This window comes from Spermophilus citellus, assembly GCF_964194105.1.
Source record: "Spermophilus citellus genome assembly, chromosome: 16".
Taxonomy (NCBI): Eukaryota; Metazoa; Chordata; class Mammalia; order Rodentia; family Sciuridae; genus Spermophilus; species Spermophilus citellus.
In genome coordinates, this window is record NC_138196.1 from 61,402,052 (window position 1) to 61,546,230 (window position 144,179).

A 144,179-nucleotide genomic window follows, 5' to 3' on the forward strand; every position below is an offset into this window, starting at 1 on the left:
GAACATGTTTTGTAATAAAAACATTTTAAAAGATGTAAATTCTCATATAATTATTTTAATAAAACTATTATAGTTGAAACTATAATAAGTATTCTTATCTAAAACTGGTTGGGTTTACATATTCTTTTTGACCTAAGGGTAGAGGATGTTATTTGCTTTTCATCCAAACTCATCTTCAAACACTTAACAAGACAGTTCAGTAGTCTATTTTTACCATAAATCTATCTTGAGCAAGAATGGTGATAACCTAAAGGTTAACATATATTCATTAAAAATTATTTTTAACTAAATCAGAGAGTAACATAATCCAAACAATCTTATCCTTTTTCTAAGCAAAAAAAAAAAAAAAAAAAAAAAAGAAAGAAAGAAAAAGAAATGCATGGACTACCTTTTGAACTTTTCCCCTTTGGTTTCTTTAAGCATAACATTTTTAGTTCCCATGAGTAAAGTACATTCTTAAAGCTTATAAAGTGTGAGAACATTACCCTGGAAGCAAAATGTTATTGCTAAACTACCAAATATATTTTAACATTGACTACTTTAAAACTTTTGTTTCTTTGAAGATAGATCAAAACAATTTTAAAGCATGTTTCCTTTAGCTTTTACAACTTTAAATCAAATCAACTAATTCTGTACTAAGAGCAGAAGGACTAACAACTTCTGAAAATGTTTATGACCCTTATTAAAGTAGGAATATTTTTGTGTTTGGACAAAGAGTTTTTCTGGGATATTTTCCTATTCATCCTGATTCACTTTCCCAATAAAATGGGAAAGTATAATTGCTATCCTAAATGTAAATGCTAATGGATTTATCATACATTTTTCTTTGTAATATCATATTAAAAACTGTTTTAATTTATATTGTTAAGTGATAGTTTGGACCTGAACGTTAAGAGTAGTTGAGCTTGAGTTATAAAATACCAATATCTTTCATATGTATCAGACTATTATGGATAGAAAGTCATACTTACTGAGGACTTCTTACTTGCCATGAGATAAAAATTAAAGCTATATCTTTGAGTTTGATTTTTTTCTTAAAAATTAGCCACAATTTTCTAGATGTACTATTATACCTAAAAGTCCTCCAATAACAATGGCCATGTATTGGCTTGTAAAATCCATGGTAGGTCTGGCTTTGATGAAGCTTCCTCCAGCATTTCAAACACTGTCTTATTATTATTTCCATAAGGTCAATAACTTTCACTCAGGTACAAATGACTATCAATTCCAGACTCACATTCTCATACTGCACTGTACAAAGAAAGAGAGAATCTCTTATAGTAGCTACTGTGGGAAGGAAAAAAGTTTCTCTCTCTTAGAAGACCCAGCAAAATTCCTTGCCTAAAGGAATAGTTTATCTTCTCATCTTTCAGTCAGTATCTGGGAATAAGTAGAAAGAGCTCACTGCTGCCTTAGCTTCCTGTTAGGAACCTGGATAAATTTCCTAAACAGAGAGAAGTACAATCTGGACAAGAAATAAGTACCTAATATACCCATCACAATTACATAGATTATTATGCATTAATAATTTTTTTGGTCAAAATGAATTCTACTGTCATGTATAAATTAATTAGAACAAATAAAAAATATTTTAAAAACACAGCATATTATGCTTGAAAGAAAAGTAATAATAAAGATAGCTCAGAGTGAAAAAAATCATTGTTTTCTTCCTAACTTTTCAGAGAAACTGAAATTTTAAAAAAAATTATGCCTTAAATTCCATGATAAAAATGAACAATGTGACATGGTTTTAACTAGAAATAGGTCCCAGATGGGAGAATAGAGAAGACAGGAATGGTTCCATGATGTATTGAAGACTATGGTAGGTAGAATAAAGAAAATGGGTTCTATTTGGGTCGCTTGGGAGAAATTTGTGAAACTTCTACTAGAAAATTATGATTTAAACTCTATAGAGACTGAATCACTATTTGTACTAAGTTCATATCAACCACATATAAACAAGCCTATCCAGTGAGTAAATGTATTTAATTTCCTGGAGTTATAGATTGGAGATGATTTATCCTAGTAAACTCCCTAGAAGATAGGGCTCTTCAAAAATAATTTTCCACAGAGCTGGGTGTTGTGGCATACACCTATAATCCTAGCAACTAGGGAGACTGAGGCAGGAAGATTAAAATTTCAAGGCTGGCCCTCAGCAGTTTATTGAGGTCTCAATTAAAAAAATGAAGAAAAGAATTACTGTCATTTACCCAAGAGAGAAATATCCTTACCTTTATTTCCTTTTCTAAAAAGTCAATAATTCCTCAAATATATCCCTTTAATATTTCACTCTTCTGTCTCCTTTTATCTCCACTGCAATTTTCTACTTTGAGTCCCCATTTCTCTTCTTGACATTATAATAGTTCCCGAATCAGTACCCCTGCTACTACCTTTGTCATTTTCTAATTCACTTTCTAAAATGCCACCAGCATAATATCATTATAAAATTAAATTACGGACCTCAAGGTAAAGGTATTTTATCACTAGGGTACAAGCTCCCTAAGCTAATAGACATGATTCTATCTCTTCATTCTTAGATCTTTTTGGTGATTCATGCAATGTTGTTATATACTATGAATATTCTCGCATGTTCTTTAAGCATTTATGAGAAAATTTATCTAAGATATACACCACAATGGGGTATTTCTGGTTCTAAGCATATTCTGATATTCATCTTTACTAGACTTTGTCAAATTATTTTGCAAAGTGCTTATGCTGATTGCACTCTCACTAGAAGAATTTGATTCCTGTTAGTGCTAACCCTAACAAAATTTAATCTTGCTTGACTTTTAAACAAGAGTCAACAGGAGGTGTGCACCACTGTATCTGGCCAGGAATTTTATTTTATTTTATTTTATTTTAGGAATTCTGATTATCTGTTGTTCTCTTTTTCTATCAAATTGTTTTTTTAAAACTTATTTATATATGTTCTTTGTACATTTTGAATACTGACTTTTTATTGGTGATTTATAGTGAAAAATTCTTTATCTCTGCTTTATTATTTCACATTTTCTTTTGACAGAAGTGTTTCTCAAGATATTCTGAAATTTTCTTTCAGTGATAACATTGCATGGGAAGTCAAAAGTAAAATTTACAAATAAAGGATGGAGAATTCCCATAATCTGGGAATTATGGAGGACAAGGGCTCAAGCTAGTGAGGCTTTTCATGTAACTTCTACTGTTTTTACCAGAGGACCCCAATGACTTCTGGAAACTTCAAAACTTGTATGGTGATCAGTTTGAGAACCAGTGACAAGCCAAAGTGTCCTGTAAATAGGAAGAAACCAATGTTCAAGAGGTTTAGATACTCCCTCCAGGAGCCCAGATGGTGGCCCCCTCTATCACTGCCAGAAGGAAGAAGAAAAGGATGGGAAACATACTGGAGTGGCAGGGATGGCTCAGATGGTGGCCTTGGTATCGGAGCCCTTCTTCTTCTCCTCTAATGAGGTCATTACGGCAGTTTGGTCCTACAGATTGAGGAGTCCAGTCAGTGTTACCTCATGTTGGAATCTGTGCCTGAGGCATCCTGTTGGGAGTCGCCCCAGCTCCAAAGACTAACTTCCCCATCCCCTAAGAAGAGCCATCCAATGGTGAGCCCTGCTGGCTCACATGATCCTTACCCACCAATCAGAAAGGACCCCATGCCAACTGTCAGACCACCCCCGGCTCTATAAATATGCAGAGCTGTTCCTTAATAAAAGGGCATTTTCTCCAATGAGCCTTGTTTGTTCTTTTACATCCAGATTACCAGTTTACCTTCTCCATATCACTGGCTCCACTGTGTATCTGTGACATCAAAGAAGACATATAAGCACATTTTCCTCCTGAGTTCTACTAGAAAACCAGGGCTGGCAGAGGAGGTGGGTGTAGATAGGACAGTGTGGAAAACATGGATGGGGATAATCTGGCTATTAGCCATGACTGGCTGTTCTTTCGTCATTTGAGGCTAGAAGGGTTTCTATGTTGAAGATGGAAAATCTCTACTTCATCTGAACTAGCTGAACATCTCTCTGGAGTCAGACATCAGTCCTGAAAGCCCAGACATAACCAACGACACTAACTCACGGCCCTTATTGATACTGCATTGTCCATACAAACATCTAAATCATCTTCTGAGAGATCAGGGGTGTTGGTTTGGAGTTTTGAAATCTCACTATGACAAGGTCAGGCAATAGTCATCAGACACACCTAGACTTTGTAGGCAAATGGCCATGAGAATAGCAAAGTAGTAACTGTGCACTTGTGAGCTCACTTACATCTCCTTCACTCATTCATACCTTGGCTGTCCACACCGGTCTAGGCTCTAGTGACTGATCCCCATAACATTCAGGATTGGAATACACACAAGTTAGCTGTTTTCTCTTTCTCCTTATTGGTGGGATTTTTGGCCTCTGACATGTTATATTCCCCCTGCTTATCTGTTCAATGAGCCAACAAATTCCTTTTCACTTTTTAGGCAGTTTAACTTGAGCTTTTTGTGACCTCTTTGTGTGCTAGATGCAGGATACTTGAGATGATCTCTAAGTAACTAAGCCTGTTATATTTGCAGGGCTACCTTCAACGTGAACACCAATTCTCCAGGAAGCCAACATCTTTTCAGCCAGTAATTAATATTCTCATTTGAAAACCAAATTTATTTTTTTAATTTTATGGCTTGTGTATCTTGTGTTTTAGGAACTATTTCCCCACCCCAAAGTTATAAAGACAATCTCCCTTACCAGTGCATCTCCAACTTTAATATTCATAAAAGTACCTGAAAATATTTTGAAATGCAGATTTAGCTTGGAGGGGAAGTAATATTACAGTTCACAGAACTACTTTCATTTTTATTTTCATATTTATGCTTTAAATTAACCTGAAAATGATTTGTATATGGTACCAAATAAGATCCAAAATTAATTTTCTTACTAAATAATTTACCCATTACCTAATCAGTAATGCAGCATTTGTTATATATTATTTTCTATATAAAATCTGTGTGGGGACTCTCTACTTTTCAATTAACCTGTATGTTTGCCTTGCACTGCCAATGTTGCTATAACAATTTTAATTACTGCTATAATTATTACAGCATATAATTTCAATATATTATAGGATGAGTATCCCTCAAAATTTAATCAGTTATCTTTCAAATCTTTATTTTCTTTAATTTATATAATCTTAAATTATGAGGAAAATGTAGTCTTTGATTGAGATTAATTGTATTGAAAATATAAATCATGTGAGAATTAACTGTCATTACTGAGTCTCCCTAACATGAAGATGGTGTATCCATATATTTAGTTTTCTTTAACGTTTTATTTGAAATATTCTATATGAAGTTCACAATATCTTTTACTACATTTGTTTCTAAGCAGTATTTATTACCTGTTTGTTTTATGTCTTTTTAAAATCCCAATTCATGGTTCCTTTATAGAAATAAAATTGGTTTTTATATGTTCTAAAGATCAATCTATACTTTGTTTCTTCTATACAGCCCTCCTGAGTATCAATGATAATTAAAAAAAAGAAATCTTAAAGTAGCAAAGTAGACAGAGAAAAGATTTCATAGAGGAAGATAGATAAAAATGATAGCAGACTTCTCATAAGAAACAATGCAAACCAAGGACTGTGCATGGGCATCTTTAAATTGCCAAAAGAACTAACAAACAAATCCATTCATCTAAAATCGCATGCCTAGCAAAAACATCCATCTTTTTTGTGGGGGAGAGGAGGACGTACTGGGGATTGAATTCAGGGACACTCAACCTTTGAGCCACACCCCAGCCCTATTTTTTATTTTATTTAGAGACAGGGTCTCACTGAGTTGCTTGATGTCTCACTTTTATTGAGGCTGGCTTTGAACTCACCGTCCTCCTGCCTCAGCCTCCCAAGCTGCTGGGATTATAGGCATGCACCATCATGTCTGGTCTCAAAACATCTTTTTTTTAAAATGATGGTGAAATTCCTTTTATTTTTTCAGATTCGTCACCAGCAAATAATACTATAAGTTAAAGGTTTGCTGGCCTTTGCAAGGCCTTGGTTTGTATCCCCAGAACAGGAAAAAGAAAAAAAAAATTAAAGGAACCCTTTATGCAAAAGTAAAATAATACCAGGAGAAAATGTGAATATATGCAAAAGAATAAGTATCATCAGAAATGGTGAGTGTCTTTTAAAAGACTCTTAAAAAAAAAAGACTTAAACCTCTTTAAAGATAATGGTCTGTTTACTGCAAAAAATAATGGCAATGCTTTATGTAGTTTATCACACATATAGAAATAAATTTTGACAAAAAAGACCAGGATGAATAATGAAAGCTTATTGTTTTAAGGTTCTTATGTCATACTTCTACTGGTATGAATTTGAAGGTGAACTGTAATCAGTTAAAGATATACATTGTAATCATGGGAGCATGTGTGAGTATACATGCATGTGTGCATGTATGTATATTTTATAAGGCAATAAGAGACACAAAAAAGAAATAAAAAAATACAAAATAATGCAGAAAAAGAAGCAATAAAAGGGAAGTAAAAACAAATGTTAAAAATAAAGAAGAAGAATGTTTTCTCTGATACAAGGCGGGTGACTCAAAGTGGGGTAGGGAGGGAGAGCATGGGAGGAAGATTACCTCTAGATAGGGAATAGGGATGGGAGGGAAAGGAAGGGAGAAGGGGAATAGCAAGGATGGTGGAAGGAGACGGTAATCATTATACAAAGTACATGTATGAAAATGTGAATTTGGTGTCAACATACCTTATATACAAACAGAGATATGATAAATTGTGGCATAAATTGTGGAATTTGGTGTCAACATACCTTATATACAAACAGAGATATGATAAATTGTGTATTAAGAATTGTAATGCAAAAATAAGAGAGCTCATGTATAATGGCATAATTTGCATGAACATACTTTATATACAGGTATGAAATATTGTGCTGTGAATGGATAATTATGAATGTAATGCATTCCACTATTGTCATGTATGTAATAAATAAATAAAAAAAGAACAAGAAGGTAGGTAGATTTAAGTCCAATCATACCCCTAATCAAATTAAATAATCTAAACCCTTCAGAGATTTTCAGATTGAATAAAAGAACAAGACCAAATTATGTTGTCTCTAAAAGCTCTAATGAAAACACAGAAATACACTAAAAGTAAAAAGATGGGAAATAAGCACTGTGATAACACTTTCTAAAAGAAAGCTGGGATGACTATATTAGTATGAGAAAGTGGATATCTAGAGAATAATACAGAGATAAAGAGGGCCAATTCATAAATAAGCTCATTATCATGAAAAATAACAGTTCTAAATGTTTATGCATCTAATAAGAGTTTCAAAAATACATGATAGAACTGAAAGGAAAAATATAATTTTTGTGATCTCCAACTAGAACAATGGAGAAAACACTCCTTTTCCAATAACTAATAAATTGAAAAATTGGTGTGATTAAAATTTAGAACTTCTGCTCTTTAAAATACACTATTAAAGAAATGAATGGGAAAACATAGAATGGGAAAAAGTTTTTGCAAAACACGTTCAACAAAGGACTCTCAAAACTCCATAAGACAAACAACCCAAATTAAAATGTAGGGAATAAATTTGAAGAGATTTATCAAGAAGATGCATGAATAGTAAATAAGTACACGATGCTCAACATTTTAAAGAAGTATAAACTAAAATTGCTATGGAATACCATCACACATTATTTTTACCTCCTATTCATCACATTGATGATGGAGGGATTACCTCCTCAGGGTTATTGGTTTGGCCAAACATATAACATTTGTTTTATATCATTTTTTTTATTTGCCTCTGAGACCAAAAGACCTGACAAGAATAATTTTAAAGGAGAAAAATTTTATTTGGGGTCTCATAGTTTCAGAGGTCTCAGTCCATAGATGGCCAACTCCATTGCTCTGGGCTAGACAAAATACAAACCCAAAAGCCATGCTCCCAGGGACCCACTTAATTAATAGCCACATCCTATTAATTGGTTACCACCAATTAATCCTTATCATGGAATTAATGTGTTGGTCAGTTTAAACCTCTTATAACTCAATCATTTCATCTCTAAACTTTCTTGCATTGTCCCACACATGAGCTTTTGGGGAACACATAATCTAAACCATAACAACATTAAACACTAGACAGACAAGAATGACAATAGTTTCTTATTCTCATTTACTCACAGCCTGTGGGGAGTACCAGTTTATAGGACTACACATCATGCAGGGCCACATGGGGGCTCTGCTGAGGAATAGTGAACACATGGAGGAAGGGACAGGCAGACTTTGTAGTATTACTACTTCTTAAGAGGGGGTTGTGACCCTGGGTTCCAACAGGAGAATGATTGGTTTCTTTGGATAATCTATACTTGGCATGGAACAGAAACCCTGCTACTTAGGTTTAAGTGTCTAATCCCCTGTGAGGAGGAATGTTTGGCTAGGGAACCTTATCCATGGAAGCCAGGCGGGAAGGGAATCATGTGGTGAGACCATTTGAAGCCTTCCCAGTTTTACCAGGTATCAAGGCAGTACATATAAAGTCTTATATTTTGAACTTCCAACATACACCCACCAAAAGACTGACAAAAGCTAGTATTGGCATGAATGGCAAGCAACTGAAACTCTCATACACTGCTAGTGGGAAAGGCAAAATGGTACAGTCATTTTGGAAAAGTTTGGCAATTTCTCATAAAATGAGGCAATCTTAATCATTTGACCCAGCTACCCCACTCCTAGTTATTTTCCCAAGAGAAGTGAAAAGCTGTGCCCAAATTCTTAGGCACAAAGGAACAAACTACAGATACCAGGGCTCTCATTTATAGGTTTGGCTCTGCGTGTCACATCAGGGTAGATTCTGGCACCCATCAAAACCTAGAATAAAATCAAATTAATAAAAATGAAAAATGAATTTATTTACAGTTTGACCAAATGTAGAAGACAGTTATTCTGCCTTCTACCCAACTCACAGAACTTAAATTAAACAGGGGAAGAACAAAATTTATTTGCCCAGGCTTGTGGGTCAGAGGTCTATTCTAATTCTTATGCTTCAGGGTCCTGTTGGCATTCTCCTGGTGCCAGGGGCCAAGGATTTGGGGGACAGTTTCTATTCAGGTTTTGTTCTCAGAGTGAGATGATTGCTATAGGAAGCGAAGGTGGAGAAGAAGGGTTAACAGGACAGTGGCTGGGTCTACAAATTTTTAAATTCTGGGAAGATAAGCTATTACACTACTACCTACAACATGGATGAATCTCAAAAGCATATGCTAAGTGAAGAAGCCCAATTCAAGACTAAATACCGTATGATTACATTAATGTGAAATTCTAGAAATGGCAGGATTAAAATGACAATGGGAATCATGTTTGTTAAGGTACACAGATGGAGAAAGAGGTTTGACTGCAAAAGGGCATATTCTATATATTGATTATAATGGCTGTTGAGTGAATGCATGGCTGAGATTGGTGGATTTTATTGTATGTAAATAATACCACAATAAAGCCAATGAAAAAACATGAGGCCACTTCAAGACCTTAGGTTACTAACAGCAGCAGTTCCTCGGGGAAGCTGCTGTTTTAGAGAAGGGTAATACTCTGAATATTCGTTTCCTCTTCTTTTAGCCCTTAAGGATTTCTCTGTGTGTGTGTGTGTGTGTGTGTGTGTGAGAGAGAGAGAGAGAGAGAGAGAGAGAGAGAGAGAGAGAGAGAGATAACTTTGATAATTACTTATTGCATTTTATCTAGACTATTTGATAGTTCTTTCAGGGGTTTTGTACATTTTTAAATATCTTGTCAGCCATATTTCCACAAGCAGAAACCTCATTTTCTCTAAAACTTCACTACCTTTTAGTGTTTTAAATGAGACCCAGAGTATACTATTTTTGAGCAAACTTTCATAAGGAAAGTCCATATTTAAACTCCAAATATATCAATGCTTATCGGATGGAGAAACTTTTTAAAAGTTACCAACTAGGGAATTAGTGCTACATACTATATCCTACATTTACCAGATATAGAACTGTAGCATAACATCTAAACATATAGTTGATATTAAATTGAAATGGATTTGAATTTAAAAATCAGTACCTGATGCCTACAGAATTTGAATTACATAGAAATACGAGGTGGGGGAGAAGAGGTGTTAAGTGTTTGTCTATCAAACCACAAAGTGAATTGAGAGTGTCCTATGTATCAGGCATTGTGCTAAGAATGGAGAACACATTAGTAAATAAAATTCGGGATCTTTTCTTGCATGGTCCTTGCAGTTTAGCAGAGGGAAGACCTTATTTAACAACTGCAAATGGGCTTAATAAGGTACAAAGTGAAATGAAGGAAAATTATAGGACACCTTAATGAAGAACAGGGAATAAGGAACATTTTAAGTACACAGAATGGCATTTTTAGGTCATGGAAAGTCTAGCAAGTTCAAAAACTGAAAAAGTATAGTATATAAATGGGGAAAACCACAGTAAATCAAAATGTGATGCCAAACTGAGAAAGGGATAAGGGGAATTTGGTGATGCTTTTAAATTTTAAACATTTTGACATTTTTGATGGTCATTAAAAAGGGTCACCAGCTGTAGTGTTGTTTTGAATTTTCTAATTTGAACATCAACAGAGTAAAAATAAACAGAATTTGAAAACACAAACCAGATACTGTGAATTACTTACGCAGAAGAAAAGTCGAGGAAGACACATTGAGTCAAGTTAAAGTTTTTACTTTCCTCTTCTCATACTCAACCTACCTATTGAAATTGCTTCCTAACTATCATATTTTCCTTTTTTGATAGTTTTTAAAATTTATTTATGACAATGGAATGCATTACAATTCTTATTACACATATAGAGCACAATTTTTCATATCTCTGGTTGTACACAAAGTATATTCACACCAATTCGTGTCTTCATACACGTACTTTGGATAATAAGGATCATCACATTCCACCATCATTTCTAACCCCATGCCCCTTCCCTTCCCCTCCCACCCCTCTGCCCTATCTAGAGTTCTTCTATTCCTCCCATGCTCCCTCTCTCTATTCCACTATGAATCAGCCTCCTTATATCAGAGAAAACATTCAGCATTTGTTTTTTTGCAAAAAAACCCTTCACTTAGCATTATTTTCTCTGACTTCGTCCATTTACCTGCAAATGCCATGATTTTATTCTCTTTTATTGCTGAGTAACATTCCATTGTATATATGCCACTTTTTTAATCCATTCATCTATTGAAGGGCATCTAGGTTGGTTTACAGTTTAGCTATTGTGAATTGTGCTGCTATAAACATTGATGTGGCTGTGAACTATCATATGTTCTTAAATCTAAGTTGCCTTTTTTCTTCCTTCATTTTTGACACTTCTAAAAGTGGGTTGTACTTTACAAATTATTTTTAGAAAAAGCAAAACCATATACTGCTGAATTTTAAGTTAAATGTAGATCCCAATAGTTACTCCATGATATAACACTGAAAAACACTGAATTGTCTATAGAAGATTGTCTGTTGTACTCTGGGTAATATAATTAAACGTGAAAACTAGGAAATTTCTCAGCATAAACACATATATTTCAAAGATAGAGGATAATTGGCATGATCTGTACACACTTAGGGAAAAATCACTATTGATGAGGCCCCAGACATTTGTACAAAATATACATCTAATGTTTTAACTCTGTATAGTTCATATATAGAGCTCTATATAGTTCAACTAAGAAGAAAAGATAGTTTAACTAAATTCACTCAAACCCCAACACTCTATCCATTCAAAAAAGTATTGAGTCCAAATACTAATTACATATTATAAAAAGCTGCATATACCTAGATAAAAGCAATTTAGAAGAATCCTGAATTTGAAAGTTTAGACTCCATGTTGATTATGCTAATAAAGCAAAAGGAATATAAACTGGTGTTTCTCAAATTTAAGGTTCCTACAAATAACTTTGGGTTTTTGCTGCAATGCAGAATCCAATTCAGGTTAGGAGTGGGGCTTGATCTTTTATACTTCCAATTAAGATTCTAATCCAGGAACAATTTGGCAAGATATTAAACATGAGTGTATATCCTTCCATCCCCCAATGCAGATTCTAAACTGAAGATGGCCTTAAATTGAAAGAAATACATTCTCTGTCAAATCCCATTATTTCTCTTCATTGATATTGTCTTCATTATCTGAATCACCCTCTCTTTTCCTTAGATTACTATCATAGCCTCCTAAAGTTTCTTGGCCTCTAGTTTTGTCCACTTATCCATTCTCCATACTAAACCACTAAAATCAATCCTTCAAAAACTCCAGTCTGATTGTGATTTTTACAGCTTAAAATTTTTCAGTAAATAAAGTTAATGTGCTCCTGGGGCCTATGTAAACTGACTTCTGACCACCTTGCTCCCATAGACACAATGCAAACTCAGTATGCTAGCTAGCCCTAGTGACTTTCTTTCAAATGCCCTTCTTCCCATGCCTTTGTTCATGCTAGTCCTTTTATGTAAACTATCTTTGCTGGTGTATTAATGTTTTAATACTAACACAATAACACAGATTGGGCAACTTAGAAAGAAAAGACATTTAGTTAGCTCGCAGTTCTGGAGCCTAAGACGTCCAAAAAAGTATATGTGCTAGATCTGGTGAGGACCAACTTGGCTATATTACATCCTGGCAGATGGCATGGAGGGAGTGCATGTGAGAGAATGGTATCACATGGCAAGACAAGGAGCATGTGTGTGCTTCTGGCTTCTAATAAAGCCACTGGCATTCAATCTTCACGCCCTCAACCTGATCTAATACTAAGCACCTCCCAAAGGCCTCATCAGAAAACACCATAGTCAGATTCAATTTTTATCCTTTTAATACCTCACAATAGCAATTCAATTCCAACTTGAATTTTGGAAGGAATAAACCATATTTAAACCATAATGTCTGGCTATCCATTAGGACTTAAAATTAACTGATAATTAAAATTCAAATAATAAAATTAAAATTAAAACTTAATTTAAAATTACGATTCAAACCACAGCACAATTCATCCTTTAGGACTTAAAATTAACATCACTTTCTGAGAAGCCTTCCCACCAACCTTGATTACTTAGATGTATCAGCCTTCCCTTATCACAGCACTGACTACACTTTGTTATTGCTTTTTAAGTTATCCTTCTTACTCAGTCATTCTGTTGGTGAGTATAGGAACCATCTTTTCCTTGTTCTCTCCCTATGTCCAGTGCCTGACACACTGGCACCTTGGGAACAATTCAGTAAACTTTCATTCATTCTAAAAGTATTTGTTAATATATCAAAGAGGTATTCAGTTTAGGACGATTCTTTTCTAGGATATACAACTATATCTTTTTTTCTGAAAATATAGATTCCTCCCATAGAACATAGATGACAGGTCCCAGCTTTTGACGTGATACAATCTTACTCATCTGGAAATCCTTACTTATTCAGTAGTCATTGTTCAGTCAATAATTATTATCATTTAGTTGGTAGTGAATAAAAAAAATAAACAATAATAGGAACACTGGGAGACTAAAAATAATTAATACTAGCTATAAACTCGATGTAAAAATCAAAAGTATAAACAAGCCACTAAGGCAGCGGAGATGAAAGTTTATAACTTGGACTTTGTAGTTGAGAGAAACCTATCCAAGAAAGGTAAAGTGGCTTTGAGGTTCACTAGATGGAAAGGAAAGTCATTCTTAGCAAAGCAGATCATGTGCAAAAGCACAATTTAAGAGAGCACTGTACCTAGACTGTCTACAGAATTGCAGATGATCTGGAAAGGAAGATGAGACTTCAGAGAAATAGGCCTCTGACGCTTAGCCTAAGAAGTTTGTCTTTTTTTTTTTTTTTTTTTTTGCCGAATAGGAGAAACTAAAGGCATTTTTAGTAGCAACATGGCATAATCAAAGGAACTTTTCAAAAACTTACTTTGGAAGTAGTATGGATACACTGAAGGGGTAAGATATCAACAGGGTGATCAGTAGATAGTACAAACAGAGAGAAAACCTTGAGGTCATACAATGAAAATGGGAAAGGAAATACACATATGAAATACAATGAAGAATAAAGGATAGCATAGTAATAACAACGGGACTCAGATGGGGGAGACTGGTAGTAGCAATTATCTTTGGCTAAGTGAGATTTCGTATTCTGTTTTTGATAGTGATGGGTGGCAGAATATGCCACTACAAAATATGCCACTTTTGTCAAATGGATTATTTTAAGCTAAAGGCACTTGAAAAATAGCAGATACAAAATGGGCACTATGCCATCCCTACCCCATACCAAGAGAACAGAAACATCTCATCACCAGAGACAGAAAAAAATTCTTATGTAAAAGGTGTTATAAGGAGAGTTCTTAACACCAGAGATAAGGAATCATGGCTGAGAAAAATGTGCCCAAGTAATGTTTGTTAAAATAATTCATCTTCATTGGTTTCCTCAAACATTTTAATTATTGTTCCTATGCTCAGTGTGACTCCCCATCATGTATAACCACAAGAATGTAATCAACATTAGAATGGGTTGCATTCCATGTAAGTATGTCAAAATATACCCTACTGTCATGTATATCTAAAAACAAACAAAAAAGAAAAAGAAAAAAATGATTAGGCATATACACAATGGAAATGCCTAACTATGTTCACCATGTGCAAGAATGTTTACAACAGCATTATGTACAAACTGAAAACAATTCAAATATGTATCAATAATTAAAGAATAAAAAACCTATCTACCTAAATATTTTTATTTATGAGTTAGTGAACTTCAGTGAGGAAAAAGGACATATACATTTAGATAGGCCCCATTTCTACAAGTATTACAAATATAAATCATGATAAAATATAATCTAAAAAATTCCCCAACAAAAAAAAAAAAACTTGCACGTTCTAAATACTGCTGTCAGTAATGGACAGTTTCCAGTTGCTTTCTCTCTTTGAGTGGCATAAGAAGCCTATCATTTTCACTAGAAACACTAAAGTTCAAGTGTCATAACAATTAAAGTTTAATTTTGTAGTTTAAAATTTTATACTACCTCTACCACTTTATTCTCTCTGCATTCTTTGGATTGAAAGAAAAGAGACAGAGAAACCTGGGAATTGTTAAAATGTAAAAATTAAAGCTATAATGTAATTTGAGCTTAAAAAAAAGTGTTGTAGTTTATAAAATTGACAAGGTCCTTTTACTTTTTAATGCTTCTCCAAGTGCCAATCAATTATATAAAGCTCTGAGTAATGAATGGCATAAAACACAGTTCCAAAGTCTTTAAGTTTTATTTTTCAAGGAATATATTACATGTTAAAACATCACATTAAAACAGTGAAGTAAAACAAACATGATAGAACTACTTTTTCCTAACATAATATACCTTAACTTTGCCTAGAATTTTCATATAGTTGGCATTAATTATTTTCAACACTTTCTTACTAGTACTTTACACAATATGCATTCTTCGTGGTATTATATATTGTCTCTACCCAGACTATTTGGACTGTACAGTGTAAACAGGGCAGCACACGCCACTGACACCTTTGTTGGTAGTCTAAAACTTACAGTTAACTAAGGGTCAATTATGTAACCCCAGATAATCTCTCCAGGACTTCCCTACCTCAGCTTCTCAAACTCCCCAAAGGGGCTGGTTTATTGTTATAAACCACTTACCAAATTACCTATAGAAAAATGTTTCTACTATTTCTAAAAGAGTTAGAATAAGAAATAATTTGACAATCCTCTTCAGTAACTTAGCTTAAATCAAACTTGCTTTATTTTTGTAAATTTATGTGTTCAAAATAGTATAGACTCTTTGTAAGTGTAAACATATATAGTTATATGAGTTGTTTTGTTTGTTCCTGGCTAAGCTGGATTCCAAATTTGGATTCCAAATTTCTACTTGGTAACATAAATAAAAAATGTCTTATCACATTTTCAATAGACACATATTTTCTAATATTAGAAATAAATTAGATTAAAATATTTTAAAACATCTAAATTTTGTTTACATTTATACTATATAAAGAAAAAAGGAGGATTACAGAAAGAGAAAAAGGAACTTACCTTTTCTTCTGTCTTTTACAAGAAAACTTCAAAAATGTTTATTTTTAAAATTGGAATTCAGTTTTTTCAAAAGGAAAAATAAGATTCCATTTTATGGGAAATCACGTTTCAAGAAAAGGTAAAATATTAGCGTATCAACCACAAGGTGGTGCTATAATTCCACACTAGAACTGATAGAAGCTGATGTATTGTTCTTTCAAAACTGTGGAGTTTTATAAATGCTCTCCTGTAATTGATAAAATAAAGCTAACAGGATTCATTAATTTTGGATGTACTATTAAAACTTTGCTAAATTCAAGGTTATATTCTTTAATAGGCTAACATAAAAAGCTAATAGTTTTAAAAGTCTAGTGACAACATTTGTTGGGATATTAAAAATACTTTTTCAAAAAAGTTATCTGTTCACCAGTGAAAATCAAATTAGATATATGTATTGAAAACAGATGAGTAGGATGCAATCAGATGTTCTATATGATAAAAAAGAAAAAAAAACCTTTTTATCCTTCAAGTTTCCTGAGTATTGCCTAGGATTATTAGTATATTTTTATTTACAAAGTTTAGAAGTATACTATGTAATAATTTCTAAAATGAATTTCATTTTCTCTTGATTTAACTTCATCTAAGGCTTTTACTATTCGAAAATATTTACAACTTCCATCAAGAGAAAAAAAAACTTCACTGTGCATCTTCTGACAGCCACCATCTGCATCTGTGCTGCTGGTCTTAAAATGTTATATACCGGGGAACTTAAATACTCAACACATCTCTCAAAGTGATCTTTCAGAACCTTTTCAATACAAAAATAGAATCATACCCTGATTCTCAGTGTTAATTGGGAAGGTATTGCTGCTTTTTGACTAAGCATAAAATAGCTGTATTTTTTAGCTTTAATTTTCAATGAGCATTTTTAACTTTTCACTACCGCTTATTCGTTAGCACAGATGGCAAGATGGTATGTACGAGAGCCTCTTGGGTACAATATGCAAGTCCTAGCTGGAATGTTTCCAACAGGATGTAAACTATGGTCCTCAAGTCTGTACTTTAAAAAACATATTACTTAGCACATTGCCAACAAATGTCAACACAAAAATACAGTGCTTGCTGTAATAACTTCACTCTGTAAAGGTAATGTACTGAAACATAAGTTTTTCCTAAGAAAAGTGAAGGAGAGTAAAGCAGTATAATCAAAGCTCAAAAATAATATTTATTCAATAATGAATGAAAAACTCATATCAAATGGCATTCAAATTCTTAATAAAAATTGCAGTATATTAAAATTATATAGATTCTTAAAATATACAACATGTACAGTAGTCAAAGTTCTAGAGAGGTTCACGCAGGAAATTCTACAATTAGTGACTTGAGCATTTCAGTAACTCTGCTGTTTCTTCAAACCTGAAATAGAATAAACAAATGATATGTTACGTAAATAAATGATTCATAATGAAGAACAGGATTTAAATTGTTAAGAGTATGCTTTTGAGTCTAAAATAAATTTTAATATTTTCCCTACTTTTAGGCACAGTTGCTATTAATAAACTTAAGTATACCATAGGAGACAAAAAATAGTCAATTCTTGAAGCATGAGTTATTTTAACACTTCTCAGATTTCAAAATATTAAGTTTTTAATGTAGTAGGTTGCATAATATTGTTATAAAATTTCATTTTGTATTTCCTTTGAACTGGTCTTTAAAAAATACGAGGTGTAATGTCATTTGAGCTAAAGTACTGTCAATAGTATTACTTTATCAATAACTTACTGAAAAAGATGCTTTAAACCATTTATTTATATATTTTTAATATTTTGATAAGTCAGTTATCAAAAAAGATAACTCGATTAACTATCAACCCAAAATATCTTTGCACTCTTTAATCCACAGTTAATTCCATTAACAATGTTTTATACCACTTCTTGGAAACCAAAACAGTGACTCATCTCACAAACACATAATTGTAGGTGGATTTATTATCCACTGGAGTCTTGAAGGAAATTCCACACCTGATTGAGACCTTTAAGGTTTGAAACACATGCACATTCTATATATATTGTAATCCAATACAATTCCCTACAGAGAAATTAATTTCTGTTGCCCCTTTCTGTTACTTACATTTTTTTCATCCTTTCCAATTTCTGGATTGTTGTTTCCTTTAATTTAAAAAGCAACAAATTTAGGCAATTTCTCAAAGTAAATCATCCTCAAAGACGGACCATGAATATATAAAACACAGTCTGAAATATTGCATCGATTATTGTTACTTATCACAAAGAATTTTGATAGATTAAGATTTACATAGTTTTGCTTTTTCCTGATAATAGCATATACAACTAAAGTGAATGCTTGCTTATTTTCTTGACCTTAGAAAGGAGATCATCTGTACAGCTATCAGTTTTTCTTACCTCTGAAGTCTCTTTCAAACCACTGTAAATAACAGTTGAAGCTCTGGGAGTTGAATCTGTTTCTGTACTATAACCAGAGGACAGAGGAATATTTGCTGATGCTTCCACTTCGCTTTTTCTATCTGAGAAGAAATAAGTTTTATGTCACCTTCTCCTTTCACAATAGCATCCATGTCCATAAACTTTAATTACAGATGGAAGAAAAATAAACATTATCATAAAATGGCTACTGGTATAGTATTCTTTCAAGAGAACTGCCTACATGTGAAGAATCTAAATGGTATAAAATGGCTACTAAAAATGGCAAAAGGCAGCTGGGCATAGTGTTACATGCCTATAATCCCAGTTATTCAGGAAGACTATGCAGGAGAATTTCCAGTGTGAGGCCAGCATAGGCAATACAGCAGACTGTCTAAAAAGAAATTGCAACAGATAATATTATCTTTATCATGACACAATCAGTGTGAATAAATAGGTAAGTTCATAATTTATTTTTAAGACACTGACGCATACATATTCTTTTCTTAAAATGGTAGTATTTATAGTAAATAACAAATGCTCAGGAATTTGTCATGATGCTTTTATCATGAATTTGTTTAGTAAATATTTTACAATATTGTTCTGTGGCAAACAGAAACTTCTACTACTACTAAAACTTGACAATATATACCTTTAAAGAATCAAGAAACATCCTTATCCCAAGTTGATACACATGACAAAAACAATGTGCAAAATTCATGATCCAGTTTTTCTTTAAATAAAAACTTTTAACATTTCGGATATCCTGATATCATTAATTTGACAAAATGATGGCAAATTTTTCCTACAATTCAATCAATTATGGACCATTAGAGATAGTACATGCCCCACCAAGTCAATCCTATAGTCATACCCCATTATGTCAGAGTAATTCTGATTGCAAAGATAAGGGAAACAACAACAAAACAGGCGTCCATTTGAACTGATTTAAATAAGATAGTTTTATCGTAAGCCTTTATTGACAACCTCAGTTCGGGAACAAAATATTAATAGAGGAGGACTGAAACAACTATAAGACTTCAATTTTTATCTCAAATGGAATCTCCGTCTCTTTTGCCTACTTCTTTTGTCACTTGCTCCCTTTCTCTGCTTTTGTCTATAGAGTGGCTTTCACTGTTCAATCATCAGCATGAATTTGAATAAAATGGCCATCCTAGCCCAGGCCCAACATTATTTGGTAATGAGTAACATGAAGTTATTCTTGAGGTCTTAATTCCAAATTCTAAGAGAGAGAATAGAATTTGTCTCAACACCCTTTGGATTGGTATTCGCTGGGTTATTTGTCTACTATTGATCCAATTAGCTGAGCCTGAGGGTCCAGAGCATATGGTACAACTTTGAAGACTAGAGAGATCCATATTTTTTACCAGGAACTTTGAGCAATAAGTAATTTTAAGGAATAATCTAAAACTAAGCAGGCATTGTATCTACTATGCCCTAAATCTTCTATTATTTTCTATGGGTAGAGATAAGTATACTCTGACAGTACTGATGTTATTCCCCAAAGAGGAAGGATTCCTAGGAAGAGGATACAGGACTGGGAAGATGGAGATATCAGGGAGTAAAGGAATGGCTTTTCTGCCCCTGCATTTTGGGGCCTAAAGGTATCTAGCCTTGTTCAAGGGTGTGTTTTGTGATGGAAGGAAATTGGTTTTATGCAGGCTGGGAGGCTATTCAGACAGATCTCCCCATGGGGATTACAAAGGGTATACAGTGCAGCATACAAACACCAGGCACATTTCATAGTCAGATGAGTTAAGTGAATATTACTTTCAGTAACAATTTTTCTTATTGCTTTCTTGAACCTTTAGTAAAGTCTTGTTTAAACATAATTGTTTCTTAGCCATGTTGTAGGAAATTGAGAAAAGAATTCAGTTCAGATTGCAAAAGAAAATGGAGAGCAGTGACCCATGACACCAGGTCCCAGAAGTCAGTCATTAAGAGCATTTTAGTAGTGACTGCTAAGAGATCCCTCTGAAGAAAAGGAAATCTAAGGTACAGGACACTAGATCTTCTAGACAGTTCTCCTTACATGACCACTAATCTTTGACTGTCAAATTTGGAGTATTATTACCTTTTACTAGTAAGGGAACTAGCTGCATCCTTTACTATTTAATAATTTGTCAGCAAATCAAGGACCTATGTGCATATCCAACCAGTTTCTGAATCTTAAGTATTCTATACATATTATATTCAAAAGTGAACTCATTATTTTTCCCAAATCTTCTCTTCTTCCTGAATTCCCTATTTTACTAAAGAGTACCAACTATCTACTCAATCACATGAGTCAAATATGAGTAAGCAGTCAGTCTTAACTTTTCCTCTCTCCTCCACTCCTTCTTCAATCAGTGAATGAAGTAATATCTTGATAAATAAAGTCTTTCTGATTTGAACATCAAATTATTTCCAAAACGTATTCCCTGCTCTTTATCTTCATGATTGTTGCCTTAGTTCAGACATCTGTTATTCTTCTAAAACAATGACCAATGAACTATTCTTAAACTACTGTCCTTGTTCGTCTTATATTCTACTAATCAATCATTAAACTACTGTTATGACACAAATTGAGGATATTAACCTTGCCCACATGTACCCATCCTTCTAGTCATACCAGAACAAACCATACCCTTTTGTGGTGTCATACTTTTAATAATATGTTTTACTTCTATGGGGGAAAGGCCCAAACAAAGCAAACAAGACAAAAACAAGACAATCAGCCCTGACACTGGGGTAGCCTAAATGGCAATTAACACCTAAATTATTGTAGTCCCCATAAATAATATGAACACATTACAATTTCTTTAAAAGCAATATCACATAAAGTCATGAAATAGAAAAACCAAAATCAACATAAAACCACTGTCATTTCTGAGGAGACAAAAGCATTATGTAACCACAAAAATGACTAGATATAGCCCTTTCTCCACTAACATGAGTACTTCTTTTCCATTGAAAATTTCAGCTCAATTTCATTCTTATCATCAAATTGCCCCTGCTTCCTGACAACATTCAAATCAGAAGAGCCCTCACTTTCTTAAATCCTCTAAATAAATAAATTAATTAAATGACCCAAGCAAAACTCAATCCTTAAAAGGTTCTACTACTTTATTTTTACTGAGCTGCCTTACAGTTTTCCACGAATACTACACTTTTGATAAAGGGAAACAAATCTGGAACCTCATGGAAATCCTTCCTGATGGAATAATGATTCTGTGACTAGACTGGTAAATTACTGCTTTCTGCATGCAAATGAAATCAAACCTTATGTTTTCAAGCATCATGTAAGGAAAAAGGTGTTAAGGCTTTATAAACTGGACTCTTTAATTTATCTAGATTATAAACTATTAAACATGTATTTGCCTCATTCATAACCTAACATTCATTTCAGACAGTGTTCTGATATAGGCTTAGAGTATATTCTGTAATAATAATGTTATTAAAAAACAGTAAGCTGGGGCTGGGGCTCAGTGGTTAAGCACTTGCCTAGCACGTGTGAGGTATTGGGTTCAATTCTAAGCACATAAATTAATAAAATAAAGGTATTGTGTCCATCTACAACTAAAACAATATATTTTAAAAAACCAGTAAGGTTCAATATGCAAATCAAACTTTAAAAAGTAATATTTTGCAAAGAGTACATTCAATATTCTTTTGATGCAGAAATATTTGAGCTTCACGAGATGTTATAGATATACTTTCTGTCTGCTAGAAAGACATATCAGAAGATAATTTTTGTTTTCACTACTCTTAGAGTAGTGCTATGATATTTGATGAATAAATGCATGAATAAACGAAAAAAAATCAATATTTTACCAAATCTGAAAATTGCAGTCTATAATAAATTTAGCACCTAAAATAATATGTCAAATAATTATATTTAATAACTTAATCACTAAAATAGTTCTCTGTGTGATGATGAAATTGGCATGTTTTTTCTCCAGAGAAACATGGTGGTGGGAAGGGAGTGAGCCGCCCCGTGCCCTGCACTGACATGCCGGCAGATCTCACCTAGTCGGAATACTCCATCTCTGAGAGTGTTAGAGGACCCCTATTCAGCTGCTCTCCACAGAAATCCCCAGCATTGTGACCCCACAAGGGTCTCCAGGCCTCAACGTTGGAATAGGACACCTGGTCTTAGAGCAGGACCCAAAGCCTGAAGTTCCAGCCCACTGAAGACTTGATGAGAGCCTTAGCAGAATCACCTATCAACACATCTGCAGATGGCCAAGACTTCATGCAGCTCCCACACATGTCACTCAGCTGCTACCTACCCTCAGCTCAACACCATTGCCCGGCTCCCCAGGCACCCCAAGGTCCCCCCACGTCACCAGACACCCCGTCACTGAAAGCACACCACTGCCATATTGACTCAACATTCTCACCAAATTAGCTGGGAGCAGTTCCCAGATCAGATATCGAATGGCCAGGTACCAGGTTTCCAACCTTCCCCCTTCCCCCTTCCCCAGCGGCAGTAACCCAACACAATAGCTGCCTAACACAGGTGTGCAGTGCGATCAGGGAGCCGCCCACAGGAGTCCCCAGGGTCAGAGTTTCCTCAGTTGAGAACTGCTAGGGGAGAGGGAGACAGGGCTAAAGTCTGGAGCCTAACAAGAGACCAGGAACTGGGAAATCTCCAGGCAAGAGAGGGAGATAGTACCAGGCGCTCAAGTCATACAAGCAGTCCCAGAAAGAGACCCGTGAGGTGCAGTCTTTCTGCAGGGACTAGAGGGTGCCACTCCCCACATCCAGTTGCCCTGTGCCAGGACCAGTCTTCCCACCCTGGTTACCTCCACCATCCAGAGGGCAGAGACACCAGGTTACAACAGTCTTCCCCTCCTATGAGAAGAGAAGCAGGAAAGATGCAGATCTCTAAAGCTAGCTACAACCCTAATTTCTTCCTTTGAGTTGTTTGTTTGTTTGTTTTTTTCTTTTCTACCTCTCTATCCTCCGGCCCTCATATCCCCAACATATGTGAAACCAAGAACTTTGCATAAAATAGAACTTTGAGGAGTGAGTCATCTGAATAATATAATATAGAGGTGTTGTATATGCCCTTTTTTTCTTTTCCTTTTTATTCTTTCCCCCTCCAAATTTTAGTGTTTTAACATCTGTATTTTTCTAAATACATATGTGTGTTTTATATACTCTATTGTCATCCCACATATTTGCCTACCCTAAATTACTTCCTGTCTTTTCTCTTGCTACTACTAACTCTCTTCACTAGATTTCTCCTTCATAATTCCTAAGATATTTTAACTCTATATCCTCACATCCTACCTCCACAGCATATCATCATAACCTGACCCCCAGTTTATTGTCCACCATCAGAAGCTATAAACCTTTTTACAAACCTATTGGTTATATTTTAGATAATAAATGAATCCAACATTTCTGTACAGCGAGACTAAACTGTAAACGTCTTAATAACAACAAATTGTTCATAGGTGGTATATTGTTGATATTGGGATCTGTTAATATTGTCCTTCCCCACAAAGGAGAGGTCTTGGAACCCTACAAGAGCACTACAAACCTATAGGATAAACACAATAAGAATCTAGACCCACAGAGCTGCAAAGGAAAACACATGAGAAACATGAAAAGACAAGGGAAGAAAGTGCCCCAAACAAATGAAGACACCACTTCAATAGAATCATTGGTAGTCACAGCAGAAGAAATGACATAGAAGGAGTATAGGATGTACATGGTTAAAATGTTCTGTGAACTCAAGGAAAATATAAGAGAGCTAATATAGGCAGTAAAAGATCACTTCAACAAGGAGATACATAAACAAATACGGGATGCAAAAGATCACCTCAACAGGGAGATAGAGGTTCTAAAAAAAAAAAAAAAAAAAAAAAAAAAAAAAAAACCAAACAGAAATCCTTGAAATGAAAGAAATAATAAACCAAATTAAAAGCTCAAATGAAAGCATCATCAACAGAGCAGACCACTTGGAAGACAAGAAATCAGACAAATATATAATCTTGAAAACAGCATAGACCACATAGTGATAATGGTAAGAAACCAAGAGCAGAACATTCAAGAAATATGAGATAGCATAAAAAGACCAAATTTAAGAGTTATAGCGATAGAGGAAGGCATAGAGGTCCAAACCAAAGGAATGAACAATCTATATTCAATGAAATAATATCAGAAAACTTTTCAAACATGAAGAATGAATTGGAAATCCAAATTCAAAAAACCTACAGGACGCCAAATGTACAAAATCACAACAGATCCACACGGAGGCACATTATAATGAAAATGCCCAATATAGAGAATAAGGAGAGAATTTTAAAAGCCATAAGAGAAAGGAATCAGGTTACATATAGAGAAAACCAATTAAGGTAACAGCAGATTTTTCAACACAGACCCTGAAATCTGTAAGACCCTGGAACAACATATATCAATCTCTGAAAGAAAACGGGTGCCAACCAAGAATCTTGTATCCAGCAAAATTAAGTTTTGGATTTGAAGATGAAAAAACCTTCCACGTTAAACAAAAGTTAAAAGAATTTATAGCTAGAAAACCAACACTATAAAACATCCTTGGAAAAATATTCCATGAAGAGGAAACAAAAAACAACAATGAAAATCAGCAGAGGGAGGTAGTAGCCTAAAGGAAAAACTAATCAAAGAAGAAAATCAAGTCAAGTTAAATAACAAAAATAAACAAATATGGCTGGTAATACAAACCATGTCTCAATAGTAACACTGAATGTTAATGCTTAAACTCACCAATCAAAAAACATAGGCTAGGGCTGGGGATATGGCTCAAGCGGTAGCGTGCTTGCCTGGCATGTGTGCGGCCCGGGTTCGATCCTCAGCACCACATACAAACAAAGATGTTGTGTCTGCCGAAAACTAAAAAATAAATAGTAAAAAAAAAAAAACCATAGGCTAGCAGATTGGATTAAAAAATAAAAAAGACCCAACAATATGCTGCCTCCAGGAGACTCATCTGATAGGAAAAGACACACACAGACTGAAGGTGAAAGGTTGGGAAAAATCACACCACTCACATGGACTACGGAAGCAAGCAGGGGTTTCCATACTCATATCAAATAAAGTGGACTTGAAGCCAAAGTTAATCAAAAGGGATAAAGATGGACATTACATACTGCTCAAGGGAATCATACACCAACAAGACATAACAATCACAAATATATATGCCCCAAACAATGGTGCAGCTATATTCATCAAACAAATTCTTCTCAAGTTCAAGAGTCAAATTGATCACAACACAATAATCTTTAACACACCTCTCTCACCACTGGATAGATCTTCCAAACAAAAGTTGAATAAAGAAACTATAGAACTCAATAATACAATCAGTAACTTAAGACTTAACTGACATATACAGAATATTTCAATCTGCATCAAGCAGATACACTTTCTTCTCAGCAGCACATGGATCCTTCTCTAAAACAGACAATATACTATGCCACAAAGAAACTCTTAGCAAATACAAAAAAGTAGATATACTACCAAGCATTTTATCAGATCATAATGGAATGAAATGGGAAATCAATGATGAAATAAAAAATAGAAATTACTCCAACACCTGGACACTAAACAATATGCTACTGAATGAACAATGCATTGCAAAAGACATCAAAGAGGAGATTAAAAAATTCTTAAAGGTAAATGAGAACATAGGTACAACACATCGAAATCTCTGGGACACCATAAAAGCAGTTCTAAGACGAACGTTCATTGCATGGAGTTCATTCCTTAAAAGAAGAAAAAGTCAACAAATAAATGACCCTACTTTACATCTCAAAGCCCTAGAAAAAGAAGAACAGATCAAAAGCAGTAGAAGGCAAGAAATAATTAAAATTAGAGCTGAAATCAATGAAATCGAAACAAAAGAAACAACTGAAAACTTGACAAAACAAAAAGTTGGTTCTTTGAAAAAATAAATAAAATTGACAGACCCTCAGTTATGCTAACAAAGAAAAGGAGAGAGAGAGAACTCAAATTACCAGCATACATGATGAAAAAGGTAATATCATAACAAACACTATAGAAATACACAGGGTAAATAAAAATTATTTTGAAAACTTATATTCCAACAAAACAGAAGATATTGAGGGCATCAACAAATTTCTTATGTCATACGATTTGCCCAGATTGAATCAGGAAGATGTACACAATTTAAACAGACCAATATCAAGTAATGAAATAGCAGATGCCATCAAAAGTCTACCAACCAAGAAAAGCCCAAGAGTAGATGGATACACAGCCGAGTTCTACAAGACCTTTAAAGAAGTACTAATACTAATACTCTTCAATTTATTTCAGGGAATAGAAAAAGAGGTAACACTTCCAAACTCACTCTATGAGGCCTATATCACCCTTATACCAAAACCAGGCAAAGACATCAAAGAAAGAAAACTTTAGACCAATATCTCTAATGCACATAGATGCAAAAATTCTCAATAAAATTCTGGCAAATCGAATACAAAAACATAACAAAAATATCATGCACCATGATCAAATGGGATTCATCCCAGGGATACAAGGTTGGTTCAACATAAGGAAATCAATAAATGTAATTCATCACATCAACAGACTCAAAGATAAGAATCATATGATCATCTCAATAGATGCAGAAAAAGCATTTGACAAAATATGGCACCCCTTCATGTTCAAAACACTAGAAAAACTAGGAATAACAGGAACATATCTCAACATCGTAAAGGCTGTCTAAACTAAGCCCCTGGCCAACGTCATTCTAAATGGAGAAAAATTGAAAGCATTCCCTCTAAAAACTGGAACAAGACAGGGATGCCCTCTTTCACCACTCCTATTTAACATAGTCCTTGAAACACTGGCCAGAGCAATTAGACAGACAAAAGAAATTAAAAGGATATGTATAGGAAAAGAAAAACTTAAACTAGTACTATTTGCTGACAATATGATTCTATACCTAGAAGACCCAAAAAGCTCCACCAGAAAACTTCTAGAACTAGTAAATGAATTCAGCAAAGTAGAAGGTTATAAAATCAACATCCATAAATCAAAGGCATTTCTGTATATCAGTGACAAATCCTCTGAGAGGGAAATGAGGAAAACTACCCCATTTACAATAGCCTTAAAAACAAAACTTGAGAATCAACTTAATGAAAGAGGTGAAAGATCTATACAATGAAAACTACAGAACCCTAAAGAGAGAAATCAAAGAAAACCTTAGAAGATGGAAAGATCTACCTTGCTCTTAGATAGGCAGAATTAATATTATCAAAATGACCATACTACCAAAAGTACCTCACAGATTTAATGTGATTCCGATCAAAATCCCAATGGCATTCCTCAGAGAAATAGAAAAAGCAATCGTAAAATTCATCTGGAAAAATAAGAGACCCAGAATAGCTAAAGGAATCCTAAGCAGGAAGAGTGAAGCAGGTGGCATCACTATACCAGATCTTAAACTATACTACAAAGCAATAGTAACAAAAACAACATGGTATTGGCACCAAAATAGACTGGTAGACCAATGGTACAGAATAGAGGACAGAGAGACTAACCCACAAAATTACAATTATCTTATATTGGACAAAGGCGCCAAAAACATGCATTGGAGAAAAGATAGCCTCTTCAACAAATGGTGCTGGGAAAATTGGAACTCCATATGCAACAAAATGAAATTAAACCCCTATCTCTCACCATACACAAAACTCAACTCAAAGTGGATCAAGGACGTAGGGATTATACCAGAGACTCTCCGTCTAACAGAAGAAAAAGTAGGCCCTAATCTTCATCATGTGGGAGTAGGCCCCAACTTCCTTACTAAGACTCCTATAGTGCAAGAATTAAAAGCAAGAATCAATAAATGGGATGGACTCAAACTAAAATGTTTCTTCTCAGCAAAAGAAACAATCTGTGAGGTAAATAGAGAGCCTACATCCTGGGAGCAAATTTTTACCCCTCACACATCAGACAGAGCACTAATCTCTAAGGTATATAAAGAACTCAAAAAGCTAAACACCATAAAAACAAATAATCCAATCAATAAATTGGCTTATGACATGAACAGACACTTCTCAGAAGAGGATATCCAATCAATCAATAAATATATTTAAAAAATGTTCATCATCGCTAGCAATTAGAGAAATGCACATCAAAACTACTTTAAGAAATCATCTCACTCCAGTCAGAATCGCAGCTATTATCAAGACAAACAACAATAAGTGTTGGCGAGGGCTGGGGATGTGGCTCAAGTGGTAGCGCGCTCGCCTGGCATGTATGCGGCCCGGGTTCGATCCTCAGCACCACATACAAACAAAGATGTTGTGTCCGCCAAAAACTAAAAAATAAATATTAAAATTCTCTCTCTCTCTCTCTCTCTCTCTCTCTCTCTCTCTGTCTCTCCTTCTCTCTCTGTCTCTCCTTCTCCCTCTCTCTCTCTCTCTCACTCTCTCTTTAAAAAAAAAATAAATAAGTGTTGGCGAGGATGTGGGGAAAAAGGCACACTCATACATTGCTGGTGGGACTGCAAATTAGTGCAGCCAATATGGAAAGCAGTATGGAGATTCCTTGGAAAACTTGAAATAGAACCACCATTTGACCCAGCTATCCCTCTCCTGGGTCTATACCCAAAGGACTTAAAAACAGTATTCTACAGGGATACAGTCACATCAATGTTTATAGCAGCACAATTCACAATAGCTGAACTGTACAACCAACCTAAATGCCCTTCAGTAGATGAATGGATTAAAAAATGTGGCATATATACACAATGAAATATTACTCAGCAAAAAAAGAATAAAATCATGGCATTTGCAGGTAAATGGATAGTGTTGGAGAAGATAATGCTAAGTGAAGTTAGCCAATCCCAAAAAAACAAATGGCGAATGTCTTCTCTGATATAAGGTGACTGACTCATAGTGGGGTAGGGAGAGAGAGCATGGGAGGAATAGACAAACTCTAGATAGGGCAGAGGGGTGGGAGGGGAAGGCAGGGGGCAGGGGGTTAGCAATAATGGTGGAATGTGATGGACATAATTATCCAAAGTACATGTATGAAGACATGAATTGGTGTGAACATACTTTATATACAGAGATATGAAAAATTGTGTTCTGTATGTGTAATAAGAAGTGTGATGCATTCCACTGTCATGTATTTAAAAAATAAAAGCAATTAAAAAAAAGAAAAAGAAATTGGCACGTGTACTAATTAAGTAGTGGTTAAGAGAAAAGAAATGATTGCATGCATTCAAATTTGTCTATCATTCGATAACTGTGTGACCCTTGGTTACTCAATCTCACTGTACCTCAGTTTCTTAATCTATAAAATATCGGTAATAATAGTATTTATCTTGGGTAGTTATTTTGAGAATTAAATCAGTTAATATAATAGGTAGAATTGTGCCAGGCACACAGTTACCACTGTAATGTACTGTTGTTATTATTATATATATAATAGCTAAAGATTATACTATATACTAAACTTTATACTATATACTAAACTATATACTATATACTAAACTTTACATATATTAAAATTTAACTACACAATGAATTCTCAATTGTACGAAGTATTTCTCCTACAAATACAATTTAATCATAGACACAAAATAAAAACATGTCTTTCAAGAACAATGGAAGAATCAAAAGAATAAAACTGTTGTTGATGCAATGTAAAACTAATTAAAACACATTTTTAAACATTTAAAAAGAGCAAAAAAAAAAGCTGTTGCTGAAAAACAGAAATCTTTATCCAAGCTGCTTCATGCAGCTCAGTCACCCTGATAATATCTTTGTGAAGGCAAGAGACATGGGAAAGATCTGTCACTGCTGTCACTAATTTTAGATCTTTCTTCTTTTACTGCTATCAGTGAACTATTCAAATGCAAAAAGTTTTCAATACTTCACAGATTATTGACAAATGTTTTCTTCTTTTACATATATTATTTGCATTCAAGAATGCTACAAAAGTTTAAAAATTAAAAACGCTAAAGGTCGATTTTGTTAATCTAGAGTGACAAAAAGAGCAAGATGTCTCCAAGGTTTGCAACTATGTACACTGGAATTTATTCACCCAACTATGTTGCATGAGATATGTAAACTGGCTTCTCAAGCAATCCTTAGTTTCAGTAGTTTTTAGGTTCATTATTTTCTTCTGGAAGCTTTGTGTTTTCTTTAAAAAACAAGGCTTGAGAATACTCAAATTACCAAGTACCTATAAAAATTATTTTTCTGAAAATCCCTTGTTATACCACCAATAATAATACTATTTAGGGACTTACCAAGAGTCTGAAGATCTACATCACTACCAGAAGCACATTCTTCACTCACTACATTTAAGTCTATATATTCATTCTGCAAAGTATAGTTATAAACATTTAGAATAAAATGAAAAGAAAAATGTTTTCATTTTATATTCTTACTGCCATATATAAAATATTAAGAGAACAATGTTAAATAATTTAAATTATTTTATTTTCAAAGCAATATGTAAGTATTTGTAGGCATTAGAAGTATCTTTCAAATGTAGAAGCAAATTTAAGCTTCTTGAATCTACCAACTTTATTTTCTATGAAGAAAAAACGAAACAGAATTGAATTCTAAATAATAGAAACAAATTTCTCAGTTCCAATACAACAATGGTAAGTTCAGTTGTTATTTCTATGAAATTCACAATAGAAGTTATTAAGTAAAAAAAGAGTTGATTTTTCATCTTCTTCAAATATTGTACTATTAAGAGATTAATTTCAAACTTTTTATAAACAAAATCAAACATATTCTTACCTCATTTTAAGTAATTTAAGTATTTTTAACAACTTAGAGCTCAATTTACAGGTTTTCCAGATTATCCTACTTGATAAAGAGAAAAATAATAGCCACAGATAAAACAGGCTATATTTAGACAGAACTTCATTCTAAGTAAACATTTTCTCATTACCTAAATACTCTCATATTTAAATTTCCAATAGAAAACACACCTAACAATAAAAAAATGCTTTATTATATCTGAGATATTCTAGACATGCTAAGGAAAAATACCTTTTTGGACAAAAGCAATTCTGTTTCAAGAAGAGTGACACGACTCAGAAGATTAGTCCAGGTCGTTTCATCTACCATCACTTTTCCTTTCATTGCTTCTTCCAAACAGTCTAACCTTTTCTCTATGGAAGGCAACTTATTAAGCTTTTCTTGGCATTCAGCAAGCATGGTCTGTAGTGCAGTAATCTCGAGGTTAACTTTTACATCCTAAAATGATTAAAAAGATTAATTTATAAGTTGAAATTCCTTTAAAGTCAATGTATTCCCATTTTCACCATGTTATTCCAATAGTTAGGAGAGGCAGTACAGCAAGAGTCAAAAGAATTATCACTGGAAGGAGACTACTTGAACATTTAAGTTAGTTCATCTCAAATATGAGATCTCACGTTTCCATTCCCACCTAAAAAAATAGAGCAACAATAACTATTAACATGGTTCCTGTGAGTGAATCTACATAATGCCCTTAAATAATACAGATGGTACAATAAAATTTCCACTAACAATTTCTTTTAACAAAAAAAAAAAACTAAGAGGAAATGACCAAAAATGACATTAAGTGCATTGAGATTATTCACTGTGCCATATAACAGGAAGTAAGTCAAATGGCTATCTGGTATTTTTTATAAATGCCAATTATATATTAAGATGTACAGAAATCGTATGACATAGATGAAGGATTGAAACAGATATTTTAGCAAAAGCAGTAGAGATCATGTATATAACAGGGTCCACGGCAATAAAGGCTAATAGAAATGGTAATCTAATAGAAAAAAAAATAGCATGGATCCAGAGAGGAAAATGAAAAGACAATGAAGTGCCAAGCTTTTCCAATCACCAATATAGGAAAACAAGTAGTAGGCAAACTCCACTGTACAAAGTGTTATATTTTATCTCACTAGATTATAAATTTTTAAAATTTTTTTATTTGTTCTTTTTAGATGTACATGACAGTAGAGTATAATTTGACATACTATACATACACGGAGTATAAATTCCCATTCTTGTGGCTACACCAGATATGGAATTACACTAGTCATGTATTCATATATGAACATAGGAAACTTATGTCTCATTTATTCTACTGTCTTTCCTAGTCCCATCCCCACTCCATTCCCTTTATTCCCCTTTGTCCAATCCAATGAACTTCATTCTCCCCTTCCACCCCTGACACCATGTCTTCTTATTTTTTGCATTACTCAGAACATATGTCCAAATTCCTAAACACAACAACAAATAATATCAGTTTAATTATATTTAGTATGACTGATTACTACATAATGATAGCATGAGTAATATGCCATCATTAATAATTCAAAAGGCTAGAAATATGGCAAAGTTTAAATACTGAAACAGTCAAGGTTATCAAAAGAAATACTGGCATTTGATAAAGAAGTCTAACATTCTTACATTTTGCTCATCCTTGATTTCAGGCACGTTTTCTTCAGGAATGTTTATTTCAGAAGGCTTTAAGCTCAACATATCAAATGCTTCATCAGTATCTGCTACTGAACATGTTGTAGCTTCAGGAATGTCAACATTATCTTCATTATACAGGTGACGAATCACCACAGCTTTCTTCTGCATAAGAAAAATATGTAAGAAATACTTTAATGGTTGTACTCCCATAGTTATTTCAAACAACACATGGTCATTTTTCAAAAAGAATACCTGATCTTCCTTTCAAGATTTAAAAAATCTTAAATCACCATATATAATATAATGTAACAAAATACTATAAAATCTTATTGTTACAATATTTTATGTGTGATCATGAAACTGTGGTTCATATTTTTAAAAGCATTCTATTTGAAAACATTTCTATTTTAGAAAAAAATTGAAATATTTATCTAACAATCTTTAGATTTGTTTGAAAATGTCAGGAAGAGTTATTGCAATAAAGGTGAAACTAGATTAGCAAAGAATTGGTAAATTTTTGAAATGAGGTAATGGGTACTTTTACAAATGTTTAAAGTATTCCATAATATAAAATGTTATTTTAAAAGAGCTGTGATATTCAACACAGTAACCACCGTCTAATGTGGCTAGTCTAAATCAACATGTGCTAGAAGAACAGAAAACACAGGGTATTTCAGACTTATCACAAGAAAAGAAAAAAAATCGCTCAATTTTAAAACATTGATCACATGTTAAAATCATGTTTTTAATAGATAATTGTACTATTAAAACTAAAAAGTATAATTAACAAGTCACAATATATTACACCTTCAGGTAACAATCAAAACCTAATAATGGCAAAGGGAAAATTCTGACAAGAAGAACTAGGTCCAACAATGCATTTATATAGGGCTCTTTTGCCTACTTACTTTCCACAGTTTGCATATACACTATACAAACTTAACATATGTGACAAAGTCATGAATAGCATTCTTTATAAAGTGCTGTGAAGGAGATAATTTGCTTTAATACAGATTCATATTTTGCCCATAAACAAAGAAATGTACTTAAGATTCTAACTTTTCTAAATCTTAGAATTTTAATATTTATTCAAATTTCTGATGATTAATTATAAATTATGTCAGACTGAAGATCTGACATAAATCATTAAATTTTGATAGATAATGAAGAAAACTAAGACAATAAAAAACAAATCTGGTGTACTGAAATTTTACATTTTTCTTTGTTAGGATAATTTAGATTACCCTTCAACCTACACACTGAAATAAATTGAAAAGTACATTTAATTATATCAAATCATATTTAATATCAAAGTAATAAGTACTTATTAAATATGCCCAATACTGTGCTAAAACACAGTGAAGGTAAAAAAAAGTGATATAAATCCCTGTTTACTCATGTTCTAGTTAAGGAAGGATATATGATATAAATCATTTAACAGTCAGAAAATCATAAAAAACTAACAAGAGTTAGAAGACTTAGAGATGTGTATGGATGAGAACTATGGGCAGTTATTCAGAATCCACGCCTCTTAGAATTCCTTTACTGACATAGCATAAGAACCTATTCATCTGGCATACTATCCTTCAATCTCAGAAAGTTTTTGCCAGATAGAAGACAGCTGAAAGTACATATATAATTAAAAAATAATACTTTGGTTTAAATATCTCTTGGAGATAGAAAAACTATACTTCTAAATATACTGGATACACTTAGGCATAGGTGCTAAAAGTAGTCAAAAACTGATATCAAAACAGAGAAAATATTAAAAACACCTACATTTAAAACAACCAAAACCCAATTCCAAATTAGGAGATTATCAATCATTAGATAATCAACACTCTTAATTGTAAAACCATCAATGTATGTAAATTTATCATCATAACCTCCACTATAATTAATAGTGGGCTCTTCATATGTTCCCATTTTAGGAAGAACAGATACATGTAATGAAGAGTAGATGTAGATAATTGCATAATGTAACTTTAAATTGCCAGTATTTTATCTGGGAAATGAAGCAGAATTTGAAAATAGAAATATAAGGCTTATTTGATTTTACATTGCTATTCTCTTCTTAAAACTTCAGGAATGTTTCCCAAACAATATTTGGTATATGAAATAAACATCCCTACATTGAAGTATTTGACTCAAAAGTTTCACCATAGCCAGGGAGAGAAGTGAATCATGTATGTCATATTCACCATACAGATAACTCTTTATTAAATTATATGACATGTTTTTTTTCATATTTTCATACCTTTCCTGAAGTCAGAAACCTGCCAGTCGTGACATCAATGCTGACAGGTTCTAAAAGTGCTTTCTCATTGCTTGAACAAGGTTCTGACTTACCAGCAATGCTTTTCTTTCTTTGTTGTGATGGAGTCTAGAAACAAAATGATATTAGACATAATTACAGCTGGGCATGGTGGCACATATTTTTCATCTCAGTGACTTGGGAGACTGAGAGCAGGAGGATTGAAAGTTGAGGCCAACCTCATCAACTTAGCAAGAACCTAAGCAAATTAGTGAGACCTGTCTTAATAAAATATCTGGGAATATAGCTCAGTGGTAAAGGGCCTCTAGATTCAATGTTCAGTACCAGAAAAAATAAAAAGGCATTGATTACAAATTTTCTGTGAAAGAATAATGTATACTTAATTTCACTATCATATAAATATTCATATATAAATATATCTAAAAATAATGAAACTCTAGAAACTACATGTCTTTTGAAAACTAAGAAGTGATGAAAATGCACTATCTTTGAACTGTTGGTTTAGGACTAGCAGTTCCAAGTTACAGGTGTATAAAAATAAGTGACTAGTATTTAAAGTAAACATAAAGCTTTATAAAATTACCCAAATCTGTGAATAATGTGATAATTGTATTATGCAACAACTGGCTATATAGGGGCTTAATTTTGTACATTAAAATGTTGGGTCATTTAGCATAAGTTAGCATCCAAATCTATTCACAGAATTACCTTGGTAAGACTACTTAATTCCTTGTGCTTCTTCATCACACAAGTCAAAATATCACAAGTAATTTGGATTTTCCATTCTGCGAACCCACATTGAATAAATTGCTTTTTTGTCAAAATTGGTTTATAATTAAATTGATCACGAAGAAGCTGCAAAGAGGAAAAAGATTCTGTAATGGAACCATTTTCTTCTTTAATGCAAAATGATAAATGGCTAGTAGGTCAGGAGATAGCTATCTTCGAGAGGACAAGAAAGACTAAGTCATTAATGAATGCTATTACAGAAATTTATAGAGCTGGTGTGAGTCATGAGAGGCATCCATATAGAAAACAGACAGCTAGAGGGCTGGGGAATGTAGCTCAGTGGCAGAACTCTTGCCCTAGTATTGCCTAGAATCCCTGGGTTCAATCCCCATTACAGCAAAACCAACCAACCAACCAACCAAACAACCAGGTAGCTAGGAATGTGCCAGAGAGATGCAAAAATAGTCAATCATCAAAAAGTTCAAAAATCTTCGTAGGTACTAGAAAATCTCCTTAGTTCATTAAAATACCATGCTACTATACTAGATGTCAGAAAACCATAGTTCCATTTGTTTATAATTCTATTACACTTTTAGATAAGTCAATATGTTTTTTAAAAATATTTATTTTTTAGTTGTTAGACACAATATGTTTATTTTATTTATATGTGGTGCTGAGGATCGAAGCCAGGGACTCACACGTGCTAGGCAGGCGCTCTACCACTGAGCCACAACCCCAGCCCCAAGTCAATATGTTTTTTGATCTCAATTTCTCATTTGTGAACAGACTAGACCAGTGGTTCTAAAGTTGTAAAGTCCTGCTAGGTGACATCCTAATATTTCTTACAAATTCTATTTACACTTCTATAGGAGCTTTCTGGGGTTAGAATACATATAAAAGCTCCCATTCCATTAAACGCAACTCTATTGTTTTTTAAAGGTAAGATCTAATAAATAGGCCTTACCATAAAAAAAAGTTTTAAAAAAACACAATACTTGAGAAAAAAAATAAGTGAATAAAAATATCTTAAAAATTAAATTCAATATACATATAGTAGAAATGTAGATATTAGTTAGATAAATATAAGACAAGGTCTTAGACTTCAAAGAACAAATTACCTCAAAGTTTCAGTTCTTATGCACAATTACATTAACTCATAATTTTATGAACTACAAATTTTTACTGAATGTAATTACATTTACCTCTAAGTTCTGCCAGTGTATCAAATTTTACTAACATTTGATAGAAAAATGGCAAATGATAGTCAGTGACTAATGTTTATAGTTGCCATAATTTATCAGAGTAGGAAACATTCACAGTCACAAAGCAAACTTGAATTGCATTTTGATTTCCATAGGGTATGCATTTTAATGTCATGAATGAGTATGAAATATTTTGTCAATTATATATGCTGCATACACAATCCAGGGCTGCAGAACATTTTGGTCAATGATGGACCACATATATGACAGTGGTCCCAGAAGATCAAAATGGAGTAGAAGAATTCCTATTGCCTAATATTTTTACTATGCCTTTTATATGTTTCGATATATAAATCTTTATTTTGTATTTCAATTGCCTACAACACTTAGTACAGCAATGTGTTGTATAACTTTACAGCCTAGGAATAATAGCCTATACATATACCTTAGGTATGTAATAGGACATACCATCAAGGTTTGTGTAAGTACACTCTATGATGTTTGTATAATGACAAAATCACCAAACAACACACTTTTCAGAATATCCCCATCATTAAGTGACATGTGACAGCATCTAAGGAGTTATTATTAAAACATTAATTTTTTCAAATCATTTAGTAACTTCTAAAATATTATTGTTTCACCATCAACTCAAAATACCTTATAGACAGTATCTATAAAGCGCAAGTCATTCTTTGCTATCAGCTCTACGTTGGATTCCATCAGAAGTTCTGTTACATAAGGTGAGTATGAAGTAAGAGAATAGCTGATGATGGGCAAATAAGCTGCTGTGTCTCCCTTTACCAAACTGTTAGAAGAAAAAAAGGAAACAGATTTTAATGAGCATAATTCTGAAAGCTCAATGATCAAGGTAGAATTAAAAATCGTGTAAATAATTTGTGAGCCATGATACAATTAGGTCGTACATGACCCTCCAGATTCTATCTCCTATTCTAAACCACTCTAGCATGAAACACTGTTATTCATGGTTCATCTACTTAAAAACTTACTTTAGCTTTTTAGCACCAACAGTCTATTTATTATAGTATTTTGTGGGGAGGCACTCTGAATGATTTGTGTCTTCCATCCTGGAGCAGAGAGGCATTGACATCTTGTAGTGACCTGGACATTGCCCCTGGTCCAGGAAGTTAAGGGCATGTCTTCAGACACAGGCATGTCACTGCATGGCCCCTTGGATCAAATTACACTCACCTGTCCTTTGTAACCCTGCCCCTTCTGAACTTTTCTGGATGGAACTTTCTAAGAATAAGGGTCCCTGCAATAAAAGCCCACTATTGAATGTGCTCGCTCTCTCTCTCGCCAGCCTTGCATGACTTTTTATTGCTCTCCTATTTGAGGAGCCTGAGGCTGAGAGTGGAGAAGCCATCCTGAAGCTTGTTTAAAGGTAAAGTGTGTATCTGTGTTTTATTTGGTGTACCTGGGGATTCACACCAATGACCTTAAGTTCAGCTGCCTTCGTGGGTTGGGGGCAGCAGTATTTATTGATTTTCCAGAGCTTAGTCTTACCAGATTGACTTCATTTTCTAACACTTCACAGTGCTCAACAACACATGGTGGTTTTGCAAACACTTGTTACTTTACCTTATTTGTTTTCTACACAAACTTACAAAAGTAAATATTATGAATTATAAGTTACAAACAAGGAAAAAAGGACTAGAAAGAGTATACGCTATAATTAGGCAAGCTGTTTACAACATTCCACTTTTTGCTCAGTTGAAATCTATACCTTATTAGTTTCCCACAACAAAGCACATGATTTTTCTCTTTTGTATTTCTTTTTGAGTAAAGCAATATTTTACTCAAAGAGGAAACTGCTCTAGCAACCTTCTCTATCTGAAATATAGTCCAAAAATAAAATGAAAGAAATACTGTTGAACAGCAAATGTGTTCATTTTATTCACTTTATGAACAGATAACAGCCAAGATTACATTAAACACATTTTATACTAATTTCAATGACCTTGGTTATTCAGCTTCTAAGGACTTAGCAGATTAGAAACAGTAAGAAAAAAAGGATAATACAAATCAGTAGTATATCAACACAAAAAACAGTTCATGGTAGGAAAATTTTTAAAAAATTTTACAGAAAAGGTAGAAAGAATCATATTATGTAGGGGAATATTATATGTATATTTGTATATGTGTGGTTGTGAGAAGGAAACAATCTCAGTCTCTGTGGAAGAAGCAACCTCCCTTAATAGACCCTGCCAATATCACCATGTTTGGGAATAATCTAAAAAGTATTGTTCTTAATGATGCTCATGGTTCAATAAAAAAAATTAAATGTTTAAACACTGTTGCTATGGATATAAGGTGTCCTCCAAAAGCTCCCCTGTTCATGCAGGTATGTTTGGAAGTGAAATGATTTTGAGAGCTGTAACCTAATCAGTCCATCCAGGCTTGAATGAACTGATGGTTAATTACAGGCAGGTAGGGCATGGCTGCAGGACGTAAGTCACTGGGGGCATGGCCTGGAAGGGTGCATCTTCCCTGTGGCCCATTAGCCACTTCCTCTCTGCTTCCCGAACACCTCTATGAGCTGAGCAGCTTTCCTCTGTTGAACCCTTCTATCATCTGCTTTGCCTTGCGCCAAGCACAGTGAATTCAGCCCACCACTGAGCTATAATACCATGAGTCAAAATTAAGTTTTTCTCCTTTAAGTTGTTCTTGTCAAGTATTTTTGTCACAGCAATAAAAAGCTAATTAAAACTACTGTAGAAACAACACAGGTCAGTATTGGTATATTTTCAATTATTCCTACCTAAAATGTCTTAAAACGATGCTCAAAAATAATAAGAAAAAAACCTGTGTACTCAAACTGGTTAAGTCTTTACAAATTCTGGATATTTGAGATTTTCTTATTTTCAGAAGCCAAGATGACTGCTAAAACTATGGATTACATTTGTTTCATACCTTTGTTTCTTACAAAGTAATAGTAATTAAACTTTCTCCTTATTCTCATTATCCTTTTTACTTACAGCCTTCTCTTGGGATTAGTCCTCCCTAGTGTATAATTAGAATATCCATTCTCCTATGTAAAGGCCATTACTTGAGGATTCTACTTAGTCGTTAGTTTAATTCCACTACTTGAATATATACCTAACCTGGACTTGTCCCTTGATACTCTTCCACTCGATAAATGTCTATCAACTAACCAACTCCTAATATATGCCAGGTACAATTCTAAATGTAGAGTTTCTGTAATGAACAAAACAAAAATCTCGGACTTCAGCTTCCATTCTACTGGGAGAAATATTTAATCAATTGTGGGAAGCCATTCTAACACGTGATTGGGTGACTCCCGTTAAGGGCCTGAGGCGCTTTGGCTCTGTCGAAGCTTTCCCGACCCTTTCCTGATGAGAGAGCCCATCCGTGTGGGGGTGTACCTGACCACTGACCCCGGGGACCCAATCACTGACCCTGACCTTGGAGTGCAGCCCCCCTCAACCTTCATTGGATGGAATTCTCCCCTGAATCTCTTGTTCCCCAATAAAAGGCTACTCCCCGGCATGTTCACTCTCTCTCTCTCCTGCTAGCCCTGAGTAATCCTCGCTGCCCTGCTGGGCGGCTAGAGGTGGGAACCAGAGAGGTGAGCCGTCTCGGACCTAGCAATATAAATAAGGTAACTGGTCTGTGTGTTTTATTTCGATCTCTTCTAACTAACTTTATGCCTAGAACCTCATTAATGAAACCACTGCGCAGGCCGTGTGGTAGAATCAATCAATCAACCAATGATGATAGGTAAGAATATGTGCTATGAAAAAACAGATGAATTAAATATAAAAAAAATATAATGATTATCACATCAGATGGGCATTTATAAAGGAGAATGTATGTTGTTATATTCTACAAAAAAAGCAGCAATCTCTCTGCTTATTTTGAATATATTAAAAAATAAGAAATATGATTCAACTGAATGAGTAGTAGATTATAACTAATAAAATCAGTTTGTCATATTTCTATAAATTTAAAAGTTACAGAGAAATAATACTTTATACTAGTGTATAATGCACTTATATAAAATAGTATCTTAATTCTCTTGGGTTGGAATTTCTCACTAATCAGTACTTATATACAAACTTCTAAAATGTCCTTTCTCAAATATTTTAAATATTTCAAAGGAAATTTAAATAGGATAAAATCTTTGTTTTTATTTAGGTATTCCCTCTAAATTATTAGCAAAATAATACAAATAAGTTTGATATTATAACTTACCCTACACAGTCCACGTCTTCAGGATAATTTAGCAAGCGAAGCACTTGTTCTAGGTTCCGTAAGCTTCTTTTTAAGTCACCTGTTGCCATTATTTAACATTAGATTCAGCTCCAACTCTTGAAATAATCTAATTTATCACATAAAAATAAAAATCCAAGAAAGAGTGGTTAAGTCAGTTACGTTTTGAAATTTCTCTACTCTTCCTTGTTCATCTCTCTCATGGGTACTTGCTATGTTGATTTTATCCCAGCTCTATTTCTGCTATTATCTTTCCTACCTGTCAAGTACTTACTAACTTGTATCTACTAGTATCTACTATAAATTCTAGAATGTATAGTGAGCTTCTTTCCTACCACCCATTATCTTTCCCTTGCAAAAAAGTTTGCTTTATGTTCATGTTCTTACAACGGATTTCATATGACATTCTCCCAAATATTTTTGCTTTGAACAATAAAGTAGAATTTGGAAAGACACAGCAAGTTAAAATGGCCTCTATCAGTGACTATTTTAGATACTTACACATAAGATTTACATGATGCAATCAGTAAAAAATGAAGACACAGAAATTTGTCAAAGACATAGTCATTATTTCTAAGGCTCTGACCTCACACAGTTGCCAATCAGATGCTTTCTTTACAAATAAATATAGATGAACAAAATCCATTAAATAAATAAATAAATAAGTTCAAGGTCCACCTACATAAGACAGATTAAAAGAATATAGCTTCATTTCCATTTTCTAAACACCACTAAGATGAAAGTAAATAACTAAAAATTATATATACCCTCCAGGATAAAGACAACTGGAGGAGATTTAATGTGATAAAATAATAATCAACAAAATTATGGAAAATGGAAAGCAGATGGATGAGTGACAGCCAACCTAGCAGAGCAGAGAAAGAGCAATTTAGGAAACAATAGAAACTACATAGGTTCACAAATAAGGGGCACCAGATACTTCTGAAAGGTACACAACTAAGGCCAAGAGAATGAAGTATAAGAAAAATTATTTGAAAGTCCATATAAGGTGTGTCTAAACCCTAGATGTTTACTTTTCCTATCCCCTCTGGTCTTACACCTCCAATAACTTGTTTGGCTAGGTAACTACTTCTCTCCTTTTCTGGAAAAAGAAAATAAATTTACATTCTGAGGAAAATGAAACAAAGAGATACCAAACTGGGAAACATCAGGCAAGGCAAAAATATAGAACAAATGCTAGAAGGAAGAAAGATTAAAGAAAAAAATCAAATAGTACAATTTATTCCTACACCTCAGCTTCAACATAGATATTAGCTAAATATATCCTTGATGACAGCAAACTGGCAAGTTCTACTCTAGAGAAAGTAGATAAACCTAGAGAAAAATATCTTAACATTGCTGACATTTGAGGGATATATCTACTAAAATGGCCAGGATCACAACTGATAAACCTACAGCAAAACTATACCATCCATAGGCCCTAGTCAAGCACCCCTTTGTAGAGATTCATGTTTAAAACTGAATATATACCCAAAGATCAATAACTATTAGAAGAAAGCCTTCAGCATGTAGGCAGAAATCAATATGAAATAAATTTTTAAATGTGGTAGATACAGAATTAATGCAGAAAATAAAAGAAAATTTTAAAATGAAAAGTATAACACAGACTTATGATGTGGGGTTACATCCCTATAAACCTACTGTAAGTTGAAAAGAGTGATAAGTCAAAAATGCAGGCTGGGATATAGCTTAGTGATAGAGTACTTGCCTAGTGTGTCTACGGTCGTAGGACTTTGATTTTCAGTGCAATTCTCAGCACTGAAAATGAAAGAAAGAAAGAAAAAAAGGAAAAGAAAGAAAATGCATTTATTATTCTCATTAAACACACTGTAAAGTTGAAAAATTTAAGTTGGACCTTTCATTGTAAGCTAGGGGCCATCCATATTCTCAATAAGGTTAGAAAGAATATTAAAACTGAATTGGGGGGAGGGGTTGGGGTTGTGGCTCAATGGTGTAGTGCTCTCTTAGCAAATGAAGGGCACTAGGTTCGATCCTCAGCACCACATAAAAATAAATAAATGTATTGTGTCCAACTACAACTAAAAAATATTTTAAAAAACTGAATAGAAGGCTTAAAAAGAATGAAAAAGTTTATCATAATTTAAAAATGAGTCAGAGATTGTCAGAGTGAATTAAAAAAAAACAAGATCCAACTATATGCTAGACAAAAAGAAGACCATTTTAAAAGAGACACATATAGATTAAAAGCAAATGGATAGAGAAAAAAAAAACATGGTAAGACTCATCAAAAAAGGGCGAATAACTATGTTAAGTTCAGACACAGCATATTTTACAATATGAAAAGGTATCAGTGATAAAGAGGGACATTACATAATGATAAAATCAAACTCCAAGAAAATATAATAATCCTTACATATATACACCTGACAAAAGAACATCAAAATATGTGAGAACTGCAAGGAGAAACAGATAAATTCACTATTTTAACTGGAGACTTCTGACACCCTTCTATAATAAATATCCAGATCTAGCAGACAGAAGATGAGTAAGGACTTAGGACACCATCAATTAACTGGATATAACAGATATCTAAAAACGACTTCACCCAACAATTGCAGAACACACATTCATAAGAACACATGGAACATTCACTAAAGTAGACTCATAATAGACCATAAAACACTGTAGCAAACTTAAAAGAATAGAAATCATACAATGTCTGCTTTTACACTATAATGAAATTTAACTAAAAATCAAAAACAATTTAAAATAATAGTAAAAATAAAAATTTCAATAAAAATTAGAAGATAAGTTTGAAAAAATAAATATATTATACAAAGGATGAAAAGATACAAACATGGAAAAGTATAAGAAAACCAGGGGATCAACCCAAAAGGTCTGACATCTAATGAATGGAAATTCCAGAAAGTCATCAGAGACACTGAGGGAAGAAGGTGTGAAATAATACAAAAACACCTCTTAGACCTAAATGTCATTATTTTCTAGACTGAAAGAGTCATTGAGTGATCAACATAAGTGAAATAAAACTCATGCCAAGATATATCAGTGTGATGTATCTCATAAGAGAAAAGCAGTAGTTCTAAAAACATCCAAAGAAAAATAAATATATTACATATGAAGAGAATCAAAAGGAATCTCTCTACAGACCTTATATGTTTTACAAAATTTAGTTTAGAAGGATCATGGATCTTAATGTATAATGTAAAAGTATAAAACTTTAAGAGGAAATATAGTAGAAAACTGATATGACCTTGAGTTTAGCAATGAGTTTCTAGATAATATCAATTTATAATCCATAAAACCAAAAATTGGTAAGCTAAGTTTCATTAAAATTAAAACTTCTATTCTATGGAAGATATTGTTAAGAGAACAAAAAGAGGTCATGGTGTTACAAAACACATATTGGGTAAAGACTTGTTTCCAAAATATCCAAAGAACTCAAATTGAAGAGCATAAAGCCAACAACTCAATTAAAAACTGGGCAAAAGATCTGAACAGAGAATTCACCAAAGAGAAATACAGGTGGCATACAAGCATATAAGATATTCTCGCCCTGCATAAAAGTCAACTCAAAATGGTATAACACCAGAAGGTTTATAACTGTTAGAAAAGAAAACAAGAGAAATAATTCAATAGGAAGTACAGGAAACAACTTCCTAAATAAGACTCCTAGAGCTCAGGAAATAAAAGTAAGAATCAATAAATGGGATGTCATCAAATTTAAAAGCTTCTGTACAACAAAGGAAAAATCAGCATAAAGACACACAGCCTGCAATGGGTGAAAATCTTTGCCAGTTATTCTACTGAAAGATGATTAATATCCAAAAACATAAAGAACTAAAAAAGACTAAAAAATTAAATAAATGGACAAATGAACTAACATACACTTCTCAAAGGAATAAATAAAAACCATTATATAACAATTATATTATAATATGTTCAACATGTTTAGCCATCAGGGAAGTGCAAATCAAAACTATACTGAGATTCTATCTCATCACAGTCAGAATGGCAACAATCATCAAGAATGTGAACAATAAATGCTGGTGAGGATGCTGGGGAAAAGGAATTCTTACATAGTCTGGAATGTAAATTAGTACAGCTACTATGGAAATCAGTATGGAGATTGCTCAAAAAACTAAAAATAGAACTATCATATGATTCAGCAATACTGCTCCTCAGTATTTATCCAAGATAATTTAAGTCAGGGCTGGGGACTTGCCCTGTATGTAAGAGGGTCTGGATTCAACCCCAAGCTCAGAAAAACAAAGCAAAATAATATGAAACAGTAATACCTGTGCCCAGAAGAATTAAAATCAGTATGCTTAGGGATACCTGCATACTCATGTTTATTACAGCACAATTCACAACAGCCAAATTGAAACTGACCTAGATGTCTGTCAACAGATGAATGGATAAAGAAAATAAAGTATGTATACACACACACACACACACACACACACACACACAAAATGGAGTTTTACTCAGTAATAAAGAATGAAATTAATTATTTTATTTGCAGGAAAATGAGAACTGGAGGACATCGTGTTAAGCAAAATAAACCAGACACAGAAAGACAAGTATCATATACTTTCTCTTGTATATAAAAGCTAGAGGGGAAATTAAAAAAAAAAAAAAAAGAATGTCATGAAAGTAGAAACAAACCATTAGAGGAAGGGACAAAGGTAGGGAAATTACTAGAGAGTAATACTGGTCAAATTATGTGTTATATGCATGTACAAATAGGATACAAGAAAACTCACTATTCTGTATAATTCACATGCACCAATAAATAAACTTTAAAAATTTTTATAAAATATTTAAATAGATGCTCAACATATCATCAGGTAATTGCAAATTTAAAAATAAAACAATGAGATATGTGTTAATCAGCTTTTCTCTGCTATGACCAAAATACCTGAGAAGAACAACTTAGAGGAGGAAAAATTTATTTGAGGCTCAGGATTTCAGAAATGTCAGTCCATGGTTGACAGACCTCATTGCTCTGGGCTCCCAAGTTGAGGCAGAACATCATGGTCAAAGGTTCTGGCAGAGGAAAGCTATTCACTTCATGGCAACCAGGAGGCAGAAAGAGAAGGGGGAATGGGTTACAAGGAAGACAAACCCTTCTAGGACACGCCCCAATGACCTACTTCTTCTAGTGACCTCCACTCCCTAGAGTTACCATTCTGTTAGTCCATTCAAACTAGAATGGATTGATTTGGTCACAGCTCTTATAATCTAATCATTTCAACTCTGACTATTCCTGCATTAATCCAGGAACTTTTGGAGGACATTTCATATCCAAACCATAACAAGATACTACTGCACACCTATTAGAATTGCTAGAATCCAAAAACAAAAAACAACAAAAATAAGCCTATTGATAACCAAATGTATTTGAGGATATGAAGAGACAAAACTCTATTGCTAGTGAGAATTCAAAGTAGTATAGCCATTTTGGGAGATGGTTTGGCAGTTTCTTACACAACTAATCATAGTCTTACCACACATTCAGCAATTATAGTACTCATTTATCCACTAACCTAACAAAAATTTATGTATGAATAAAATCCTACATAATCATTGTGTACAACAGTTCTATTCATAATCACTCAAAAGTGAAAGCAACCAAGACAACCTGAGGTGTATTACAGTAATGTACATCCACATAATGGAATATTATTTAATAATAAAAAGAAATGACTTTTCAAGCTACAAAAGGACATAGATAGATCTTAATTCATATTTCTAAGCAAAAGCAAGTCCAAAAAGGCTACTAGACAATTTCAAAGAGAAGACATTCTGTAAATAGTAAAACTATAGAGACAATAAAAAAACACAAAAGTCAATAGTTGCCAAAGATTCAGAGGGAGAAGAGTAAGATATATAGGTGAAATATAGGGTATTAATTTAGAGAGATAATCTACTCGTTGTGATATCTTATAGATAGATAAATGACATTATGCCTTCATCAAGATCCATGAAATTCTGCAGTCCAAAGAGTGAATGCTAATGGATGCAAAAATTTTAAAAATAATTTAGGAAACTGCACAGGATCGAGTGTAGACTGTGAAAGGGTAATCGAATTACATTACCAATGTATGAAACAACTGCATTAAAGGGGATGGGTGAAAGTGAATGGAGTCTGTGAGATTAAAGGCAAAAACAACAACACATAAACACTGCACTCTGGTTTATAAAGTTTTTGCCTACATGCATATGAGATAAAAATTCTGATACTCTTAAAGAGATATATTGAAGTTTAAAATTAGGTATATTGATGATTGCATAATGGGAACCAGGTTTAAGAGGAATTTTACAGGTAAGTGGAGTACACTAGAATTAGCTCTATGTGTTAACTGATTATAGTTAGAAACATCAGTATCAACATGTTTACCGTAATATTGATACCAATCATTTCAAATAGAAAGATTTATTGATATGTGCACACACCTGGAACAATCTTAAGCCAAAACCCCAAATCCAAAACACTCCCCAAACCTGAAGCTTTTTGATCATCATGTCTATATGCAAAAAGTTTCAGATTCTCAGCATTTCAAATCACAGATTTTTTTATTAGAAATGCTTGATCAATACCCTATGCAAATACTCCAAAATCTGAAAAACTCCAAAATTTAAAACACTATGATCCTCAAACATTTTGGATAAGAGATATTTAACCTGTGTAGTGCTCAATATATACACATATATTTTGTTTCTCTGTCAAGTGAAAGTTTCTGAAAGTAACATCCTTCAGCAACAAGCATAGCAATCCTATGGCAAACTAGCATCTAGATCTTGATGTCTACAATACAAGAAATCAGGGCTCCTTGAAGAAACATTCAATTCTAGGACTGGGGTAGGAAATACAGAAGATGAACTGAAGCATTATGTAGTTTTCAGGAAATACAAAAACACTCTACAAAGAAAATTTTGAAGGGTTATGTCAAAGGGACATAGGAGCCAACAAAGAGTTCCTAATGGTTACAAACTGAAACAACTGGAGCACCACAATTCGTAACTATTGAATTATAACTCAAGTACAAGACAAAATACAATCAATATAACCCAAACAAGAAAGAAATAAATAAAATCTTATAATGAACAATAGGTATATGAAAATATCCAACATTTATTTATAATTATTAGAACATTAGTAATTGAGGGGAATTGCCTGCATTTGATTAAGGATATCTACCAAAAAAAAAAAAAAAAAAAATCTACTGCAGCTGGGTGCTGTGATTCATGTTTGTAATCCTAGTGACCTGGGTGGCTGAGGCAGGAGGATGGCAAGTCTCATAATTTTAGCAAGACCCTTAGCAACTTGGTGAGATCCTGTGTCAAAAAATAAAAAAGGTCTGAGGATGTAGCTTAGTGGTAGAGCACAACTGAGTTCAATCTCCAGTACAAAAAAAAAAAAAAAAAAAAAAAAAGAGGTGGGGTGAGGTGGGGGGAGATCTATTACAAACATCGTATTCAATGATGAAATACCAAGTTTTCTTCCTAGATTGGGTAGAGGCAAGCATATTTACTGTCATCACTTTTTTTCAACATTAAACTGGAACTCCTAGATAGTACAAAAATATAAGAAGGAAAAAATATTAAAAAGTAAGAAATAAAAATGTCATTATTGTTTGACATCACACTGAATAAACTGTATGTGAAAAAATCCAAAAGAAATAATAAGTAAATTTAGCAAGTTTGCTGAATACTGGGCCAATACACAAAACTCAATTGCATGTCTCTGTATCCCTCAAATAATAGAAAATGTTTTTAAATGACATCTATCAATAATTCACTATAGCCTCAATAAATATCAAACATGAATAAATCTGGAAAAGATGGATAAGATCACAAAACAAAACTATAAAACTTTATTGACATGCATTGAAGAAGATCTAGAGAAGAGGCAACATTTTGATCAAAGATTGACTCAATAGATTATTGATACATAAATTCAATGCATCCCTGTTAATGTTCAGATGTGGTGTTCCCCAAAAGTTCACATGCGAGACAATATAAGCTTTGGAAGAGAAATGATTGGGCCATAGCCTTAACCTAATCAGTGAATTAATCCCTAATGGAATTAACTGAGTGGTAACTGGAGGCAGGTGGGGTGTGGCTGGAAGAAGTGATTCATTGGGGTCTTGGCTATGGGGTATATATTTTTATCTGGCAAGGGGAGTCTCTCTCTGCTTTCTGATTGCCATGTGAGTTGCCTTCCTTTGCCACACTCTTCTACCATGATGTTCAGCCTCACCTGAAGCCCAAAGGAATAGAGCCAGCCTTCTATGGACTAAGACCTCTGAAACCGTGAGCCCTCAAATAAACTTTTCCTCCTAAAATTGTTCTGGTCAGATCCTTTAGTCACAAAAGCAAAAAATCTGACTAAAACAATCCTTTCCTACTACCACTAAACAAACACACACACACACACACACACACACACACACACACAAAACAGGTTTTTGAGGGTGGAAATTGAGAAACTGACTAAAATTTATACAGAAATGCAAAAGCTAAAGGATAACTAAGAAATCTTGAAGATCAAAATTGGAAGACTTAAATCATTCATTATGAAAATGTTTTATGAAATTAAATTTGGAATTCATGAAAAGATGTACAAACAGAACAATGACACAAAACCAAGTCCAAAACCAGCATATATATTGATAGTAGTGACAATAGTGAGTAGCAGTGAAAAAACTATATTCTTTTCCAATGGTAATACATCAACTAAATATCCACATAAATCTTGAAATCTATATTACAACCTTCACAAAGTGTTTATTGAAGATCTAACTTCAATAAAATACAATCAATATAATCCAAACTTGAAGGAAATAAAGAAAATCTTATAATGAACAATATACAAAGGCCAAACAACCAGGCTTTGTGAAGATCACAGAGGAGAATAACTTCAGGATCTCAGGAAGAGAAAGATGTCTTATGACTGATAAAATGAACCACATTAAAATTAGTAACTTCTGTTCATCAAAAGATACACTGAAAGGTCATTGAATGGACGATGATGCTGGCAATACATATAACCAACAAAAATAATCTTATGTAGAACATGTAAAAAAATCTACAAAACAATAAGGGGAGAAAAAAAAGATGCTCAATAGAAAAATGGGCAAGAGATCACAGCAAAAACTATAAGACCTAACATGTAAAAAGATCTCATTAATCCTTAGGAAATTATGAAGTAAATCCAAAATATGACTCAGTAGTACATGTGAAACTCTTAACACAATGATGTGAAAAAAGTAAATCAGTACAATTACTTTGTAAAATTTATTGATATCTTCTAAAGCTGATGTACATAGGGATCTATGAAAGAGAAGTGACTCTGAAAACTGTACATAACAGAAACACCCAAACATACAAACATGCATGATCTTTGAGATTTTTTATAAAAGATCATTTTAAAAAAATCCCCTCTCCCAAATTAATACCATGAAACTTATTTCTAAATGACTCATTTTACTGAATGGACTACAAAATTCCCAAAGGAGGTTGTTTCCAAAGGAGGTTCATAAAATAAACACATAGATAATTTGTTAAGAACTTTTGCATGATGGAGATAAACAGGTTTTGAATCACAAATTTAATCAATAAGGCAAAATTCAAAAACATATTTAAAAATATCTACGACTATTCATTGACACTTCATAAAAGGAAAATAATACATAACAATACCTTGATTAATGAATCTTCTGCGAATGAAGCTCCTTTAAAATGAAGTCATTGACATTAAAAACAAAACAAAACAGAATAATTCATAAATTGGGTGAAGTAGTTGGTGTGATCTTTTCCCCCCTAGTCTGTATTTCAGTAGCAATCAGAATATAAATCATTCCCTTACACATCTTGTCTGAATCTATACATAAAGAGGTATTAAGGCTACCAATTTGCAAAATCCTAAATTTAGTAAGCTTTCTATGTTAAGACCCTTGCCACCCATTTCTGTAGCCATTTCTCCAGGGTAGAGCAACTATTCCCTCTCTTGAGGAAAATTACTGTCCTATTTGTAGCCTGTTCTCTTTTATCACCATGGTGAAGAATAGGTTCTTTACCATTCTTCCATGATCACTTCAGTCACTATTTTCAGCCACTCATTTATACCACCTAAACAAATTAACATTTATAGGCAAAGGGATTTTGGGTTATAGTCAAATGGGAAATAACCAATCTCAAAATCAAATTATACAAAATACTGGTCAAGAAGGTAAACTTTAGCTAACATCTTATAGGAGGCATGGGTGTAGATGGACATATGGAAACAGTTTTCCCAAGATCAGCCTTTACTTAGCTGAGAAAAAATGAAATGGAAATTAATCTGGTTGTAACTGTCAAAAAAAAATTCTTGGATTCTGCCACTGAACAATTTCATATGTCTGAAACTTTTTCAGGTTCCAGACCTATCTAACTTCGTAAAATTCTTCTCAGGTACTTTCTTATTGAAAGACATTCTCTAACTTTAATGTAAAAGGTATCTCTCCCACAGATTTCGTTTAGTCCCTCCAAATGTGTATCTCATCATCCCAGTACATGCAATTTTGTGGTATCTTTCCTTTTTCTGAAGTTCTGAAACACATTTCCATGTCTCTTACATTATTTCTACCTCTGGTAATGGAATTTCTGACAACAAAGTATGTCCCTGGAACACATCCTCTTCAGTACCAGTAGAATACATATTTTGAAGAAGAGTAAGATACAAGTACAGCTTGGATCTGTAGGTGAAGGAGATAAGTGATAAGACAGAATAGTAAAAATGAAGAAATTTTAAAAATTTGAGTATTACAGAAAAAATTTACAGCTCCTGCTGTACATTTCCATGAAGGGCTTTGCTAAAAAAAAGGGGGGGGGGAGAAAACACTAAAATTAAGATATTAAAAGAAGCTAATCTATTACTTATGCATATTTTAACAGAGTACTTTTGGAAATGAAAATTAATTTTTTACTTTAAAAAATGTGATTAACATTTTCACCTGATTACCCTTGTCAAAGAAAATTCAAAGGAGGCAATACTCAGCTTGTAGCACAGATCCAGTCATTAAGGTCTCACTCAATATTGCTGGCTAGCTTCCCGTAGAGTTCTGTCTACAAGTCAAATCTGTCCGAGTGAATTGATGAGAAAGGCATAAAACAATATATACTATTAAGTAAAATACACTATTAAGTAAAATATACTATTAAGTAAAATATTTAAGATTTTTAATGTAGCTCAATCACCTAGCAGTTTAAGATCATTAAAATGATGCCTCCCAATGGGATTGTCACAGGACTCAAAAGTGATCTTTGTTAGAATCAGACAACTAAATTGTATAAATTAGTGCGGATGGTTAAAGAGTTTGTGGCATAGATCCAACGATTTATATTATCTAAAAACCATGCGTCAAAAACAGAGGAATAAAGATGAGAAAAAATTAAATTTTTGAAAATTTCCACAAAAGATATTAAGGAAATACTGTTCTAAGTGATATGGAGAAAAGTTTGAGGAAAGGAAAGCATTGAGGAAACTGGGGGGAAAGGGAATAACTGTGTAAAGGTTTGCGAATAATTATGGAAAAATATTCTAAGACACCCCAATTACAGAATATAAAAAAAAGAATTAAAATTCAAGACAGTTCTTTTTATGGTGAGAGGAAAATCTGTAATTCTTAAGATGGAGAAATATTTTAAACACCTGGAAAACGCAAGCAAGGAAAAACCAATTACTTTCAACTCTTCCTTCCCATCAGTATTTTAGAGGAGCCCGAGGCATCCTCAGCTCAGAGTATCCACTAGGAATCCATCCCTTACCCTGATCTCAAGACTGTAACTTCTCTATCCTTAGCCACAGCCTAAATCTGAGTAAGCAACTACGATATTTTCTACCTCGTCGCTATTAAAAGCATACACCAGGCGGGTATACAGGCAAGGTACATTCGGGATTGCCCTTCCGTAATTTAAGTTAAAAGGGTGAAGAGACAGACCTGCTCTTTCGCCTCCAACCGGGGTCTCAGTGAGGAAAGCAGAGAGAGGCGACCTCTGTCCAAACTAGTGCGCAGCCCCGCAGGCTCCCTCGAGCTCACCCGGCAGCCCCCGAGCAAAGAAGACCTCTAGCCCAGCAGGACAAGAAGGGGAGAAAAGGCATCTGTAAGCGGAGCCCATCACCGGAACTAGTCTCCAGCAGGTACTCCCTCAAGGCCAGAGCTGGAGCCCCAGCGCGCTTCTCGCGCCAACCGTTTGTGTTGGAAGAACAAGTTCGAGCCCGCCGCGCACCGCGGCAAGATCTTCAAAGCGGCGGGCTCCTTGGCGCTCTAGGATTCCTCGCTGCAGATTCCATGGCCCGTTCGTCCAGACTCTGAGGTAACTTGACTCTGCAGAAGGCGTCCTCAACGGCCAGTGCGATATTAATTTGCACATTATTAATCGGTATAATTTAAAAGGTCAGAATAGCTCGGACTAAGAAGCAAGAAACAAGGAATCTGTAGCGAATCATAAACAATGGGAATTAAAATACTTCTTCTTTAAGGGTCAGAACCCGAACGTCACTTCCGGCAACAATAGGAAACGTCAAAACTGGGACAGTCGGCAGCTCTGGCTTCTGCAACTTGAGGTGCTCCGAGTTCACACGGGTGTAGGGCTGTTTCTGATACTCTCGGCACCGTCGTCTTCACCGGCGTGAACTAGTAAAGTTTGGACACACTTCTCCATGGCCTGGGCATCAGTTCCTGGCTGAGCCATTTTCATTTTGGCTTAAAGCCCCCGCCCAGAGGCCGATTCGTCGCGGCGGCGGTGGAGATCGCAGGTCGCTCAGGTACTAGCATCAGCCTAGATATTTTATATCTATTTATCTCTTTTGCCTGTTTATCCTCACTTTTCTTCACGGAAATAAAGACAGCCAGTGCTTGCCAGTTGGCAGAAATTGGCCGATCTGTAAGAGTTTACGACCAATGACAGTGTAATGTATCTTGAGTGACAGCAGTGGTGGCTTATTAAAGTGAAGAATCAGTGCCATAAGGCGGGAATGGGCGTTCCTTCTGTTTCTAGGCCATTGGGGTATAGGTCAGCTTGGGACCCCAGTTGGTGACCCAGCCTCGTTTCGAAATAAAACTGAGAAACAGCAAGGGTTACTTTATTTAAGCCCAAGTGTTGCTTTTATGTGTTATTGGGTGCCTTACCACATTTTTTGGTTCTTTTATGAATGCAATTGTAGTTGACGTTACAACAAGCAAATTTTGTTAAGGTTTTAATTCGTCTTTTTTTGTTTCGTTGTAACTGGGCTCTAATCTCTCACATGATGCATAATAAATATTATTAATTAGACAAAATTACATGAAAGAATTCCAATTCTCTGTCATTTGACTTTTTTTTGGTTTTATTTTAGGTTCTGTGTGTCTAATAATTGAGTCTACTTGTTTTACAACTATAGTTTTTATTTTTAAGGATTCTAGGTGTTTCTCCCTGGGTTAATTAATCATGACCTTTTATTGCAAGTGAAGCCAATTTGTTTTCCATCTCAGCATTTCTTCCTCTTCTTTTAATGTTTGGAGTGTGGTAACTATATTTCTAAGATAAGAGATCACCCCTCCATAAAAATGACTTACAAATATGTCAGGTTTCAGGATGAAGAATAAACAGGTTTTGTAATATTTTTCAGGTTGATTCATAAAATTTCATTTTTGTCTAGTTAACCTGACAATTTGTTTGATGAGGTACTTTGTTATCTATTGCTGAGTAACAAACTATGACCCTTATTTACCCCAGCTTAAAACAACAAACATCTGTTATCTCAGTTTCTGTGCCTCAGGGATTAGGGCACAGCTTAACAGAGAGCCTCTGGCTCAGGTTGTTTTATGAGGTTCCATCAAGCTGTAATTAAGGGTTATGATCTCATCTGAAGGCTCCTCTGAGGTGAAGAAGACTCCACTTTCAAGTGCATTTATGTGGATCTTGGCAAATCTAAGTTCCCCACTTCATGACTGTCTTCAAAAGGCTGCCTTACATAATGTGGCAGCTGGCTTCCCCCAGGGTAAACAATAGAGAGAGCATCCAAAACAGAAGGTTGTGGTCTTTTATAACCTAATCTTAGAAGTGATTCCGGTCACTATTGCCATTTTGATTTGTTGAAAGTGAGCCATTAAGGACCCAAAATGGAGAGGGAAGGGATTACACAAGTACATGAATCCCTAAGACAGGGATCACTGGGTGCCCTTTTAGAGACTGCCTAACATAGATACCCTGGCTGGTAACTTTCAGGAATTAATAGATAAGAATAACTGAGCAAAAAAATGTGTCCAAGAGAAATGCAGTCTGACAAGGAAAATTTCAGATTGTAAAGAAATAAACAAAGTTGTACTAATATTATCTCTCTTGGAAAAAGTTTTTATCTTTTTTCATACTAATTATCTAAAGAGGCATACTTTATATTTTTCTTGGAGTACTTTGAGAGATGATATGTGTGAGAGGATCTTTGTGTTTAGGGTCTACATAAGCAGAGCATATACCTACAGGAGATTGTGTGTTTCTTACCCACTCCCCTTTTTGTATGGTTGAAATTGGCTCAAAATAAACATGAGCAAAGATGGCTTTTAAGGTCGTAAGGGATCAGGAAGGGGCTAGGAATAAATATAGAGAGAATGTTGATCACTGACAGCCTTTGTATTGGGAGAGGTTTGTCTTAGAAATTTATTTCGGCCAGGTATGGTGGCTCATGCCTTTAATGCTAGCTAATTCAGAGGCTGAGGCAGGAGGATTACAATTTAGGGAGACTGTTTAAAAAATGAAAAGAGCTGTGGATAGAGTTTAATGGTAGAACTCTTTGCCAGCATGAGTGAGACATTCAATCCCTAGAACCCCCCCTCCAAAAAAAAAAGAAAAGAAAAGAAAATGCATTTTGGATGTTTTAAGTGTCTTTAGGTGGCAGGTATCACCCTCTTCCTGTGTTATGGGGCTGCACATAGCATCCCAAGCACAATTTGTTAGTAAATCATATAAGTTTGTTGGAAATGAAAGATACAGGCTTCAGACTTTATTATGTCCACCTTTTGGCTATGATCCAATGTCAGATTGATTATGCTTTCTCCAGGTTTGAAGGATATTGTAAATTCTTATCTGTTAGTAAAATATTATTTTTTGTCTCTCAAACCTCATGTGCTTACCACCAATTTGAATATGGCAATTTGCAGATTATAAATTTGGCTTTTAAATCTTTGCTCTCTATCAGGTTAACATAATTTATTTATAGTAGGTTGAAGTAACTTTACAGATACAATGTTGGGTCCTTTAGATGCCTGCACAATTTTAAACAGAATCTTGAGAAAATAGTACAGTTTAAATGTTTCCATCCAAAAAATATTTTACAGTAATAACTTCCAGGTAATCCAAAATGTTCATCATAATTTTTTAACATATGATCAGTTTAGTGAGGATCAGTTTTGTGTATTTACTATGTTTTTTCTAGATTAAAAATATTTTCTTCATTTCACACTATATATATAACATTGAATTACCTAAACATTCCTCTTTTCTTTGCTCACAATGCTTTTGAATTTTTTCAAATTTATGACTTTATAAACAACCACTCATATAAAAGTATATAATGTTTTCTACATCTATATGCAGATTTGGAAACAGAGGCTCTTCTAGTCACAATAATGCATCAAAATCATTAGTACTGAAGTATAAAAAATTTACGTGTAACTCATGTTGCTTTTTCATTGGACTATTATGTAATATTTTTTAAACTTTTTAATGAATACATTTATGGAAATTTGTTTCCTGTTTTGTTTCCTCTCAATGTTTTGTTTTTCTGACAAATTTCTTGACAAACATTTTATAATAAACTAAAACATCTTTTATTAACTTGAGTAAATTTATATCATATTTGGGGCAAAGTATGTTAGCTATATAGAGATAAAAAAAGATGTGGTTTTAAGTTTAGGCAGCAGATTTAGGTAGGTTAGATCTGCAGTTAGTGGTTTGTGTATTCTTCAAGAATTGAATATATAGGATTTTATGAACTATTTGAATGAAGAAGACAGGCATGGTGGTACACACCTAAAATCCTAGGGATTCAGGAGGCTGAGACAGGATCACAAATTTGAGGCCAACCTCAGCAACTTAGCAAGGCCCTATCACAAAATCAAAACAGAAAAATTTTAAAAAGAACTAGGAATGTAGATCCTACATTCAGTTTAATCCCCAGTTGTGTGTGTGTGTGTGTGTGTGTGTGTGTGTGTGTATGTCTGTAGGTATATATGTATTGGTCTCTTTGCATATATATTCATATTCATTCATATTCTCTCTCTCTCTCTCTCTCTCTCTCTCTCTCTCTCTCTCTATTTTTTAAATGAAAGAACCAGGTTTTAGCAAGAAAACCAAGCTTGGAGAGCCCCTATCTGCTCATACTGAGCAGTGAATCCTAGAAGTCAGGAAGACGGGGAAAAGAAATAGGAAGGATGAATGCTAAAGACATAGACACATACACCCATCTCTGTTACTTATTCATTTTATATATTTCTAGGGTTTTTTTCTCAACATTTTATTTTTATAGGAGCATAGAATTATTTTTCCAGTTTTTCCAGTATGGTTAAAATACATGTAATGTAAACTTCATCCTCAATCATTTTAATTAAATACATTCATATTGTTGTGCCTACAATCATCATCCTCCAGCTTCATAATTCTTTTCATCTGGTAAAACAGAAAATCTATACACATTCAACAACCCATTCCCATCCCACCCCCAGTCCCTGGCAATTACCATTCTACTTTGTATATATGTGATTTTTACTACTCTAGATACTTCATATAAGCAGGATCATTACTTGTCTTTTTATGACTGGCTTATTTTACTTGTTTTAAAGTAGTATTGACATCTTAACAATATTAAGTCTTCCAATCCATGAATATGAATGTGTTTCTATTTATTTGTGACTTATTTCATTTCTTTCATTGTATCTTTCATTGTAAAATTCTTTCATCTGCTTGGTTAAGTTAATTCCTAAGTATTGTATACTTTTTGTTGCTATTGTAAATGGAATTGTTTTCTTAATTTCCCTTTCAATTTGTTCATTGGTAGTGCGTAGAAATACAAGTGATTTTTGTGTGTTGATTTTATTTTCTTGTACTTTGCTGAATTCATGTATAAGTTTTTAAGTTTTTTTCCAGAATTCTTATGGTTTTCTACATATAAGATCAAATCATCTGTAAACAGAGATAAGTTTACTTCTTTCTTTCCAACTTGGATATCTCTTTTATTTCTTTTTCTGGCCTAATTGCTCTTGGAACCATAGAATTTTATTGCTAAGAGAGACTTTGGAGATGATCAAGTTCAAAACCTTTGTTTTACAGGTAGGGAGTTGGGGTTTTCAAAATTTAAATACTTTCCCCAATTCTCACATCTAACTAAAGAAACAGTCTAAATAAAATCCATGTTTTATATTGGTTTCTTTTCACTATTAAATGTTTCTCATTACATTTCTGACTTTCCTGTTATTTCAGGCTACTCTCAAAATTTAATACCTTGTTTTTCTGTAAAAAAAAATAAGTTCTATGAGAATTATGATTTTTGTTTTGTTTTTTAATTCCACAGTGCTCATATGAATAGCTATTATAGTTAGTGGGCATGAGAGTTTGATGTACACTGAGGAGGTGAGTTGGATAGTTGGGATATACTGTCATGGCTGCTGCTAATTACAATTGTTCCAAGTGAATGATAGTGCAATAAGAACCAGTATAATTAAAGGTAAAACTGGTAAAAAGTGTGATAAATTTATTTTATCTACAAGTTAACACAGATAATAGTACATTTCTTTCAAAACAAGTTAATGAAATTAAAATAAGCCTAAAATTCTCAGATTTCTGTTTAGGATTTAAATAATACATCTTAATTTTTATGTTTATTTAGTTACCATTTTGGTAACACTCATTATAGAATGAAATTAAAGAACAGGAAAAAAACTTCAGAAAACAAAGTTATATTGTAAATCTTTTTGAATTAAAACAAATCCTACAAATGGTATGCCTTTTAGTAAGAAAAACTGCTCTTGCAGGACCACATCTTTAAATTTAATGAGTGGGGGCTTTTTATGTGTTTAATGTACCTTGTGACCTCTTAGTACTTAGCTGTTTCCCTTTTCTCCTTAGAAAGACCTCCTTGTGGATTTACCCTTCTTTGATTCCTCTACAATTGTTGCCCTTAAATTTTAGGAGTGTGATTGGTTATCAGGTTTTTTTTCTTCTTTTCTTTTTAAAATTACTCTACCCACTCTATTGTAAACTACTTTGGTGGTCTTTTCTTTTGAAAGTAGAGAAATAAATGGGCTGCCAATTTGATTATAAATGTCTCAAAATATTTTCTCACAGATTCTCTCAACATTAATAGGCCATTGAATAATATCACTTGATACCACTTAAATATTTTTAAACTTAAGTAACCAAAAATTGTTGCTGCTTTCTTGAAAAATATTGGGGACATATAAATGAAATTCCTTATCTTTAAAATTGAATAAAATGTGTGTTTTAGAGATTACTGTTTTTACACATTTTAGATCTTTGAGATAGAACACGTCTTTACAAATTTCACTATTTGGATGCCAAAGAAATGTTGAAGAAAATTATAATGAGTATTTAAATGAGGCTATTTATATGTCTATCAGTCATTACCTAAATGGTATAACACTGTTTTTCCAAAGGTGCTTAATGGAACTGGTTTGCCTCAAACAAAAGTATTTAATGAGAGTGCTTTTTGAGACCTTCAGCCTTTTTTCTTCTCATTTTCCACTAGGAAGATTTTATATCCTGCATGGTATATATAAACCCTTCTTCTTCATTACATACAGTTGTCCTCATAGCATATACCCTTTGAATGCTCACTGTCATCAAATTACTAAAAGCATTAGTACACCTACCCTTTTTAAATATGAATAATGCTTTGTTATTTAACATGTTACATGTAAATATTTTGATTAAACCTACTAATATTTTACAGATTGCTTTATATTAGATATACAACTATTAATGAAATTATTTTCATCTTATTCTTTTGTGGAAAGACTCTTTTGAAAACATGTCATACAATAAAATATACTACCTCTTTTAGGATTGTTGCCATTTACTAGAAGTAAGCAGTGCAGAAAACTATCATAGTTTTTATAAATTAGTAACTGGTATAGTTGCTGGCAATTAATCCTTAATTTGTACTACTTTCTAGGTAGAAGTTCCTTTATGCTATGCTATCATATACTTGTTTGAACTAAGACCGTAATTCTTTTTTTAATGAGAAAACTACATCCAAAATCAGCTGTTTCTCAGATTTTTCATTAAAGAAATTAAACTAGGAATTACACACTGCTTTACCAATTAAAAAGTACTTTTATATACATTATCTTACTGAAGGGTCATAGCAATCCTGTTAAATCAATAGGAGTGATTTCCCCTATTGTATAGCAAACAGAAGCTCATAAGAGTGTTTGAAATACCTTAGGTCAAGTTATGGCATAATTGTAGCTTTAAATTCACCCTCTACAATAGCAGTGTCAAGAAAACCTCTATGCTTTTCTCTGTAGCAGACATTAGAGTCTATTCTCCAATTTCAGCATAATAAAACTAAATGAATTTAAAGAAAACCAAAAAGACCTACATACTTCCAATTAGATTTTTTAAAATTGATTCTTCTGTTAAGAATTTGGTCTAGAAGGGAAGATGGCGGCAATGGGAATGCATCACCCCAGTGCGCCGCGTCACTGTGCGGGAGAAAGACGAGGTGAAACGGCTGAAGGCTACCTTGTTGGGAATTTCCAGTGAAATTGAGGTGCTCCAGAATCTAGAGGACGGATTTCCATCACGCGGGGTTCGGCTGCGGGGGCTCGGTCGCGGGCGATTTCTCTGCACGGAGGGTAGCAGAGCCTGGTCAGTGGACCGCCCCGCGGATGGAGTCTGCGGCGCATGCTGGGTAGCGGCGAGGTACTGGAGCAGGAGTACAGCGATGCGGATTCTGGGGGCTCCTGCCAGCGGTGCAATGGCCGTGCTTAGTGCTGAGTTCCGGCTTTGAGACAGAGGAGAGAAGCGGTCAAGTTCGATTCTCGACACTGGTCGGACCATGGAGGAGGACAGCAGCCGCCATCTTGGAGAGCTGATGTAATCATCCCTGTTTTCTACTGATCTCAGCTCATTCAACTACGGAACAGGTGATTTCAGGCTGGTGTTTGCCTGTGTCTCGCAGACAGATCGCTCAGGCTCAGGGCTGGAGAACCTGAGGAGAATACTCCTCGGGGCTCGCTCCTGGCAAGGCGTGCGCCGGGCTTTGAGCGGCCGGATTCTGGTTCCCCGGGCTGCTTTGGCCCAGGGCTGGGGAACCTGCGGGGACTGCGTGCTGAGGCCAGCTCCAAGTGGAACGTGCGCTGAGGGGTGGCTGGGCTCTGACTCTCAGAACAGTTTTGGCCCGAGGCTGGGGAGCCCGCGGGGACTGCGTCTTTGAGCCTGCCCCTAGCGGAGCATGCACCGAGCTGGGAGAGTTTGGAGCGGCCGGGCTCCGGCTTCCAGGGCTGCTTTGGCCTGGGGCTGGGGAACCCGCGGGGGTCGCTCTGTGGAGCCTGCTCCTAGTGGAGCGTGGCCGGGATTGGAGAGGCCGGGTTCTGGCTCCCGAAGCTGCTTTGGCCCAGGGATGGGGAACCTGCGGGGACTGCTTCTCGGTCCGGGTCCTGCTGGGTGCTGTGGGGGCCTGGGGGGCAGAGTGGAGCTGCCGCCTGCGCCCAGAGCAGGCCAAGTGACCCACCGGCGTGGTATCACAACACCCCAACTGCAGCTGGGGCCGAGGAGAGTAGCCGCCCACGCCTGGAACAGGACCAGCGACCCGACGGCGCGGTAGCCAAGTCACCCCATTTGGAGTGGGGGCTGTGCAGAGCCGCCGTCTGAGCCTGCCAGGTAGGCAGACCTGCGACCCACTGGCAGGACAGGCCCGGCAGCCTGCCAGTGTGGTGGACAAGTAGCACCGAGGCAGTCACGTCACATTGGTTGGAGTGGGGGTGGAGCAGAGCTGCCGCCTATGTCCGGAAAAGGCCCAGTGACCCGTTGGAGAGGCAGTCAGGTACCCCCACTGGGAGTGGGGGCTGAGCAGAACTGCCGCCCGAGCCCGCAAGGTAGGCAGAACTGCGACCCACCAGCGGAACAGGCTTAGAGGCCGACCAGCGTGGTAGACACGTCACACCAATTGGAGTAGGGGCGGAGCAGAGCTGCCGCCCACATCCGGATCAGGACCAATGACCCGAGGGCATGGTAGTTACGTCACCACAATTGGAGTGGGGGCAGAGCAGAGCTGCCACCCGCGCCCGCAGGGTGGGCAGACATGCGACCAACCAGCGTGGTAGATAGATCACCCTAATTAGAGGAGGAGCACAGCCACTACCCGCCCTGCAAGGGAGATCTCCCAACTATACAAGAGCAATATAAATAAATAGGGGGAAAATTTCAAAAACACAACAGTTTCACCAAGCAGAAAGAAACGCGAGCAGTATGAAAAGACAAGGAAAGGACCACAAGCAATGCAGGTCAACTCAACTTTAGAAGAGGTAATAGCTGCAACAGATGGAATGTCAGATAAAGAGTTCAGGATATACATGCTTCAGATGATCTGGAGTCTTAAGGAAGACATGAGACAGCAAAATCAGACAATGAAAGATCACTTTGACAAGAAACTACATAAACAAATCCAGGAAGTAAAAGATCAATTTCACAGGGAGATAGAGGTAATAAAAAACAAATAGAAATCCTAGAAATGCAGGAAGCAATAAACCAACTTAAAACCTCAATTGACAATACTACCAGCAGAGTAGATCACTTAGAAGATAGAACATCAGACAATGAAGACAAAGTATTTCAACTTGAAAAGAACATAGACAGCTCAGCAAGTCTGCTAAGAAACCATGAGCAGAACATCCATGAAATATGGGATAACATTAAAAGACCAAACTTAAGAGTCATTGGGATACAGGAAGGCACAGAGTTCCAAACCAAAGGAATAAACAATCTATTCAATGAAATAATACGAGAAAACTTCCCAGACTTGAAGAATGAAACAGAATCCCAAATCCTAGAAGCCTACAGGACGCCGAATGTGCAAAATCATAAGAGATCCACACCTAGACACATTATAATGAAGATGCCCAACATACAGAATAAGGAGAGAATTTTAAAAGCTACAAGAGAAAGGAAGCAGATTACATTTAGGGGTAAACCAATCAGGATAACAGCTGATCTTTCAACACAGACTCTGAAAGCTAGAAGATCCTGGAATAATATATTTCAAACACTGAAAGAAAATGGGTTCCAACCAAGAATCGTATATCCGGCGAAATTAAGCTTCAGGATGGAAGATGAAATTAAAACCTTCCACGATAAACAAAAGTTAAAAGAATTCGCAGCTAGAAAACCATCTCTTCAAAAAATCCTTGGCAAAACATTACAGGAAGAGGAAATGGAAAATAACATTGAAAACCAACAGTGGGAGGTAGGACAGTAAAGGGGGGAAAGTAATCAAAGAGGAAAACAAATCAGGTTTAATAACATTAATAAATAAATATGGCTGGAAGAACAAACCATATCTCAATAATAACCCTAAATGTTAATGGCTTAAACTCACCAATTAAGAGACACAAGCTAGTTGAATGGATCACAAAACAAGACCCAACCATATGCTGCCTACAGGAGACCCATTTGATAGGAAAAGATATACATAGACTGAAGGTGAAAGGTTGGGAAAAATCATTCCACTCATATGGACTGCGGAAACAAGCAGGAGTGTCCATACTCATATCAAATAAAATAGATTTCAAGCCAAAGTTAATCAAAAGGGATAAAGAGGGACACTGCATACTGCTCAAGGGAACCATACACCAACAAGACATAACAATCATAAATATATATTCCCCAAACAATGGTGCAGCTATGTTCATCAAGCAAACTCTTCTCAAGTTCAAGAGTCTAATAGACCACCATACAATAATCATGGGAGACTTCAACACACCTCTCTCACCACTGGACAGATCTTCTAAACAAAAGTTAAATAAGGAAACTATAGAACTCAATAACACAATTAACAACCTAGACTTAATTGACATATATAGAATATACCACCCAACATCAAGTAGTTACACTTTTTTCTCAGCAGCACATGGATCCTTCTCAAAAATAGATCATATATTATGTCACAGGGCAACTCTTAGACAATATAAAGGAGTAGAGATAATACCATGCATCTTATCTGATCATAATGGAATGAAACTGAAAATCAACGATAAAAGAAGGAAGGAAAAATCATGCATCACTTGGAGAATGAACAACAGGTTACTGAATGATCAATGGGTTATAGAAGACATTAAGGAGGAAATTAAAAACTTCTTAGAGTTAAATGAAAACACAGACACAACATATCGGAATCTATGGGACACATTGAAAGCAGTTCTAAGAGGAAAATTCATTGCTTGGAGCTCATTCCTTAAAAAAAGAAAAAAACCAACAAATAAATGATCTCATACTTCATCTCAAAATCCTAGAAAAAGAAGAGCAAAATAACAGCAAAAGAAGTAGAAGGCAAGAAATAATTAAAATCAGAGCCGAAATTAATGAAATCGAAACAAAAGAAACAATTGAAAAAATTGACAAAACTAAAAGTTGGTTCTTTGAAAAAATAAATAAAATCGACAGACCCTTAGCCATGCTAACGAAGAGAAGAAGAGAGAGAACCCAAATTACTAGCATACGGGATGAAAAAGGAAATATCACAACAGACATTTCAGAAATACAGAAGATAATCAGAAATTATTTTGAATCCTTATACTCCAATAAAATAGAAGATAGTGAAGGCATAGATAAATTTCTTAAGTCATATGATCTGCCCAGATTGAGTCAGGAAGATATAGACAACCTAAACAGACCAATAACAATAGAGGTAATAGAAGAAACCATCTAAAGACTACCAACTAAGAAAAGCCCAGGACCGGATGGGTATACAGCAGAGTTTTACAAAACCTTTAAAGAGGAACTAACACCAATACTTTTCAAGCTATTTCAGGAAATAGATAAAGAGGGAGAACTTCCAAATACATTCTACGAGGCCAACATCACCCTGATGCCTAAACCAGACAGAGACACTTCAAAGAAAGAAAACTGCAGACCAATATCTCTAATGAACCTAGATGCAAAAATCCTCAATAAAATTTTGGCGAAACGGATTCAAAAACATATCAAAAAAATTATACACCATGATCAAGTAGGATTCATCCCTGGGATGCAAGGCTGGTTCAATATATGGAAATCAATAAATGTTATTCACCACATCAATAGACTTAAAAATAAGAACCATATGATCATCTCGATAGATGCAGAAAAAGCATTCGACAAAGTACAGCATCCCTTTATGTTCAAAACTCTAGAAAAATTAGGGATAACAGGATCATACCTCAACATTGTAAAAGCAATCTATGATAAGCCACAGGCCAGCATCATTCTGAATGGAGAAAAATTGAAGGCATTCCCTCTAAGATGTGGTACAAGACAGGGATGCCCTCTCTCACCACTTCTGTTCAATATAGTCCTCGAAACACTGGCCAGAGCAATTAGACAAAAGAAATTAAAGGCATAAAAATAGGAAAAGAAGAACTTAAATTATCACTATTTGCAGATGATATGATTCTATACCTAACAGACCCAAAAGGGTCTACAAAGAAAGAGAGAAATTGAAGAAGATCTTAGAAGATGGAAAAATATACCCTGTTCATGGATAGGCAGAACTAACATCATCAAAATGGCAATATTACCAAAAGTTCTCTCTAAGTTCAATGCTATGCCAATCAAAATCCCAACAGCATTTTTTGTAGAAATAGATAAAACAATCATGAAATTCATATGGAATAATAAAAGACCCAGAATAGCAAAAACAATGCTAAGCAGGAAGTGTGAATCAGGCGGTATAGCTATACCAGACTTCAAACTATACTACAGAGCAATAGTAACAAAAACAGCATGGTACTGGTACCAAAACAGGCGGGTGGACCAATGGTACAGAATAGAGGACACAGTAACCAATCCACAAAACTACAACTATCTTATATTTGATAAAGGGGCTAAAAGCATGCAATGGAGGAAGGATAGCATCTTCAACAAATGGTGCTGGGAAAATTGGAAATCCATTTGCATCAAAATGAAACTGAATCCCTTTCTCTCGCCATGCACAAACTTAACTCAAAATGGATCAAGGAGCTTGATATTAAATCAGAGACTCTGCGTCTGATAGAAGAAAAAGTTGGCTATGATCTACATACTGTGGGGTCGGGCTCCAAATTCCTCAATAGGACACCCATAGCGCAAGAGTTAACAACTAGAATCAACAAATGGGACTTACTCAAACTAAAAAGTTTTTTCTCAGCAAAAGAAGCAATAAGAGAGATAAACAGGGAGCCTACATCCTGGGAACAAATCTTTACTCCACACACTTCAGATAGAGCCCTAATATCCAGAGTATACAAAGAACTCAAAAAATTAGACAATAAGATAACAAATAACCCAATCAACAAATGGGCCAAGGACCTGAACAGACACTTCTCAGAGGAGGACATACAATCAATCAATAAGTACATGAAAAAATGCTCACCATCGCTAGCAGTCAGAGAAATGCAAATCAAAAGCACCCTAAGATACCATCTCACTCCAGTAAGATTGGCAGCCATTATGAAGTCCAACAACAACAAGTGCTGGAGAGGATGCGGGGAAAAGGGTACACTTGTTCATTGTTGGTGGGACTGCAAATTGGTGCAGCCAATTTGGAAAGCAGTATGGAGATTTCTTGGAAAGCTGGGAATGGAACCACCATTTGACCCAGCTATTCCCCTTCTCAGTCTATTCCCTAAAGACCTAATAAGAGCATGCTACAGGGACACTGCTACATCGATGTTCATAGCAGCACAATTCACGATAGCAAGATTGTGGAACCAACCTAGATGCCCTTCAATAGATGAATGAATAAAAAAAATGTGGCATTTATACACAATGGAGTATTACTCTGCATTAAAAAATGACAAAATCATAGAATTTGGAGGGAAATGGATGGCATTAGAGCAGATTATGCTACGTGAAGCTAGCCAATCCTTAAAAAACAAATGCCAAATGACTGCTTTGATATAAGGGGAGTAACCAAGGACAGGATAGGGACGAAGAGCTTGAGAAGAAGATTAACATTAAACAGGGATACAGGGATGAGAGGTGGGAGGGAAAGGGAGTGAGAAGGGAAATCACATGCAAATGGAAAGTGATCCTCAGGGTTATACAAAATTACATATAAGAGGAAAGGAGGGGTAAGAGAAGAATAATACAAGTGGAAGAAATAATTTACAGTAGAGGGGGTAGAGAGAGAAAAGGGGAGGGGAGGGGAGGGGAGGGGAAGGGGGATAGTAGAGAATAGGATAGACAGCAGAATACATCAGTCACTAGAATGGCAATATGTAAATCAATGGAAGTGTAACTGATGTGATACAGCAATCTGTATACGGGGTAAAAATGGGAGTTCATAACCCACTTGAATCAAACTGTGAAATATGATATATTAAGAACTATGTAATGTTTTGAATGACCAACAATAAAAAAAAAGAATTTGGTCTATGTTTAATAAGAGTATTACTTTTGTTTTACTGTTATTTTAATAGAAAAAAGGATGTACACGAATATAAAAGATTTAAATAAAACATTTTTAAAATATTAATAAATAAATTATTATTTTCACATATATTAGAGAGTTACTATTTAAAGGGGTCTAAATTAACACACTACTTTATGTAATTTTAAATGAGAAGTTATACTGATTTTCTAATGTATTTTGCATTTACATTGTCTTTTTGTTTTTGTTTTGTGTGTGTGTGTTGTTGGAGATTAAACCCAAGGTCTCATGCATGCTAGATAAGTGCTCTGCCACTGAGCTATATTTCCAGCCCTACATTTTCTTTTTCATAGACTAAGTAAGAGACACAAAAAATAATCTTTTTTATTGATATCACAACACAATTATTGGTACATTTATAATAGTCAAACATCATTTTAGGATTTGTATTGTTAAGTATTTATATTACTTGATTGTGTCTTCTTTTGATCTATATAGTAAATTTGACAGAGTCAGATAATTCATAGACTAAAATTTTTAACAATTAGCTTAATTTCCTAAAATCTAAAATAGTTACTGTTGTCAAATCACACCAAATTTGCTGTGTCCCTGGTCGCTTCTTTCAGAGCACTCATAAAAGTTCCTATTTCCTTTTGAAAAACAATTTTGTTATCATTTACATACTATAAAATTCACCCATTTTAAACGTACAGTTCAGTCCTCCCACCTTCTCTCTCTGAAGATAATTTTGGATACATTTGCGATGGCAAGAAATATACAGATTCCTTTTACATTTTACCTTATTTCCCCAGTAACATTTTGCAAAACTATAATATACTATGAAGGGGGATATTGAGAGTGGTACAGTCCACCAGTCTTTTCAGATTCACAATGGATATGTGTGTATGAAGTTCTGTGCAGGTTTATATAGACTAACTCCACAGTCAGGGTACTGAACAGTTATGGTATCGCAGAAGTCCCTCATGCTATCCTTTTTTAACTGTACCCATCTTTTTCTTGCCTAATAATATTGAACATCTTATGGACTTATTCACTGCTGGTGTATGTTTTTGGTTAAATAATGTCTTTTGGCTATTTTTAAATTGGATTGTTTATTTTGTTACTGTTGAGTTTTGAGAATTGTTTTAATTTTCTCTACTAGTCTTTTGTCAAATGAGTGGTTTGTGAATATTTTCTCTCAGTTCATTAGGTTATGCTTTTTTAAAAAAATATTTTTTTTAGTTGTCAATGAATCATTTATTTATTTATTTATTTATTTTTATGCAGTGCTGAGATGGAACCCAGGGCCTTACACATACCAGTCAAGTGCTCTATCACTGAGCCACAACTCCAGTCCCTAGGTCATGCTTTTATCTTTTAAATAAGAGCTTTCAAAGAGCTCTATTAATTTTTATTTTTTATTTATTTATTTTATTTTATTAACTTTATTAATTTTTCTTTTATATATCATGCTTTAATGTCAAGTCTAAGAACTCCTTGCATAGCCTTAGATCTTAAAGATTTCCCCTATGTATTTTTTTTAATTTATAGTTTTTATGTCTTATATATCTATGATTTTAATTTTGGAAAAGGTGTGAGCTTTAGGTCCTGATTCATCTAATTCAGTTTTTAAATCAATGTTTGTCATTCATTCAGTCAACAAATATTTGATGAGCAGTTTATATGTTCAAGACACTAGGTTTTATACTGCATTTATCCACTTTTGTGTGGCATCAGCTCCTCATCTTAGTACTTAATAGGCAGTCCTCATTTCCATGGTGCCCTGTTAACTAAAACTAGTGCATGTTGGCAGTGTGGTCTTACTTTGTGTGTTTCATGGTAATTACTAACAAATAGTTACCATGAATGGTACACAGGAAGGGTTGTGTATATACATATAGGCATATGTGTATATATATATATATATATATATATATATATATATATATTCTTACATTTTATACTTATATTTTTGTATATTATATATTTAAATTTTCTTGTAACAATGAACTATAATAAAATGAATAAAAGTACAATATAATAAATGAGTTCCAAAATTATCTTAATAGACATGTTTGAATAAATATTGTACAATTATCAAGAAATGTGCCTGCAAATACAATCTCACCAAGTGATAAATTGATTTAGAAGGTCTAAAAAGTTAACCTGCTATCCACAAAACACTTCATAATTTAAATTACTGGGGATGGAAAGGTGTTACTAAAATTTGTGTTGTAAACAACTTCTTATTAATTGGAAGGTGTATTTTGTGGTACTTCCAAAAGGACTTTTTGGCTCATTGAGTTTTCCAATGAACTCTTAAGAGTTTCTTCTGAAAGCATATTGATAATGATTTAATATTATGAAAGCACCTAACTTCCAAAGTGGCACCTGTTATCACTAACTGATGACTCAGTTATTTACCTTACTTGCCATACTCTGTTTTTATATATAATGTATCAATCCAAGCAAAGTTAACTTCAACTTACTTTTTATATTTACTTTTTTTTCTTAGCAAAAGTCAATGGCATCTCTCAAAATTTCATAGATCCTAAATTAATGAAATTTAGGAACAGGATTATGACTAATTAGGTAATTCAATCCAAAATAATGAGATGAAATGGAATAAAAATAAAAGTTATCATTTAAAGAGTCTGGAAGAAAATGTATGTAAAACTACTTTTATTGTAAACTACCTTCTATGGATTAAGTTCTCTAAATGTTATCTTAAGTTCCATGGGATAAGAATTATTATCTATTATTTTACTAATGAAAAAATTAAGGAGATATTATAACTAATCACATTCTGTATTAGAGTTTGATCCAGATCTTTTTTCATATCAAAGTTTGTGGCTTTCTTAAGTACATTAGCCTGAAAGAACAGTTGCAGCTGGGAGCAACAGTAGAGATAATAAACAGTGACAGGTAAATGAGATGAGCACCAGTGATGAAGAGACAGATGGTAGAAATGTCTTTGACAATTAATGGGCTCCAATAGCTCTAGACATATGATTTGCTGGTTAGAAATAAAAGCTCTGGGCTTAGTTTGACTCTTAAATCTTCCATTTTCCAGCTATGAGATCTCAGGCAAATTTGCTTATCCTCTCTGTGTTAAGATAATATTACCTACCTATTAAGATTGTTGTGAGGGTTAAAATGAGTCAATATGTAAAATATTTAAGAGTATATGGTTCAGAATATTAGATAAATGGTTTATAGCACAAAAATAATATTTGTTACTATTTATAGTACTAAATACTATGTAAATAAACATTATATACATACTATTGTGTACAAAAGAAGGGAGTGCAGCTAGGAATTCTATTATTATTATTATTATTATTATTATTATTATCATTATTATTATTATTACCACCACCAAGTATTGAACCTAGAGGAACTTTACCACTGAGCCAAATCCCCGATCTTATTTATTTATTTATTTATTTATTTATTTACTTTTCAGACAGGGTCTTGCTAAGTTGCTTGAGGCTGGCTTTGAATTTATGATCCTCCTACCTCAACCTCCTGTGCTGCTGGGGATTACAGGTGTACACCAGTATGCCCAAAACAGCTAGGAATTCTACACGTACACAAGAATTCTAAGGATGTTTTTTCCTATTTTGTTTAAAAATATTTTCTCTGTTCTTCAAAATAAAAAATTCTTATCAAAAATAATTCTTACTTAATGTTTTGATATTTTCCTTAACAGGTTTCTTACTACTCTTATAATGCTGTTTCCTTAGTAATGGACTTCAGTTCGTAATATAATTTACTCTAAGGTAGCAGTTCTTGACCTGAGTGCACTAACTCAAACATAGGGTTTTTCAAATTCATATGTCTAGATTCCATAGCCAGGAGGATTCTAGTTATGTAACAATCATATGAGCAATAGAAATAACTCTTGTATACCTTTTACCTAGCTTAACCAATTTTTAACATTTTTGCTACTTCAGTTTATTATTTTCTCTTTATAGACATAGATATCACTTTTTCTGAACTATTTTAGAGAAGGTTGCATAAATCATGCCTTGAAGCTTCAGTTTATGTTTCCTAAGAACAAGAATTTATTCATATTCATTATACACTTATCAAGTTCAGGAAATTTAACATTGATACAATACTTTATACAATCTTCAGTCCATATATCCAGTTTCTTAATTATCCCAGTAATATCCTGTATAACAATTTTTTTCCTAGTACAGGATCCTTTTCATATACTGCATGTAGATATCTTCTTTAACCTGAAATTATTACTCAGTCTTTCTTTGGCGTTGTTTATAGCATTGGAATTCTGAAGAAAAAATTCCTGTTGTTTTATGGACTCCATTTGTGTTTCTTTGATATTTTACAATTGAATTATGTATTTGGATGGAATACAATGTAATTGATTTTGTGTCTGTCTCAGGGTGTCACATCCAGAGACGCATGTGTTTGTTTGCCTTTTATTGTCAATGCTAATTTTGTCATTTGCTTAAAGTACTGTAAGATTTCTTAATTTCTTTTTGCAAGCAATGTGGGACAATACTTTGAGACTATAAAAATTGCATTCTTTATCAGACTCCATTCAGCATCCACTGGTAATTCTTCTCTGAAGGTTGTAAAGTGGTGATTTTTCTAACTGCATTATTCTTTCTATTAGTCATCATTGTACTGCTAAGAAAGACCTACCTCCTCTTCTTTATTTATGTATTTATTGATCATCCATGTAGACTAGGGGATTTTTTTAGGTGATGGATCATATTACTGTCATTTTGATGTTCACATTGACCCATATTTGGTCAACAGGAGCTACCTTCAGATCAGCTCCAAATTTCATTTTTACATTATCTCATTGCTTTTGTTTTGTTTTCATTTGCTTTTAGTTCAATGGACATTGATAATCCACATTAAGAAACACTGCATTAGGAGTTTCTTGATGGCCCACAAGTGGGTCCTGAGTGGACTGAAAAGGTGAAAGTTGGAGGAAAATGCATCTTTTTTTTTTTTCAATTGTAGACAGACACAGACACAATGCCTTTATTTATTTTTTATGTGATACTGAGAATCAAACCCAGTGACTAACGCGTGCTAGGCAAGCACTCTGCCACTAAACCACAACCCCAGCCCACATCTTTATATATATATATATTATAGTATCACACAGCTTTCAGTGGGTACCTACTATGAGCAAACCCACAAAATATTTACCATGTAGAGTATAAAATTTTATGTCTATTAAAATTATCATTAAAATTAACCTGTTAACTTTTACAGAAAAGTCACTGGATAAAATCAGAGGAAAAAATCAAATAATTCTTGTGCAGATGTTTTGGGCACACTTGTAATGATTGAACATCTTTGACACAATAAAATGTGGATTTATAGATGTGTGGGCCCTCATAGGACTGATGGTTCTTGATTTAGGGGAATTGGTTTGATAGTCATTATATTGGGCCAATTATAATTATTAAGAGGGTCATGGAAAGGAATATTTTCTCTGTGGTTCTTCAAATTTTTTTAGAGAAAGTGCTAAAATTTGCCTGGTAAGTGATAGGGGTTGAGATGGATGCCTAAACATTCTAGACATGTGGAGTATATGTATTGGGAGGAGGGATTGTGGTCTACTGTTCCATATACACATATTATTTCATTTAATTCTCACAAAAATCATAAAAGTAGGAAAATTTTATCTTTCTAATATAGGAAAAGGAAACAGTGACCCACTGATGTTAACCCACTGATATTTTATTACTCATTTTACTCTGTATTTTTCCCTTTCTTACTCTGTTTTGGAGTCTCAGACGTCTTGGGGATTTTGCAAAGTATTTAAGCTTCTGCTATCCTTCTACACTTTTCCAGACCATCCTCCTTTTTTTCTACATGACTTCATTGGAAACCACTCCTCTTCCCACTTTTCATGTTACACCAATATTTTGAAATCTTTTTTCATAGTAGTTACTGTTTACTCCACAAAGGGAGCATTAGCTAATTAAGAAGCTCTGTGCAGTCTTCTGGGTAAATATTTTTCAAAGGCCTTGTTAATTTTTGAATAATTCTGAATCTTATTACTTTTATTTACATCATCCTACTACTATGCTGCTATGCCACAACAGCATAGGACTTTAGGAATAGAAAGTTAAGTTTAAGTTAGAAATATAAAATATGATAATAAATCAACCAAAATATGAAATTCTTATGCAGGAGATTAAATTAAAAAAATGGCTATTGTTCAGTTCATGTGATGCATTCCTTAGAACTAAGTATTTAGGATTACTCAATTTGATTACCAGTTTCTCACTCAATAGTCATTAATATAAGGCTTCAGAGTTTCTTGTCCACTACTGTGCTGCATGAGTGTGTTTGTGGGCAGTGTGGAATTGAACATGAATATTTTGCTCTTAAATCAAAATAATATCTAATGACTCTGAGACTGATCAGGATTAACTGATCACAACAGTAGTCAAGTAATGCTCCTTATAGGCATGTTTGCATAATTCTAGTAAAGTAGAAGTTTTCAAATCTCATTCATTTGGCTGTTTGACCATTGTAAATATCTCTGTATTTTCTGTAGGAGCAGTGATTCAGTAGTTAGCAATTCAGTGTTTTCACTGAATTTTATAAAACATAGCTAAAATGAATAATAAGAATAAATTTTATTTCTAATATTTATACATGAAATACACTAATTATTATCTTTTTAAAGTGAAGAATTTTTTTCCAGGAAAGCATTATCCATTTCCCTCAACATATTTGTAGTGAACATATAAGTTACCAGCAGTAACTTCACCACAAAAATTCATATTAAAACAGAACTGGTGGGGCTGGGGATGTGGCTCAAGCGGTAATGTGCTCACCTGGCATGCGCGGGGCACTGGGTTCGCTCCTCAGCACTACATAAAAATAAAGGTATTGTGTCCACTGAAAAATAAATATTAAAAAATTCTCTCTCTCTCTCTCTCTCTCTCTCTCTCTCTCTCTCTCTCTCTCTCTCTCTTTCTCTCTAAAAAAGAAGATTTCAAATACAAAAACTTCTGTGTTCATTTTTTTTTTCAATTTGGAATTCTTTGTATATTCAGTGATTCAACTATTCAGTGACTTTTTTTAACCAAATAATTGCTATGAGTGACAGCACTATATCTTTTATAATATTATGTATGCTTCAGTGTTAAAAATCCTTATACCAAGATTTTATTAAAACTTGGCAATTCTAAAAATGCCATACCTTGAAATCAAGTTTTGTTTAGTTCAGTAATGCAACAACCCAGCATTAACTGCATATTTTAGATCTCTTCATGTTTCATATAATATTTTGAATCTCAATTTTAAAGCCAGAAGTTGACAGATGACTGATGATAACACAAGAACCTGTTTTAAGATATTGCTATTGGCATCATTGTCAGGCATATTGACTTTTGAATCTTTTTGTGGAATTCACAACCTTTATTTTAAGGGCTTTTTTTCCCCCGTGGGTGAGTATTGGTCATTGAAAAACAAATTGCATTTACCAACCCAAACAAAACCCAAAAATACTTGGCCAAAATATAAGAATAATTAAAAGAGATGAAGAATTTGTGTGTATAATCCCTACAAACCTAGGCAAGTATAAACAAATAACTTTATTCAGCAGGCAAAACCTCAGAATAGCTAAAGTATTTTAATACATTTTATGAAAGTGTTCATCATAAGCCAAAATGATTCTGACAAAAGAAAGTAATACCTAACGTGTGTTGATTGTTAGGCATGAAATGAATCTTGTAGACATCATCTCCAGTACAACAGCCTTTTGAGCTTTAGGTATTATTATTTTTCCACATTACATGTGTAAAAGCTACAATTTAGAGTCAAGTATCCCATAAGTAACCTTGCAGTTCTCTTTGAGCCTCAACTCTCCACCCTCCCCATCATTTTTTTTTTTTTTTTAAGAAACAGCAACTGACCCTTTACCTCTTTCTACCTGCTGGATGCTTTCTGATCACATTATCCAGTGCTCAATTTAAATGATCCTCATTAATTAAAGTCCAGAGCCTAGGGAAATCACCCTGGTTTTTTGTTCCCTAGCAACAGCCCTAACAACAGCTGCTTAAACATATGCCACTAAAAAGATGCTATAGAGGAAGTACATGAAAGTTATTATTAAATGTCTTAAATATTAAGATTTCAGACACCATAGTTACCATGTTTGATTATTTACCTTTAGTGGTGCAAAAGAGAAAAATAAATTTAGTTATTTAGAATAACAGATACACTAGATGAAACTAGCAACACATGTGATACCTAGGTATTTTCTTGCTGTTAAACCAAAAAAACATGAAAATAAAATACTTTTTTTATGATTGTGAGTCTTAAAATGTTACATTTGTGTCAAAATTAAGTGTGCTTATTTTATAATGTAATATGGCCTATTTAAATATTAAGAAAATTGAAAACTCTATGAATTTTTGTTGGCATTCTATATTTTTTGTTATTAATTTTTTAAAATCAACTCCATAGTTTTGCCTTTTCCAGAATGTTGTAAAATTGGGGTCATAACTTCATATGGGATTCTTTTATTTACTAATATGCATTTAAGTTTTCTTCATGACTTTTCATGGCTTGATAGCTCATTTCTTTTTAGTGCTGAGTAGTATTCCATTATATGGATGTACCATAGTTTATACACTCACCTACTTAAGCACATCTTGATTGCTTCCAAGTTTTGGTAATGATGAATAAAGCTACTATGAACATACATGTGCAGATTTTTGTGTAGTTTTCAACTAATTTGGGTAAGTACCAAAAAGTATGAATGAATGCTAGATCATATGATAAAAGTATGTTTGATTTTGTAAGAAACTGCAAGTTGTCTTCCAGAGTAACTGTATCTTTTTACATTCCTATAAATCCTTGCTAGAATTTGCTATTGCCAGTGTTTTGAATATCCCATTCTAATAGTTATGTAATATTATCTCATTGTTTTAGTTTGCAATCTCCTAATGACATAGGATGTTGAGTGTCTTCTTGTCATTTATATGTCTTTGGTGACATCTATTGAGATGTTTTTTCCTAAACAGGAAAAAGAACAAAAAATTTACTAGACTCCTACTGAGATCTTTTGCCCGTTTTTTAAGTGGTTTATTTCTTATTTGGAGGTTTAAAGCATTCTTTGTATATTTTGGATTATTGCCCTTTATTTTATATATATATATATATATATATATATATATATATATATATATATATGTTTTTGCAAAGATTTTTCTCCCAGTCTGTGGTTTGTCCTTCCATCTTCTTAATAGTATGTAGTTTTTAAGCATTAAATTTTTAAAGCTGAACTCATAATTTAAGAACTGATACCATTATAGTGGTATGCATGGTAGGTAAGGAAAGGTTAGTTTTTGTGCCTTCTGTGTTTTAAAATCACTAATATATTCCTTTTCTCTTAGCCTCCTACTTCAACATGCACACATATATGCCACCATTTTGTAGCTTAAGCTGCTAGAATTTCAAGCAGTTCAATGTAAGAAGGAGTAGTTAAAATTAATTATTTTTCTTGTTTGGATCAACAAGTAACCTAATGTGATAGTCATTGTCCAGATAATAGCCCGTAATTTAGTAAATATACATGTGGATTATTCCTTTTTAAATATTAAGAAAATAATATCTTTGACATTCTTTTAAGGTCTACTCAATTTTCAAGTTATTCCTAAGAATTTTCAGAGTTTCTAGCCAGCAGTGTTGTAGTTTTTGTTTGCTTGTTTGTTCATTTGTTTGTTGTTTGTTCTTGTTTCATCTTAGGTTTCTTTTTTTTTTCGTTTTGCTTAACAAAACTATAAATTCAAGTAATGCTATGAATGGATTTGACAATGTTAATGATTTTATGTAAAAATCAGTATTTTTTTCCAAATTTCTGAAACACAAACAGGTATTAGTAGTCAACTTGGGTTAATAAAGCAAGAATATTTTGTTTGAAAGAGTGATCATGAAAGGAATTACTTGTATTAAAAGCTATTCCTTATTTAGTTTTTTTTAATGAAGTTCTTACTCAGGAAATACTGCTTATTTTAAAGACAAGATCAAATAAGAAATCTAGGCCACTTGTTTTCTAAGTATCTGTATATTACAGTCCAATATCCGTAACTGAAAAATTTAGAGCTGCTCTGGTGGCAAGTCAAATGGAGGTGAGGGAGACTAGAGCACACCTTCTTTTTTGCTTTTCCCCAGATATCTCAGGGGAATCCATGGAGCCATGTGGAGAAGTATTGGAAAATTAGTCTAAATTATGATTTTTATTTTAAAGCAACAACAAAATAAAATAGTCTACTGTTACTAAGCAATTTATCATGGAGTTCTAGGTGTCTAATTTATAAGGTTTCCGAATTAGACTTCAGGGCCTATGTTACATTTTATTACAGTCTACAACATAAGTGTAGACTGGCAAGAATTAAACGAGAAGCCTGTTTCACAGCTGTTATGCATCTGGGAGTTTGGTTAAAAGGGGCTAGTTTAGCTTAGCCCAAACTGTGATAAAAAGCAGGGTCTGGAGGCCTTTTAACTAAAGTCCTGTGCTCTGATCAGAGCTGTATTTAATACTGGTCCATAAGTCCACATAATTATAATTTGTAAGAGTCTTTAGGACATCAGTAACTTTTAAATCTTACCATGTGAAAAATGATTTTGTCACCTGTGGACTTAAAGTAGTTAGCAAGCTGGGGAAAAGGTGATGATCACATGAAATATTTCTGAAACTTTCTCCATCCAACTTTTGTACTTTAAATGTTCCAACTATTCTTTGTAATATACTACTGGTTTTACTAGTCTTTAATGAGGAACTTTAATTCTGATAAGTGAATGCTTCATGTCGAATTTGTTGTACTACTGGGAAAGATGTTTTACTTTTTTAATGTTACCATTATTACATTCTGCCTTTTTCTCAGTCTTGCAGATGGGTCAAGGGCTGTGGAGAGTGGCCAGAAACCAGCAGCTACAACAGGAAGGCTATAGTGAGCAAGGCTACCTCACCAGAGAGCAGAACAGGAGAATGGCTGCAAGCAACATTTCTAACACTAATCATCGTAAACAAGTCCAAGGAGGCATTGATATATATCATCTTTTAAAGGCAAGGAAATCTAAAGAACAAGAAGGATTCATTAACTTGGAAATGTTGCCTCCTGAGCTAAGTTTTACCATCTTGTCCTATCTGAATGCAACTGACCTCTGCTTGGCTTCATGTGTTTGGCAGGACCTTGCTAATGATGAACTTCTCTGGCAAGGGTAAGTTAAACCCACCAATATTTGATTCAGATCTCTCTAAACGTAATCAGGCTTAATGTTCTTCTTGTAAAAAAAAAATATATATATAATATATATATATATATATATGTATGTGTGTGTGTGTGTGTGTGTGTAAAATAAAATAAGTTTTTCACTTTGGCTTGTACTTTGAATTGCACTTTATTAAACCTGAAAAAAATAGAGAAAGTTATCATTAACAGTCAAATTTGATATTGAGAAAAGAAAGACTATAGAAAGGAAAATGGATCAATGACTTTACAATGAAAAGAGAGGTTGTAAATTTCAGTTTGTTATAAATCAGAAATTTCCAGCTTATTCTAAAAGTACAGCAAAGTTCTGAACTGAGAATTTATAATTCAGAACCTGGAGTCTTCACATCCTCTCTGTCATTTGTGCTTCCCACAGGTATCCCATCTGCAAAACAGGCATACCTAAACATCAATAAATAGTCCTCAGATGTTAATGGTTTCCAAGGGAGTACATGTGTATTTTTTTAATATTTATTTTTTAGGTGTAGATGGAAATAACACAATGCCTTTATTTTTATGTGGTGCTGAGGATCGAACCCGGGTCCCACCCGTGCTAGGCGAGCACTCTACCGCTGAGCCACAATCCCAGCCCACATGTGTATATTTTTAGTTATACATTTTTTATCAAAGGTGCTTATTAGCATAAACTTTAGCTGGTGAAAATTTCATCTACTTTTTATTTTTTTCTAACCACCATTTCATCAATACAGTAGGAAAAAAATTAGAAAGCAAGGAGATAAACAGTCTATTTGCTTAAAGTGGATAATAGAAATTTTAGTGACTATTATACCAGTTTAAGTTAAATTACAAATCTTAGGAACATTTGGTAGTAATTGAACCTAAGTTACTTCTTAAATAGCACTACATACTTAAAAAAAATCATAGGTCCTTGTGATTTGTTTCTTTTGGGTCCTGAAAATGTTACCAAACATAGGAGAATTTTGGGATCTCAGACTTTCTACCATTCTTTACCAAAGTTTTATTAAGTTGCATTGTTTTAAAAATGGGATTTCATAATAACAAAGAACATATCTAGAAATAAAAATATTTTTAAAACTAAATAATTTCTTTTTTTTCAAATAACTATATTGATATTTTTATTATTGTTGTTTTATCTCTAGATTAATTGTCTTTAAATGGTAAAGAAATTTGTTTGTGCTATTAAAAATGTAAAATAAACATGTTGAATCTCAAGAATATAAGTATAGAACAGTTTAAAAAAAAAAAGTAACAGTATTTTGAATACAATACAAAGTGTCAGCCATAGTTCAACCATCATTTCCACCAACATTGAAGAGAATATCCAGGAAGCACTTTGAAAAGAGCTTTCAAAGCCATCTGCAATCTTATTAATCATTATTAACTTATTAATTAGAAATAACTGGGAATCTAATTGAGGGAATTAATAAGTTAATCTAAATTGTCAAACTTTAGTAAAAAGGTATTTCCAGTAGTGAAATTTCTAATGTTAGCCTTCCTAATGCTATATAATTATAGTATAAAATAATACAGGTCATTTCTCAGCTTATGAATAGATAAAATCTTTAGTTTGGTATTGTTATGCTTTCAGTGCCTTGTCTTAGTGAAGGTATTATGTGAGAAGAAATTCTGTTAGAAGTGTTTGAAGTAAGTCATAAGTTTTGATCACCTACGAACTTATGAGGGAATTAAATACCTTAAAACTATCTCATTCTTTGTAGTATTTTTCTACATTTTAACATTCCTCTCAAACTTAATTTGTTTTCCTACATTTGAACTTGAAAAAAGCTCATTTCTAAGCTTATCTGAACTCAAGCAGAATTTTTCATTTGAAGTTTAAATCTGGATGGTTTATCTCTGAAAGAAATGCTTTATTGTTTGCCATATAGTTATGCCTATATCTATGACATTTGATTTTTCTTATTAAAAAATTGTTTCTATTTGAAATTAAAGGTTGGCTGAGTTTTTAACTTCGAATATGTTTTATATTTGTTGATGTTGGGAGATTATTGCTTTCACATAGCTTAGTTATAAAACTCAGAAGCTGATTTCTAAACTATTTACTGTACTTATGATTTTAAAATCAGTGATTTCATTTGGTTAGTAAAAGTAATGCCAGGATATAAATTAACTAGTAAGAGGATAGTGTCAAATCAAGTATTTTACCCACTTATCCTCACAATAGACTAAGACAATAACTTTTTTCACATTTTCCTCTGGTGTGTGTGTGTGTGTGTGTGTGTGTGTGAGAGAGAGAGAGAGAGAGAGAGAGAGAGAGAGAGAGAGAGAGAGAGAGAAAGGGGGAGGGAGAGAGAAAGAGAGAGGGAAGGAAAAGAAGGAAATTTGAGGCAGAAATCAGTAATGAATATTAGAGGGTGAAACTGTTTTGTCTCAACAAGTTGCAGATATTTTGAACATACACACAAAAATTTACATTTTTGAGGCAAAGACTCCAGAATTTCCATGCATTCATAAGAAGACAAAAATTGAGCTTTCAGATAACAACCTATAGTTATTACCTCTGTACAGAGTTGGAAACCACTATACTGGTCTGCAGAAAATAGTGTATTTTTAGATGCAAACAGTATTTTAGATTCTATAGACTTTTAAAATAATCATTTATCATTGTAATAGTAAAGAATCCGTTTGTTTGAAAAACTGTATTAACAGTAGTGCTTAACATTACATTTTTGATGTATTAAAGTTGTAACATTACAATTGCTATGTTTAGTTTGTCTGTTAATATATGCATTTTTGAAAAAGCAAAAGATTATTTCCCTACCCAACAATTTTCCCACCCCACCCCAAACCCCATTTATTTTTGTTTCACAGTAGGGCATAGGTTACCTAATAGATTCCATTTAGCATCTTGATTAAGATTTGAAGGGGCTGGAGATGTGGCTCAAGCGGTAGCGCGCTCGCCTGGCACGCGTGCGGCCCGGGTTCGATCCTCAGCACCACATACCAACAAAGATGTTGTGTCTGCCTAGAATTAAAAAATAAATATTAAAAATTCTCTCTCTCTCTCTCTCTCTCTCTCTCTCTCTCTCTCTCTCTCTCTCTCTCTCTCTCTCTTTAAAAAAAAAAAGATTTCAAGCTGTGGAGTAAGACTCATTGTGTTCAAATCCTGCCTGTATACTTTATTAGCTGTGTGACTTTGGACAACATTTTTGTCTTTTTGTTTTTTATCTATTGTACCAACATCAAGATTGTTGAGAGAGTTGAGTAAATTAGTACAATTGAAATACTTAAAATAATGCCCAGCATCTAGTAAGCACTGTCAGTTATTATTGCTATTATTGATACTTATTTTAAACTTCAGGTAGTATTTATAAATATTATTAATCTTTGTAACTTAAATTTTTAGGTTCTATGAAAATTGCCAAATTTAAGGCACTTATCATGTTTGATAAATAAAAAATCAAATATAAAATTAAAAATTTTAAACTTTAGAGCTACAAGATCTAATTTTATATTATTTAATATTTCTTTTATCATGTTCATGCATATTTAGGAAATTAAATGCAATAACTTTTTGTCTCATTTTCTTTTATTTTTCAGGTTGTGCAAATCCACTTGGGGTCACTGTTCCATTTACAATAAGAATCCACCTCTAGGATTTTCTTTTAGAAAACTGTATATGCAGCTAGATGAAGGTAGCCTTACCTTTAATGCCAACCCAGATGAGGTAAGTGAAAAATGTGAATATTTGTGTCATGTGAACTTTATTGCTATCTTACTGCAGCTTTCTAACATAACAAATTTGCAGGTAAAACAAGTAATTGAACATACCTTTTCAATCACTAAGAAGCCCCGTATTTTAATTATTGCTATATGACAGTCATTTTTCCTTTTCTTGTTCTACTCTTTCTGCTTGCTCACTTTGTATGACAGCATCCATGACGTTTGCAGTCCTCTTCTGATCTAATAGAGATACTTATTACTGGAGAATATGACATTTTGATAATTAGAACATGGAATAGGTTCATCAAATGTTGTCTATGCATTTTCTGTTTATTGTTTGTTTACTAGTGATACACTTTTATCATAATCACAGATAACATCATTCTAGTTTCCAACATCAAAATATTGTCTTTAATTGATGCCTATAAGTCTTTCTTGACATAGAAAGTACTTAGAGATTGTTATAAAATTGAAAAATTTTATATTGATCATTTAATTATTTCTTAAAATGTAATAATGATCAAAATGTGAAGCCAATTCTTCTACTGTTTTTTTCCTATTCTCATTTTAATTTATTCTGAAAAAGTTCTAATTTTAGAATTGTTTAAATACCTACTACACTAATTCTTTGAAATCTAAGTAGAAATTATTCAGTGCTCAAAATTAATACTTCCAGGTGTATTATTTTCTGTGGAAAAATCTTTTAAATTAAAAAAAATAACTTTTAAATCTTTTAAATTAAAAAAAATAACTTTTTTATTTGTTTATAGAAGTCTTAAGGACTATTTAGGGATGAGAATGTAGCATAGTGATGGTGTACTTACTTGACACATATCAGGCCCTGAGTTCAGTTTCCACTACCCCAAGGAAAAAACAAAGGACTCATTAAATTATGCAGCTAAACATGTTCTAAAATTAGGGAATTGATTTTTGTTATAAGTAGGGAAATATTTCTCCCATGTAAAATATTTTTATCTTAAACAGAAATACTGATTTTATAAATGTACATATAATAATACTTGTGACAGCATATTTTTAAATTGATTTTCACTATTACATATAGTTTCTTTTTTGTTAATTTTTCTTGTACACATGAAAAATCAAATAAAGTTTCATTGCTAACAAATTTACAAAATTTACATATTTTAAAACCTGGTGTAATATTGAAATTCAGATATCTGTTCTCTTTCCTCTCTCTACTATTCTAAAAGGTGAGAGAAAATTGATACTCTTAATGAAAATAGAATGAGTCATTGGAAATTAAAGTTTAAATTATATATTTAGAATGAATATAATATTTTTTTAGAACCTAATGATCATTCTTTAGAAAGGCAAATGAATGGATAAATTATTTATCATGTTAGGTTTTAATATTTATTATTTTGTTAAATTTTCTGATGCCCTTTATTATTGAAAAAAAACACTTGTTTTTACTTTGTTTTGTCAAATCTGTTCTTTTCCTTGTAAACATATGAGAACAATAAGCTAGTCATCTTTTTGATCTTTCACTGTGGCTTATCTTCTCCATTCAAGAAATTCTGCTATAGGTAGATAATCAGAGAATGGCATGGTGTCAGAGACTTTATTGTTCTCAACTTGTTGTTTAAATTAGACATTACTCATTGCTAATTAAAATAGTTCTCATGATGAATTTTATGAAAAGATATATGTTTTGCATCAGTCTATTGAGGTAATTGAAGGACTGAGGCAGAATAGTACAGTGTTTAACTCTAGAATATATAGGGATCAGAAGAGGCAGCTGTTGTAAGCCCCAGTCTTTATTTTGCCTAGTTTCTCAAGCCATTCTGGGTCTCATCACAAATTATATTGATGTTGAGTAAAACTGTCATATTTGATTGATATGACTTGAAAATGTTGCATTCTAAGGAAAATGTAACTTGGTAAGTACCAAGTTGTAGATTTATAAAGTTGGGAAAAGTTGGATGTATCTGCTGATGTTGATTATGGTAAGTAGTCATTCCTTGCTAAGAGTATCTGTTTTTAAAACAAATCCTAAAGCCATCTTTTTATTCAAATATTAAATATACATATTTTTATATACTTATACATATAGATACTCATACACTAAAATATTGAATAGTTTTAAGTATTCACATTGAAAAAGCTAGATGTAAAAATATGATTCCATTTTTGCAGCTACGTATATCAGCATATAGCATTCTTGTTCTTACCTCCTCTAGAGCATTTGGAGGGGAGGCAGAGAAAAGAGGTAAAATTCAAATTCTTTTTTTTTAATCTGACAGTTTTAAAAATTTTAAATCAAAATGTTTGCTAAGAGAGTGGATTGAAGTTATTAATTTAATTATAATTTTTTTGATCATCAGATTTTACTTATCCATCCTACCTTCCATTGCTATTGAGAGTTGGCTGTATTTTCTTTTTCTTTACTTCTTGGCATGATTTAAAGATATCCTTGAGCATTCCAGAAGTACTGAATTTACCATTTTGAAAGGGCCATATAGTGCTGTCCATAAGTGTAGACTTGAACCACTCAAAGTATGTTGTGGTTCCAGAATTCTGATGTTGTGCTATTATAAATATCAGTAATTAAGCAGGTGTTGTCTGATAACAAAATAGAATTCTGTCTTTATCAGAATGCACTTAGGATACAAATAGGCGAAACAAGATATTGAAATATATTTAATATGTTCTGAGGAATGAAGGGAAGTGTTTTAATGACTATATTATATATGTTTGTTACTAATATAAATATATTATAGCCATTTGATTAATTGTTTCAGGTCTTCAAATTGAAAAGTGAAAGGGTTATCCAAAAAGATGTTTTTATGTTGAACTTATCTGTATGAGTCATATGTTAGCCAGGTCATTAGAATTATGTTTGTCAAGGTTTTTGAGTGCTAGAAATCAAGAGTACTTTTTGGAGATTGATTTTTTTCCCCCCACTCACTGGAGCACTGTCATCAGAAATATCATTTTTAGTTCATTTAACTTGAGCATTAAATTACTTGGATGATATGTTTAAGTGTAAGTGGTGTTTATTGCAGGTATCTGAGATAAGATGTATATAATTGTTCACTATTATAAAAAGTCTACTTTTCCATAATTTCTAGTTTTGTACTTAACATTTTAATAGCAAGCATCATTAAAATATTATAAAAATAAGAATACTTACAGCCACAGGGAACAAGAATCTCCAAAGGACACCGTTCATGTCTCGGATGTGGGTAACCAAACTCCACAGCAACTGCTGGCAGTGGCTCATGGGGTGGGGGAGAACATCTGCACAATTTGTGGTATGATTATCTAGCACGCTGTTGTTACATGCATGACATTGTGATCTCAGCTGTATGTAATGTCTTGATCTTATGCATGAGCTTGTGTACTTAGTGGCAGATGACCACATTCTAGTAAAGGAATGTGCTGAGACCCGTTTCCATTATGTTGTATTTCCCTTGCATGTACAAGTTATGTGTGTTGATTTTATTCTACTAGCAGTATTATAATAAAGTAATTTTACTTACCAACCAGTAATATATATTTCTTGTTCTGTATTTTGTGTTAAAACATTTTCTTGACATATTTTAAATTTAGAGTCTACAAAACTGGCAATGAATATGGTTTAATTTTATTATAGGATTTTTTATTTTAACAATTTTTTTTTAATATCCTCATGGGGTCAGGTTAACAAAAAGGCCTTTTTCCCCTGTACTCACACAGAAAGACCTACATGCATACAATTTTTTTGCAGTTTACTAGGTTGATCATAGATAAGATCTATTATAAAAGTATTTTAAGTTTGATCTATATACATATTTTAGATAGAAATCAACATGCAACTTATTTTTAAGATAGCATTTTGTTGTTGTTGTTGTTGTTGTTGAACCAGTGTAAGTATAAACAGGAAATTTGTAGGAGTTCTTCATTATAGAAAGGTTGTTGAACCAGTGTAAGTATAAACAGGAAATTTGTAGGAGTTCTCCATTATAGGAAGGATCTTCGTACTGATACTGAATCTTCCTTTTTGCTCCAATATACAGCAACAAAATGGTCTTTACTTTACTTCATAGCACGGTAACAGTGGTGAGAAGTAAGTTTGATTTTTATTCCTATGGATAGAAAACCCTTATTGATATTATCAGAATATACAGATAAGCATTTCTCAAATGTATTCTTCAGGAATACCTAGCTTAAAGAAGTTCGCAAGTCTAATAAAATTGAATATGATATGTTATGATTAATTGGCTTTTATTTACAGCATACCTTTTTAGAGCCTTTAATACATTGATGCACTTCATGACTCTTTAAAAGAGAAATGTAATGTGTAGAATTTTCCAAGTTTATTTGACTATGCATATATATATATATATTTGTAAAATAGCATTCCAGGAAACACATATTGAGATACACTAGTATAAATCATCTGTAATCCTACTCTTTACAAATGTTAGAATAGTTGAAATACACTATTGTTAATTTTTAGCTATCTGATACAACCTCTTAATCAAAGTCTGTGGATCCATAATTGCTTTTTTTTTTTTTTTGGTTATACCTGTAATCTTCTTTCTTATGAAAGTCTATAGATCTATAACTATTTGTTTTCTTTTCCATAGTCTGTTAGTACTTATTACCAAGTTTAAAAAAAAAAAAACCTGAGAGTTGTGTTTGAGTCCTGACAGACTGGGGTATTTTCATATTTTCATTTTCTCAATTTCGATTGTTTTCAATTTCTTAAGGAAAATGTTAATTTGGAAAATAATGACAATAAACCTGAAAGCAATATCAAATTTAAGCAACAATGTGTAGACCTTAACATAAATGTCCATGTAGAATAATTTGGAATTAATAAATCATTCATTATTAAATCCTCAATATCTCATTCTCTTTCTCTGTTAAATCTAAGTGGCTCCTGTTTCACAAGGGTATTGACAGTGAAGACTAAGAGGACACTAAGATGCTTTTTATGTTGGAAAATGTACTTGCCTTTTGAGATTTTATTCTTAGTTTTATATATCCAGAAATTTTACTTTATCATTATACCAAAAGTAGATTAGTCTGTCAGGTTAACTCATAAGTAGTAGAATGTGAGCTAGATTAACAGTGAGACATATATTCCTTGAATAATGACTGAGAGCATAAAGAAAGATAAATAGAAATTCCTAATCCTTGGCTATTATTTAGAGTCTATTTAGGAATAATTTAGTTCTCAGTGCCCTACACTATGCTGCTTCATTCAACCAGTTTCATGATCTACTTCTGGCCATACCCACTTCTGCCCATATATATCAACTAGGATATTTTTTACTGTAAGCAACAGAACCTAAGCTAATAGTAACTTAGACCATATATATTTGTTTATTTCTAAAGGGTTCTGGAGGGACCCAGAGTAATACAATGATCTCATTGTGGATTCACTATCTATTGACTTTTACCCTCTTGATAGCAAGATGCCTGCCACACTCCAAAATATCACATTTTCACATGATCCTGTTTACAGCACAAAGAAGGAGCAGAAAAAGAAGCTTTCTTCTTTCATTCCTTAAACGTATTAGGTTAAAAGATTATTCCATAAGTCTTCAATATAGTTAGTGACCTACTTGCAAAATTTGTGATTCTGTCTTCCTTATTTCTGGTTTGTGTTGGGTCAGAGGCCTTTGGACAAATAGTGACACCAGAAGCACCACCATTTGAATTGGCAGCTGACTCTACCTTTTTGCTATTTAAGCTGTCTGTCACTGACCAAACAGACAAAAAAGAAGGGAGATGGTTATGTTGTGCTTGAAGTAATTCAACCTCATTATCAGAAGGAAATAGCTACTATTGCACAGTGAGGAAAAAGAGAACAACAGAGGTGTAATTCAAGAGATGCCTTTGAGTCCCTTCTATATGACTATATTCTATGACAAAAATAATTTTTAAAGAATTAACAATAGACCTACATGATCCTATTATTTTGACTTCCCACTAGAGAAAGAACCTCAACCAACTGAGTTGCAGTAGCAGTCCTAGTCTCAAGAGTTAAATATAGCTTATTCTAGCTAATCATGTTAATTCTATTCTGCCTGGCTTCCATGACATTCACATAATCCAGTTCTGACTCGGGATTAGAAATGTGTGCAAAGAAAGATTTTCCAGATTTTAAAAAGAAACAAAGTAGTATTGTGTGTGTGTGTGTGTGTGTGTGTGTGTGTGTGTGTAGGCATGCACAACTCGACACTGGCGTAGACTGTGTGATAGGCCCACATGCAGCCATTTTTCAGTTATGAGGGGTATTAGAAACACAGAATAGAAAACTTGAAAGAAAAATTTGGATCTGAGTTGCCATTCCTGAGCTCAACAACCCTGGAGCCATATTATTTTGGAGTTTCTTGTTTTACAAGATAATTTTATTTTTAAAGTAAATTTATCCCTGTATTAATTTTGAATTAGGGTCCCTATTGTTTATAATACAAATCAGACTGATGTATTATTATTAGCATTATTACCCAAACTTTTAGGAGTTTGATATATAATCCTGAATGCAGATTATTTTTTAAACATAATTAATTTATCCCCAGATTTGCTGATGAGAATTTAATCAGAGAAAAAAAGAGCTAGTTAACAATGAGAAAAGTCTCTCACCAAAAAACAGCTTAATTAGCTTCTAAGAATTCTTTATCCAAAGGAGCTAAAATGTTCATGTTCATTGGCCAAGCCTCTTCTGCTTGATTAGCATTAGTCAAAATGAAAAATTATGCCCCAAGACACTAACTAGAATCCTCTGTCTAAATAAGTTAATACTTTGAACCAAAAAGTTACAGCTAATCAAATCTTGCTAATCTGGAGGGCTTTTATTTCTTTGAGGGTAAGGTAGTGTAGATAAATATGTATATATGAATGTATGAATATGTCTGTTTTCCTATCTATCCACCTACGTATCTCTCTTTAATCTGATCCTTGACATGATTTTATGGTTAAGAAGGCAACTTTATCCTTTGTCTATTAGGTCAATTTTATTTCATACTTTGCCCTAACCATACTCTAGTTTGGCCATCTCCTCCTCCCTTGTCTCCAGTAATCATTGCAACACATGGTTTAAAATTAGTCCATAGAAAGATTTGTGGATTCCAAGTAAACTTTTTTTTTTTTTTTTTTTTTTTTTTTTTTTTTTGGTGCTAGGGATCGAACTCAGGGCCTTGTGCATGTAAGGCAAGTACCCTATCAACTGAGCTATATCCCCACCTCCAAGTAAACCTTATAGAAGCCTAAAAGAGACAAATTTCCCATAGTTTATTCATTGATCAAATGACCTGATGGATTTTGCTCTTCTTTTTCCCAAAATGCTATGAGATACCAATTTGCTACCTTATTAGGTGTGAACTTTTAAAAGTTAAATTAGTAGATATTGTATTAATGAACAATGTGTTGATTGCAGAACTGAGAAAGATTTTTTTTCTTCATTTAAATGGTGTTACCAATTTAGATAGAGACATTGTAATGTTGGCTTAGGTATTTTAAGTACATTTCAAAGAAAAATTTATTTTCTTTTTATTTCCTTACCATATGTGACCTGACTACTTTGGTAGCTCCAAAATGATTTCTTTTCTCTGATATAACCACAGCTTCAGTGCAGCTTGATATCATTGTCTAGATTTAATGTCTTAAGATAGGAGTCTTTCATGAGTTTAGCAGTTGTTACTACCACTGTCACAGTATATTACGTCACTGCAAGATATGACAATATTTTCTCAATTATTGAAAGTCATCAAGTCCATTAACTTAACTACAGTTTTTAAAATATGGGAGTATGAAAGAAATGCTACATTAAAGGCATTTAAAATCAAAATGTAATATATACTTATCCATAAGATTATATCTTTTTTTCTTTCATATCATAAAATTTTTAGAACTACCTTTTTATAATCAAAGTTTTAATTGTGAACCACTTTTAGCCACCAGCAGTTAAATATAGCATCAGGGTGATATTCTGCTTTATTTGGATTAATGATGCCGACCTATTAGAATTTATAATTTGAGGCATTTCAAGGTGTATTGGGTTTTATATGCCCTTCATATTTAATCTAACTCATAAGTTGAGGGGTTGTATTATTTTTTTCTCCTAGATAAATTAACTAATTCTTAAAAGTTTACAGCTTCTCTTGAATGTCAGCTGGAAGCTTTGTACACTAAATTCAAATATTCTTTCAACAAATATTTATTAGGTATCTATACCTCTTACTAGTTACATAACTTTGATTTGGGGCAAATTATTTAAACTCTGTATGCTTCTGTTTCTTCTTCTACAAAATGGGTACAATAAGATTACCTATAACATGATGTTATAAAGGTTTGGTGAACATAAATGTTAAATTCTTAGTGCTTCTAACTGCTAAAATGAATCTAAATATTTATACTAGAAGTATAACTACAACAACTTAATTTGAAGACCCAGGTGCTATTTTAGGCCTTGGAGTTCTAGAACTTTTGGATTCTATTAGGTAACTATTTTGACACTGAGTTCTTCATGAAGGGGGTATATTGGTTTCACAAACATCTCTAAGCTTTAGTGATACCCTTTGCCTTTACTCACATTTCCTGATATATGAATAATCTTTTGCATATGCAATAAACATTTTGTCCCAATGTTATTGCCTAGTTTAATCTTTTCAAAGACATTTTAAACAATAATTTGAGGTCTAAAAATTATGTCCAAATTAGAATATGTGTCTTGGCTCAAATGGTGGTAGCATGAACAGACACTTTCATTACATGAATAAATGTATATATTTATTGGCAGTCAAAGTATCATTTGAGTCCCAACTTGCTTCTGTTTGCTTGTGTGCTGTTAAGACTTTAAAAGAAATAGTTGTTTAAAGTGTTGTATGTTTTCTTTCATATGTAGAAGCTAGAGGGAAAAAAGGATTTCATGAAAATAGAAAGGAGACCATCAGAGTATAGGAATGGGATTAGGGAGAAGGATGAAGGGAAAGCAAGGAAAGGTTCTGAAGAGTGAAATTGATTATGTACATGCATAGATATTCCACAATGAAACCCACTATTTTGTATAATTGATATGCACCAATAAGTTTTTAAAATAGTTTTACATTTCATGGTTGTTTCAGAGCTGTTAAATATATTTATAAATGTACATATTATAATTAAGATAATATGATAAGACTGTACCTTATTTTTCAGAGTGAGTTACATAGTTACATATGCACATTGCAAATGGCAGTGTTTGTGTGTGATTTTTATGAAGTGGAAATTCTAAATTAGCTAACATCAATATTTAAATACATAACTTGATTACTTTCAATTGTTATTAATTATACCTGAACCTGATAGAATTTTATCTCCATATTTTAATTCTAATGCTTTTTTCCTTCCACTTTAGAGGCAGGCTAGAGATAGAATGCATTTTCCAAGAGTCTTGCCTCAGCTAATAGCAATTTTCTCAGTAATAATTACAATAATTATTGTTACATTTAATTCTTAGTGGTAATTTATCATTTTTGAAGTGACTTCTTATCTGTCATCTTATTGATGCACCCCAGTGACAGATGTTCCTCTTTTGGGGGCTATTATTTTTCCTAGATGTGGCTCATTTTCTGTTTGAAACTATTATAATTAATTAATATGACTTTTAATTATTTATTTAAACCTTTAGATAAGGAGGTTCATATATTTTGTCTGATGTCACTGTTTTCTCTCTCTTGAAGAATAAACAAAAATCTATCCCACATCCCCTCTCCAGTTCCTCTAGATTCCATTGGAGAGGATTCTTCATTTTTATTTTAACTGTCCTACTTTTATGTGAGATTTCCTGTTGATTTCTAACTACAAATAATTTCAGGTATATATGTGACTGTACTTAGCAATTCCTTAACATTCTGCACTTTAATATACTGAAAAGTTCCTTATAAATAGTTTTCAGAAGCTACTAAAATCCTTGCTAATTTGAACATTCATAAATAAGCTTCTTCCAACATCCCACACTCAAGTCTGAATAATGTGATTTCTCATTATCTTCCAGATGAATTGTGATGTTATGATTCATTTCAGTAACTATATTAATGGAAATTAGCTACAGGACATTGATACATTCTCTTCTCTCACAATTTTCTTTTCTCCCACATGAGTGTAGACAGTGAATGTTCTTTGTTCTTGGTAGGTAAAAGAAGAGACTGAGATTTGCAGTGGAGATTTCAAACTGACATCAAAATTCTCTCTTTTCTTTTAGTTCTAGTATTAACAGAGTCTTCCAGTGCATAGTTTAGTTATGGGTACCTATATAGAAGGAAAACATATTAGTCTTATAAACTAATCTTTCTACATAGCCAACTTTTTGGTACTGGGGATTGAACCCAGGGGCATTTAACCACTTGGCCCCATCCCCAGCCCTTTTTTATATTTTATTTAGAGACAGGGTCTCTCTAAATTGTTGAGGCTGGATTTTTTTTAAAAAATTGTATTTGTTCTTTTTAGTTATACATGACAGTAGAATGTATTTTGACCTATATACAGGAAGTATAACTTCCCATTTTTGTGGTTGTACATGATGTGGAGTTACACTGGTCATGTATTCCTATATGACATAGGAAAGTTATGTCCGATTCATTCTACTGTCTTTCCCATTCCCATCCCCGCTCCCTTCCCCTACTCTGCCCTGTCCAATCCAGTGAACTTCCACTCCTTCCTTTCTGCTGCCTGTTGTAAGTCAGCTTCCGCATATCAGAGAGAATATTTGGTCTTTGGTTTCCAGAATTGGCTTATTTCATTTAGCATTGTAGTCTCTGGTTCTCCTGCCTTGTAAAGCCTCCCAAGCTGCTGGGATAACAGGCATGTGTCACTGTGCCCTGCCAATATAGGACGACTTTAAAAACTTGGGCCTGTTACCAAACCAAGGTCTATCTGCTCACTATTTAAAAACCAATACTCAGGAAATGAAAGTTGGTGGAAAGGAAATAATCAAAATTATGTAAAGATTGACATCCTGAGAAGATGGGGGAAAGTTATCATGCACCCCCCAAAAAAGACCATTTTGGGAAATTCAGGCATATAAGGACTTATATAGGGAGGGAAAAGAGATACAGTAATATGTGCAGGAAGGCTAGGTGCTGAGTGGAGTCTTCGTCATCCAGGACATGTATCTTTTTTCTCAAACCAGAACATTGCAAGGGACCTTGATCTCCTGGGGCTAATTTCTAAAATGCTTTAGACAAATAGATTGCTTTTCTTCCCACCCCACCCCTTTCTCTTTTCTTGGTGCTGAGGATCAAATCTAGGACCTCAGGCATACTAGGCAAACCCTCTATCACTGAGTTACTCACCCAGCCCTCATACATTATGTTTCTAGAAGTTAAGCATCATCTTATGCATTCTGATGTAACATGAAGGTCACCAGATGTTCTGGGTTCTATAAGTCTAAAGAAAGATTATTCAGCAGTTAACATCTTGATCATTTAGGTGCAGCTTTTCTTTGGAATTTAGAATGCAGGGCAAAAGGAGGGGATGTAACTGCACAAGATAACTTGCAACTGAGTTGACATTGTTGCAAGCATACTTTTTAGTCTTTATTTTACTGCACATAAAAAACAACATGTTGATTTTTTTTATTTACAAATAAATCCCATTCAAATTTTGTGTTTTTGTTGTTGTTGTTGTTTTGGTTTTTGGTACCATGGATTGAACTCAGGCGCAATCAACCACTGAGCCACATCCCTAAGCCCCATTTTGTATTTTATTTAGAGACAGGGTCTCACTGAGTTTGTTAGTGCCTTGCTTTTGCAGAGACTGGCTTTGAACTCACTATCCTCCTGCCTCAGCCTTCTGAGCTGCTAGGATTACCAGTGTGTGCCACTGTGCCTGACCAAATTTTGTGGGTTTTTAATTTTAATTCCTTAACTATAGAGCACATATTCTCTGATTAAACAGGAAGAGTGAGAGCTGCTGAACTGAACAAAATTAATATATTTTATATTTACTTTAGCAATTCTGAAATCCTATAAAAAAGAAATCTTATCAGAGCAGTCTCTTAACTATAGTTGCTTCTGTATTCAAAGGAGACAATGGGAATATTCCCATTTGATCTGCAGTAGGCTGTTTCTGATGTACTATTTATTTGTTACTATCTAGAAAGAGAAATTTTTATAACATGTTGTATCTCTTAATTTTCACATTACTTTTACTGTGAAAATAATACATTTTAACTATATTTTTTGTTCATTTCACTGTGGTTAAAAGGTATATGTAAAAATTAATATATGAGTTCTTATATTGAAAGGAAGGTTAGAAATCTAGATTGAGCTATTTTGTTTTGTAAATATTTGTTGATAAAATTTAAGAATTATTATTCTTAGAATATCCTTTTAAAAATAAAATTAAATGCAATGTCCAGTTTCTTCATATTATATAGTGTTCTAATAATAGGTTTATCATGGTACTGTATTTTGCATGTATAAAAGGACAAATTTGAACAAAAAAACTAAATCATTTTTTTTCTTAAATTTCTTTACTAAACTGTTCTCTAAGAAAACAATTAAGAATATGTTCCTCATATATGCTGGTTTTGTTATATTAATGATCTCCTTAATTGACATGAACTGTTATACAATGTTCCTGCCAGGTATCTGTGCTAATAGTCAATAGAGTGTACTTTTCTATTTGGCTTTACATGCCTACTTTTTTAGAATGCACTCTATTCCCAAATATATACTTATTGGTTCAAACATATGTGATAGATTTTGGTGAATTTAACATGAGAGGAGGAGACTGATTCACATTGACTTCCCTGGATTCTTATTGCTGCTCAGCACCATTATTGTTTATTACTAATGGATTCTGTTATACCTCCACCATTGCTAATAGAAATCTTCACTGCTTTGCACAAGGATCCAGATCAGCTCTCTCTTTTTCCATTCCTTTTCAAATTGGTATTCTGCCTAAGAAGGAAACCAACATGTACTCTATTTTTTGCTTTTTACTTTTTTAATATATATATTGTTAAAAATACCAAGGTACTGCAAGAAATCAAACACATGCTCTGGGCAGGCAAGGCAAACTTTACTTCTTCCTGAAGGGTATGCTACCAAACGTGGCTAGCAAGTACACTTGTGCAGGTAGACTGCAGCACTCCCCCTTGCCCTAATAGGAGGAGTTTGGCATTACAGTCTACAAGATTAGCTAATTTTAAAATTGGGGCAGCCAAAGGGAAAGAATATAGTTATAAATAGTTACAGTTGAATCTTTACATCCCAATTAAGGCTAAATACCATATTCTGAAAATGAACTATCAAACAATTTATTTTTCACACTGCCTCTGAACTAGTGCTACTTCCGTGTCCTCCTGGCCTAGAAAGCATTATATACTCCAATGGTACTTTTCTGTCTTTCTCCTTGCTCCCATTTGTCTGTGTTGCTACTCTTGCAGAGCAATAGTTTTCCTGCTTATCAGTCTTTTTCTTTCTCCATTGACTTTTTTTTTTTTTTTTTGCATTCTGACATGCATAGGTCAAATTACCTTGAAAAATATTCATTTTCTCTTTTGGCTTTAATTTTGCCACTTATCTTTTCCCCTTGTGTACTAATAAAATTTTCAAGCAAGTGGACTTTACTCAGTTTCTTTATCTTAAGCTCATTCTTTAGATTTCTACTTAGACTTGAGCCTCCACTACTGGATGGAAAGAGACTTCTTTTTTTTTTTTTATTGTTGGTCATTCAAAACATTACATAGTTCTTAATATATCATATTTCACAGTTTGATTCAAGTGGGTTATGAACTCCCATTTTTACCCCGTATACAGATTGCTGTATCACATCAGTTACACTTCCATTGATTTACATATTGCCATTCTAGTGTCTGATGTATTCTGCTGTCTATCCTATTCTCTACTATCCCCCCTCCCTTCCCCTTCCCTCCCCTCCCCTCCCTATTTCTCTCTCTACCCCCTCTACTGTAAATCATTTCTTCCACTTGTATTATTCTTCTCTTACCCCTCATTTCCTCTTATATGTAATTTTGTAAAACCCTGAGGATCACCTTCCATTTCCATGCGATTTCCCTTCTCACTCCCTTTCCCTCCCACCTCTCATCCCTGTTTAATGTTAATCTTCTTCTCAAGCTCTTCGTCCCTACCCTGTCCTTGGTTACTCCCCTTATATCAAAGCAGTCATTTGGCATTTGTTTTTTAAGGATTGGCTAGCTTCACGTAGCATAATCTGCTCTAATGCCATCCATTTCCCTCCAAATTCTATGATTTTGTCATTTTTTAATGCAGAGTAATACTCCATTGTGTATAAATGCCACATTTTTTTTATCCATTCATCTATTGAAGGGCATCTAGGTTGGTTCCACAATCTTGCTATCGTGAATTGTGCTGCTATGAACATCGATGTAGCAGTGTCCCTGTAGCATGCTCTTATTAGGTCTTTAGGGAATGGACTGAGAAGGGGAATGGCTGGGTCAAATGGTGGTTCCATTCCCAGCTTTCCAAGAAATCTCCATACTGCTTTCCAAATTGGCTGCACCAATTTGCAGTCCCACCAACAATGAACAAGTGTACCCTTTTCCCCGCATCCTCTCCAGCACTTGTTGTTGTTGGACTTCATAATGGCTGCCAATCTTACTGGAGTGAGATGGTATCTTAGGGTGCTTTTGATTTGCATTTCTCTGACTGCTAGCGATGGTGAGCATTTTTTCATGTACTTATTGATTGATTGTATGTCCTCCTCTGAGAAGTGTCTGTTCAGGTCCTTGGCCCATTTGTTGATTGGGTTATTTGTTATCTTATTGTCTAATTTTTTGAGTTCTTTGTAGGAAAGAGACTTCTTGAAAGTCACTACTTTGTTTTCTCCCAATCACCAAAAAACCAGTGACCTCTTTTCCCATAGTCTCCTTGAGCTATCCAAAAGAAAAGGTAAGCCAGCTATTTCTTTTGCTTGGCATTTTAGTTTCTTCACAATAGCTGTCCAAGATTTTTACTGATTAGGAAACTGAGACTCAGAAAGGTTGAGTAAATTATTTATGTCACATCATCATTTACTGGCAGAGCTATGTTTGATACTTCTTCTGAAAATTATGCTCTTTCAACTCTACTGTGTAAATGTATCTACTCCCATTTTTAAATCTCAAAGACTCTTGGCCTCTGGGACATTATTCTACCCTTTTCCTCTTTTTTAATCTATTATCTCTAATCCTCCCTTCTTTCTGTACATCCTATTGCATTGCCAACTGCCTATTATGCCTTTCTGGTTATATCTATCACCACCTCCAATTCAACCTAAGACCAAATCTAACACTGTTTTCTTCAAATCAACACCATCTGTAATTCCGTTTTTTCCCCCTTCTCCCCATCAGTCATTTTTTTGTCAAGTCAATTCCCTCTTCATCAAGCTAGAAACATCAGTTATCACTGCCAGCATATTTGCAAGAATACTCACCTCTTTTCATTTCTGGAACATATGGAGTTTTTAAAATGTTATTATTTCTTTCCTATTTCTACTGTTTTTCCATGCTTTCAAACACTTGTAGTAGCCCACTAGTTTATCTTCCATTATTTCTTTTTATATTAGAGTAGACCTTCCTTATTATCCAGGGAGGATACAAGACTCATAGTGGATATCTGAAACTATGGATAGTTCTGAGCCTACATATAGTTTTTTTTTTCCTATGCATACATGCTTATGATAGTTTAACCTGTAAGTTAGGCACTGTAAGAAATTAAGAAAAATAATAGAACAATTATAGCAATATATTGCAAAAAAAAAATGTATTTGACTATACCCTCTAACCCAACATATCTTATTGTACTTTCTCATTTTCACTTGAAGGAAGCACTTTTTGGTTTCTCTTTGGCTTATTCAAGTTGTTAGCATTATTTCTCTTGGTTTTTGTAGCCATTTTAAAGTAAAACAGAGATTATTAGAACACAAGCACTATGATACTATGACAGTAGATCTGATAGCCAAGATATCTACTAAGTGACATATAAAGTGAGGATATGAATCAGGAGGGATAGAGCAGGACAGCAGGAGATTTCATCATGCTACTCAGAATGGTACACAATTTAAAACTTATGAATTATTATATTTTTAAATATGTGGTTTTTTTAGTTATTGATGGACCTTTATTTTATTCATTTATTTTTATGTGATGGTGAGAATTGAACCCTGTGACTCATACATGCAAGACGAGCCCTCTACCACAGGGCTATAACCTCAGCCCCAAACTTATGAATTATTTATCTCCAAAATTTTTCATGTAATATTTTCAGACCACAGATGAATAGGTAACTGAATGAACAGAAAGCAAAACCACAAGGAAGGACTACTATACTGTCAAATTTATATTGTAAGCCAGCTTCCTCATGTTAAAAATTCTTCAAAGACCTCCAATTACATATGGATTTGGAATAAAAATCTTATCCTAAAATTCAGCACTATTTATACTACTGACCAGTTCCATACTTATTCTCAAATTCAAGATATTTCTCCTTGTCCTGAAAATAGACTTAGTTTTTATGTTATATTGCTTTTGTTCACATATCAACTGAAATGTTCTTTCCAGTGTTCCCCTCATTTAGAGCTATCTGAACTCTTGTCATTTCTTCAAACATATCCAAATGTCCCATCCTTTAGTGATGTTTCCATTCATTGAACTATTGAAATTCTTATTTTTAATACAGATTAATTTAGGGCATACATTTTATTGATTTGTCACATTGTGTATGCAAGTTATTTCTATACCTGTCTCATCACCACAAATAAATTTTCCTAGGGTAAAACTGTCTTATACCACTCAGTGTATGTCACTGAATACCTTACATATACTATCTAGGTTTAACATAATTTTAAATGGTGATGTGGACAGTTTTAATTTATGAATTTTGATTTGTTTTAGAAAAACTTTATACTGCTAGACATGTGTGCATACATATGTAAATATGCATACATATGTAAATGTATATTTATTATATATACTATTCTTTAGGTATTCATATTTATATCTAAATGTAAAGTTAATGGATTCTTTTTAAAAAGACTAAATAATTAAGAAATTTAAGGTGGACATGATGGCACACGCCTATTATCCCAGCATCTCAGGAGGCTGAGACAGAAGGATCATGAGTTCAAAGCCATCCTCAGCAATTTAGTAGGGCCGTAAGCAACTCAGTGAGAGCCTATCTAAATAAAATTAAAAGGGCTGGGAATGTGGCTCAGTGGTTGAGTGCCCCTGGATTCACTCCCCAGTACCAAAAAAAAAGTTTTTAAGATTTATAACATGAATATTATTCACCAGTTTATCATTTTCCAAAGAAACATGAAGCCTAATGTCTACTTTCATAATAGGAATTTTGTTTATCCTACTGTAACTTTCCTATAGAACTATTTTTTAAGTAAAATCTATTTGGATCAATAGTTTCATTTCAGCTGATGTGAACTTATCTAAGGAGCCAGCCAAATATAAGACTGACACCATTAAGATTTATCTCACAGTTATTTTATGGAAATGTCTTAGAATCCTCCCCAAATGGAAAAAAAAAGAACTACACTGTGAACAAAATGATTTAAATAGTTCTAAAAGTTGAACAGAATAGAATTTGCATAATGAAATTAAAATTTATAAACAATGAAATTAAATAGTAATGAGTTTGAAGCGTAAGTTTATTTTGGAAATGCAAAAGAAAAAATAGACTCAAGCAAATAACAAACTATTGGCCTTTGAACAACTCAGCTGTAGTTACAAGCATGCCTTTCAAATGAGATGTTAACTGGCTTGAGACTCCTATATTCATTTAGAATAGGGATTCCTAGACTGCAGTCCTTAGATGGACTTCACGTGTTTAATTTCCATTTTAAAAGTAGATAGGGGGCTAGGGCTGTGGCTCAGTGGTAGAGTGCTCCCCTGGCATGTGTGAGGCCATGGGTTCAGTCCTCAGTACCACATAAAAATAAAATAAAGGTATTGTATCCACCTACAACTAAAAAAAAATACATTTAAAAAAAGTACACAGGAAAGCTATGGGGGTAACTCGGTGTTAGATTGCTTGCCTAGAATATGAGAGGTCCTAGGTTTGATCCCCAGCACTGAAAAACAAAATCTTTTTAAGTGCTGCATTATTTTGATATATTGAATGTCTTTATTTTTTCTTCTTTTCTAACTGTTTCCTTCTTTGGTTTAATACCTCTACATTCCTCACCTCTTCCTTATATAACATGAGTTTTATACCCTTCAACCATCTGAGTCCTAATTTTCTCTGTCCAGATAAATTCTACTTTGTCAGTATGCAACATAAAATGTAACTTTCAAAATTGGACACTTTTTTAATGAACCATGTAATCAGGTAAAATATACCAAGTTGCAACCTTCCTTTTACCAGAAACTGTATTTGTATTAATATAGACTAAATATGAGTGCTCATGATTTCTTTTGACTATGAGAGACCACGTAAACAAATCAATGTGTTCACATGCATGCATGTGTGCACACACACACATACATAGCTGTGAGTTCTAGTTGCTAGTGTACTATGTGGTCTGGAGATCTCTCTGTACCATTCTTCTAAAATTTTATTAAAAATTTAAAAAAACTACTTATTGAACGAATACAATATCCTTCAACGGATCTCATGTTCTGTTATATTTTTGTATTTCACTATTACATAGAAAGGAGTTCGGATGATTGCCAGCTTCCTTATTCAAGACAATTATAATCTAATCCCATGCCTTTTTTTTGTTTGTCTTGATGTTCACCTTGATAGTTCTTCCTCTACAGGGAAATCTCAGGCTTGAAACTAAAGCCTCCTTTCCACATAAAACCAATAGAGTTGGCTTATTTCAGGCTATATGTTTCTAGTTTTCAGGATTGGGTTTAAAAATCTTTGTGTATGTGCTTACTCCTGTGTATTTGATTGATTTTGGAGAATTCTGGTTAGATTAGATATTTAATTCTCAAAACACATGTTCCATAAAAAAGGAAATAGTCAACAGTATATTTTTATGATGATTACATAGGCAAACACTAAGGTTACCTTATAACTAAATAGCATCAAATGATATTAAAATGACATATGATAACATAATTATATCCTACTTAATGGATTATATTTGTGTTTTTAATAGGTGAGAATTAATTTTATACCTCTTAAATAGCGATTTGGGTATGAATAAAGACTATTAAGTAGTCCTTAATTGACATTTCTTCACCTTTAAATCACTTCAATTAAAATTGAACACAGAAATGATTTGAAAATACTGTTATTCTTTTACACTGAGAAATTTTGGAAACAAACCCCACTCAATTTTTGCTAAGCTGATTGATTAAACATACAGTCAACTCTCGATTATTCAAATTAATGGAGGAAAGGATGGAACAAGCATTAATAGTTCTCTCATCCCTGCCCCCTCAGACAATTGCTGACAGCTCATTCTAGACAAAATTTGACTTTCTGTCTTGATCATATGACATTTTCAAGCCCTTGTATCCAGGATTCAGTGAAATATGACCTACAATTTAGTTAGTAGGAAAGTTTCATGTTATTACACTATTATCTTCTTTTATGTAGATTCTTAAAATCAGGACCTTAGCATTGTCTTTGTACTATTAAAATTCACATGAAAAGTTGGTAACATTGCTATTAAGGTATTATTCTGAAGGATCATAAAATTAGTTTTATATAAAAAGTCATCCTGGAATTACAGTTTACAGATAATTATAACCTTTTAAAAGCATTACCTCATGGTATCAACTTGCTTTAAAAATTTTTTAATATAAAAATTTTATGAGAAAGCTTTTGTTTTTGAGTCTTTTATAGAATATATTCCAGCTTTTTAAATTCTAATGTGTGCAATATTTCTGAGTACTATGTGTTTGTAAAATGAAGAAATGCTGAAGGAATTTATGTGTGAAAATAGTTTGTTGCGTGTATGTAATACATCATCTTCTCTACCAATTAACTGCACACATTGTGCTAGTATCCAGACATAAGCATTCATAGAAATGCATGGCTCTGGATAACTACAAGTTGAAATAAACACACCTGCATTTTATTTCAATACTGCACATTCAAATCCACCTAATACATTTATTTGAATGTGACTTCCATATATGTAAAAGAACAGTGGTTTTAGCATTTGATTTTTTGTGATGTTTTGTTGGTGGTGATTAAATCTAAAGTAGATGCAAAGTTATGGGTAATGCTTCTCTGGAAAACTTTGCATGCAGAGAAAAGGAAATTCAAAGATAAATCCTATGAAAACTTTCAAATTGTTTTTGCCTCAATGTGCATTGTAGTTAGATTCTTATAAAATATAATGATGCTTAAAGCCAAACTAGTAAAACCCATTAACCAGCCTGGAGTATGGCCTACTTTACTTAAAGTTCAGTAATTTAATTATTTTTCTTTCCAGACTAAAAATTATTAAGTCCTTCATTTTGAGAATATTATTTTTTCTCAAGAAACTGTTTCCTTGAAAGTGGACTAAGATTTAAGAAATCATGGTTTCTATTAGGCAGGGGAAGTATTAGTTACAAGTCTTATTTTATAGTCTATGTGATGGTTTCTTTCATATGCTGTCCCAAATTAGGCCATATTTCTGTATAGTTAGTTTTACCTGACATGAGCCAGAAAATTAAATTAATATTTCTTTAGGAATCTTAACTTTGAATTTCCTACTTTTCATTGCATGTAAACTATCAGTCACAAATAATAGTTTCAGTTCAGGTTCTAGCTTGTATTTTGCATGATAAAGCTATATAAAAAGCCTAGTAATGCTGGGAAAATTTATAGCTATGGTTCCGCTATTGCCTAATTGTTAAAATTTATAAATAAGGGGTGATTTTATTTATGTAGACTTGTCTTTCTGCCTTAGGGAGTGAACTACTTTATGTCCAAGGGTATCCTAGATGACTCGCCAAAGGAAATAGCAAAGTTTATCTTCTGTACAAGAACACTGAACTGGAAAAAGCTGAGAATCTATCTTGATGAAAGGTAAAAAAAAAAAAAAAAAGAAGAAGAAGAAGTAGTTTTAGTTTTCATAAGAAATGAGTTAAGTGAGGCTTTTGAAAAAGTTTTACTTTAAAAACTATACTAGATAGCAATCAGCAATTACTGTATCTTATATATCCTTTGTTTTGTGAGTTTTAGCTTGCTAATGAAGAAGTTGCCATTATAAAAGTAAAAATAAGTCCATGCACATAAACAAAATGATAGCCCAACATTTTTCTAATAACAAACCAAAATCAATGTTTTTGTGGAAGCTGCAGCCCTTTTTCTTAATAACTAGCTATAATATTAAGTGTTAAAATAACTGAAAGCTTTGAATTCTGAAATTGTTCATGTATATGAAAATAAATTATCAAAACTTAGAGATATAAGGATATGTGTGTGCATAGCAGTACTACACAGAAGTACCATATGCATGTTTGAAAATTCTGAAAATATGACATTTAGTAGTGTGTTCTACACACATTGAGATAACTAACATGTTGTTCTGATTTAATAGTCATTCATTTATACTCTATTATTCTACTAATTGATGGACATTAAAAATTTGAAGCCGGGTGTTGTGGTGCACACCTGTAATCCCAGTGGCTCAGGAGGCTGAGGGAGGAGAACTGCATGTTTGAAGCCAGCTTTAGCAATTTAGTGAGGCGTTGTACACAACCTATTGAGACCCTGTCTCAAAATTTAAAAATAACAAGGGCTGGGAATGTGGCTCAGTGACTCAGTGTTCCTGTGTCTCTAGGTTCAGTCCCTGATTACTAAAAAAAAAAAAAAAGATAAAGATTATGGGAAAACATTTTGATGCCACACAAACTCTCATTTTAAAAATTATAGATCTGATACTAAACTAACCTATGGCACAAAAAAAATGCATGCCTTTCAATTTTTTTCCCCTTAGGATGTTTCAGTACCAATTTATAAATGTTTACTTTGTTTTAGAAACTTTGCTAAAAAATAGGGTATATAGTCATTACAAGAAGTCTCTTATGTAAAAATATTCTCATTGACTCTTCTTGTCTTCAAATGTCAGGCTCTTTGAATTGGCAGTTTTCAGTAAAGAAACAGATCTTTTCATAAATATTTTATGCTTTGCTGATCTTATTATCTCTGCCATAACTACTTACAACTCAGCAATTGTGTTGTGAAAACAGACATATAATCTATAAACAAAGTACTGTGGTTGTGTTTGAATACAGTTGTTTACAAAATCAGGCAGTGGGCCAGATTTAGCTCAGTATCTATAGTTTGCCTGTCCCTGCCATAAGCAATTGGTAGAAGTTGAAGGCTATGATCACATAATTGTTGTTAAGTTCAATAATCATTGAAGGCTATTGTAACAAAGTGAGACTAGACATTAGAATGCTATTGATTAAACATTCATAACATACATATTCAAATATTTATATAATTGTAAATAACCTGAATGTTTACATCAATAGGATATATAAAATAGGATTGTAAGATGGATACATTAATAGGATTGTAATGGCTACTTTGCTGCCATGAAAAACAGTGAGATGAATCTATATGTGGAGTTAAAGAAAGCTGCTAACAATAAACTGTGTGAAAAAAGCAAAAGCAAATTCTAAAGCAATATATAGTATATGTAGGCAATTTAAAATCTCTACATAGTTGTTGCCTCTGAAAGTGTAGCTTGGTATGGTAGGTGAAGATTGTCTTTACTTTCATAATTTAAAAAATAAAGACTTAGCCAAGAAGACACTGCAAAAAAATTTCTTTATTTTATAAGCAGAATTACTTCTGGTATTGTCTTTTGTTTTATTGTAACCTATTTATGAAAGAGTTCAAAATTGTTTAACTTCATTAGATAATCATACTTAATGTTTTAAAGTTTTAAGAATAATATCTACTTTTGAGCCAGGTGTGGTGGAGCACTCCTGTAATCCCAGCAGCTCAGGCAGCTGAGAAAGGAGGATTGCAAGTTCAAAGCCAGCCTCAGAAACTTAGTGAGATCCTAAGCAATTTAGTGAGACCTTGTCTCAAAATTTAAAAAAAAAAGAACTGGGGATGGATCAGTGGTTAAGCACCTCTGGGTTCAAAAAAAGAAGAATATACACTCTTATATGATTAACTGAGTAATAATTCATTATTTTTATCCAAAAATTACAAATTACAATTTATAATTTTTATTATTAGCATTTTTTAATAAAGTTAACTAAAGCTGTACCTATTTTTTTTTCTATAGGAGAGATGTCTTGGATGACCTTGTAACATTGCATAATTTTAGAAATCAGTTCTTGCCAAATGCACTGAGAGAATTTTTTCGTCATATCCATGCCCCTGAAGAGCGTGGAGAATATCTTGAAACTCTTATAACAAAGTTCTCACATAGGTTCTGTGCTTGTAATCCTGATTTAATGCAGGAACTTGGCCTTAGTCCTGGTAAGAATATATATATAGTACATTACTTCCTCCCTCCTCCCTGGCCACCTCCAGGTAAAAAGAGTCCAATATGACACATTTTTCTCACTGTGGGGAAAAATGACTCCATTAACTAAAAATATTTACTTTTTTGTTTTAGCAGTAACTGCATCTATGGAATATCATTTATGTAAACATAGAGGACTACTGTGGTTAGTCATAGACATCATTTATACATAGTAAATTTACTGACTTAGAACAAAAGTTAGATTTAGCTACAGATATTCTTTAAAATTATTCTTGTTTGAATGTTCAATAGTTTTACCAATGTAATTGAATACTTGAGAAATTATTTTAAAGCTTTTAATAATCCACACATTGCATAGGTAATATTTTTCTACTAAAATTTATGGGGTTTTTTGCTTTTAAAAATTAATTTACTTATTGTAGTTATACATGACAGCAGAATGCATTTTGATTCATAGTACACAAATAGAGCACAATTTTTCAGTTCTCTGGTTGTACATAAAGTGGAGTCACAGCATTCATGACTTCATACGTGTACCTAGGATAATGATGTCCATCTCATTCCACCATATTTCCTATCTACCAAAAGCACTATACAGATGTGATGTAATGTAATGTAATCCAATCAAAATCCTAATGACATTCCTCATAGAAATAGAGAAGCAATCGTGAAATTCATCTGGAAAAATAAGAGTCCCAGAATAGCCAAAGCAATCCTTAGTAAGAAGAGTGAAGCAGGTGGCATCACTATACCAGACCTTAAACTACACTATAGAGCAACAATAACAAAAACAGCATGTTATTGGCACCAAAATAGACATGTAGACCAATGGTATGGAATTGAGGACACAGAGGCAAACCCACATAAATACAATTATCTCATACTAGACAAAGCTGCCAAAAATATATATTGGAGAAAAGATAGCCTCTTCCAACAAATGGTTCTGGGAAAACTGGAAATCCATATGTAACAAAATGAAATTAAGCTCCTGTCTCTCACCATGCACAAAATTCAACTCAAAATGAATAAAGGATCTAAGAATTAGACCAGAGACCCTGTGCCTACTAAAATTTGTTTTTAATACAACTAGTTTTTATTGTGTTTGTGTGTACTGTATATGTATACATATATGTTTGCATGTGATAGAACCTTAGTTTCCTGTGTGCTTTTCATTTGATATAGGTTTATCTTTTCATATAAAAAATTTTATATTGATTATCTCATTAAGCAGAGATTACAAAACATTTACCTATCATATGAAATTTACTGAACATGCTTTACAAGACATAATATTTCAGTTAGCTGTAGGATTCTGAAATATAAACACCACAAGAGTACCAAGTATCGTTTGTTACTATTGTAATATTAAACATCAAGTATTGACCTGAGCTTATATAAAGAAGAAAATTATTTTGTTGCATGGTGCTCTGGTATAGGAATCCTTTCCCTAAAGATTTACCTTTGAAATTAATAGGTAAATTCCATAGGATTTTGAAATACATCTCTCCAAGTAAGAATATTAATTTCATAATCCTATAAATTGTTAACATTTTATTTTTAATGCCAAGTAGTCATTAAAATGCTTTCATATTAAACTAGGTTTTTGTAAAGCACTCTGTAAATAAATATGTTTCTTTTTAATGAGCAGGAAAATATGCTCTTAGTGCAAATTTTTATATGAATTTTGATTCATAGTACACAAATAGTTGGATATAAATAACATAATACACATATTCAAATAGTTATATAATTGTAAATAACCTGAATGTTTATATCAATAAGATATACACAATAGGATTGTGAGATGGGATATCAATAGGATTGTAATGGCTACTGTGGTGCCATGAAAAACAGTGAGAAGATTCTATATGTCAAATTAAAGAAAGCCGTTACAATGTACTGTGTGAAAAAAAGCAAAAGCAAATTCTAAAGCAATACTTAGTATATATAGGCATTTTAAAATCTCTACATAGTTGTTGCCTCTGAAAGTGTAGCTTGGTAGGTGAAAGCATTTGAAAGCAAAAATGAAAATAAAGCTAATTCTGAAATTCTTAAATCTAGAATGAGGACTGGGGTTGTGGCTCAGTGATAGAGTGCTCGCCTAGCATGCATGAGGCACTGGGTTCGATTCTGAGCACCACATAAAAGTAAAATAAAGATACTGTGTCCACCTAAAATTAAAAAAAAAAATGTATAATGAATTTTTTACTATAAACTCCTAAACTATTTAAAGTTCTTCTGAATTGAAAAAAAAAATACTTAATGAGGGCTAAGATTATAGCTCAGTAGTATAGCACTTGCCTAGAATGTATGAGGCCCTGGGTTCAGTCATTTGCGGGGTTGGGAGGAAGGGAGGAAATGCTTCCTGAATTTCCATTCAGACTGGAGGATAACTGTCCTGGTTTGCCCAGTCCTGAGGAATTTCCCAGGTCTTTTAGTGCTGAACTAGAAAAAGAGCAAAACTAGGCAAACTGGGAGGAGTTGGTCATCCTGTTTAGTTGTATACTAATCTTGAGCTCTTAAAATTATGAACATTTGCCCTTATGTAAAACCTTTGGGATAATATTTTTTATACTAGCAAATAATTCAAAGTGTTTCTTTTTCCTTACAGATGCTGTTTATGTACTGTGCTACTCTTTGATTCTACTTTCCATTGACCTCACTAGCCCTCATGTGAAGAATAAGATGTCAAAAAGAGAATTTATTAGAAATACTCGTCGTGCTGCTCAAAACATTAGTGAAGATTTTGTAGGGCACCTTTATGACAACATCTACCTTATTGGCCATGTGGCTGCATAAAAGCACAATTACTAGGACTTCAACTTTCTACTTCAGACTAAAAGCTACCCAAGGACTTATTTAGCAAATATGGGGGTTTCATCAGTGCTGGCCCTTCTAGCCTCTGTATACAATCAAGCTTGAGTATACAACCTCTTTTTCTTTCACTATTTTCTTTTTTAGTAATTTCCTTGGAGAACTAAGTAACTTTGGAGAATTTTTCTTAATTTTGCTTATTATGTTTTGCACAAAGCACAGCCATTGTCTAACACAACTGTTGAAAGAATGTTAAACTGACACACATTATACTCTATAAGATGGTGTATTTGTGCAGTAGATTTGCCTGAAAAACTTTATCCATTTACATTCTTTTTTAAGATTCCATATAATGTGTACATATTTAACTAAAGAGATTTATAATCATAATTATTTTATTGTAAAGATTTTAACTAAAGTTTTTTTTCCTTTTCTCTCAAACTGGGTTCTGAAATTTATTTGGTTCTTATCTGAGAATATTGTTGTCTTTGTAAAAGTAGTATCTGACGTCAAATGGAAACCAATACCAGCTATCCTTGTCTTTGGACTTCCAAGAGTGTTGGTTTGTTACTATATTACTATGCAAAACTCATACTTACTTGTATAATATAAATTTATCATTTGATTCTTCATTTTAAAACTTCTGAGTTAGTTCTCAGTAAGTCCTTTAAACCACTTAATATTTAAAAATGTGTCTGAATTTAACATCTACACTTATCAGAACAGAATACATGTTATTAGAACTCTGATAAATCTCTGCTTACTTGTAGCTGAACTAATCACACTTTACTCTTTTCCTAATCTTGATAATCTCTGTTCAGAATTCATTGAGAAAGGGATATTGTGACGATGGTATATAGTCTTTGTTCATTCATTTAGTAAATATTCATCAAGGGACTTCCATGTGCTAAGCACTGTACTAGGTATTAGTAATACCTAGACATCAGCTCTGCATTCACAGGTGTTACATCATTGGATAAACCCTACTAAATGGAGAGCAAATGTATTCAGTGTGTCTTAATTAATAATTATTTAGTGGTTAAAGAGTGTTGGATTTACACAGCATTGGATTGATAGAGAATATTGTATTTATATAGTAAGTTAAACAATAAAAGGTTTGGAGTGACAGAGAATATGATGGTAGAGCTGCTAGCTTGAGGTAAGGGAGTTGGAGTAGAGACTTCTTATTAGAAGTGTAGAATCCTGGCTTCCTTTCAGATCTGACCCTAAATCCATAGAGATTTAATGTCAAAAGAACTTTTAAACTGATACAAAACAATGTCTAGATTCTGAATAAAATAAGTAATGTTTACATGTATATAATTTTGAATTCCATTACAAAATAATTCTAATTTGTAAAGTTCAAACTAATTTATTAAGCTTCAAAAGACAAAGAACAGTGGTAATGTATTTTATTTTTGTTTCTATGTTCCAGTGCGTGGCACATAGACCTCTCTGTCTACTTCTTTCCCCCCCCCCACACCCATCCCTCTTAATTGTCATCTTTTTAAATTTCACTCTCTCTTTTCTTTTTAATAGCTCCCACTTCCCAATTTATTCCCCTTTTATCAGTCTTATTTTCTACTACGGTCTGATTATAAATGTGGATTAGCAATACCTTTTTCAACATTTTCTTATGGAAATGTTCAAACATATAGAAACATTGACATATTTTACAGAGAATGCCTATATACATGTCACCTGGATTCTACAATTTAAATTTTACTATATTTATTTTATTGCATATTTATCCATCCCTCTTTCCATTAGTGAATCTATTTTATTAGTTTGGTACAGGTTAAAGTAAGTTTCAAACATCAATATACTTCATTTATAAAGACTTAAGCTTGCATATCTTTAATTAAAAGTCTATTTTTTTAGCTTTTTTCCTTTGAGGTAAAACTTACATTCAGTGAAATGAAGATATATCATGCATACTGATCACTGAAACCTCACAAAAACATGTACCTGTGCAAACCAAACCAATGTGACCATAGAGACCCATTTATGCCGTCCTCCCATCCACTACCTTATTCTTGTCATATATAACATACAGTATGTTATATGTTATAATTTTCCTTGAACAAGCATATACACTTTAAATAAATTTTTAAAAAATACTCTTTAATACTTACCCAGATTATCATTTCTGCTACTCATTCTTTTCTGATGATCCAAGTTTTCTTGCAATATCATTCCTTTCAAAATGAAAAACTGTCTGATTTCTATTTCAGTTCATGTCTGCTGAAAATTATCATAGTGTTCTTTTATCTGAAAATGTCTGATTTTTTTATGAAGAGTTTTTGGCTGAATATTTCTGGGTTGACATTTTTCCCCTTTAAAGATATTATTTCATTATGTTCTCACCTCTTATTTCTGATAAGAAGGCAGTAGTGTTCAAATTGTTTTGCTGATGTACGATATTATTTTCCTCTGAGTGTTTTATTTCATGCAATATTTTTTTAGCTTCGTATAGTCTCAGGTTTTTGAGGCTCTATAGATTTTTTTCCAATCTTTTATTCCTCATGTGGTTTTTTTTCTCTTTATCTGTATTCCAGTTTACTAATTTTTATATACTTGTTCGTTTTTTAAGCCTCCAATAAACATTTTTCTTTAAATTGCTACACTTTTTCAGTTCTATAAATTCCCTTTAGCTTTTATAACTTATAATTGCCTTCAGCTTTTATGACTTCTATCTCACTGCCAAGATTTCTTATCTTTTTTCATTCATTACAAGCACATTTTCCCTTACATCCTTGAGCATAGTTAGAAAAGCTGCTTTAAAATACTTGTCTGTTTATTCCAATATCCTGGATCATATCAGTGCTAGTATTCTTTGGTTTCCTTTTCTTTTGAGAATGGGTTTACATTTTTCTGTTTCTTTATGCTGAATAACTTAGACTATGTTCTGGACATGGTAAATAAGATGTAATAGAAGCCCTGGGTTCTGATTTGTTTCCCCAGATCCTTTTTCCCCCCCAAACAAATAGGCAGTTAACTTGACTAAACTTCCAGCTGTAAACTGTGGCTCCCCCATAGTTGAAGGCAGGTCAAATTTCAGTTCATTTCTTTAATAAGGCAGCTCTATTTAGAGTCTGTTCTGTGCCTGCATGCTTCAGGGATCAGCCAGAATTGGGGGCAAAGTCCATACTTAGGATCTGAGACTCTCACTGGTTCTTTCCTTGCCAGGCTTTCCCTCTGCATTTTCCAGCAACAGCCATTACCCCAAACCCTAGCCTGTGGTTCTTCACATCAATAAAACTATAGGTTCCACATGATGCAGAGTAGGACTGCCTTTGGGCTAATTATCAAAATGGGAAGCTCACCCAATGCTATGTTCTCTGCTACCTAAAATGATATTCTCTGTAGGATCAGCTTGCTTTGGGTTGCTTTCTACTACTTTCAAGTCATTGAATTTTATATTTTGCCCTGAGTTGGTAGTTTTATCTGTTGGAAGGTTGAAAGAGCTATTTGGCTATCACTTAAAGTTAAACCGTCTCTAATTGAGTAGTATTCCTTTTATGGTTAATGATTAGGGATTCATTCCTCATTCTTTTTAAAATAGGCGATTAAAAATTTTTAACATGATCCACCTATGAAGACCCTTAATAATAAAAAACACGTACTAAATTAAGCATTCAGTGTTTCCCTGTATGGGTTCTATTATTTTTGAAGGAAGGTTAGTCTTCATCATGGGAAGAATTTTGTATTATATATAATGTCACATACAGTATGGGGCATAACCATGCTTGGATCTTGCCTACTAGATGCCACTAGTCTCCCCCAATCATTATGATATACAAATAATGTTCCTATATATTCAGGTATCTGCTGGGGAACAAATTACCTATAAGTGAGAACTGTATCTTCTTTCAGATTTAACATTTATATCTTTCTAAAACAAATCATCTTGATGATACTTCAAAGTCCCCTTTTGCCCTGAAAAACTAAGTGTAACCTCCTTAAGACTTTTCACAATCATTTAAGACTTTTCACAATCAGGCCTCAGCTTATCTTTAAAGCTTCATCTCTAATAACATTCCTCAACTATGGTTTGATCTTCCTTTGCCTTTTATAAGCTCTCTTTCTCTGATACATTTTTCTTACCTATGTATATAGTGTTCCTCTGCTAATCATCTGAGAGTCATCTCAAATGTAATTTCTTTATCAAAGCTCTCAAACTGTTTTACACACCACTAATGTTAATTGCTTCTTCCTCTGTAAACTGGTGCTTTGTACATATCTTTATTATAGTAGTTATACTATTATTTTCTACATGTCCAACTTTTTCATCAAACATGATCTTAAGACTAGACTGCTCCCAACCACTCAGGTTCTATTTCAAGATCTGAATTAGAAAAGTGGTAGAGGATGTTAGAGAGAAGTAATAAATTTGGAAATTGATAGGAGTGGTGATTTTAGAAAAAGATTTGTAATCTGACTGCCTGGTTGTTCTGTTATGAATGGTAGCTCCTAGGAGAAGCAACAGGTGGAGTAAAATGGAAAAGATTATCCCAATTTTTGCATATTTTTAACTTCAAAGAATGAATAGAGCTTTCATTGCAGCCAGAAATAGGACTAGGGTTAAAAGTAAATAGAGCTGGATATTTAAGTTGGAGTTCACATTACTATTAAAAGCATATTAAGTGATACATGGAAAAGATAACGTCTCTTCAAGTATGGAGTATAAAAAGAAATAATTGGGAATATATTATTTTAGGTTTGGGTAGAGAGAAAAAAAAGGAGTCAGAAAAGAGGGTTCATCAAAGCACTAAAGAAGAACAGTATCCCAATGACTAAAGAAAGAAATTGTCAAGAAGGGTGCTGATCTTTACTTTTACTGCAGCCCAAGGAAGTTTTTCCCATCTATACTCTGCCTTCTTGAGTCTATCTTGCCACCTGGGACTAAATTCTTTAAGGCTAGAAAATCATCATACTGCTAATGGCTTTTATATGGTTCTTGGGCAAATATTCCCTTACCCGGTGTGTAATCTGAGCTCTGCCGAAACCCACAAAAGTGCTTAGGCCTGTCTACACCTTCCTTCCCCAATAAGGGTTGTGTTGTTTCAAGCCCAGAATGCACTATGCCAATTGGGTACTTTTGGTGAATACTTCCCACACAGTCACTGGTTATGTTTTCTAAGATACAGATCATATTTTGAAAGTGAAAAGGAGAGAAAGGGAAAGGAAGGAAGGAGAAAGGGGAAGGAAAGGGTGAAAAAAAGGAAAGAAAAGAATACAGAAGGAAAGAAAAGGAGAAAAAGGAGGAGAGGGCAGAGAAGAAAAAAAAAAACAATACTTGAATCCTTTAGAGCCTCCTCGAAATTTGTCATCAGGATTTTTCCAGAGTTTACTCTGGTGAAACTAACACTCTAATCATAATGAATGCTGTATTTTCACCTTTTTACTCCGTTTGGGAAACTGTTAAATCCTCCTTCATATTTACCTGTTGAAATGCTATTTGTCCTTCAATGTTCCCAGATTCTGTTCCCTCCAGGACAGCTTTCTCAGTTTTCGCAGATGGAAATTTAATTCTTATGTCTCATTCAGTTCCTAACATAGACATTTCCCCAGAGCAGTTTCTTGATTTATTTTAGCTCTGGTTCAGTTCCTGTATAAGCATATAGAAAGATGGTTTTACTAGTTCCACTTTACAAAACACATTAAGATTTTTCAGGTGTACACAATTTATAAGTTGTTAACTTTAAAATTTTTTTTAAGACAGATTCAACCTGTGTGTTATTCTAAGCATAAATTCATCTCTCTAGTACCTCCAAATTTAAATATCTGGATAAGTTACTGTTTCTTTAAGATTGTCTCCCTTTTTTAACTTCAAGAATTTAAGTCTTTGATCTTGTTAATTTTCGTAATTTTTCTTTCCAATTTTTGGCAATATTATGAATATCAATGAATACAAAGCTAATGAAAGTTGACTTGCTCAGTTGTAATATTTAAAATAACAACCTATTTATTCTAATTGGAGCTTGTTTTCCACTGCCTAAAGTGGTTTTTTGCTTAAATATTCTCATTAATACAACTACCTACAATTTCTTTTCAAGCATTCATAAATAAATTGAGCCTCTTTTAGGGAGCCATCTTAAGAAAATAATAAAAATAGGGAAAAGGGAGTGTGTATGTTCCTGATCACATTCTTATATTTTTAAAGGAAAAAAATAGATGGAAACACCTGGAATCCCCCAAATTGGGAAATAACATTTGTAAGAAATAACATATATTTGACTATATACCCAGCACTATATTAGGGACTGATCAGGTAGATCAAAATACATTCTCATGATGTATTACAATGAAGCCATGATGTCTCTGAATAATATGAAAAACCACTTATAAATATTAAAAGATATGAAATTATATGTGTACATACATGTGTAGATACACACATTACAATAACCTTATAAAATAAGGCAAAATCATGAATGGAAAGAAGAGACTGGAATAAAATATACGAAAATATAATGGATTTTTTCTTATTTCCTCTTTAAAATCCTACTAAGGGTAATATGTATATGTATGAGAGAGAGAAAGCGCACACGAGAGCAAGCACATATACACATGTATGTGCATGTGTATATATACACGTGTGTGTGTGTGTGTGTGTGTGTGTGTGTGTTTTGAACTCAGGGTCATGTTATCACTGACCTCTATTGCCAATGCTTTTCATATTTTTTCTTTTAAGATAATGTCTAGCTAAGTTACCAAGGCTGGCCTCAAACTTATAATCCTCCAGGCTCAGCCTCCCAAGTTGCTAGGAATTACAGGCATGCACCACTGTGCCTGGCAGGGTCATTAGATACAACAAAATAAATTCATTGACCTATGAAGAAAATAAAGATACATAATCTTTCTAATTTGCATGGTGTAGTTTCCTCTCAGAATGTCTCCATGACTTTTTATTCAAAATATGTTTTATCTTTAAAAGACACTTGGTTGATCTGTTAAATCATACCTGGACAAATGTTTTGTTTTCAAGCTTAGAAAAGTGGATTGTTTTGTTTTATTTTTGTCTAACTAAATTAAAGACCAAGACGAGAAACATACCAAATTTTTCTGAGGAAATTTTCATTTGTTGAAAAAAAAGAAGAAAGAAGGAAAGAAAAGGCTTTCTTCTTGGCATGGTGGGACAGGAAGGTTGGATTTAATTTAAAATGATTAATGAGATTTTGTCAGGCTCCTTGACTTTACCACCACTGCAGTTTGTCAGTGCAACAACCTGGGAAGCCCGGACGCCACTCTGTCGCCCAAAACCACTCTCCAGGGAAAAATTAACTGGAAGGACTAGTGCCAGGTACACGTCAATGGCATTGTCTTTCTGGTATTGACAGTTTAAAAGTCTAAATCAGAAATATGTATGTTTGGGGACACACATACCTAAGATATTGTTTTCAGTCTCTTTGCAAGTAGTTAATCACTTTTTAAATTTTTAAGTTGTTGACATTTTGAGAATACTTGAGACAAAAATCTTGGACAACCTCTAATTTATTTTAAAAATTAAAACAAACAAACAAGGAATTTTAGAATCTCAGGTTACTTTGTTGTTTTGTTTTTCATTTAAAGAAATGAAGCACTTGAAATGTAAAATAATTTTCACTTTTGAAAACACTTTAAAAAATATACCTAATTGTAGTCAAGTTTTAAAATTAAGCTATAAAATTGCAATCTGACTTAATACACCCTTTCTTACTTCCTCATGTGTTATGTTTGAAAATAATGACATTATTACCTAAAACCAAATTTATGAATATGACTAGTTATTAGGTAATAAATGTAATATAAATTTTTGCCCCAGTATTGGTATTATATTCAATACTGGACAACCATTATATTTGATATTTGTATTAACCAAGTATTTTAATTAACCAAGACTAATTAAACAAATTAAACACCAAATACCAATTATCAATACCAAATACAATATCAATACTGAATTACAATAACATTGTGCAAATTGTTACTTGCATTTGTACCAATTAGCAAATAGCAACACAATATCAATATTTATCATTTTATTCAAATAGCTATCCAAAAGAGTTGAGGAATGTGAAACTTCTTCCAACAAAAGCAGAATAGAAAATATCTTGAGGATCTGAAAGATATTCGAGGGCTAATTTTACAGAAAACTGGTAATGTACATTTGTCAGGTTTTATCAAAATGAAAAATGAACAAAGAGTGCCTTCCTGTTGAACAATTTCAAAGTAGTTTTCTGAGTTGAGCATACATCCCTCAGGGAAAGAGACCTTCAGCCAGAACCAGATTTCCAGTGAATATCCAGTGGAATGGCCTAGAAAATTGTATTAAGGCTGCTGGTTTTATTGATAGAACACTAACAAGAGCAAAATAGAAAAGTGTGTATGTAGACCAGTACATTTGTCATCTATCATATGGCCCACAGTCAGTTTCTCATGAAGCAAATATCACTTTCAACCTTGAAGCCATGAAATAGTTTATTGCATTTCTAAAATTCTAAAAAATCATATTATTGTATTTTCAATGTATGTAAATTTTAGTAGCAATTGCAATTTAGTTGCTGCATTGCATACTTAATATCTAAAAATGGACTTCAAAATATTTGTGTGTTTGCATAAATGTATGTGTGCATGTGTTCAGTACTGGGGATTGAACCAAAAAACAGTCTCTGAGCTACATCCCCAGCCCTCTTAAAATTTATTTTGATACAGAGTCTCACTAAGTTACCAAAGCTGGCCTCCAACTTGTCATCCTTTTGCCTCAGTCTCCTGAGTTGCTAGATGTTATCACCATACCTGGCTTTGACTGCAAAATCTAATGTAGGTAATAGTGTTTACACAGGGATTCACAATTATTCATTTCACTTCTCTTTGGAGATTTTTACTGTTACTGCAGAAATTGAAAAATAAATATGTATTTATTTTCCCTTAGTTGATTGTGGAGTTAGAAAAATGTTTAGAAGTTTCCAGAATGCCCCATCCCAAAAAGACTATGGCCATAGTCAATAATAAACCAGAAAAATTAAAATATCCTTGAATGGGACTAAGCTCATATTGGATTAGGTGAAATCCAATGCCTTGTTACAGCTGTCCCCTTGGGGGCATTTATTACCATGATGAATTTGTGTTGATGCTGGGTCTGGTTCTTGGTTTCAAAAATCTGGTTTTGTCAACACATCTTAAGCAAATGTATTTTTCATGACATTGATTTTAAATCCAGTACAGAAGGAAATGTTACAGTGATAACCTACTGATCAGTACCCTCTTTATATACCAGCTTACTGTAGAAAATTGATTGGCAAACATGGAATTAAAGCAAGAGGAGTTACTTGAATCAAATGCTTTGTGCTTTGTGTCAGACTGCAATGGCCAGATGCATTTCTCAGTAGAGGTGATTTTGCACATTTAAAATTGGATAGCTGAAATCACTTTCTACTAGATACTGCCAACATTTGCTTCCATTTTTCAATATTTTATTTTATTCACTACTGGGTATCAAACCCAGGGCCTCAGGCATGATTGGCAAACATTCTGTCTCTATACTACATCCCCAGCCCACAATCCATATTTCTTTTTCTTTTACACTGGTAAGTGGAACAGTGTCTTGTCCTTCCCCTCACCAGTTTTCTTTTTCTTTGACTCAGAATATTTCAAATACTTCCACTAATCACATTAATTTTTTTTTTTTTTTGGTACCAGGGATTGAATTCAGGGGCACTTAACCACTGAGTCACATCCCCAGCCCTTTTTGTATTTTACTTAGAGACAGATTCTGTCTCACTGAATTGTTTAGAGACTTGCTAGGTTGCTGAGGCTGGCTTTGAACTCTCCATCCTCCTGCCTCAGCCTCCTAAGCCACTGGGATTACAGGCATGCACCACCAAGCCCAGCTAATCACATCAATTTAATACAAACAATATAGCCAATCACATTATATTCAAGGCCTAAAGTTATTCTTATGCATTTTGTGCTTTTTTTCAGTGTCGAAAAAAAAAAAATCTCATTTCTCACATACCAAAGTTCTACTGCACATATAATCAAGGTCACTGTAGCACCCAAATACCTATTACATGGCAATACATTTAAGACATTATTTTACATAACAGTGAGGTTATAATTCAAACATTCAAATAAATATTTAAAGACGGCCCATGTGCAGTAAAGAGACAAAAAGGAAGAAAGCCCATTGTCAAGGGCTTTCATGGGAGAAGTCAATCATAGCCACATTCAGTCCTAAAATACTTTGTGTATGTCCATAATAATTTTTCAGAGTTCTGTAGGAGTTAGGTGATTTCTGGAGGATCATATGACCATTTGTAGGGATCAAGAAAGACACTGACTCCAAAGTACTTTGTGTATTTATTAACTTCAGTAATAGCAGAAGAAAATGTGTTATTTTAATAGGTATGTTACTGAGATAAGAGATGACTAAAGGCACAGATACAAATGTGGATGGGAGTCATGGAGTAGTGAATTACCTTTGGGAGCTGGAGGGTAAGGTGTGAACAGCAGTTTAGTGAAAGGAAAGACTGGAAAATACAAGTTGGAGAAAGAGTGAGCCATAATAGAAAGTTGACACTTTAATTCTGTAGACAACTGGGGATTTTTCAGATGTGTCATTTCTGATCTGTTTTAAGATCTTTCTAATGCTGATAAAAAAATGTAAAGTAGAAATGTAGTCTGAGGAAATCAATGAAGATTGGTAATTATACACTTTTAATTATGCAAGCAAAATTTGAAGGAAATCTGAACTTCAGCACTGTTATTGGAGTGGAAGGGATAGACGAAAGATTTAAGAGACACTTTCAAAAGTAAACCATCTTGGTGCCCTATTAGACTGTTGGACATAAAGAAGAAGGTGTTAAGAATTATTGCAGGGCTACTGAGGATATAGCTCAGTGGTAGATTGCTTGCCTCCATGCTCAAGACCCTGGGTTCAACCCCCAACACCAAAAACAAACAAAACAACAGCAACAAAAAACATTACTCCAAATAATGCTGCCATCCTAGAAGAAACACAGTTGAAGGCCAAGTTTGCTTGTGTTGGGAGGAAGGTGGTGATGAGAGGATGTAGGTAAGAAAATGGCCAGCCAGTTAATGTACATACAGGTGAAAGTATTCAGCAACTAGTTTGTAAATGTAATTAGTACTCAGGCGAGGGATAATGGCTGGTATAATATTTTGAGAGAGTCCTCAGCATAAAAACAATAGAATAAATCACAGAAATAGATGCATATTGATATCATCATAAGCACTTAGCACTGTGCATGGCAAACAGTAGGGTCTAAATAAGTATTTGTTGAATGGGCAAATTGATTTTGACAAGTGTTCTCAAAACAAACAACCCAAAATATCCAAGTACTTTAATAACATACCTTGAATATAAACAAATGCAGCTCTGTCTCAAGTTAAAGAATCTTTCACAATTAAAATTTTGAACTAAATAACCAACTTGTTCAGAAAAGTTTCCTCTAGCCAGTCCAAGTTCTTGCTAGGGCATGAGGTGTTCTACTTACCAAATAACTCTTACTGTTGCACACTGTGGTGACTATAGATAATGATAATGATCTATATATTTCAAAAGACTAGATGAAAGAACTTTGAATGTGTTTCACCATAAAGAAATGATAAATGTTTGAGGAGCTATGTTTACTTTGACTTAAACATTGCTTAATATATACAACAGCACATAGTTCCCCACTAATATGTACAACTTCTAGTTTTTATGCATCAGTTTTAAAAATAGGGTTGGTGGCAGTAGCTCAGTGATAGTGTGCTTAGCATATGTGAGGCCCTTGATTTAATTCCTAGCACCAAAATAAATACATTTTAAGTTTTAAAAGGAAGGTAGAAAATATTCTTCTTTAATTAATAGACTGTAACTTACCCTACAATTGGAGTACTCAAAACTGAAACAACACTAAACAAAATTAAATCTTGTACTGGTGATTAAGACACACACAAATCCAATCTTCAATCCCACCTCAGCCCTGGGCCCTGAGTATTTCTCAGAAGCCTGAGAAATTCTGGGTGAGTTGTTTTCACACCTCACTGAGGTTCAGGGTTGCAAAGCATCTTCTGGGATGTGTTTCATTACCCTTGATTTCTTCACCAGGCTGCTGTCTCCTAATACAACCTTAAACCGAGAAGAACAAAATGGTGCTGTTCTCTGGGGTCCACACTATCTTGGAATACACTATGTTCCTAGCAGAAATGGGAAGAGAAGCCATTTCCCTGCAAGCCTGCCTCATAGACTTTGAGGCCTTCCTAACTCTCCTCTGTTGATTCTTCCTGCCTTTGGAGGCTAAGTTTCTCCTTAAGGAGCTTTCCTCTGCAGGCAAAGCTGCCAGACATCTCTGGGTCACCAGCACCACCAATGTGTCAAACAGGCCCACATTCTATTTAGGACCACCCCAGTGCTCCTCGGCCTCTCCTGCCAGGCACCTGCTTCATAATTGGGGGACTATGGAGTTTATTGTCTAAACCAGGACACTTCTGAGAGTGCTAAAATGCTAAACCAGATGGTACTTCAGGACAACATGCATAAACTAAGGATGTATGGTCACCCTACTCAAGACTGTAATACAATGTGATAAATGCAATAATAAAAGTTTAAGCACTTTCGAGTGGAGACATTTTGAATGTAATGCATGCACCAAAGGATCAGATTTGTTTCCAACCCCAAACATCTCTAAGTTATTTTCCAGTTGGCATCCATGATAAAAACCACTCTGTTCAGCTGGGAATGTTTGTGTCATGCCACACAGCAGAGTCCTGGATTTTGGAAGAAACAGTTTCAGCATCTTGGAAATGTATTTTGTAACTCAGATTTCCTGTAGGGGAGTTAATTTTGCAGTTTGGTCAATACCATGAGAAACTGAGTCTCAGAAATCTCTGAAAACAATTGTGGAAAGATTTAACTGAAAATAAAGATAATGGAATCAAAATTATAAGTAAAATGTATCACTCTTTTATTATACTTACTCTGCTAAGGGCCTTTATTCCTTAGTTCATTTGGCCTTCACAGATATATTCTAAGGATATAAAGGTGACTTCACTTCTGTGAAACACATGGTGATCAATTGAAAGCTCTTCTTCAAGACCAAGTATGCACCACTTTGCCATTCTGTGAGCTAATAACAAGTGACTTATATTCTCATAAGAAGATGTCCTCATGGTGATGTCTCCATGAAAATGATGATGTAGTATTAGTCATAGTGGCAGCATTGAGAAGGAAGAGTCCACCAGAAAAAAAAGTTTTAAGCACAAAAATTCAAAGATTTTATGTTTCAAGTAACATGTAATACAGTATTAACATTTTTGGTCACAAAGCTTTCTACATGGACTATATTTCAACCATGTGTCATGTTTTGTATGATTATTACTATTATTATTTGCAATGCTGGGAATTGAACCCAGGGCCTTGCATGTGCTAAGCAAGTATTCTACAACTAAGCTACATCTCCAGCCCTTGTATGGTTATTATTGTTTGTCCTTTATGGGTTTTTTTTCTACAATATGACACATTGACTTCTTGTTTGTTATAATGTGAGACTTTGCCACAGAATTTTGGGCTCTTTATATTTTGCAAAAACTTAATTGAAATACTCCAGAAAATGATTGCACAAATAATGAAATCTCTTGATGTACTCCTTAAAATATATGTTGATTTAGTGTTGTCTTATGGATAAGGAAAATACTAAACCTTTAAATGTTTTCTATTTTAAAATTGTGGATGAATGACTAAGGATGTAGTTTAGTGGTAAAGCACTTGCCTAGCATGCAAGATGCCTTGGGTTTGATTCCTAGCAATGCTATAAATAAATAAATAGATAGATAGATAAATAAATAAATAAATAAGAAGGCCCTATCTCCCACCAAGGTATTCCCATTTCCTTGTCCAAAGTTTTTTTCTTTTTAAAGTTCTGTGATTGATTTACTAAGAGCCACTGTCATCTTAGGTCTGTGGTAACTGATTTGCAACATAGTAGATGCTTTCACAGTGTTCTCTTCTTAGGTTGTTTTCCTTTGAGTAATATTCAGACCTTCAGATGAAGTTGCACCAACACCAGCAACATTATCATGGCCTTGTAGCCCTGAACTCTCTATTAAATATAACTCAAAGGTTATTCTCTAGGTTGAACTATGGTAAAAGTTCATGCTTAAATAAAAATTATGTCAAAAAGCAAAAACAAACAAAAAACCTCAAGAGAAGGAAAGTCTGAGTTCCCATTGTAATCTATTCAATTATTTATAATCTTAGTTTCTTTAAAAGTTTTCCTTTTTTCTCCTTTTTAAAATATAAAGTCCATAAGTCTCTTTAGGATTAACTTTGAGGATAATTTGCTATCAGTGGGAATGGATAATAGCTGGTTTCAATTTCTTCAATTTAATAGCACTTTATTACTTAAAACCTTTGAATTGTCCTTTCTTTTGTTTAGACTAACTATAAGCAAAATCCTTCTTCTCCCCATACCCCTGTTCCAGTACTGGGAATGGAACCCATGGGCTTGTGCCTGTTGGGTAACTGTTCTACTACTGAGCTCCATCCCAGGCCTAAAATCATTTAATAATAAAAATCAATTTAAGAATGGATTTTTCACTAGTAACACCATAACAGTCCCTTTTCTTGACTACATTAAGATCTACAAGCAAATTTTATACAAATAATTTATTTATGAAATACATCATAGTTACTAATAAAGTCATTAATTCAAACATGTATGTCAAATATATGTTTGCTATAATTAATTCATGCATTTTCAATGTACTGAGGATCACTACAGCTAAGGAAAATATGTAAGGAGAAAAATTTCTACATTATGTACTAAAATGTTAATATTCTACTGTGTCCTGGAGGTGGGGAAGGTGGGAACATGAACTGGGAGGAATTGGAGATAGCATCTTCACTTACAGCAATATTCATCTTTAACATCTCATTCTGAGATCTAAAGAACACCCTTCTATAAACACAGATCTTGATTTCATATGATAAATAAGCACAGGAAAATATCAAACTCTGCATTTAAAATTTTCTTCAACTATTTCTGCATCCTCTATAAACCATTTATCAAGGAAGGGAAGATTTAAAAAAAATCTTTTGGGGAAATCTAGACATAAATAAAGATCCAATTTTATTTGGGGAAAAATGTCAAAATTGTTTCAAAGAAGAGGTCTGATTAAGGAATTTTAATTCTTCAGTGTAAGGGTGAGGTGGTACTTAAGAGGTTTCTGAAAACAAAATATAAGCATGATTTCATATATGTGTTGATTGGTGTGTTTGGCTACTTGTTACCATGGACATACTTCTAAGGTGTTTGCGTTTTGGACACTAACCCCATCATATTAACAAACCAAAGTGTGAAACCCAAGTTTATCTAGGTAAATTTGGATAAAATTAACCCAAGGCTCCCTGGGCCGTGTACAAAGCCAGATGTACAGAACCTTAGAAAGATTTCTATAATATGCACATCTGGGGGCACAGAGAAATAAGCAGAGGAAATGAGGAAAAATGTTTAAGATAAGCTTGGGGATCTTGCAGATGGGCCTCTGAGGAATACAGCTGGCTCTCTTCTTTCCTAGGAGATGAGTCTCTAGCAAGAAATGATTTGTTAAAATTAAATACAAGAAGTATTCTGACCATTTAGTTATTAACTGTGACAAACAGAGACATTTGTAACAAGATATGCTGGAAAATTCCACTCAAGATATGCCCAAAAGCCGCTATTTGCATATTAGCTGCCAGGTTTGCACACTTTGCCACCTAGTGGATCAACTGAAAACTACAAGATTTTCTATCGCTAATGATTAAGTTCCACAGTCTTCAGAAAAAGTCCTAACTCGACCTAGGGTAGGTATTTGGTTTGTTTTACTTTTTGGGGATCCTAGAGTAGTGTCTGGATATTAACAGGCAGTTAATAAATAGCTGTTATATAAATGATGAGCATTCACTAGAGGTGTGCTACACTTAAAAGAATATTGTTACAGGGAATATGTAATTGAAAATTAAGTCTCAAAATGTTGTTGCCAAAATGTATTTCCAAACTAAAAGTAAAGTTCTGAATTATTTAAAAAATAAATGAGGGGTTATATTCTCATGTTATGGGTGTATCTACATAACTCATTTGGATGTGTCTCTATTGCTCCATGTAGGCAGATAATTCAGATAATTTAATTTAGATAGTGAAAGCCTACCCCTCTTTCATCCCAAATGCCCCTAAATAAAATTAAATCTACCCTGGAATACGTCCTTTCTTCTTTGCCTAAAAATTATTCCTAGGTTTATTCTTGCTTTGGACTGTAGTGTTTGTTATACTCCTTTTTTGCTGCTCAAAATTTGAAACCTTTTAATCTTTTTTTAAAAAAATATGCATACACATATATGACTATATGTACATTTTTTTTGTTTTCCGTTTACAGAATAACATTTCATGTTTCTCTTTTAGTGAACTATAGGTGTAAATGACTCTTAAGCATATTTCTTCTGGCATAAAGATTAGTGATTAAAAAAAGCAAAATGATCATTATAATTTTAAGTAGAGTTTTCCTCTAATAAGTGCTTGATTTTTTTCATAATTCTTTATTAATTAAAAATTTCAAAACATTTATATATTTTCACAAAGATGTAAAGAAATGTACAGGGAAACCCTCTATCTCCTTAGCTTGTTTCACCAAATTCAGTATCTTGCATGACTACATTACTGAAAATATGGAATGCTTCACAAATTTGCATGTCATCTTTGAGCAGGGGCCATGCTAATCTTCTCTGTATAATTCCAATTTTAGTATATGTGCTGCCAAAGCGAGCATAAGTGTTCGATTTTTGAGACTTAAAAAAAAGAACTTTAAAAATAAAAATATTAGATTATGTTTTAGCACCTTAAAATTTAGACTGGAAAAATTGACTAGATAATCCACCTTAAATTTCTTTCACAGAATTATTTTTCATTCTAAATCAGCCAATAAACACACAAATAAAACCCCATATACATGACATAATGGTATGCCAACAGTTTGTTAAAAGAACTTATTCTTGTTTTCAAATTAATATGAACTTAGATTGACAATAATAATACATTTTTGTAATATATTACTGAGATACAAATTTTATTTTTTATTAGCTGAAACAGTAGCTATTCATTACATCAAACTCATTTTATATTTCATAGAATTAAAATTCTTCCCAGAATTCATAGTTTTAAACAAATATGCACACATTTTCAAGTAAATATAATGTCCCCAAATAACAATTACTTTATTTTGATAGAGTCAATGGAAAACACCTTAAATACAGAGTCACAACAGAAAAACTTTAAAAGCCACATGTGAAGAAGCAGAATTTTTTTTTTTTTTTTTTTTTTTTTTTTTTTTAAGAAAGAGAAAGATGTGGACTAGGGAGCTGCAGGGTGCTCAAGGACCTGGGTTTGATTTCCACCACTGCCTGGTGCCAGGGGGAGGGGTTATTAATTAAAATATACAGTCTCTGAAGACTTTGAAAGCAGTTGCTTTCTAAGGCAATTTTTGCCCCTCTGACATAAAACAAAGTTTGAGTAACACTTACATAACTACTATAATTTCTTAACATAGATTTCATATAACATTAATATGCACATACCAAATAACAAACATGCAAGCACTATAGTTAAGAATAACATTTTAATTATGTTTTAGTGTATGTTTTTCTCAACTATATCCTCAGGTTGAAGTGTACAGCATTCATCTGAACCAGCTACATATCTCATTTTCATAAGGGTCCCGGGAGGCCATAGTCATACATTATTACTTCAGCCTTCACAAAAGCAATGCTGTACAGAACTCTGTACTGTAATAGGCAGCACAGAGCAGTCACAATTTCAGTTCCTGTTACATTGACAAGACTCCTTCAGGTAAGAGATTAGAACATTCCTTTCTTTTTATAAGGTTAGTGACCATTTTAATGCAATAAGAGGATTATTCTTGTTTCACTGGGGATAGGAAGTTTGGGCTGTGAATGTGTGTGGTAGATATTTTTACTCTCTTATGCTGGGTTTCCAGAAGTCCTCTGTAGTTCAGAATAAAGCTAGCTCTATATTCCCAATGTTAATATTTATTTAAAAACTGTTGAGGACACACATTATATAGATATGCTGACCAAAGCATTCGACACACATTTATTAAAAAAATCAATTGGTCATAGCTCTTGCCTTTCAATGTCAACAATAGAGTAGGACTTAAATCTGCTCCATTATTGTTAACTACAAAGATTTTAGTTTACTTACCTCACTATAACAATAACATCTATCACTTCAAAAATAAATAAGAATTTCAAAATTAATTTCTCTCCCTTAAAATGCATGGCTTATGTGGGGAAAATGGTGAGGGTCACCCAATTATTCACCCATGTGAAGTATAGAAATAAACCCCACAAATACAAATTCTAAAGTTGCAGAAACACTTTCAAGTAGTTAATTCTTTCAAATTTTAAATTTTAATATTTGCTATTTAGGCAAAAATTCTCTCATTGGGGAGAGCTTTGAATTAAGGTAAGTGATATTACATTTTCCCATTTTTGATACAAACTATAAATATCATAAGTGAATTTCATAAAAGTACAATAGTAATAATTGACAGTTTAATAGGGTTACATATGAAATGTATGATAGATTAGTCTTGCTAGGAAGATTTATACAGGCACTTTTTATCATGCTTCATGCTGTTTAATGTTTTCTTGCAAATATTCATTGATTATTTTCCAACCCATGCCTGAGAATTAAAAAGAAAAAGTTGTGTAACCCAAATTTAGCTGTTGTTTCCTGGGGTAAAGAACAGAGGGGAATGATTGTAATTTCTAAAATATAACCTTATTTTTTTTCCTGTTGTGTATATCCTCCCAGGTAGTTGAAAAGATTTTGTTTCAAAATAACTGTGTTTAAAAGCTGGACATACTATTTGCTACTATGATGCTATAATTTGATAAAGGAGCAATACTTTTTCTGCAAAGTAAAATTCTATAACCAAATGACATAAGTTTAGAAAAACTGTAAAATGACTAAGAGAACTAAATTTTATTTAATTTTAAATGTAATTTCTTAACTGCAATTGCTCCCATAAAAATCATGGGAGCCTTTTGGATTAAGGGGCATATATGTTAAGGGGCATATATGTTAAGGGGCATATATGTTCTTTTGGAAACTCTTCTTTTAGTCCCCCTCCCCACGGTGTTCTGCCACATAACTAGCATAAATCATACCTGATCTCAATATCTCAAGTGTAGCATCAGAAATCCCAAAACCTTAAAAACGACGTAGTTTTTAACACATTTGGAATGATATTTATGAAAACGGAGGGTTGAAATTTCGGAGCTTCTCTGCGCCTGACCTTGGATCTATTTTCACACTAGTATCTTTTGTGACTTTCCCCAGAACTAAGCAAATCTTAAATGGCCTTCGGGAGTGGGGGATGGAGGGCCTTCCCCAGCGACCTCTGGGGTCCACTTCTTCTCCCTCCAGGTGAGTGGGGCAGCAGGTGACAAACAAGGAGCAACTTGCTGACCTGAGGAAAAGAGGCTAAATTCCTCCAAGATTCAAGGACCTTATCTCCCCGAAGCACTGAAAGCCTCTCTCTCTCATCCTTCATCTCACAGTCTACTGCGCAGCTTGGTAGCCAGTCTGGGGGGACTTTTTCCTGCACGTCTGCTTCAGTGGCGGGGGAGGGGTGGGGTTCCAGATTTAACACTGAAGGGAAAACAGCTCGTTCTGCCCCATTCTCGTCCTTCACCACATCTGCGACACGCTGTAGTATGAAGACTGCCAAGAATAGGTACCGAGGGAGGAGTACTGGATGACAGAGTTCAAGCGATATCTGAAAGTGTAAAGAAGGACAGCACCTTCCTTGGTCTCAGTTGAATTATTTGCCATCTTTCTTAGCCGTGTGTTTTTGTTTGGCAATAGTTGTGACATTAATTTTTGAACTGATGGATCTAAATCTGAGTGGCCGGGAAGGAGCCTGGAAGAGTCAAGTCAGCTTCCACCCACCCTACATTTTAGAGGTCCCATGGCAGGAATCCGTGTGGCTGCCAGGGCCCCCACCCTGGGTCTTCAGTGAGAAGGCGTTTGCCTCGCAGATCTGGTGGTGCAGTGGAAAATGCAGAGGCAGCCTGCTAAGAATTGTGAATGGAGAGACAAGCGCTTCAGGATCTCACTGCTTAATTAAAAAAATTTTTAAAAATTAAAAAGAAAAAAAGAAAGAAAAGAAAAATAACGATAACTGGTTGGAACCAGTCTTACTTCTTCATAGAGTCCTCGCAATTTGGCTGCTTGCCTGACTCCAGGAGCTATGTACCGCAGCAGCCGCTGCAGCGTCCTAGAGTTCACGTCTTAAAATAAACCATCAGGAATAATTCCATCCCGAGGCAAACGACCCCGTCCCTCCCCCATCCCCCAATGTCAAAGCAACTCTAGGGCTGGTCGTTCCTACCGTTCCTATAATCTGCTCCTGGGGATTGGACGCAGCGGGGACTTCGTAGCCCTCTGCATCCGGAGCTCTGCTGGGCACCAGGCACTAGCACTCGCCCCAGACTCATCCAACCTCCCTTTGGGGGTCTGCAGCTGGGAAGGAAGAGGACATGCTTACAGTCAACCGAAGGGTTGAAATGGAGTCCAATGAAGCCCGAAAGGCTGAAATTCCTGAGCCCTGAAGCTGTAAAGCACCAGATAGGGAAACTGGGAAAAGACGTGCGGGTTGATCCATCCTCTGGTCTTATTTTTAACTCCCGCGCTGTTCCCTGCACACTCTAGCATCGGAGGTTTACGGCTGGCTAGAGTCACAAGCGCATGAATCACTGTCAGCCGAGATGGTAGGTGCAGAGCTCTCTGGCTCGCCCTGGACACCACATCACAGGCAGTTAACTGCAGGGGGTCCAGAGGATATTTCCCAGCCCGGAATCTTGCCAGAATCTTTGTATTTGAATGTCCTAGATAGGGCCACATACATGCTTGCGCTTTTAACAGGCATGCAAAGGGTCCAGTGGGGAAAATGCTCTAGCAACCTACCGAGGGATGACTTAAAGATTGCCCTACAAACAGAATGAAAGAGCTCATCATCCTATCCCATTTTGTGCACGGGAAACCTGAACCTTTCAAGGTTAAAGTGACATGTTCAAGGTTACACAAAGCTCTGGTAAAACTAATCCTAAATCTCTCACTTCTTGGCCCCCGCCTCCATCAGCCCGCTTGGAAAACTCAGTTTTAGAGATATCAAGAAGATCTGAGCATGTCCATAAGGAAGGATTCACTGTTTGCTGTCAGTGCAATTTATCAGCATAATTTCAATATGATAATTTCCAATCATGGTTCTAGGAATGTAGTTCAGATCTTCTTTCTCATTCTATCTTACAAAATCAGATAAAAGGTATCTCAAGCAAAGGTAGCCAGATATCAGTATTTTAGACACCTAGTCACTGGGTGGTGGGTTACCCGTACTTAACTAAGTCAGGAAGAGGAATTACTTCTGAGTCCTGGGCCTGGGAGGAATGGGGAGCGGCTTAGAGAAATGCTGTAATGTAGGGAAATGGTCAGGCAATCAACTTTCACCTTCTCACAAGCTATTAGAAAAGGGACTGGCTTTTGTCCTGCAAATTCTCCCCTCAGGCAGTCAGAGCTTGATGTTATTTTGATTATTTCTCAGTATTCACATTAATTATTTTAGGACAATACACACACCTTTCCACAGAGTCAATGCAAATTGGAGTCTTTTCAGACTGTTAGTCCCCGTAGTCCCTGCGCCCCCACCCCCCAAATCTGGGATAGAAAGTTGGTAGCCCTAAAATAATTTTTTTTTGAAGTAAAAAGGCCACAAAGTTGTCTCTTTTATCTCATTCAAATTTTATCTCCCCTCCCCCTCTTCCTCCTCCCTCTCTGAGTAGAAGAGAGAGAAACCCCAACCTTCAACTGTCAACTTTTTTTCCAAACACCAGATTAATGTTCCCCAGGACTTGGTAGTAACGTGACCTTTCTGTTTTCAGATGTGTTTTCCAACATGTAATCGTTTGTTTGTTATGTCTCTCAGTATGAAATAAGAAAAGCTGGGGGAAGGGGTTTTGGATATGGAGACTGTTTTTTGTTCCCTCTTCAAAATGCTCAAAGCATTTTTATTTTCAAGAAGATAATCCCCAGGGGGAAAATCCACAAAATACTGGCAATGAAAAGAAATCCAGGCACTGAAGCAATTATTTAAATATCAACATTTTCTAAAATAAGATCTAATAAATGGATTTTTAATTTAAAAAATTTCAGTGCAGGAGGGGTACTTCTCTGGTGTTGGTAAATGCTCTTCATTTTGATCTAGGTAGTTACAAGAGCAGTATATTTTTAAAATTTTTACTTATAAATTATGCCCATTTTTGGACTGTTCTCTTAGTTTTTTAAATCTGAGAAATAAGAAACCTCTGATATGTGGTCACTATTTCTAAACCTGTATACTTATGAAATTAAATTAAGAAATTTACCAATAACTTGATTCTGCATAATAGAATTTGAATTAAATTGAAAAGTATTATACTTGATCCAGTTATTTGGCAACCGGCTTATATATTGCATTACTATTTCTAATAGTAAAATGTCAAACGTGCAAAAAGAAAAATTTAAGAAATATACAAAGAAACAAAATAGCAATTTGTTTTGTTTAAAAACTGCAAACTGTTTTTGTTCCAAATGAAAATTCTAAAAAGCCAAATACAAAAGCGAATTTCTGCCACAAGATACTAGTTTTAAACTTTTTCCCCCATAAAATATTATTTTGGGGCTGCTTTTCATGGTCACTGACCAAGTATTTTCATCAAAAAACCAAAGACTAAATGGCTATCCTCATTTAATCCACAGCTTTTATTTCTGGCATCTACCTCGCTAATGACCTCACGGTGGCCCTCCAACCCTTATTTTGTCTTTTAATCACCCCCTTCTAATTTACCCCCAAATTTTTCCTACCCGGTTCAACTTAAAGAAATCTTGATTCCTAATCTAAGAAATTGCTTCCTGACGATTCACTTTATTATTGCTCCCTCCCTTCTCTCCCTCTCCATCACTAATGGACACTTTATCACCCGGGAACAATTGCAAAATCCGCACTGCCCACATGGAGGCTTCGCTGCTGCTTTACTTTATAGGCCCTTCCGTGGTTTTATGATAGGTTGCTGTGGTTGGAATGTTTATAGATAATAAACAACTAATCCATTTCTTGCCTAATGAATTGCCCCACCCGCGTACCAGTTTAACACCCGTAACTAGCTCCAGGATCAATCCGAGTCAGCGGCAGGGGGCGAAAGGGGTGGGGGTGCGAAACCACCCAGCGTCACTGCCGCTTAAAATCAAAGCCAAAGAACTCAAAGTCAGCAGATCCTTATTTCCTACTTTTCAATGCTTCTCGTGCGCGACCCCGGATCGTCCAGGCGGGCTCTGCCCCACCCGCTCTTCTCTCCCCTGAATTCCAAAATGCTCCTCGGGAGTCTGAAATCTTAAGAGGGCAGTCCTTGAACTTGGGCGCTTTGCGCTGAAAGATTAGCGTTCCTGCTAGAACCGGGCGCTCCCCGAGACCGGCTAGAGCTGGTGGCTGCTGAGACTCCTAAATTGGTGCAACCAGCCAGCTGAAGGTTTCTGAGGCGCACAGCCTGGGGGCAGTCAGACTTCTCCTTGCTCTGCAGGAGGTTCTTTCTGACGTTTTCGAGGGCGCGTGCTCCAGTGTCCCAAGCGCTGAAAAGAGCTTTTGGTTGGGTGACAGGAGAGGTAGTGGGAAGTGCACAATCTGACACTTTAGAATACTGTCTGCAATAAAGAAAAATGTATGTTCATACTCCCAAGAGGCCAAGGGAAAAGTGGATGATCTGCCAAAAGCATTCCAAGAACAGAAGAAATCCACCCCTAGGAGAGACCCTTTTATACACATTATGGCAGCCGCACATGGTCTTCGTCAGTAGCTGGGGCCAGGGCTTATGATGTCTGTGGCTTGGGGCTGGGGAAAGGGCTGCGGGAACCAAGTCTCCTATGGTGTTGCGCTGCGGAGTCCACAGTCTATTCTACCAGCGCCCAAGAGAACGTCTTATGCCTGGGGCCTTCTCTTTCCGAAAGCACCCAGAGGAGGGAAGCCTAATGGGGTGGGAACTGCAAAGTCCCAGGTTAATGATTCTCTTACTAGAGACATTTCCAGAACTCATGTAAACTACATTTTATTTAGTCGTTTCCTTTACTTAGTAGTTGGAGAGTTCTGCAGTTTTACTGTTCACAAATTTAATTTTAGAAAACAAAGGTGTATGCCACCTTCCAACTAAGCACCCTGTTCTAGGAGCTCTTCTCTCCAAGAACCTAAGGAAGCACTCTGTGCACCCTCCTCCATCTGCATGTGATTTTGCTTCCCTTTAGTATGAAGAGTAGGGGAAGATTGTGTTGGGTCACAATTTATTTTCCCAGGTGGCCATTTCTTTCTTCTCCAAACTGTGGGTAAAGAGCACTTTACTTCCTTCTTTTGCTAGTCTTGGTTGGTAAACTCCATTTATCATGGAGCAGGGGCTTCTAATGTTCTATCATTCCAGTCACAAATATTTATTTAATACCTATTGTTTTAGGCATTGGGGACACAACAGTTTAAACACATAATTGTACGTATGAGCGTGTACACACACACACACACAATACTTCTGTAGAACTTCCACTCTGTGGGGCGGGGGGGGGGGGTTTGGGGAGAATCAGGTTTATACTGGGAAACATTTTGGACTGGCACTGAAAGGGTGTGATTTTGAAGAGAAGTCTAAGACACAATCTCAGTCACCTGGCTGACCTCTCCTGGTCACCTCAGAGCTTTCTCAGCTGTAACTGTTGTGTTTATTATCAGATAACCACACACTCTTTTTTTTTTTTTCTACAGAGTTGATTTTCATCTGTTGGTGATGGGGAGAAGGGTGCTCTTGCCACTCTTAATAGCGATGGTCATTATGAACCCATAGAGTCACCAAGTAAACATTTTTAGTGTCCTTTAAGGAAATCTGATCTCATGGATCTTCAGTGACACCAAATCAAATTCAAGACAAATGTCCTTCACTGAGAGAGGGGATTTCCTCCCTCCATCAGGATCCAGGTAGGATTCTGTTCCTATGTGGGATCTCTCCTGCTCCTCTGATGTGGGATGTAGAGTTGCAGGGGGGAAGAATGGGCAGCTTCTGAATGGTAGCCAGCACTGGAAGTTTCTCTCACTCTCTTTCTCCCTCTCTCAGTCTCTCCTGAAAGTCTCCTCAGGGGGAAGGGCACTTGTCCCATGAACAAGCCTGCAAGGAAGCTTGTGGGGCCTGAGCGGTTTCGCCTTGGCCTCTGCTGCTGCCTTCGCTGGCTCTTGAGCACAGATACCGATTTAATTACCCCTTGATGAAAAAGAGAATTAAAAATGATCCACAACGGAAAACTCAGTCTAAAAGCCCACTGTGAGATGTTTGATTATTTTTTCTGGCATTGCTATTTGATTTGAACCTACCTCATCAGAAATAAAAATAAATACAAACACAAAACCTTGACGAGTTTTTCAGTACTGGGTGTGTGCATGGTTGATATATAGAGAAAAGAAAATAAATCCCGGTTGCTTAATCAAAGGAAGAAGAAAGTAATTTGTATAAATAGAGCTTTAGAAAAAGGATCACTCGTGCAGAAAAAGGTTGCCTAGACCCGGGGTACCTTCGCAGAGGCTCGGGAGCTGGGAAGCCCGGAGTGAGTCATCTCAGACGCCACAGAGGGGCCTCCGCAGCGGTTAGAGAAACTGGACAGAGCTGCACATCAAACAGCGGGGATCTGGGCTCGGTTTTATTTGATCATCAAAGGAACAGGGAACTCAGGAAGGCGTCTATGTCTGCATCCTAGGAAGTGCCCAGAACTTTGAAAGGTGTTTGCACTTCGGAGTGGCTTGTTTTGAACGTGATGGATAAAGAAGCCTCTTACCTGCAGGAAGGTACAGCTGCTCCTGTGTCTTGACCGTGCTACACGCAGTAGACACTGTAAGTGCAAACGCACGCTTGGTGCAGGACCTCACAGAACGGTGGCCCAGCGGGATCACTTCTCACAATTGGAGCCTGCAAACATTTGGGAACACGGAGGGGTATTCTTCAGTTACAAGTGGCATCATGATGTGTCTCTGCTGGGTCTGAGGATGTTCAGATATCACAGTCTGCAAAAAGGAAAATGCATGTCAAAGAACTTTGTTGACTGTAGAGGATTAGATGGTAGTATTACTATGCACATCTGAAATTTCCATATATATAAATGCAGGGATGGTTGGTAAGATGATAAAAGTAGAGTTCTGGTCTCATTTCATTGAGAGTCTGTGTCACTTTAACTCTATATTGAAATTATTTTACATCTTCAAGCCTGTCCTGCAGGCAGCTGACTTTTAAGCTGATCTCTGTACACACACAGTGATTTCATGCTTCTGAATGGAGAATGATCCTTGGCTAATTCTAAAGCCAAGTTAGTAGGCAACTTAACTTTTACAAAGGAAGAAGAAAACAAGACTATGTATTTTACAAGTACAGGTTCAATCAATGCCAACTTTCAACATAGGGAGTCATAGATAATTCAATCTTACTTTTCACTTCAATATAATGCAAAAACTATACCCAGTTGACATTTTTCCTTTATTCAAAAAGTTGTGGGAGTTAGATAAATACTCTGCCCCTACGTAGCTTGCTATAAGAAGAATGTAATTATGGAATTATGTCATTACATTTTACTTGAGCACCATACAGTAACTTTTTAAAAAGCAAAATAGAGCAAACAAAAGCCTGCCGAGGTGGTGCATGCCTGTAATCACAGCAATTCTGAAGGCTGAGGCAGGAGGAGTGCAAGTTAAAAGTGCTGGGGATTTGGTTCAGTGGTAAAGTACTGCTGAACTCAATCCTTGGTACAAAAAAAAAAAAAAAAAAAAAAAAGAAAGAAAGAAAGAAAAAAAAAGGAGGAGGAGGAGAAATGTTAGTGACAACAGCAGACTTATAGAGAAAAATTCAGTTAAAACAAAAATATTTATAATTGACAAGATTAGAAGAATAAAGTACTCAGATCAGAAAAGAAAGGTCTACATTGATTTGGAAATAGAAACTCTGCTGACCAAGCTGAGGGGCAGATGAAGTGCTTCCCCCTCCTTACCTTTACCAGGAATCTGTCCTCCACTCTTTTGGCCCATGCCTGGCCCATTTATCAGAGCCGGGGGTTCCTGTCACTGCCTTCTACTGTTGAACATCACATCCCTCTCTGCTCTAGCCACCCCTCCACTGAACTTCCTAGCCCCAGAAGTGATGACCTAGGAAACATTTCTCTATCCCTTTTCATAAAAATTACTAACTTTTCTTCCCAGATCCCACTAGGTCCCAAGAACTAATAGATTCACATTTTCTTATGGTGTGCTAATGGGTGGTTTAATATGTTCTCTTGTCCAACCTATTATAGTTGCCCTAAAACTGATTTTTCAATGCTTAAAAAAAAGGTGGGATTAGAAGTAGAAATTTTAGATAGCTTGCTACAAGGAGAGAGATTGGGAGGGGCAGATTTGCTCATAAAGGTCTTTTTAACTATAATAATATCTTGCCTATTTATGGGCTGAACTGACCTGAAGCCATCTCTAAGAGTGAGTTAATTCAGATATTCTCTAAAATTGGTAGTGAAATCCCTTCTTTAAATATAATTTTAACAAGCCAGGCATGATGGTCTTACCTGTAGTTCCCAGGTACTTGGAAGACAAATGGGAGAATTCAGGAATTTGAAACCAGCCTGAACAACATAGAGAGACCCAGCTCAAAAAAAAAAAAAAAAAAAAACCCACACATATAAGCAATAACAGCAATAAAACCAAACCAATATAAATGAAATTTTACTTGGAAGTCCAGTACATGAAACCAATTAAAAGGTAGTGCTCTGGTTGAAAGGAGGGAGACGAAACTATAACATTGAAAACTGTAACAGTAGCTGTCTAACACCCCTATTCTATATCACTTGGACTCATGGGAATACCATTTGAAAATTATTATTTTGTTTGAGATCAGTATAAAAGATATCAGCATCATCAGAGATGTAAAAAAACAACTAGCTGGAGATAGAGAGAAACTATATAAAATTAGAAGCATTATCAGTGGCTATGCATGAATGAGAACAATATATGTATGTATGTAAACTGGATAGAGTTAATAGATCCCATATTCACTGATAAACAAATATATTTATAAACAATGATTCCTAAAAATGGTTCACTTTTGTGTCTTTCTTGAACCAAGATCTAGTAATTTCACCATCTGTGTTGAGGAATGTACACTAAGAAAACCAGAATGAGAGGTGTGGGAAGAGAGCTACAGGAATGAAATTCTGTGAAAGTTACGGGGAGATCTGTCCCCTGTTTTCCCCTTTCCAAACAGGTCAGACTACACTGATAACAGCTGCAGAAATGATTGGGAACCTTACTCATAAAATCAAAGGCAACATGCCAAATGGCAACCAACCAAAGGAACTGAGGATGGAGGATTACCAAATGCTAGTGAAACCAAGAACAAATCCTTTGGAGAATAAACATCTCTGTGTTTTTGTTAAAATGTGGAAATAAGATTCCTCTCTGCCCCCTGAAAAACTTGTAATCAATACAGTACAATAAGGAGTTGTTATAGGAAGCTTATCTACAGAGAAAAATAATTTTCTTAGTTGAACATTTGATGGACTGTTCAAATTGCTTTGTCATTTTTTCTTGTCTCTCTTCATAATCTCCATGTAATCCAGAAACAGACAATAAAAGAAGAGAATTTCTGCTCCTTTAAATACTTCCTATAAATTTGACAACTACTACCTCAGTCTCATTGGCTATTTTACTTATAAATGAGCCACTCATTCAAAGACAGTGTAATTATTTGGGGATATTCACTTCCCCAGCTATATATCATGCCAATCAAAATGAAGTGCTTCTAACCCAACTTTAACAGTGTCTTAACATCTCTTTTGAGCAATGTGTTTAAAATTAAGTATTTTGATAATATATGTCCCAAATCTAAAATAAACCCAAAACAAGTTATCAAAATTGAAAATAAAAATAAAATCAATTGATGAAACAATTATTTGATTCCTACTTGATTTCACTCCTATCTGAATATTTCATAATTTATGAATTTTATGAGACTCTGAGTGAAAGACCCATAAAAATAAGAGTTGACTCATGAAATTTTTCTGTGCATTTCTTTTTTTTGCAGGGGCAGGGGGGTGGTGGAGGGAAGGAAATAGTCATCAAGAAACATAAAGTTGCAATTCTGGTAATTTAATGAGCTATTAAAATTCTAAGTATTGTCAAATACTAGTATTTTTTATAGAGTTATGAAAAAAATATTTTCAAGTTTTTAAAAGGACAAATATTGATTTGGATAAAAGTAATCTAAAACAATGTTTTAGAACTGAAGTTTTTAGTGATATTTTATTCTTAAGAAAAATTAGTTTTTGTAATTAATATGTAAACCTTAAGCACTGATTTAAATACAAGATTAATCAGAAAAAATATATTAACTCAAGGGACACATATGGGGAATACATTAAGGTTTCATTTTGTATAGTATGAAGTAAACTGAATATTTGATACCAATCCATTATTATATACTGAATATACTTAGAAATAATGTTTAACTATGAAGGAAATTCACTTTGCTTCCAAGACTTCATTCTGAGGTATTATTTTTATATGAAAAAATTATCTTGGGGCCTTATCATTTCACAGTTTGATATAAACATTTAAAATAGTTGTAGGAAACTGTGGGGCATTTAGGAAAAAGTAACAAGGTGGGTGGGCTGTCATGTCATTTCTAATATGTCCAATGTGAAACGGAGAGCGACTCAATTACAGAAAAAAACTTCAATGCAAACATACCTTCAGTAAGCTTGGAATGTTGCAGAAATGGGAGATTTCTAAAATGAAACAGAATCATCCATTACAAATCAGTAATTTTGTTAATCTTTGTATCAGCATATGTATCAGAACCAAAGGAAATTCGGTAATATGTGCTTGGATCTGGAACAAATTAAACTATCATAGTAGAACAATACACATCTGCATATGTAATTAGTTATGCCTTAATTTCCCTTTAATGGTTGTGTATGGGGAGGAAGTGTTTGAAAAAAACCTGATGCTTACTTTTTTATCCTTCTTAATTGAGGATGAAGGTAGTGGAAATGCAGTTTTACTATTGAATAGTCTATCTCAAACTTGGAAAAAATGAATTGCATAATCAATGAGTGAATATTTGTGTGACAGACATTCTATAAAGAAGACAAAGCACAGTTTCAATAAATAAGAAAATAATATGCAAGTACATAAAATGTTAACTATCTATAGAGGAAATAAGTGCATACTTAATTTGGTACAAAATGCTATACATATTGAAAGGCAGCTACTTTTATTTCCTTCTAATGAAATATTTCTGGAAAGATACACAAAAATAATAATATTGGATAATCAGGAGGGAACCTACTTGGTTGAAGGAAAAGGTTGGGAGAGAGACATTTCTTTTCTTTTTTTTTTCTTTTTTCTTTTGCAAATGCTTTTGTACTTCTTGATTTTGAACATAGGGAATATTTTACAAAATTATTCTTAATAAGTACATGGTCAATTTCCAAAATAATGATTCAAGTGGACACCATTATACCTCGAAATTTCATGTGGGCCTTAATGAAGAAATTGAATCTGGATTGAATATTAAAAGATGAATAATATTTAGAGAGACTAAAAGTAGTAGGGAGAATTCCAGGCATGGCAATTGACATTGAACAAAAGTTTAAAGAAGTAAAACATAAGGCATTTGTGGTCTTCATAAGAAGAAGGACTGACTTGTGAGGTCTGAATGGAGATATTAGTGTACAGATTATGAAGGCTCTTGAATGCTTTGGGTAAATAAACAGTGAGAAATGCTTGAGCTTTATTGAACAGGGGAAAATTAGTTTCCTATAATGATCAATTGATTGGACCAAGAGAAATTGGAGTCCACTACAATATTCCAGGCAAGGAGGGTGTGATGTAGGTGGTGGTTAGTTTGTAAGGGCTGGAGGAATGAGACTGAGGCCCAGTGATTGAAGGGTGAGGAGAACCAATAAACGGGAGGGTTTCCAAAGAGAAAGATCATCATCATGACTATATTCTTAAGGGTTAAAAAAACAGTGGCTCTTTAGAAAATGTCATTTTATTTATTGGCTTATAAATAGAAAATATATACAATATACAATTAAATTATTAAAATTAAATAATCCAGCATACAGAATCAATAGTTTTTGAATGTTTAATAGGTGCTAGAATCTGAGTTAGACACTAAAGATTTAGCCTGGAACACAAAAGACTCAAAAGACTTAATCCCTGCCTTTATAGAGCTGATCTATCGTGAAGAGAGATATTAAACAAGTAATTAATAATGAGTGGATTACATATCAAGGAAGGAAAAGAATAGAATGCAAATGAAACAACAGCTGGAGGAATGTGGCAGGGACACATGAAATATTTTTTTTCCAAATTCATCCACGTGTCTTTGAGGCACATTGGTTGGAGTCCATGGCAAGGAATAGAGCAGGTAATTGATGGCACAAAGTTCTCCGGGAAGCAAGAGAAGATGGAATTAAGCACAGGTGGGGAGACTTGCTGATAAAAGGACACTGAATTTTTTGAGGCGGGCAGAAAGAAAGAAAGCTAGAATGTAGAAGTAGTGTTGTTTAGAGGTTAGGAAGAGGACAGCAGAGAATACTCAAGTGTGGACCCTTCATGCTGAGAGTAACACTGAGGCTTGAGTTCCGCAATTCTGGAATCATCAGTGAGGGAGTGTATTGAGACTAACTGGCTTCAGTATTTCAAGGTTACAGACTGCATTACTAACCCCATGTCAACTCAAGGAAGTAGTGGGACAAATGCAAGGTATGTTTCCATAGAGCCTGGAGTGGTGGAATAGATTTTGCTATATTTCAGCAAAAATACATCCCCTGATGAATTGAAAGCCCTCATAAAATATAACTAAATAGAAATCTTTAAAATCAATAGGATCTCCAAAAAGGCATTTTATTCCTATTTGGTATTTTACTGAAAATGGATATATTATTTACTGATGCATGCAAAGCTCTCACTTAGTAGGCAATTCTGCATAGTAAAAATTAATCATGATTTTTAGAAGGACCCATAGAGGCAAACAGATTTTTTTCCACCTATTTTAGGAATCTCTTTAAAATTGTGTGAAATACGTATCAGATTTTGATGGCCACGGACCTCCTAAGGAAAAAACAAGATTAAGAAAAGGAAGTGGCTAAGAGTTTACCCCATCCCTTCTGTCCTAGGTGTTTAAAGCATAAGCACTCAGAAGATGGACTCGTGAGGGGACCTGAGGCAAGGTTAAGGCCTCAGGTTTCTGTTCCCACCACCAGTTTCAGATTAAAAGCATGGGGACTGGAAAAGGCCTGGTGCCTGACATTCCTCGTAATAGACAAGACTGATATATCAGAAGGACAGAACTGGCACAGCTCTGGGGCAGTCCTGAAAAGACAAGACCAGATAAGCGATGGGGCTACCTGGCTACCCGATGACCTCGGTGCCTCCTTACCAGAGCTTTTGCCTCCTGACCAGAGGGAGCCTCTTTCCTCTTTACTTCAGCCAAAGGAGAAAGTCCCCTCCCAATAGGCCAGGGAGGATGAAGGCTATGAATCCAAAGCCGTGTAAGAAGATAATCAAGATTTATACTAGCACATTTAACACATTTAATAGTTTGGGAGTGTAATCCAGTTCTGAGTATCCAGAAAAAGGATAACTTCTGGCTGGAGACTTGACAGCATAAATCAAGCAGCCCACTGGAAACACAGTGTTGATAGGGCCATTGTGATTCATGAATAGATGTTTTAATGAGAAAAAGCTACACATTATGTTGTCTGTCAAACACTCCCTGCAGAAATCTCTCTTTGCCATTTAGTTGTGAATACATTTCCATTTTATTAAACAGTGTCGCCTATCATTTTGTATCATGTGATAACTTGCAATTAAGTATAAAGTTACTGCAATTTAAAAATAGATATAATTCTGCTATCGCTACATTTTACAAGGCATCAGAAGTCAGTCTGTCCCCATTCACTATTTTTTTTTTTAAAATTAAATCTGTCTATCAGATAACCTAAGCCTTTAAAGCCATATATCCTATTTTAATTAAAAAAAATTCTGGTTGCGATCATCGAATAGAATTAAATTCCCATGTAAAATATGGGAAGAAAGGAGGTAAGGGGAGGTCATATAGTGTTACCTGATAAAAGGAGACAGTAATATTTAAAATGAGGTAAGTGTTGCACCGATTTATGATGTATTTTATCTGCAGGAGAAACCATAGTTTATCATGGTGTCATTCAGCTTGAATCGTCAGCTGTATATCTTTGACTTTTTGAATGTAACTGTTGAAAGGGAAAGACTTTCAGAGATGTGAGCTATGAGACAGATCAAAAGCTTAAAGCAATTTTGCTTTGCTAGTTCAAATATATTTTTATTGAAACATATTTTGTTGTCATGCATGCATAAATATTGTATAGTATCTATCAGTCAAAGGGGGTGAAGGTCCCAAAGTTGCTGGGTGTTGTTAACAGAAAAGCAAGAATTCAAATATCCCTGTAAATTCTATAATCTCAAACTCTGCTTTATGTAGTTTTCTTTTTGTAAAATCTAATTTTGCTGAAGCAGTTCTTTTCCATAGATAATGTTCTCTGTTGAAAATAGAAATACGTTCATGGCATAAGATTCATGGACTCAGTTTAACAATAGACTTAAGGAATATAAATCTTTATTCTATAATAGGAAGCTAGTGATAATTCCATATCCTATATAAACCAATATTCTTAATCTGTAGTTTGTTTTTATTTTTAGTTTATTCTTTCTGTCATTATGTTTACATTTCTTAGTACTATAGCCATGAAACTCTTAAACCTTGTTAATTATATGTTGACTGAAGCCTTTTGTAAGAATGTAACAATTTATATAATATTTTGTTAATTTGAGTTAGGTCTATTTTCTTATTTTTGGCTTCAGGTTTTCTTATTATATTAATATTTCCTTCCCTTTAAGTAGTTTTAGAAAATTGGACTAGACTAAAAATTAGAGGTTCCTAATTATTGGAATAGGTTTTATAATTTTTAACATTTTCATTTTCAGAAGTTGATTTTAGATTAGAATTGAATAGTAAAAAATAAATTGTTAAAGAGTCAGTAGAGTTATTAGAAATAGATTTAGACTACCAATACTACAGTCTCAAGACAGGAAGGAATTTAAGTTCCTTAAATAGTCTGTGAATCAATCCCAAAGGATTGAAATAATTTACTTTTAAGAATATTCTATAGAACAGAGAGGTGAGACCAAGAGGAAATATGCTACTGTTTGTTTGTTCTATGCTTGTAAGGTCTATTAGCTGTTCATTTTAGTTTCTAAAGGTGGCACTTAATAATAGATTAATTTCATTTTTGTGTCTCCTCAATCCATGAATAAATCTTCATTTCTATTAAAAAAAGCCTAGCATGTATTATTGTTCATATCATCTTTGGTATAATCAGTTGGGCTAATGATTTGAGGTTTTAGGAGAGGGAAAATAAAGAATTGGGGCTTATAAATTGAATGCATTAATCCTTCTCTCCAAAAGGTATGAGCATTCATAAAACAGATTCTTCACTGCTGTGTTCACACCTTTCTGTAAAGTGAAAGAACAACGTTGATTTTCTTAAAAGATTTTAATAAGTGATAAAGCAGCTAGTGTTTTGAGTTGGTGTAGCAACTTATACAAGGAACTTAGAGACGCGTATAATTCTTAGTATTATTCAAAGAACAGCAGCTTGAAGGGTTCTGAAACCTTGTATATCTTACCCAGACTTTATTAGAATGTTTACAAAAGGACTCACTTCATAACTCAAATCCTTTCTTAAAGCAATAACTATAAAGCAGCAAACATATGACAGATGTGTGTCTGTGTGTCATTTTGGCCTTGTTTAGGCTATATAGTTTAAAAATTTTTTTTTTGAGGAAAATCATTAGTGAAGGATCATTTCACATTAACA

The 144,179-nt window shown here is 34.1% G+C and overlaps 2 protein-coding genes across 10 annotated transcripts; one reads left to right on the top strand and one right to left on the bottom strand.

Moving 5' to 3' along the window:
- Positions 1 to 17,212: 17,212 nt before the first annotated feature.
- On the bottom strand, positions 17,213 to 53,760 carry CEP44 (centrosomal protein 44). 7 transcript variants are annotated; one of them, XM_081269219.1, is made up of 13 exons: positions 53,337 to 53,760; positions 51,983 to 52,091; positions 51,058 to 51,089; positions 41,332 to 41,458; positions 37,756 to 37,903; positions 35,873 to 36,019; positions 35,147 to 35,272; positions 32,881 to 33,051; positions 31,474 to 31,680; positions 30,717 to 30,789; positions 18,428 to 18,549; positions 18,138 to 18,175; positions 17,213 to 17,423 (listed from the first exon to the last, which is right to left on the bottom strand). In XM_081269219.1, the coding sequence occupies exons 4-13, from the start codon at positions 41,418 to 41,420 to the stop codon at positions 17,381 to 17,383; spliced, it is 1,164 nt and encodes a 387-aa protein (XP_081125345.1). In that variant the 5' UTR covers positions 41,421 to 41,458; positions 51,058 to 51,089; positions 51,983 to 52,091; positions 53,337 to 53,760; the 3' UTR covers positions 17,213 to 17,380. The 7 variants fall into 7 exon arrangements, 6 of the variants coding, with proteins under 6 accessions (XP_081125345.1, XP_081125344.1, XP_081125346.1 ...); XM_081269218.1 differs by having other exon boundaries at positions 51,972 to 52,091; XM_081269220.1 differs by lacking the exon at positions 51,983 to 52,091.
- A 151-nt stretch (positions 53,761 to 53,911) lies between these two features.
- Positions 53,912 to 115,588, top strand: FBXO8 (F-box protein 8). Of its 3 annotated transcripts, none has more exons than XM_081269224.1 (6): positions 53,912 to 54,163; positions 78,892 to 79,228; positions 82,819 to 82,945; positions 103,768 to 103,886; positions 106,108 to 106,304; positions 108,923 to 115,588. In XM_081269224.1, the coding sequence occupies exons 2-6, from the start codon at positions 78,900 to 78,902 to the stop codon at positions 109,108 to 109,110; spliced, it is 960 nt and encodes a 319-aa protein (XP_081125350.1). In that variant the 5' UTR covers positions 53,912 to 54,163; positions 78,892 to 78,899; the 3' UTR covers positions 109,111 to 115,588. The 3 variants fall into 3 exon arrangements, with proteins under 3 accessions (XP_081125350.1, XP_081125352.1, XP_081125351.1); XM_081269226.1 differs by lacking the exon at positions 53,912 to 54,163 and having other exon boundaries at positions 78,927 to 79,047; positions 79,197 to 79,228; XM_081269225.1 differs by lacking the exons at positions 53,912 to 54,163; positions 78,892 to 79,228 and adding an exon at positions 86,098 to 86,216.
- The last annotated feature ends 28,591 nt before the right edge of the window (positions 115,589 to 144,179 follow it).

What these genes read in the sequence shown, in the direction of transcription:
- CEP44 (XM_081269217.1), bottom strand. Translation starts at nt 41,420, where the DNA reads ATGGCAACAGGTGACTTAAAAAGAAGCTTACGGAACCTAGAACAAGTG. An exon ending in GAAGACGTGGACTGTGTAGG is followed by an intron (nt 37,904 to 41,331) that starts GTAAGTTATAAT and finishes TTCTTCTAACAG; the next exon opens with TTTGGTAAAGGGAGACACAG. An exon ending in TGTAGATCTTCAGACTCTTG is followed by an intron (nt 18,550 to 30,716) that starts GTAAGTCCCTAA and finishes ATTTCTTCTCAG; the next exon opens with ATAGAAAAAGCGAAGTGGAA.
- FBXO8 (XM_081269224.1), top strand. Translation starts at nt 78,900, where the DNA reads ATGGGTCAAGGGCTGTGGAGAGTGGCCAGAAACCAGCAGCTACAACAG. An exon ending in GATGAACTTCTCTGGCAAGG is followed by an intron (nt 79,229 to 82,818) that starts GTAAGTTAAACC and finishes TTTATTTTTCAG; the next exon opens with GTTGTGCAAATCCACTTGGG. An exon ending in TTAATGCCAACCCAGATGAG is followed by an intron (nt 82,946 to 103,767) that starts GTAAGTGAAAAA and finishes TTTCTGCCTTAG; the next exon opens with GGAGTGAACTACTTTATGTC.